We start from the raw sequence: 144,179 nt of genomic DNA, 5'->3' as shown, positions 1-144,179 counted from the left end.
ATAAAAAAAGATAAAACTTTTTAGTCCCCGCAATATTTTTCTTTAGCGTATTTAGAGACAAAATGATGATGGAGAATTTTACAGAAGATTCACAAAGTACATTGCATGAAGTATACAACCGTTTTTATTCCACACACTAAATTTGAAAGAAAAAACGTGTACCCATAACAAAGTGTAATGGGGAAGGAAAGGAAAATACATCTAACAAAGCCACGTAGGGGAAAAAAAAAAAGAAAAATACAAGTATACCATTCCCTATATTATGCCAATACGCAAGCTACCTTACTTTTAGCATTCTTCATCGCTTTAATTCAACCTTCTATTTCAAAAAATCAAAGTTATCATATCTTACTTGTAAGAACAAAAATGTTTCTACAAAGCTTGTTACAAAAGCAAGGTTCATGTCACATAGGTTGCTATGTATATATAGGCTTCCAAATCATATCATTCTCATAACTATTCATAATGAGTACCCTTATAACCCAATTCGTAATAATTGTGACATTGATTCTAGTGTTTTTGATTAAACTAGAGGGATACTCAACTTCACCAATTCCAAGTGATGAGATAACCAAAAATTCCACCAACAAAAGTGTTCTTGTAAAGGCAATTGGTGTTGATCAAGAGTCTCCTGATTGTAGTACGAGGCCATGGATATGTAGCACAGGAGAAATTCCACCAAGAATGGTATGTTGTGGAAATCGGTGTGTCGATGTTACGAATGATGTGAATAACTGTGGGTTTTGTGGGGTTATTTGTCCATTAGTTGGAAATTTTCAATGTTGTAATGGTATATGTTCAGACATAAATATTAACCCTTTTAATTGTGGAGGTTGTGGAAAGATATGTCCTTTATGCTTGTTTGGTAGGTGTCCTTTTACACCGCCTACACCCCCACCACTTCTCCCCCCAGGGTTACCGAAACAAAATTTATCAATGATTCCCAATCATTAATCAGACCTATGTCCTCAATACCAACATCGAATAAATACAAATGGATTAATTTTTAATCTAATATTGTAATATTATTGTTAATTGTTGGTATGTTCTTATGAATGATATTGTACTTTGTCTTGAATTAATGGAATACATGATTTCTATGTTTATATATAATTAGAAGAAGCATGGTTTTGCCAATGTTTTTTTAAGGGTTGTGTAATTTTTATATTACATTTATATGCAACAATAAATGAAACTAAGGTTTTTTTTTTTAATCTCAACTTATAATAAATATCATTACTTAATGTTGTCAGACCTTTTCTTTTTAGAATGTTACAAAAACATGAACAAGATGAGGATGAAGATGGTTCTACAATTAAGTTCCAAACCATGTACGGACGTACTAAACTTTCAGTCTCATTTGCCCCACTAGCTTATGTAAATCATATGCAAATGGATAAATTGGGAAATTCCCTCCAGGATACTTCGAAAAACCTTAACATGAATTGCACACCCACACCAATTTTATTGATCGATGATGTTTTACATAATAAATGTTTATTAATTACTCTCGTGTACTGGATAAAAGAAGAAATCGCTTAAAAATAATTTTAGATGAAATTTGACGTAAACAAGTATGGTTTTCATTCTTGTTTTATGACCCCTAAAGTATCTGAGTATCTATGTTTATAGATAAAATTGTGCCTTATATTGACTATTCATAAATAATAGATTTCAAAGGTTTCTGCAATGACCATTCAAAAATATTTGTATTCAATTAATAATATGATTTTAATACATCTCTCGTGTTGGTTTTGTGCATGCGAATGTGCCTTTACTTTGAATTTGAATCCCAAAGTTAGTGAACGAACTTTTTGAATTTTTATTTTTTCATTGATTGATAGAAATAAAATTCATCATTTTCTAGACCGAAACTCAATCCCCTGGTTATTGCCAAAGGAACACAACTACATAACTGAATGAAGTATTGAATTATTTCTTGTATCGTAATATGATATAATCGTTTAAATATTCCTAATATATATTATAAATTATCTCACAATTCTTTGCCATTTTCAAAATTAATCCTTTATTTTCTAAATAGTAACGTATGTTTTTATTCATTCCCGAATAGATGGTAGATGGGATTTGAACTAAGGATTCATTGGAAAAAAGTGTCCATAAATCACACACGAAATCTCAGTATCGTTGATTGAATTTTAAAGATGATGCAACTAATACGGCCTTGTGTCTGATGTATTTTTCATGATATTTATCAATCTTGTCTTTGATATGTATGACTCATCTCTACTTCATTCTCATAGAGATATTGATGACAGGTTATCTTAAATTATTCTTAGCATGTTTTTTAGTCGTTTTTAGTAGGTTTTACCAGCAAAACAGAGGAGTATTAGAGCAATTGTCTATGATTTCGGGACATTTGTAATTTTTAATATATTTGTGTCTGTAATTATGTTCTTCCTGAAACATAGCAATTTTAAGGTGTTTTTGATGTAATTCATGACGAAATCTTGCAAATCGGTAATGCAAAGACAGCCGAAGAATGAAGATTCAAGAGGTGTCAGAAGACTTTATGAAGGAAGGAATTATGTTCCCAAGTTCCAAGAAAAATTACATAGAAACAAACACCTAAAAAGGCGAAGAAACAAGCGATTCAGCATCCAGAAATCAGACCCATGCGCCTCGGGCATGGAAGTAGGCACCTGGAACATGGAGCAACCAGACACATGCGCTAGACACATGATATGGTGCTCTAGGCAACTAATGGAGGTTTAGATACGAGGCACATGCACCTTAGGGATATTTTGTGCGCCTCGAGCATGATGCCTTGCTAAAAAAGTCCCAATTTTGTGACATTTTTGCCCCTTATGCCCATAGTTTTGGCCTAAGTAAAGGTGGAAATTTTCATTATAAATACATCCTTCCTCATTCATAATTTCTTGTTAAAAACTGGATCAGTTCAAGAGGAAGGCGATTCTAAAAGCTTCAGGAGGAGTTTCTCTATCTTCTCCTTGTTTTTCTCAGGTATGTTTTTATCTTTTTGTAATTTGTCTTTAGTTACAATGTGTAACTAAATCTTTTTAGGATAGGGTTCTAAGATGAACCTCTATTTTATTTGTTGAATATTTATTTAATTTAAAGTCTTTATTCAATTATTTTATGTTCGTTATTTAGATTTACTGTTCTGTGTAAGATTTGTATCCTCTGAGCATAACCCTAGTTTAGTAACTTAGGCCATGACAGAGTCTAATATTGATATTTATATCTATCTATATTGGAATTAATTAATTATTAACTAGGAGAAACAAACCGAAAGTGAGTGTCCCCTGATAGTAAGTACATAGGAGGTGATGATGGTCGGATTAGGCAAGTGTACCAAATCGTTTAGCAAGTAATAAAATGTAAGTAGAGTATAGTATCCACAGGGATTTTTGTTTCATCCAATAAATTTGTGTTACTTACTTTTAAACAGTAAAATTAAATAAAGGAGTTGCAGGATAAAGATTGTAATTTTTATCTGTTTGCAAGAGAGCAAGTTATCTATTTTTGGTTACAGAAAAGTAAGTAGTGGTTAGGATTCTTTGAATCCCCCCTATTTCTTTGTTGGAATTAATCAACATTCATGCCGCGTTTAGGTTGTTGGAACATTCTAACCTATTCGGTTCGACATGAATGTTATTTAATTCCAACAAATTAATAGGGGTGATTCGAAGAATTCTAACCACTGCTTACATTTCTGCAACAAAACAGGTATCTTTCTATGCTGCAAACAGATAAAAATTAAAATATCTAACCCTCAACTCTTTTATTTTATTTTATTGTTCAAAAATAAGTAATGCTAATTGTTTGGACGAAACGACAATCCTTTTGAATATGATACTCTACTTAAACTTTATTACATGGTAAACAATTTGGTACACTTTCCTAATTCGATCATCAAGTACCTTAAGCCTTTCAAGCCACCGTTTTATATTCTTATTATCTTTTGAGTGAAGGTGATAGAAACACAAGAAGGGGGTTGAATTGTTTGAAGGTGAGAAAAACACAAGAAGGGGGTTGAATTGTGTTAGCTTTTTCTTCTTTTTAAAACTAACTCCAACGTTCAGAGTCTGATAGAGTTCAGAGTCTTAAACAAAGTTCAGAGTCTTATTCAGCGGATAAAGTAAAGATATAGAGAGAAGATAAAGACTCAAATCAATTATACAGGTTCCTTCCACAATCCGGAAGTAGTCCTGTCCCCCTTGTACTTCCAAGGAGAAGTCACTAAAATCATTATCTGATTACAATTGATCAATCACAAAAGCAAGAGACTTCAAACTACTCAAGCACAAAAGTAAGAGGTTTCCTATGCTCAAGCACACAAACAAGAGACTTCCTATGCTTAAGCATAAAATCAAGAGACTTCTAAACAAACACAATTACAAAGAAAATGTTTGAGGTTGAACAATTGATATTCAATCATTGGTGTTCACAATACAAGTCAGATACAGACTCTTTAAGGCTCTAGAATTTCTAAGATATGAAAGTTATTAAGAAATTCTAAGTGAACTTGATGTCAAAACAATTTCAGAAGAGTTTGTAACTTGTAAAATAGTTGTGAGTCTCTTACAATCTTCAAGTCTTCACTCCTTTATATAGAGGTGTGAAAGAGATGTTGTTGATTGTCAGCACTTCAAAAGAGTCGTTGTTGAAGCTTGATAATAACAAATGATTTGTTTCTTGATTTGGTTATTGTCCTAGGAGGGAACAATTTCAAATTCATTCCTTGAATAGAGAATAACCAGCATAGTCACAGCTGTTATCTTGTACTTCTGCAAACATGAGGAGTGGAGTAGTGGAGGTAGTGGTTGTACAATTGTACTATGTCTTTTTCTTGCGCTCTTCAGTGGATAAGCATCCAATGCCTTCTAATTCCTCTAAAATAGTCGTTGCTCCAGGCTTCCATTCCTTTTGCAATGATATGCATTCAAAATAACAACAGTTAACTAACTTCAGCTTCCAGTTTTCAGACTATGATGAAATCCAGCTTTTGAGGCTCTTCAGACTCTCTGATGACGTCAGCTTCTGGTAGACAACTTCTGATGGTCTTCTGACGCTCTTTGTCTTTAGACTCTGTCTTGAATCTTGCAACACAAGCTTCCTTTTTGTAAATTTCATTGTTCTCATTTGTTCTTTAAGAACTAATACTTGACTTATAATTTTTGACTAGTGTCCTGCACACTTGAAAAAATATTACCATATCCAATTGGCAGTTTAATACCTTGTTATCATCAAAATTTAAAGGTGGTAGTGTTAAACACTTTTTGTTCCAACATTGTTTAGCTTTTTCTTCTTTTTAATTAAGTCCAGAGTTCGGCCTCTGATAGAGTTCAGAGTTTGAAACAGAGTTTAGAGTTAAGTGCACGGGATAATAAATACATACATATATATATATATATCAAGAGAGAGAGAGAGAGGAAAGAGACACGATCAATTATCATGGTTCCTTCCACAATCCGGAAGTAGTCTAGTCCCCCTATTACTTACATGAGATTTTTCACTATAATCACACAAGATTACAATTGCTCAAGAACATAAGAAAGAGACTTTTTATGCTCAAGAACACAAACAAGAGACTTTCTAACAAACAATAATTACAAAGAAATAATTGTTTGGTTGAACACTTGATATACAATGTGGTGTTCGCAATACAAAACAATTCAGAGTCTATTACTTAAGAATTTCGAAGATATGAAAGTTCATAAGAAATTCTAAGTGTTGGATGCTTATTGAATTTTGATAGAGTTTTGGCACTTTTAAAAATTGCACTGTCTCTACTGATCTTCAAGTCTTCATTCCTTTACATAGAGGTAGGAAGGAGACGTTGCAGAGGTGTCAATGCATCAAAGATTCGTTAGAGAAGCTTGATCAATCAACATTGATTTGTTGCTTGATTTGATTGATGTCCTAGGAAAGAAAAATTTCAAAACCATTCCTTGATAGGGAATTTATCGTTCCAATTCAGTAGCGACACAACAGTAGCTTGTACTATGCACATGAAAATGTTGGAGTAGTGGGGGTAGTGGTTGTACAATTGTACTATATGTCCTTTACTGTCCTTTTTCTTATAAAAGCATCCAAAGCCTTCTAATTCTCCAGAACTATCGTTGCTCCAATATTTTATATCCTTCTGCATCGTTGTGTCTTCATATAACCATAAAAGCTGACTTTAGGGTCTGCACTTCAGCTTCTGGGTGATCTTCAAACTCTGAATATCTAGCTTCTCGATAAACTTAGACTCTGACTTCTTCAGATTATGACTTGCAACTTGGCTTTTCTTGAAAATTCTTTTGCTCTAAATTGTTCTTCCAGAACCAATACTTTGTTTTAAGACATATAAATTTTAGTCTATGGTTCTGCACACTTGAACAATTATTAACATATTCAATTGAACATTAAATACCTTGTTATCATCAAAACATCAGAGGCATTATTTAAACTCATTTTGTTCCAACATTGTGTAACCCCTTTGATCCTCTAACAATGATTTCTTTTGTTGTTACTAAGTGATAAATCATGTCACTGTTCTGAACCTTACTGTCATCTATTTGATTTATCTTGGAGTAACGTAGAAATTTTTACAACTTGGTATGGTTCAAAGCTAAGTTTGGGGTTGCTCTTTGGAATTAGCAATATTTTAAGTTTGGGGTGTGGTACTAGTAGAACTTATTTATCAAAAAGAATAAAATGTTGATTACCATGGGTTTACACACAAAAAAAAAAAATAGAAAAAAGAAAGAAAAAAAATAAAGAGTTAAAAACATCAAAAAGTTTGGTCTCTTAAAAAAAGTTATTTATGTTCAAAAAGATAAATAGTTCTACGTAGTACCCATCGATTTTGAATCAAGGAAGGAAGGTTGACAATACATCAATGATTAGTATGAATCCTTTGGTTTATAACGTAACTCCAAGTTTCTTTGTTGGCCTACTTTTTCAAAATATATCCACTATTAACCTACGCCACGTTACAACCCTTAAAGTCCTCAAAGTGTGTATATAATCTAATTTGACTGTTTGTTTGGAATTGTCTCAAAGTTTGGAATTGTCTCAAATTTACAGCAAGGTACATTCATGTGACAACTGAAGCGGGCAAATGATGGGATGAAGATTTGAGCACCTCTTCGGAAATGTATGTTTTTCTTAAAAGAATGCAACGAATAAAATTCCTTTTTCTTTCTTTACTTGGGACAAGCAACCTTTTAAGTTTTGGGTTGTGATGGCATGTCATCTTACATTATTCTTAGCATGTTTTTTAATCATTTTCAGCAGGTTTTACAAGCAGAAGAGATGAGTTTTAGAACAATTGCTTATGATTTCGGGACGTTAGTAATGTTTTTTATATTTGAGTCTGTAATTCTGTTCTTCCCAAAACATAGCAATTTTTGGGTGTTTTATTGTAAATTCACGAAGAAATCATGTATATCGGCAAACAAAGACATCTGAAGATTTGTGAAGTCCTTGGGAAGGGGAAGAATAAAGATTCAAAAGGCTTCAAAAATCATTAAAGAGTGAGGAATTATGTTCCCAAGTTCCACGACATCTTAAATAGAAGCAAACATCCGAAAATGTGAAGAAACAGGCAATTTAAGCACCTGTCGCACTCACATGCACCTAGGCGCACATATGGGGGTGCCCAAGAATTGACACTGAGGCGCCTGGTGCATGATAGTAGGCGCTTGATGCCTGTTCTACCACTCACATGCGCTTGGCGCATGGCTCTAGGCGTCATGTGCATGAGAGAGAATTTAGTAGAAAATTTAAAGCATTCAAAACATCATCTTCGTTACCACACCTCAAATTTACCTTTCCCTTTCAAACCTCAGCTACAACATCACCAATGGCCAACATAATTGTCCCCAAAATATTTTGGACTTCCGGCCTTTTTTTCATATCCAAAACCACAAAGTCTTGTTTATGTACCTCATCAGGGCTCTCTTTGAGAAGATTTTCTTCTCTTTCTGTGAACACATGTCCCTCATGTCCAAGTTCTTCTTTCAACTCTTTGTTAGTACTAAGAGTGATAACTTCAGACTCTTCATCTAGGTTGGGCTCAACTTGAGTGGACATTACATATGGAGAACTGTTAGACAACTCAGTAATAGTATTTTGGTTTAAGGTTGTAAGTCTCTCATTGATATCAAGCTCATTCCTCTGTGTTGGCCACAAATGTTACATGCAAGAGGTATATACTCAATGTTCCAATTTGAAGAGAAAACATCATATTGGTCCCCCATCAGAAAGAATCTCAAAACCATCCAAACTATTTCCTATTGGACAATCTTTGTTCTCATGCCCCATTAAACCACATTGTTCACAAGGAGGAGGGGTAAATGTCTCAAACTGCCTCCTAAGAGCTTCTAATTTAGCCTCTATGATGTATTCTCCCATAGTTTTCCTCTTAGGCTTGGTTCTTTCTTGACTACCAATGATGTAATCTCTCATAGTTTTTCTCTCACCCATGATTTTTTCTACAAAATAGAATCAACTACAAATAGGCTCTAGGGAGAGCGTGAGCATGCACAATTGATAGTAACAATTGAAAAAAAACAAAAATAATCAAAGCAATAAATGTCTAAAGTAATAAAAATCTTTTTTGTTCAATATTGCTAAATTAATCCCCGACAACGGCGTCAAAAACTTGTTGCGCTAAAAACACACCTAAAGCAAGTGTACTCTATCGCATAAGTAGTATAAAAGATTATTGTATCAACAAGTACTAAACTAATTAAGATTAATTTATTATTTAGACGAACAAGTAGTAGAATAGTTTCGGTAACCAAGTAAAAAGTGATGACGAAGATGGATGAAAGTGAGAAGATGTAAATCAATAAAGAGAGGTCTAGGGTCGCAGTTTCACTTGCAAGTTTTGATTTCTTTATGTCTAGTTCTAATTAAATTCCTATTTATATTCAATCACCAATCTCTTTACTAAAACTATTAATCCGTTTGGTCATTCGTGATTAATATTCTCTTTCCTAAATTAACACTATGTTTGATCATGCAAAGAAAAGCATAAAGTGTAAAAAGGTTGAATGATTGGAGGACTAAAATTAAGGTTTGATCCTGCAATAATTCTAGTCTCAATTGTCCTATAGGCTCACCAATTAACTGCAGTACGATCGCTGATTAATTAACTGATTGTTAACATGCAAAGGTTTGATCATTCCTAATCATGTGATAAAATCAATAGAACAAACTTGATTGAAATAGAAATAGAAATTCAAATTAATAAACTAGAATATGATAAGGTATCTCAACATACAAGTTTCACCTAAGACCCTAGAAATTAATTTAGCTATCCATAAACAAGAACACTAAAATTGAAATAGGATTCATAAAATTAGAGTAAGGAATAACCCAAAAAAGAGTGCAGATTTTTGCTCCAACTTCAGTCTCTACCCCAAGATCTTCAAACTCTATCACTTGTGTTCTCTTCTCTCAATTCCAATCTGAATTTTCTCCTCTATGCAGCGTGTGTTCCATATTGAATTGGAATCAACTATTTATAACCTTTGTTGCCTTTTCCTTGCCAACTTCAGCTGCTCTTCAATCCTCAAATTCCTTCAACATTAAGCTTCTTTTTTTTCTATTGAGCTTCCCTTTCGTTTTATCACAACCACTTGTGCCACTTGTTGTTGAAAGATGACAAAATCTATAGCTTTCCTTTTCAAGTCAATCACCGCTTTGTGCTTTCTATTGAGCTTCTCTCATTTGCTTTCTATTTATTTTCTCACCTTTATCTATATCATTCAATGTGGAGCCACCTATATCTAATCAACGCTTGTGTATTTCTTTTGTTTCTACCTATTGTACATACATTGTGGTTTTGACCTCCGATTGTCTTCATTAACAACATTCAATAACATTGAACAATGATGCGACATACTAGACGAATTCTAACACCTAAATGATTTTGTTGATATAATGATAACAAAATATTTAGGATGGAACAATATTTCTCTTTTAAATATGTTACACTTTGATCGATATTCCTTAACAACATCATCGCGACTTCGACTTTTAATTGATATTCCAATGAGTCTCTTTCCCATGTGATGAACGGGACAATTACATTATAGAGTTAGATTTATTTGACAAACTTATATTCAAAAATTGATAAATTTAAATAATAAAATACTATGAATAAAAATGATATTACTAAACTATGAAATACGTCCCCTAAAAAAACTACGAAATGCATATTTTGAATTATTAATTTGATACAAAATTAATTTACTAAAGTGATTTATGGTTACATAATTCTTTTAAAAAATATTACTAAATCAGAGCTAGTTATGTATCATGGATATGATTAGTTTAATATAAAAATGAAATTAAGATATCTTTGAACATTAATGTAGTAGTTGATTTTGCCACACAAAATTACAATACAATACCACCGATTTATATTTACACAAATTTACATAATACCATACATAAACATATAGTTCTTAAAAAAAACATAACATATAGTGCACACTAACTAGACAACTTCTATTAGAGAAGACCTATTCATATATTTAGAGTAGTTAGCAATACTAAATAATTGTTTCATTTGTCAAATATTGCAGAATAACCCTGCTTCATTTGATAAGTGGAACCAAAAGATAAGTTTTAAGACCATAAAAAAAGTGATGAATCATAAGTAGATAGCAAGTCAAAAGATTGAAGAAAGGAAAAAAATCAATTGCATTGTAGCATGCAAAGAATTTCCAGCACCACTAAGGTACGATTGAGCTCCATAAAAATAGATGGAATTTAAAAATTTCATTTACAATGCAGTTCAGATAAATTAGCGTAGATAATAGGACAAATTGTAACTGAATTCAAATTAAGCCTAGAAATAGGGGACTAGTCTAGGAAATAAGAAAGAGAATTTCAAAGCTTCATATATCACAATTAGTTATATCATTTTCAAGATGTGCACTAAATGCACTCATGATATACATCATTAAATACACTTAAGACTCGCTAAGGAAGCTGAGTAAAGATGTTTAGGAGGGAAATCAAGCTTATGATTAGGGTTAAGCAAAAGCATAACCTTATAAGCTTTTATAATAAGAAGACTAGAACGCTGACCCGTGCGCCGCACGGGTCTTTTTTCTTATAGATAAACATGCACCGCACATGATTAAATTGATCAATGTCTTCACGAAATGGTTATATTGACATATTTTATGCAGTTTCCTAATAGTTGATGTGCAAATAGCGAGGGCAACAACTTTCGTGACTCCAAATCTTTAAACATTATTAACTTCCTAATATTTTTTTTAGGAAAAGATACTTGCATTATAAATTTGTACCAGAAGTACCCAAAATGGAAAGAACAAATCTAATGTTAATTGATTTAAGTATTAATATTAGTTCCAATGAAAATATGGTGATAGAACTACTTTTCAATAATTTTTCAATATCCATAGTAAGCAATGGAGATTTTTTCATGCTTCATTACCTAACTGCCTATGATGATCATTGCCACATTGGTAGAATGAAGCAAGAGCAATGCAAAATGAGCATAGTGAAATAATATTACAACTAAGGTGTGCAAATTGCCAAAAAAAATATACAGAGGTCCTAAATAAAAAATATGAAATTGAACCACACCTATCATTATGAGGTGTCGGCCACTATTATTACCCTTAAAATGAAAACACACCAGCAAAAAAAATTCAAGGCATTGGAGTAAACAAAAAAAAAATCCAAGGCATTGGTGTATTAACCATCATTTCTACTTAACCATCACATTTCTGTCAGCAGAATTTTCGATCAAATCAACTTGCTGCAGATGACTATACATTCATATAAGAACAATGGCATATTATGAAACGTCAAAGGATGTCCATAAACTGGATACTTAAAACAAAACACGCAAATGGTTGAAAAAGAAATATAAAGAGGGAAAATACAGTTCAAATTGCTTGTTTACCACGTGAATTAATGTGTGTGGGAAATAAATAGTTGTATGACCCAATATTCTATCCCTTATACTGATAACTGAAATTCATTGGAAATTCCCAATTAATTAGGCGTGAGCATATACCATTTTCCAATTAAACAAAAATAATAATTCCATTTTTTACTTTTCCTTCGTCATTTTTTTTTCCAGCATTTGAAGCTCAACCGTTTGTATATATCACTTCCAACAAAATAGGGAATAAACAGCCATAAAAGCTCAACCGTTTGGATTTATACGCAGTAAAATCATTTATAAAATATTTGTTTAAATGTTTGAGAGGTATTGAACCGGTTCTTTTCTTATATACATTTGTAACTACATATGCATGTTAGGAATATAATAAGTTAATAACCATGCAATAACCAAATATGTTGGCTTCCTTTATCCATTATATATCTTGAACAATGAAGACAGAACAGTCTTTTTTGAAAACATCCAATATAACATAAGCCTTGATGATTAAAGATATCATCACAACGAACTTCAGTGAACTAACACATCATAAGACAAAAGACAAACAATCATTTTCAATCTTTATAACTTTCTACTTAACATTTAGTGCAAATCATTCAACAACATAATCCTCTCCATAGAGAAAGACCCATTTTAAGAAGAGGTAGTGTTGTGATTTTTTTATGGTAGCCAAATTATCTCTCAAAGGCAATTGTGCCAGCATCTTCAGCTGTCTGTCTTCACTCTAGCCACATTAAAAATTTTGTACATCAAGTTCTGGCAAAGAAATTAAAGCAACCATGAATTAGTCATTATCCATTAATAGTTTCAAAATTAAAATCATGAGTATGACAACCACATACCTCATCACACCATTAGTAGGAGGCCCACAATCACATTAAGGTGTAGCATAATACACTATTTAACTTCGACCTTAAAAGGAAGGTCTTATCATCAGCCAAAATTCAAAATGTACCAAAATCAATTTGTGTCAAAAATATCTAAAAACGAAAAGGTAGCATATTATTTTTAAAATGTTTCAAATTCTCAATGAACATGAGGAATTGAAGAAAAAGTTGTTATTAAATAGGTACCTTAGAACTACATTCACGACATGCTCATATCAATTGCAGGCACTATACACAGCTGGAAAAGAAAATGTTCTTTCCATGACTAACTAAAAAAGAAAAAAAATAAGTATTTTTGTCAATAATATTTGATCTTATCCAATTTAGTTCAAATTGGGGAGGAGCTGGAGAGCCATAGAGATGAGGTGAAATGGCCTCAAAAAGTCATTCATTAAAACTAAAACTCAATGAGAGATTTGAGATCACTGAAACTACTTATAGAAAATCTATAGGAAAAATCAATATTTTAAAAATAAACAGAGGAAGAAATTAGAGGAGAATATCTTCATGGACCTTTACAACCGCATACCAATAATAAAAATATGTAAAATTAATCAAATCAAACAAACACGCTTTGCACATAACATGGATCTCTTCCAAGCAAATAATATCTACCTACATATCCAAATAAACATTCAGAAAAAAGAAAAAAGAAAGTTGCTAAAAAAGTAAGAAGAAGTATGAAAGGACACTTACCGAGAGATACATTTGCTAGAGAGTGGATGGAGAGGTTGGCAGACTTGGAAGTAGAAGAAGAGAGAAGGGTTTGCTTAATTGGAAATGTACATGTTATATAACACATGAAAGAGAAAATGTCCGGTACATTGATTGCTTATTCGGTTATTCTAAGTCTTGACTGGGAAATTGAAGAGGTGCTTTGTAATTGTTGCTTGTTTAGAAACCACATATTTACAGATGGTTAAGTGCTTGATAGTGGACGTTGGAAACAGAAAAAACATCAATATGCATGGAGGAGGCTAAATGGCTCACGCCATTTAATGTACCAAGGGAAGATGGAAAGCTATTGGAAAAGACATTAAGTTTAATGGGGGAATTTTGAAAATGCATCGTGTGATGTGTTGTGTCATAGCAAAGAGAAGAGCATTAAGTGTAGATAATCAATGGCTCACAATGAATGGCGCCTAAATGATCAACATCCAATGGCTTAGAAAAGTGGAGGGAAAATATTAGGTTAAAAATTAGGGTTACTTATAGCTTGACCAAACAAGTTTTAGTAAGAAAGATAAGAAGATATCTTGATATTTATATCTATCTCTATCTTGGGATTAATTAATTATTATCTAGGAGAAACAAACCTAAAGTGTGTGTACCCTGATAGTAAGTACATAGGATGCGATGATGGTCGGATTAGGCAAGTGTACCGAATCGTTTATCAAGTAATAAAATGTAAGTAGAGTATAATATCCACAGGGATTTTTGTTTCATCCAATCAATTTGTGTTACATATTTTTAAACAGTAAAATTAAATAAATGAGTTGAAGGATAGAGATTGTATTTTTTTTTTTGTCTCTATAAAATTCTAAAATTTCATTTTGATTCATCTGAAAATTTTTCAGCAAGTTTTTGCTAACCAAAAGTTTTCCATCACGATATTTGTTATTTGCGCTTCAAATAAACTCATGCGTATCCTTCAATGTTTCGATTTTTTTTTCCTATTATGTTTTTCTTTTGTTCAAGTAACTTAATGGCTAGAACTTTACCCCTTAAGCTAAATAAGTGGGGAATCTGAAGTTCGAACTTCGACCCTTGCATATCGTAATGTCACTGTTAATCGAACTATGTTCACGGGAAGTTTTGTTGTCATGTTTAATACAATATAGAATTCTCTTACGCCAAAGTTTTAATTTTTTAACAAATGATAATTAAATATGAATTTTTATGTTTTTAATGCTTAAAAACTCATATTTAATTCATATTTTGTTAAAAAAATTGTAAGAATTTATTTTATAATATTCTAAACATATGTGTGAAAAATTCTTTCAAAAATATGAAAGCTACACATGATTTGATTCAAAAATAGAGACAAGAAACCATAATAAAAAACATTTGAGATTAAAACTTGTTGAAATTTTTTAGTAGGATTAAAAATGAAATTTGAGATTTTTATAAAATCAAACACCCCATTCCATTTCAATCATCCCATCACAGAGCACCGATCCAAATATAACCTAAAAAGAAAGAAGAGAAATGTTGTCAACATTCAACACTCTATTTTGAACTTTCTCTCTAATACTCACTCTATTACTATGTTAAATCAATATGGGTTCCTCCAAATAAAAAAATGGGTATTCAAAAGAAAATGTTGGTGGAATTATTCAAGAAAAAAAATTAGCCATCCTCTTACCTTCCTTCAAAACCCTCATCCAAAATACTTACATGTTTGGAATCCTACTCATTAACCATGTGAATCAAATCATTTAGTTCTATACCATACCATTTTAAATTGAAAAGATAAATTCTCATTATTTTTCCTAAATAAAATTCAACACATCCGCATAACACCCTAGTCAAAATCTAGTTTTCTTTTGTTATGACGAAGGTACTGCTAATGTTTAACAATAAATTCTTTATTTAGAGTATACAATGGAAATTATAGTACGCATAATGATTCCTGAACTAAAATTAATTAAGTACATCAGATCATGCCCATTCGTAAGACTTTTGTGTCCTAGATGAACCAGTAAAGTTATGTCATTTTTGCTTCTTTTTTTATCGTAAAAGATTTATTCATAATTAAAATTCTCTTAATAGAATTAATCAAAGTTAGTTAAAAAAAACTATATTAACTACTAAATAAAAATAATAATTTGGATAAGCCTAAAAATAGTGTCTTGGGCGGCCCCCCCTCCCATCTTCGAACACCTAAGGTTGTGTTTGTTTTCATGGAAAGATAGTGAAGGGGAGAGAAGGGCAAGGGAAAAGAAGCATTTTTCATGATTTGGAATTAGTGAAACTGATAAAGGAAATAATGAGACACCATGGGTTCCACGTCAAAATGCATTCTGCTCAAATGTGAGGAGAAAGTGGAGGTGGCAAAGTTTTTTGATTAAAAAGACAATATTGCCCTTGCTGTCATGTTTTATCTTTCTAAACATAGTGGTAGTGCACTAGTGGCTTGTACCTATATGTAACTGTATTTAAATTTTTCAAAAGATATATATAGAAGTAAATAATTAAATATAATTATGAATGTATATCTTTCTTTTCACCAATCAATTATATTTATATAGGGTTATATATGTCAATTAGGAAAAATACATGTTTCTTTCCTTTCACTTTCTTCTCCACTTTCTCTTATACCAAACAACCAAATTAATCCTCTTACTTTCCATTCACTTTCTTTTCTTATACAATCTTTCCTTTCACTATATTTCCTCTCACTTTCCTTTTGCAACCAAACATAGCATAAATGATTTTGATGATATCACGATAACAAAGTATTTTAGATGAAACAATATTTCTCTTTCAAATATATTACACTTTGATATGGGCAAACTCGAGGTTCCATTAATTATTTTTGCATTCCTCTTTTCGAATAACAATTATAGATAGATCATGCAGGTGGTGAGCGTGCTCCTCACGGCCTCACCACCCTTTTCCCCATCAGGGGCTGTTCTGTTTTCGTCGAGTAGTATGTCCCCGATTGCCCTCCTGCCGATGGTGATTTTAGGTCCTGCAACCACAAACCTTTCGTCATTGTTTTCAACCTTAGATCTATTCTCATATATGTGGGTTGTGTTGCTCTTGTTTTCTTTGGAGCTGCTGATTTTCCAGTGGCCTCTGCGTCGCCGTCGACTTGGTGGTTCCCCGTTTTAGTTTTTTTGTTCATGGTTGCTCGTTTGACAGGATCTGTTTTTGGTTTGTTGCTGCTGTATCCACGGCGGGATGTTTGTTCTCATCCTATCTGACAATTTGTTTTTGTTTTTGTTTTTATTATCGTTTGCTTTTGGTTTTCGTTTGTTTCGGGAAGATGAAGATGGGTGTGACTGTGTTCTGGCTTTGTGGTTTGTTTTGAAAATATTGATCATGGTTGTTCCGAGATTTAAGATCTGGCTTCTCTAGTTCTGGTTCTATCTATCGGTGCGTTGTTTTGTTGGATAAATCTGAATTCAACAAGACTTGATTAGCCCGATGTTGCACGAAAGAGCTAGGTGTGTAGATGCTCTGTGCTGGCGGTAGTAGTCGCTCGCGTACCTTAAGACTTTATCCGCCGGTGGTTTGCTTCAAGCTCCGTCTGTTGACTGTGATGGTTTTTAGTCGTTTTTTCATCCCATTATCTGGACAACGATTAGGATTTCAAGACCTATGCGTCTTCGTGCTTTGTTTCGGTTCGTAAATGGTTGGTTTGGCCTGAAAGGGTGTTAATGGATTGCTAATAGGGACCTGAAGGAACTTGGGTCGTTTCTGTGTTGGCTATGCGTCTTCGTGCTTTGTTTCGGTTCGTAAATGGTTGGTTTGGCCTGAAAGGGCGTTAATGGATTGCTAATAGGGACCTGAAGGAACTTGGGTCATTTCTATGTTGGCAGATGATTCATACGCCTCTTTAAATGCTCTAATTATTTACTCTGTTTTTTTTTTTTTTTTGCAATTCGGTTTCGTGCTCAAACATGGGTTCACTGGATTGTCCGCAGTAGTGGATATTTAGGGTTGATCTGTTATACCACTTTGTATTGAATTGTTGTATCTGATGTTGTGGTTTACTGGGTCAGGTGCATGTCCCCACAGTCTTTTACTTCCTTCACCTTTTTATTTTTATTTTATATTTTATCTAAAAAAAAAAAGATCACCGTAGCAAAATAAATGGATTTGTTTGTAGCATATGAAATGGATTCAATCAAATATAAATAAGAAAATCATAAATTCATTCCACATTTCCAGTTGTATCTCTAAAATACTCAAGTCGGTTAATTGTAACATTAAAACATATCACCAATACTATATAAAAATTTAAAAATCACTACGAGAAATTGAAGGGAAAAGATAAAAAAAAAAGTAAGTTTGCAACATTGATGTAATCTTTTAGCTAGAGTGTCATGTACCAAATTTCTGTTCTTAATGATAAGTTGATTACTAACAGCTAGAACTTTCTGCATATTTGCCACACAAGCTTCCTAACCCGAATGTCCTTTGTTATAAGTACTGTACACAAAAAAATACAATCAGTTTAAACATTAACAATTCCAATCAGAAGACAGTAGCATTATACACATGTTTAGTTTATGATTCAACGAGAGCGTGAAGTTCTAATTTTAATTCAAAATGTTTCCAAAATATAATATATAAAAGAACTTCACCATTGAACTAGAAGCATCGTGTTATTTGTTGGTACAAAATATAACTTATACGTTGTTTAAAAAAAATCATGAAAGACTATAAACAATTAGTGAAATATAAACCATTTTTTTTAATGGGAAAATGAATTTATAAGTTGTTTAGAAAATCATAAAAGATATGGAATTTATGCATCTCTTTAAATAGTTTTTTTTTATTGAATAAAAATGACAAAAATACAAATTTTGTAGTTTAAGCAAATAGTAAAATAAATTCTAGGGGTTCAATCTAATGGTAATAAGAAAGATCTTGAATTTATGGATTTTAGGTTCGAACTTTATTAGTGCCTTTAAAAGAATGTAAACATCTTTGTTAGTGTTTTTGAGTCATACGGTTTTTATCAATTTGGTCTGGGAGACCATTCCTTCATCCTATATTTTTTTTATTTTATATAAAAGTTAACAGTAAACTAATTAAAAACAAAAATTTACTACAATAAAACTATGTATATATCTCCTATGTATATCATTTATATATTATAATAATTACTACAAACGGGAAAGGAATGGATAGTCTCACGACTTATATTGAGAGAGATTTATCCGACAACATTGAAAATTAGTTTTTTATTCTACGATTTCATAACACGAAACTGCATAGATAACAATTGAAGAGTATATATGTTAATTTTTTAGTGCAATATAAATCGAGTAATATATATATATATATATATATATATTGTACATATTACTAACTAAACTAAAATAGTTCAAAGTTTGAACCCCTAACCAGAGTTTTGGTAACGCTCAGCCTAGCTAAACTGACACATAAATTAGCAATTGAAGTATTTAGAGAACTCATAATGATTGTAATGATGCACTTGCACTCAAACATGTATTTATATGCTAGTGTTGACAACACTCGCTAACACATAGAGTTAACTAACTAGTATGTATAACTTGTTTTTTCTACGTTAAGCCTTGATGAATTGATGGTAATTTATCTCAATCAATGAAAAATCTCCATTGCTTTATCTTTATTCTTTAAATTTATTACCATTTTTGGACTGGTATAGGTCATACGTGAACAATTTTTATCTAAAGAACATCAAACTTCTCCATCTCCTTCATTTCACATGTGATCTCCATTTTTTTTGTTCCATAATCGAGAATCCAATAGGGGTAAATAACCCACAATTCATCAAGGGTAATATATTTTGATTTTTTCTTACAATCAATTAATATTTTCATCTTAACAAGAACGTCAAACTTCTTCATCTTCTTCGTTGAACATATGATCCTCATCTCTTCGTTCAAGAATTGAATCCCACTTGTCATTATGGATAAATTACCCCAAATTCATCAAGGGGTAATATATGCCTCACCCAAACAACCACTAACTAACAACTAAGAAAACAAAAAACTGAATTACCCTCTAAACAACGTCGACTAAAAACATAGGGTTATGTTAATTTGTTCCCTAAGGGCACATGTTAAGCAACCCAAAATGAGAAACTTTGCATCGGAAAACATAATATATCAACTTTTAAGAATTTGAATGCACGACTTTTTATGCGTATATTTCTTTAATAAGTTCCTTAACATGTGTCATTGAGTGCACAAGTTAGCATTTGCTAAAAACATATTAAACCCATCAATATATTTGGCAATTAGGAGTTGAAATTGATTCAGCAAATGGAAACATAATACAGGCTGTGTATCCTAGAATTGATCATTCTACAATTCCAAATATTTTATTTCAACTCACTGCTTATCAAAATTAAATTTAATTCTATATTCAAAGAGTTTCATAGTTACCTTAATCTTATAATCCTTTCCTTACCACACTAGCACGTCTGTCCATAACACCGATCCTTACCACACCTGTAACAGAAGGGACATCCACACCTGGAAAAAAGAAAATGGAAACACTATAACTAACTTTTCATCAATATATATATATATATATATATATATATATATATATATATATATATATATATATATATATAACCTAATAATGAATTACACAGATTTAATTAAGAATAACATAAGTGAAAATGATTTATGATGAGCCAGAGAAGGTAAGATATACAACCTACATGTCATTTGCTTACATCCATCTCTTCTCTGGACATACATAGAGCATCTTGGACATCTCTGCCATTTTTCTCTTTTAGCCAACTCCAAAAATTTCATATCCATATGTTTTTCATCCATAAATTCCTGACAATTCATATCTGAGTGCCATGGAACTTTACATTGTGCACAGATTAACCCATGACAAGAAGGGCATTCACAACTTGTGACACCCTCCTCCACCATTAAACGAGAACAATTCTTCTTCTTTTTTGAGGGGAAAAGAGAACAATTATTGTAAGGGCAGTAAAATATTTGCTTTGTATAAATAGAAGACTCAAAAATTGCATATTCCCAATCAGCAATAACTTTTTTAGGTAAAAAATATTGCAAAGTTTCTAGTTTCAGTTCCACAATACATTCCGGCTCCGGACAATTCACTTTCACCACATCTTTCTCTCTTTGAACAGCCACATACTTGGATATGCAATTAGTACAAAATGGATGATTGCATGAACTAGCAGTGAACATATTAGTGTTTTTTACAGAATCAAAGCATATACCGCAGTTAAAGCTTTTTGAGGATTCACCTTGTTCCATAACAGTGTTTGTTTTGTTTGTTTCTTCTTCTGGCTTGTTCTGAATCAGTTTGTTGTTGGTGCTAGTGGTTGCTTGTTTCTTCTTCTTCTTCTTTCCATCATCATGATTTTCTGAACGAGATTTTCTCTTTGTTGAGTTTTGCTTTCTAGTAGAACTATGAGAAAAACTCATGGGAGGACCATGGTTAGCAGCAGCAGCAGCAGTAAGAGATCGAGTTATGGGACGACCATAGTAAGCACTACGAGACCTAGTTATGGGAAAACTGTAATTTTGTTGCATGATTTCTCTACTGGAGATCAAGAATCCTATTTTTGTTTTATCTGTGCAGAAATGACTAGAAATTGAGTCAATATATAAACAGTCAATAAATGTAAACCCTAGGTTTAGTGGTGCTCATGGGCCGGGTTTGTAAGCCCTTGGGTTTGTTTTAATTTTTCTGAGGAAGAGTTTTTATTTAATTTTATTTTTAGTTTTTAAATAAATAAAATCAAGTGTATTCTTATATATTTTATAAATAAAATAAAAAAATTAAGTGTCCATGTTATTTGACGAGTTAGGATATTTTTGACTGATTGAGTGTATAAGTCTTTTTTTTTTTTATCGTATATATCTTTCATATAATATTCTCCAAAAAAATATTCTTTCATATAATTTTTTTTTTGAAAAAATTCATATAGTATTTCGAGCAAGTGAAATTGTTTTATTTGTGTCAAGATTTTTTTTTAAACAAACTAAAATGAGTTGTAGCCTAGTTTTTTTTTTTCTCTTTTCTTTTTCTCCTTCTACCAAAAAAAACAAGGGTAATTTACCGTGCACAAGACATGCAAAGGGTAAGCCAACCTACCAAAATACAACAGTAAGGTTCTGTTCTAAAGGAGCACCATCAAAAAGTTAAAGAAAATTACACAATAACACCCATGCAAGGGAATGGATGTTTTCACCACTCATGATAATTAAATATAAAAAATGTCTGTGATGATTTTAGCCACATAAATGGATTTAGCTTCACTTTTTCAGCTAAAGTAGACGAATCAAAAGCCGTATCTTGGAACACACAGTTGTTTCTTTCCTTTCAAACAGCTCAAACAGAAGCAAACCAGATTACTTTCAAGAAATAGAGAGTGGATCTAGGCAATCCGGCCAAGTTAGAGAATTGTTATGTTGTCGTATGTCACCTGGAAACACCACAAATAAACCTAACCAATTCAAAATATGATCCCAAAACGAACTAAAAATATTACAGACACAAAATAAGTGAGTTGCGGTTTCATAATCACCGCATCCTGACACACAAACCGAGCCTGCTATCAAAAGAATTCGCCGTTGCACAAAGTTATCTCTAGTAGGAAGTCTATTCCGGAGAAGGCGCCACACAAACACTGACACCTTAGAGGGTATACTCTTTTGCCAGCATCATCAACCACTGTCCTATCCACAGAGTTGCCATCATTAGTGAGAAAGAGATAAGCTTCCCGTACCTTGTAACCATGGGAAGGGTCTAATAACCATATTCAAGTGTAGTCATGAACATTAACCTGCAAAACAACATTAGAAAGTAACATGGAACATTCCTTCACACTTTCCTTTAATCCTAAGGAAACAGAACAGAACCAATCCCCAGAAAAATCCGCAGGAATATTACTGATTGTAATTTACAAAAGTTTCCTTTATTTTCTATTAATGAATGCCCAAAACCATATCAAAATTCATTTCTAATTATTTGAAAAAATAACAAATAATATTATTTCCAAAATTTGTGACATTAATTTTGAAAATTGCAGGATCACCATTGTTGACAAGCAGCACCACAAGCTTTCCAACATAATATAAGAGCAAAACGCAAGGTCCTTCCCGCTTCAAGTACAAGGGGTTATTGAGTCTTATAAAAGTTAACCACTACTTACTCAACCATGTCTTCTCAAAGTAAAAACAAAAATCAGAATAACATATTGCCATGCGGAATGCCCATATCCGAGTGTATAAAACGACATTGCCCCTATATAGGACTGCAAAAATCTACACTTGAAAGTGACTATTTTCAGAAAGAGTAACCGGGGAAAGTAAATCCCTTTCCAACAATCTCGCCAGCACAATACCATGCATAGTATTCCAAGCCAAACAAAGCAGCAATGCCTGCATCTTCAACCTTTAAGTCTTGCCTGTTCCTCCATAAATGCTTGAAATAATGAAGTTCCTTCCAGAAGGCCTCACAACGAACCGGAATGCTGCAAAATTAATTAGAGTGAGTTATATATAGAGAAGCAGAAACACTGAAAACTAAATTGGCCTAGAACAGACTTGACAGATGTGTGTGCATTTGATCAGGCAGAATAAGTTTCCACATTTCCCCATGATTGTTTAGCTAATTCACTAAAGAAGGTTGTGAAGATATGTTGCACAATTAGCTACGCATAACTAATTTGAAAATGACGTTGGAATGTAGCGCATAAGCAAAATTCAAGTTCAAACATCAAACAGAACCGGGCTTCGGCACAAGAACTGCGCAGCAAGTTGTTTGACAACAATATTTCGGGCAGAAACAATCTATGGATATCAGCATTATTGTCATGATTATCCACATTATTGTAAAGTTTCACAAGCACATTATGAGCTGATCATATTCAAGGAATATAATCAAATCATGCAATGATAGATAATGAAGAAAAAAACTTCAAACATGAAAATACTAAAATGGTTGCCATATGTCAAGATAAAAAATGTGTTCCAAAAACAACCACCATTCCATTTTCTTTAAAATTCGCAAGTCAAGTTGATATGCATGCGTTGCTACTGCAAAGTACAAAAATAATTCCTAATAAGAATAACTATTAAAGCAAAATAGATATTTTATTTATTCGTTGTTCATTGCATGGTACGTAAGTAAACAACAGAAGGCGTTACAATTATGAATATCTCTGAACTCTTAGATTGTTTATATAAAATGGCCATACCTTGCGATTCTTAAGCCTCAAACCCATATACATAGACTTCTCTTGCAGAATTTTAATGTCTGAACTTATGGAACCAATCTCAGCCTGATACATAAAATTAAGATTTCGTGATTTAGTATTCAAAATCAACATAGAAACTGAAATTCACAATTATGCAATAAAAGAGAAAGGGGCAGCAAGGAAGCCAAAGTGTTAACTGAGGTAATCAAAATAACCCCAATTGTCCAAAATGTAGTAACAGAAATCACAAATATGGCTGATGAGAGTGCTCCAATGTATATAGCAGTAGCACAAACAAAGAAAAGAGCCGAGAACCCTCCAGTTGCGGCTAATGATATCAGAAGCGATATTTCAAGTGATCCTTCTAATGGTCCTAATTGGCGCATTCTTCAGGTGCATCTGCTTTCTTCTTTTGGTCTTATTATAGTTCAAGTGAATAATGTTATCAAGTACTCCTTTTGTTTGATAATAAATATTACAGTTCAAGCTTATAATTGTTACCAAAGTTGAATCCATAATTAGATGATTTATTTCATAAATATTTGTGTTGGAGCTTGATTCATTTAGATGTTGAAACCATAATTAGAAGATGAAATTGTAATGGAATACTAAAATTGTTGCTATGTATAGATTTGTGCCCTATAAGATAAGGCTCAATTGTAATTCTAAAATTAAGGCACAAAAAATCAATCAACAGATCTCATGACACCCAATTCTTCCATGTGCTTTCTTTCTTTAGATCACCAAGAAGAAACACAGCCTGTTGGTTACACACCACTCCTTTAGCTCAACCATGCAGTTATATTGAGTTTTCTTTTCTGGAGTTAATATTAATAAACCATGAAGAAGCAAGTTTTCGCACTATGTGATTGTAATCAAACGAGAGTGATCATCTACCATTCTTCTGTATACTGACATGTAAACGGTTCTACCTCAACGTGTCACTCCAATTGAGTCTTGCACTGTTCTTGATGAGTTGATTAGAAGAAAAAAAGTGAGATGATGCAAATAATATGTTCAGATTGGAATGTCAGAATTTAACATGAATTTTAGGAGCTCTGTGTTACAAGCTGTATGAAAGATCTGCCAGAGGTCTTCCAAACTGGCAGTGACTGAGAGTTGCAAAAGATCTGCCAAGGTATATGAGAGAATAGAATAGAATAGAAGAGACGGTGATTCACTTGAAATCAGTATAAGACATAGATGAATTCATGCGTACATGTGTAATAGCCCAGTAAAATGTATACATAGGCTATTTTGTAATGATTTTGTATCACTATCTAAGCATGTCTTCTCCTTTGGCATGTGGTAGTTAATAAAATCTGCTTTGCTTTACCAAAATAACTTAGAATTGCTTGATTACTTTGTTACGAGTCCTACCATACCAAATTAGGTTCAATGAATTTAGAAACTTTATACTCAAATGATGCTAATCACCATCTCAAATCGTGCTCAGAGTTCTGCCCTGTTAAGTGATACCGGGGAGCTACATTCCGAAGCATTCCCCACAAAATCTATATTTACCATCCCCACCAAAATCTGGCAGAAATGTGTCGGAGCCTCAGTCAAGATTCCGAAGCTACATTCTAAAGTTTACTACTTCCCACAAGGTCACTTAAAACATGTCTCCCCTCACACAATCATCACCCTTCTTCATTGTTATCCTCCTTCCATTTCCTGCATCATCTCAGCCGTTGATCTCCTTGTTGATCCTCACACAGATGAAGTCTTTGCCAAACTGCTCCTCACTCCCGTAATGGATGGCCATGGCCACGAACAAGAAGCTCCTCCGGAGGTTCCTGCCGAAGACGACGATGGTTACAATGTTGTTTCCTTTGTCAAGATTCTCACACAATCTGATTGCAATAGTGGCTGTGGATTCATTGTACCTCTCCCTTGCGTTGACTTGATCTTGCCGAAGCTTAGCTTGGACGATCCAATGCCATCTCAGAAACTCTCCGTCACTGACATTCAAGGCCGAATCTGGCAGTACACACATATCTACCGCGGTAAATCCAAGAGACACCTTTTCAGTAGGGGATGGACTTCCTTTGTCAACAACAAGAAACTCGTCGCTGGTGATTCATTTGTTTTTATTAAAAACTCAGCATGGTGGTTGATGTTAAATTGGCATCATCACTAATTTAGAGTCAAGGTGGAGAATGTTGTAGTATGACTCAAAATTTGATGGATGGAGAATATTATTGCTAAAAATATAAAAGATTTGTTTCAAATATATTTTGTGCTGAAAATATATTTATGGACAATAAATATATTTTTGTACCGTATAAAGAACGATTTGATGCAAATATATTTTGAAAGGGAATATTATATTTTTGATACAAAAATTCTTTCATTGAAGGAGAAATAAAAAAACGTATCTTCAATGTGGTATTCGTTCCAATTTTATGAGTTATACTTTTACTATAAATATAGACCTTGAATCAGAGTAAACCTGGAGATAGAGGGGGCTGAAATAAGGGTTTAGAATGGCAACAAGAAGACTAGGGTTTGTATAGAGTTTGTCTCTTGGGAACAAACACTAGGGTTTGAGGGTTGATTCACCTTGACAAACACTATTATGATTGAGTCTCTTGGTTACGGAAAGAGATTGGGGTTTTGGGTATCTCTTTTGTAACGTTACTCATCATATGGTGAAACGGAGGGCTGCTCTCTCCCCCCATACTAGGTCAATTTGGACCGAACTGAGTCAACAAATTCTTTTATGTTCTCTCTTCCTTTCTCTCTCTCGCTGTTTTCTACTTTTGGCTTGTGTTTATAATTGTTCCATACACTTTGTTTTGGTTGCTTGATTATTCCTTGCTCCACACATCAAGTTTGATATTGGTGTGAGTTTTCTCATCGAATTCGCAACAATTGATGTGTGGAGCAAGGGATAGTCAAGCAACCAAAACAAAGTGTATGGAACAATTATAAACACTAGCCAAAAGTAGAAAACAGCGAGATAGAAAGGAAGAGAGAACACAAAAGAATTTGTTGACCCAGTTCGGTTCAAATTGACCTAGTCTGGAGGAGAGAGCAGCCTCTGTTCCACTATATGATGAGTAACGTTACAAAAGAGATATCAATGAGTTACAAGAATAAGTCTCCCGCCTAATTCTACCCAAAGTCCCAGCATTTTCCCGTAACCAAGAGACTCATTCCTAATAGTGTTTCCAAGGTGAATCAACCCTCTAACCCTAGTGTTTGTTCCAAAGAGACAAACTCTATCCAAACCCTAGTTTTGTTGTTGCCATTCTAAACCTTTATTTCAGCCCCCTCTATCTCAAAGTTTACTCTGATTCAAGGTCTATATTTATAGTAAAAGTATAACTCATAAATTTGGAACGAATACCACACTGAAGATACATTTTTTTTTCCTCCTTCAGTGAAAGAATATTTGCATCAAAAATATAACATTTCCTTCTTCAAAATATATTTGCATCAAATCGTTCTTCATACGGTACAAAAATATATTTATTGTCCATAAATATATTTTCAGTACAAAATATATTTGAAACAAATTTTTTATATTTTTAGCAACAATATTCTCCATCCATCAAATTTTGAGTCATACTACAACACTCAGCTGGGAAGATATTCGTCGGAATACGCCGGAAAAGTGGGAAGGTAACAGAGAAGGCGGTTATGGATGCGGTGGAATTGGTGGTGAAAAGTATGGCATTTGAAGTTTTGTATTATCCGAGAGCGAATTGGATTGATTTTGTAGAGGATGCAAATGTTGTTGATGACGGCATGAAGATTAGTTGGACATCTGGAATGAAAGTCAAGCTTCCTTTGAAGAAAGAAGAATCTTCAAATTCAAAGATGATATTTTATCAGCCTCGGGGGACAAACTCAGATGTTTATAAAGCTCCTTCTAATGTCCCTAATTGGCGCATGCTTCAGGTACATACGCTTTCTTCTTTTGGTCTTATTATATTTCAAGTGCATAATGTTTTCTAGGACTAATAAAATGCATTTTCATGTTTCTATTGTAACATCTTATAACCATCTTTAACAGTGCATTTAAATTAGAGTTTATTAGCTTCGTGGACGAATTAAAAACAACATCGTGGTAATGGTTGAAAACAACATCAAAAGATTTTGATCATTGACTGCCTACTTTACTTTCTCCAATTGTAATATTCGCTAGGAAACAGTTACGAAGTTTAAGAACTTTCTAAGAATTTATTGTTGTAAATACTCTTAATGCTTAGTAGGATCTTGATTTTTACTCGCATGCTATTAATTTGATAATAAACATTTGATATGTAAATACATACTATTTGGAATGACTGATGTTGGATTCTTACCATTTTTTTATCTCTTTATTATAGGTTAAGTGGGATGAACCTGAAATTTCGCAGAATCCAAACCGTGTCAATCCTTGGCAGGTTGAACTTATTAATCACACACATGTATCGTATCCATCATTCCCCCAACAATAAGGCCTAGACTTGCCCAGAGTTCTGAAGACCCCTTCATTCCTATGATGGAGTTCCCTTCAACACCAGGATCCTTGAACCAAACATTGTTGAACTGTGATACTTTTCCTGCGGGAATGCAGAAAGCCAGGCATGATCATCTATCTGAATCAGGTTCTTCAAACTTTTTGAATGATAAGGGTGATGTTTTCTTCGGGAACAATTTAATGGCAGTCCTGCATCTGACGACTTATCAGAATCCGGTTCTTTGGGAACAATTCAATGGCAGGGTTGAGTAGTACTGTATCAACAGAGCTAAACAATGGATGTCCTGCATCTTCATTGGCATATCGTAAGTCATAATCATATTAGTATGAACTTCTTCGGGATCAACGAACCATGCGGCGCTGAGACATCTTCATTGGCATATATGTGCAAAAATGGTTTGCAATCCCAAATACTTAGTGAAATTTAATTTTTTAAGACAGAATATTCAATAGGCCAATAGTTGTAATCTGGAAAAATTTTAACTTCTGTAAAAAAAATTCTTCTAATTAACTTGTTGTTTTTGCTTAAAAGAAGTATTTTTCTTTTCAAAAAGATGCAGCTCTATAATTATGTACAAAGAAAATTATAGTTTATGATACCCTTCAACTTGTTCCTGCAAAATTATAAATGAATAGTATCATTGCTAGATTGTACATGTTTTTCCCCACATAAACACGATTGTAACAATGAAATACCGAGCAAAGGAATTCATTGTGTTGTGCTCTAAAGAAGTGGGGAGCGATAGATCAAGGCTATCTTTAAAGAAGCGAGTTGTGCTTTTCTGGCCCCCTCAACAAAAGGTGTCAATAGAGCCCCAATATACAAAGCCCCTTTTTAGCTGGCCTGCTTCTTAAAATTAAGACAATTACTTTTCCCACCCTATTCAATTCTCACGCATCCTGTAATTTTTCCAAAAATGCCCATGGGTTTTCGAATTTTCATATTTCAGCAGTTTTGAGTTTTGCTTTCAAAAACAACAAAAAAACTAAGTAAAAAAATGTTAAAAACCAGTCAAATAAAATCATAAAAATACAACAAAAATAATTCTAAAAATCAAATAAAACTAATGCAAATTTTTTCAGATTTTTCTGAGAATATGAAAATTAAAAAAAATGAAAAATGGGTCTAAACGATATAACTTTGAATTTTGAGGGGCGAAGTCTCGTATGATCCTTGATTTTTTTTCTGATTTTCTGGGGAAGTTTCGGAGCAATCTGAACAAGTAGCCCAAAAACCCGATTTTTTACTGAAAACAGCCAACAATGACACAAAATAGAAGAATGAGAGTTAAGAAGATTAATATTGTCCATAATATGACTATCCATGTTACAAACATGTTTAGAATTTATGTTGATACAATTCAGATTATATAATCCGAACTATTTTTCCTTTGAAAAAGAGTGTTTATGGGGTGTTCGGATTATGTAATCCGAAAAAAATATGTAACGCGCTCTATTTTTTGTGGTTTTTGGATTACAAAATCAGAAAAAATCCGATATTGTGAAAACTTAAATTCGGATTAAATTCGGTGAAAACTCATTTTTTCACCCCTAGGATGGGAAAACTTAAATTCGGATTACATAATCCGAAGGGCATTCTCGTAAAAAATATTGGGCATGCGAGGATTTGATAGGATTGGAAAAGTAATAGTCTAAAATTAATTTGTTTGCCCCAACCCACTAAATTTAATTTTTTGTGGGCTTAGTGACAAGGGCTTCAAGGCCCACTAATTATAGTCTTTATCTTTGAAAGAAAAAAAAAAAAAAACCATGATGAAAACATTTATTAAAAAACAAATGATATTTACTCAAAAAACTATAATAAAATAAAGATTTTTTATTTTTTATTAATTAAAAAAACACAATCACCACAGGAGATCTGGCAGCCACCGCAACGACCACCGTCGAAGCTCCAGCACCACCGCGTAGGCCATCATTCGCCGTTGCCGGAAAATTTATGGTCCACCACTGTGGGTCGTCGGAGCTCTGCCGCCGGAGCTGCCACGGGTCGTCGGAGCTCCGGCGTTGACTCAACTTTGACCGCATTAGCTTTTAAAAAAAATCTGAAAAAGATTGGGGCTTGTAGCTCTATAATTATGTACAAAGAAAATTATAGTCCATGATACCCTTCAACTTGTTCCTGCAAAAACATAAATGAATAGTATCATAATCCTGCTGGATTGTATAGGGTTTTCCCCCACATAAACACGATTGTAACAATGTGTTACCGAGCAAAGGAATTCATTGTGTTGTGCTTTAAAGAAGCGGGAAGGGATAGATCAGGGCTATCTTTAAAGAAGTGAAGTGAGTTGTGCTTTTCTGGCCCCCTCAACTAGAGGTGTCAATAGAGCCTCAATATATACAAAGCCCCTTTTTTGTTGGCTCCCTTCTTAAATTTAAGACTATTACTTTTTCCACCCTATCCAATTCTCACGCACTGTGTAATTTTTCCAAAAATGCCCCTGAGTTTTCTAATTTTGTAATCCGAAAATATCCGAAGTGAATTCAGATTCTATAATCCGGACAATGCTTATGTATAATCAACCAAACTCTCTCACATTTCAACAGTTGAGTTTTTCTTTTAAAAACAACAAAAAAATTAAGTAAAAAATGCTAAAAACCAGACAAATAAACTCACAAAAATACCACCAAAAAATTCTAAAAATCAAATAAAACTAATGCAAATTTTTTTGGATTTTTCTGAGAATATGAAAAAATTAAAGAAATGAAAATGGGTCTAAATGATGGAATTTTGGATTTTGAGGGGAGGAGTCCCGTAAGAAGTCCCCTCTACGGGAGTTTTGATCCTTGATTTTTTTTTTCTGATTTTGTGAGGAAGTTTCGAGGCAATCTGTTCAAATAGCCTGAAAACTCAATTTTTGACTAAGAACAACTAACAATGACCCAAAACCACCCAAAACAGAAGGATGAGAGTTAAGAAGATTAATTTTGTCCATAAAATGACTATCCATGTTAGAAACATGTTCATAATTTATGCTGATATAGTTAGGATTATATAATCTGAACTATTTTTCCATTGAAAAATGGTGTTTAGGGGATGTTCGGATTACAAAATCCGAAAAAAAATCCGATATTGTGAAAAAACTCATTTTTTTCACACCGTTGATGGGAAAATCTCAAATTCGGATTACATAATTCGAAGGGAATTTTCACAAAAAAAATTGGGGGCGCCAGAATTGGATAGGGTGGGAGAAGTAATAGTCTAAAATTAATTTGTTTGCCCCAACCCACTAAAATTAATTTTTTTGTGGGCTTTAGTGACAAGGGCTTCAAGGGCCACTAATTATAGTCTTTATCTTTGCAAAAAAGAAAGAATTTTGCTCTTCCATCAGCACAAAACACTCACGCCATGCAGGCATTCCAAAAATACCCCTGCGCTAGTTAACCAACGCAAGTGTAAAATTAACATGACTTAAAATTTCATTTTTTTACACATGTGTGACTTAAGTCACGCCGTATGAATTAACTTACGCAGGAATTAACACGTGCGTGAGTTAAGTCACGCTGGTACAATTTCTTTTATAATGAGGTGTTACAGACTCTAGTTCAATTTCTTTTAAAATGAGGTGTTACAGACTCATATGGCTTTATTCACACTCTTGGTATAATGTTGACAACATTTACGATAAAAGGGATTATTTTATGGAGGATCAGATATCGATGCAACAAGACAACAACAACTATGAAAATATTATGATTCTTTTTGGTTCTGGTTTTAAGGGTAATTCTTTGTGGAAGCAGCAACATTAACGTTAACGTTATTTACCCATTGGTTTTTAGCTTACTACTACCTCTTCTTTTCTTTTTGTCTTTTTCTTAGTTACATATCATATTAAAAGAAATTGTACCGAGGTGAGTTAACTCTCGCAGGTGTTAATTTCTGCGTGAGTTAACTCATGCGACATGACTTAAGTCACGCAAGTGTAAAAAAATGAAATTTTAAGTCATGTTAATTTTACACTTGCGTTAGTTAACTAGCGCAAGGGTATTTTCGAAATGCCTGCAGGGCGCGAGTGTTTTCTGCTGGAGGAAGAGCAGAATTCAAAAGAAAATAACCATGATAAAAACATTTATTAAAAAACAAATAATATTTACTCAAAAAAAATATAATAAAGATTTTATATTTTTTTATTAATTAAAAAAACACAACCACCACAGTTCGCCGCCAGTTTTTGCCGAAAAAATTCTGGTCCACCACTGTGGGTCACCGGATCTCCACCGCCGGAGCCGCAACGGGTCACCGGAGCTCCGACGTTGACTCAGGTGTTGACCACAATAGCTTTTAAAAAACTGAAAAAATGTGTAAAAAAATAATAATACATTGATGGATTAAAATGAAAGTATAATAGAAAATTAGTTAAAAAAATCCATTTCCTTATATCAGAGTTACTATTCTATAATGACCATTAAAAAGGAACCAAGTAGGTAATATAGTACCGTTGAATTTTTAAGTAGACTTTCTCACTTTCTAAAAAAGAAAAGGACACCCCTCAAAAAAAAAAAAAAAAAAGGACTTTCTCGCACTACTCGGTTACAAGTATTCCGACAGTCTCAAATTATATATCGTTTTGCAATTTTTTTTGTTGTCCAAAATCGCTTTACAATATTGATGAAATATCAATGTTATTTTTTCTATCCTTAATTATTTATTACTCTCTTATTTTAATTCTTTAAATTATTTATTTCATACCATTTATTAAGGACAATTTTGTAAAACACCTCATAATATCTTTTTCCCATTCAAAATTAATTACATTTCTTAATACGTGTAAAATGTCCAAAACATTATATAATTTGGTACGGATGGAATATTTTTTTTGTCGGTGGTTACAAATATTTATTGGTAAAAAAGTTAAATACAATGTATTTTGTGCGTTAACAATTCAGTTCATATGGTAATGAATTATTATAATTCAAAGTTCGGTTGTGAGATAAATATAGTTTGATCAAGAATTGTTGTATAATTGAATTCAAGTTCTTCTAAATGATTCATCATTTGGTGCGGAGCTCATTAACCTTTTCAATTCAATTGCTTGATTTAAATACAAAAATTTTGGAGAGCCATTTTTTACCTCCCACCAATTTTTAAAAAACTACTCATACACCCATACGAATTCCGGTTTTATAAATCTACACCACGAAAAACATCGTTTCACATTTAAATGGTGTACCGATATTTACTTCGGTCTTCACCTAAAGAAAAAAATCTTCAATAATAATTATAAATAATATTTTACTTTTTAGATCCATTAAACAATTGATGTATCTAATATAATAAACTATATTATTGACCAATATTTTTTCATCCAAATAAATAAATGTAAAGGGAAATGGTTTTTAAGAATCAAAACTTTTAAATACCGTGTTGGACATTGTCATACCCCAAATTTGGACCATTTGAAATCTTTTTTTGTCCACATTTTTTAATAGTTCAGATTCTCTTTTATTCGTTTTTTTTACCTTTTAAAACTCGTGTTTTTCGTCATTAATCATTTAAAAACTTTCATCTTGCATTTAAGTCCTCGCTTGCATTTTTTACAACATTTAAAATCACTCCAGTTGCATTTTTATAAACGCATTTTATAATCCTTTTAGTCATAACAGACAAATCATTTTAAAATGGCTAATCGCATTTTAAGAGGCGTTTTTTTTAATCATTTCAAACAAAATTTCGGCAGGGAGGATACTTTGAAGTACCTCATGTCAGATTTCGAAGGGACTTTTTATTTTCTTTTTTAGGCTAAGTTGTTTATTATTATTATTCTTTTTTATTTTTATTTTTTTTAGAAAAAAAAAAACAAACAGAAGTCACTCACGTGACCTCTTTCTTTCTCTTTTCTTTTCTTTTTATTTTTTTTATTTTTTATTTTTATTCATTTTGTTTTTTATTTATTTATTTATCTTTTTGGTCAAATCTTTTTTTCCAAGTCTCAGCTGCAGGGGCATTTTGGTCTTTGTTTTGTACCAGAGCCAACCCTAGTTTGTCACTATAAAAACCCTGTCAATCATTGGGAAATGGGCCAGAAAATCACTGTTCACAGAAAATCAGCAGCAATTCACAAACACTTATTTTTTACTTTTCCAATACTTTTTCAAATCAAACACTAAAATTTCAAAGAAATAACATGAACATATGAAGAACATTCATATATTCATCAAAATCCAGCAACACAAAACTTAAACAACAACCTCAAACCATTCATACAACCACAAATCATCATCATCCCAAACCAAGAAAGAACCAACAAGCCAAAACCGAACCGGACGAAACCGAACCGGAAAAGCAAAGAGCAAGACGGAACCGAACCGGAAAAGCAAGGAGAGAACCGGACCGGAAAAGCTAGGAAAGGAGGAGACCGGAAAAAGAGGTAAAACTTCCCCACTTTCACTTGTAGATCTAGGACTTTTGGTGTATGTTTTCGAAATTTTGAGCTTGGATTCGAGTAGAGGAAGGGAAGAGGAGTGTTTTGATGTAAAAATTTCGAAAAAAAAGCAAAAAAAAAAACTCCGGCGCGGCGGCGCTCCGGCCGGCCACCACGCCGGAGCAGCTCCGGCCGCCCCTCCCCCACCTTCTTCTCCGGCGAGCTTTGTAGAGAGAAGGGGGAGCTTCTCTCTCTAGGTTTTTTTTAGAAAGAGGATTTGTGTGATTTGTGTTGTTTTTTTTTGTTAAAACCTTTTTATAGTGCTTCTTTTTTTGGTTTGATCTTGTGCACATGCGCATACTGCAATTCAGTGCTCCATCGCGTTACAGCCCTTGGATCTGGATCATTCCTTGATCTGAGGGCTCCTGTGTATCTTGATTTTGGATCAGGTGTGTGTTTTTTTCTGCGTGAGTGTGGTGTGGTTTCTGTTTGGACCGTCAGATCGTTGATCTGACGGTCACTGTGTTTTCAGTATAATCCCTTTGTTTCTATGTTGTTTTTGTGACCCTTGGATCGTTGGATCCAATGGCTGTGATGAATCCAGTGAATGAATCTGGACTATTGATTTAATCCAATGGTCCAGAATTAATCCTGCTGAGCCAATGTTTTGTTATTTTTTATTTCAATTATCTTTATTTGTTAAATATTGTTTTTACACTTTTTGACATTTTTGTGTTTAGAAAAATTCCAAAAAATATTTTTATCACTATTTCAATTTTCTCTATTTTTAAAAATCCTTTCTATTTGTTTTCTTTTTATGGTTTTTTTGTTTATTTCTTATATGATGACCTTAATTTTTTTATTCGTCTTAATTCTTGCTTATTATTTCTTATGTCTCATTCACCATAATATTTCTTGTGATTACTAACCATTTAATTTTTGTCTTGAATCATAGCATGCACATTTAATTTTCGCATCATTTTATCTTGTCATTGACTTAGTATGTATAAATAGGGAATTGATGTAATTTTATTTCTCGCATTTTATTTTGGCATAAAGGCCTTAGGGTTGTATTTAGGAATTGATGTAATAATGTAGGTAACACAAGCACCGACACATGCACCGACACTATCACATTTTATTTACCGCTTTCCGTTAATTTTTTACGACGTTACGTTAGTTTCCACCGTTAATTTAGAAAAAACCTTTTTATCAAAAAAATCAAATATGTCAAATTCAAAAAATCATTTTCTTAACAACATTTTCTCTTTATTTTCTTAATTAAACTCTCAATCAATCTTAATTCAACTTCAACCATTTTTAAATTTTAAAATCAATCAACCTCACTTGTTTTCTTTATCTCATGCCTTGAGGCCTCTTTCTATTCTTAAAACCATTTTCAAAAATCTTAAAATCAACCTAACCCACCAAAGAAATTCTTGAGTGGAACTACGTCGGTTTTGATCCCTTTCCAAAAAGGGTACGTAGGCAGAGGACTTGTCCTTCCAAATCAAATAAAAATAGCCAAAAACATACTTCTTCTCCCTCCATTTTTTCACTTAGATTTTAGGTAATAATCTTTCAAAGTAAGCCAAGTAGTTTAGCACAAAATAATTTAGGTAAGAGGTTCCTATGGAATACCATAGACGCTTAGGATGCTAGCACCTTCCCTTCGCGTAACCAACCCCCGAATCCAAAGTCTCGATAAGGGTTTTTACTCATTTTTTCCCTTCCCAAGAATAAAAATCGAGAGTTCAAAGATTGACGATTCAAATCAATTAATGGTTTGATATCCGAAAATCGCGAGCACAGAAATGGCGACTTCACTGGGGACATAGATCCTACGCGGGTTAAACCCACCTTACTTTCTTTATTTTGTGCTTTATTTTTTGTTTATATCTTGTAAATATTTGCTTACATGTTTACCTTATTACGTGAGGGGTGAGAAAATAAGCTCTACACCCGAGCTTGAGGGAAACTTAAGATAGGACGGCGGTATAATCATAGTTCCATGCCAAGAGTACTCTTCGGTATTGGCACATGTGATAACCCCACTCAACGGAGGGATCTTGGAAGTATATGTCGTCAACGTGAGTACTCATGTTTGGCATGCTATTTTCAAGTGACCTTTGAAGTTGAGGACCTTTAGTCACCTTTAACCCCTCTTGGCCTTTTAGGACGTAGTGCGGTGGCTAATCGAGAGTACTCTTGAATTAGTTGATACGCGATACTACACCCAAATGAGACTTTCCGACGAATATAATTGGAATGGGAGTACTCCTGTCACCCGATAAATATTCGAAAGTGGTTAAAGACTTTGGGAACTTGGTAGAACCCGTGATACAGGTACATTTGAAACCATAGTCCTTACCAAATGGCGTTGTTACCATTGACTCCAACGTTGTGGAACTTACCCTCACCATGTATTCTATCCACTTAGCATAACCATGCATACATGCATTCATTCATAAACAACCTTTTCCATCAAAAAAAATTTTTTGAAGGACTTAGACAAGTTTTTGTAAACATCACGGATATGGACCTTGTAAGAATGAACACCGAGAAATACAACTTCCAAAATCTTAACTAAGCTTTTAGCTTATGTTAAAGAACTTCTTCCTTGGTTTCGTTCTTACCTTTGGAAAAAGAAACCTATTGTAAATATCTTGACAATTTTCAAATGAAACCATGTTCCTCTGCCATGTTTACATTTCACTTTAACAAGTCCTTCAAAAAAAAAAAAAAAAAAAAAAAAAAAAAAAATCTATTTTTGCATAAGCATATCATGCATCATTTTGCATTCATAGTTTCTAGTCTGTATCTCACACTGTGTCTTCTCCATAAAAGGGTCAATTCATTAGTAAAGTGGTCAGATGTCTTCATCCAAGTTCGGCTCACATATGCAGACACTCGTGCAAACACAAAAGATGGATCAACTTGAGCAAGAGGTCCACGAGCTTCGTGGAGAAATAACAACACTTCGGGCTGAGGTAGAGAAGTTAACTAGCCTTGTATCTTCATTGATGGCTACAAAGGATCCACCGCTTGTCCAACAAAGGCCTCAGGCACTATGTCAGCCAATATGCATGAAACGGTCTCGACAACAGGGTTCTCAGCGGTTTATCCCTCAAAATCAGTCTCCTCAACCGCTTATACCTCAAAATCAGGCCCAAAAAGCATCGCAGTGCGACCCGTTTCCTGTGAAATATGCGGATTTGCTTCCCATTTTGCTGAAGACGAACCTTGTTCAAACCCCGTCACCTCCTCATGTGCCAAATACGCTGCCTCCCGGGTATCGTCCTGACCGCAATTGTGCCTTCCATCAAGGGGCACGAGATCATGACAGTAAGCAGTATTATCCTTTGAAGGAAAAAGTTCAGAAGTTGATTAAAGACCCAGATATAAAAGTGCTACTTCAACAACAACATCTGGCTTCTCACTCTGTTGCTGCTGTTACACCCATCACCAATGTTCAAGATCCGGGTTATCAACCCCAGTTTCAACCAAGCCAACAACAATATCTGGCTCCTCTCTCTGTTTCTGCTGTTATGCCCATCATGAACGCGGTCCAAGATCTGGGTTATCAGTCCCAATCTCAACAATATCAACAACAACCTCGACTACAGGCTCCAAGAATAAAATTTGATCCAATTCCAATTAAATATGCAAAGTTGCTTCCCTATTTGCTTGAGAGGAACCTTGTCCAAACCAGACCACCTCCTCCGATACCGAAAATATTGCCGGCTCGATGGAGACCTGATCTCTTTTGTGTTTTCCATCAAGGGGCACAAGGTCATGATGTCGAGCGCTGTTTTTCTTTGAAGATTGCGGTCCAGAAACTGATTGAAGACGATCTCATACCTTTCAAAGAGTTTGGATCTGAATGTGCAAGTTAATCCTCTATCGGATCTTTGGACCTTGTGGTGGCATGTGGAGTGTTTAGTTGCAATTTGGTATTTGTTGATGTTTATTTCTACTACTCTTTTGTTCAAATAATATGTTTGTTTGTTGCTTTATGTTTTTCCAAAAAATCCTTTCGTCCCACCCGAGGCGAGAGTGAATTTGTTTAGGGATTTTTGCTTTATGTATTTTCATCATTAGTGAAAGGTCGTCTTGATCCCGACTTTGTTTTATTTTGTGCTTTTTCTGGAAAAATGGTAATACAAAAAACCAAAAAAAGAAAAAAAACTGTTTCTTTAATCATTTCCACATATCTGCATAATCATAATGTTTATATCAATAATCAAATCATGCATTAATAAACCCGTTGAACACTTAAACCATGTACTCTCTCTCGACTTTGAGTTCCTTGTATCCGAGGTTGAAGAAGAGGATGATGAAGAAGCTTCCACTGATATTTCTCGCCTACTGGGGCATCTTGGCCGTCGAAGCTGCAAATATCAAGAGAGATTGTCCAGAAGATGACTTTCATGTACAAAGACCGGCACGAGATGCCACCATTTTCCTTGCAAGGATATTGTACTTCAAGTAAACACTTCAGCAGGGGCAACCCCCCCTCCATCCCTCAGTATACAACATAAAGGCAATGCCTCACCTGAAGGTCAAAGTCCCATCAACGGGAGTTCCAATGAAAGCTAAGCTTGATTGAATTTAAAAGTGTTATTGCCGTATGGCGTGAACAATTGTATCAAAAGCATGTTTTCAACAAGAGAAGGCTCGTCCCCATGAATGTCAAGAGAGTGGCATTGTGCTCAAAAGTTATGCTATCTGATTTAAACAAACTCCAGGAGCAATGAATGCCTAATACAAAGCATGAGGTTAAACTTGTATGTCCTGTGTATACCGATGCAGTCAAGAAATACTTTGTTAAAATGAAAAAGCTCGATAAGTCGCAAACCGGAAAAGGCGGCTTAGGCAAAAAAAGAGCGTCTCGATGGACTGAAAACCCGAAAGGGCGGTCCATGCAAAAGTTAGAGACATATAAAAAAAAATGATTATCCTGATAGGTTGAAACCCGCAAGGGCGATCTATGCAAAAGTTAAGGATCATGACAAAGTAACTGCATCTGGTCGGACATGACTCATATGGGGCATTTCAGCCGTCAAAAGACCTCCGACTCATGGCAAGGTAATTGCATCAAATCAGATATGATTCATCTGGGGCATCTTAGCTGTTAAAGGGCTGCCGATCTGAAGCGTCTGCAAATCAAAGACTCAAAACAGTGGAATTCAAAGTTGGTAGAGGAAACAGTGGTTATTGTGTTCAACGTACCTTTTCCATATAATTACCATTTTTCCAAACTTTTAAAATCTGTGGAGCCACGCCTTGGCAGGCCACCATTCCATTTACATTAACTTGAGCTTGTGCCCATTTATTTAAAATTCTCATTTATTCTGTTTGCAAATTTTTCTTCTATTTTTGATGTTAATACCGAAAGCAAAAAAATTCAAAAAAAAAAAAAAAAAAAAAAACTTTTATCATGTCTTTTGAAAAGCATAAACAACAAGTACATGTTCTTTGAACTTATGAGCAGGTGAAACATACATCAACATCCGTCTCAAGGACAGTTAAACTCTGCAAGGTTGGCATGACTAAAAGCTGTGAGATGACCTCTGTCAAAAAAAAAAAAGTAAAAAGCTTGCTAAGTCGAAAACCCGAAAGGGCGGCTTAAGCCAAAAATGAGCGTCCCGGTGGACTGAAAACCCGAAAGGACGGTCCAGGCAAAAATTAGGGGCATACAAACAAAAAGAACATGTTCCCGGTGGATTGAAAACCCGAAAGGGCGGTCCAGGCAAAAGTTAGGGATTCAAAAAATATAAAAAAAAAAAAAATGAAATAAAAAAAAAAGAGACAGAGACATCACAGTGCAAGAGGGTCAAATGGAAGAATGCACTCGGTATTGGTTTACAAATGGCAACTTCTGCCTATGGTTTGATGTATGGCGACTTCTGCCAAAACATGGGTTGGTACCTCTCTAGTGGTTTGATTGAAGGCGATTTCTGCATGTGGGTTGATTAATGGCAACTTCTGCTTGTGGTTTGATTAATGGGTCATTATCCCTTCAAGCGGTTTGATTATGGGGCATTTTCCCTTCAAGTGGTTTGATTATGGGGCATTCTCCCTTCAGTGGTCTGATTAATGGTTTGTTTCCCCTGCCAGTGGTTTGATATCGTGCTTTACCCCAACATTAATTTGATTCATCGCCAGTGATTTTATTTCCAATGAAGATTGCTGAGTGTTTGTACTGCGATGTCATTCAACCTCCTATCTTACCTATCCAGTCTTGTTTGTCAGTTTCACCTGTTAGATACAGTCATACGGTCCTACAAGTTTCATGCGTATATTCATACATTCATTCATATACATATACATGCATATAACTTTCATGCACATTTAACATGCATACAAATATCATTTATACATAAATTGCATTACCATCCAGTGTCTTATTCCAATTGTATCTCATTCAAAGCGTCATCACTAGTGTGGCTGATCCAGAGATGTCACCAATCCACAATATTTCAGATGGCACGTTCTTCTTTGAACAGTTTGGAAATCCATTTTACCTCGCTTCCTCAGTATTTCAAACGACATGTTCTCCATCGAACAGTTTGAAAATACAGAAGTATGTGTCAACAGTTGGTCCGAAACTAACAGGTTCAACGAAGAAGCAGTAGTCGTTGCAAAAAAAAAAAAAAAAAAAAAAAAAAAAAAAAAACAAAAAAATGAGCGCCCTGGTGGATCAAAAACCCGAAAGGGCGGTCCAGGCAAAAAAATTAGGGGCACACGAAAAAATACCTCCCCGGTGGATCCAAAATCCGAAAGGACGATCCAGGCAAAAGTTAGGGATTTCAAAATATATACAAAAAGCAATGACTATTCAGACAAGACAGTACGACATTGTGTTTGTGGAATGGCGACTTCTACCCCAGCTTTTGACCATTGGGTCTTACCCCAGCAGTGGCTTGATTGCATCTCCAGTGACTTTATCCCCAATGAAAGTTTCGAGCGTTCGCACAGTGATGCCGGACTATTCTCCTTGTGGACATGCCCAATCTGGTCTCAACCAATCTTACCATTGCATTGTTATACAAATCTCATACATACTCATTCATTCATGCATACATAGCACGCATATAAAGATCATTCATACATAGTTGCATTTTTACCCAATGACTTATTTCAATATCCTTAGATATCACCCCCAGTGTGTCTAACTCCAAAATGTCATCAAATCAAACATGTTCCAAAGGGGCAGGTCTCACCAGTAATCAGTCTATACAATTCCCCGTTGTCTTCAGACAAATTCCTTGTTCCCCTCAACTTTATCTTTATCAAGTCACTCCCCTGATACCAAGCTTTACATTGTCTTTACTTTCACCGGAGGCTTTGCTTTTAGCAAATGCCAATGGTCTGTCTTGCCTTTATTTTTTACCGTGTGTGCGCTATCCCACAATGTTAGCAAACCCTGTCGGTCCATCATGTCTTTACTTTCGCCACTCGTTGGCCAATCATGTCTTTACTTTCGCCACTTGTCGGCTAATCATGTCTTTACTTTCGCCACTTGTCGGCTAAATCATGTCTTTACTTTCGCCACTTGTCGGCTCAATCATGTCTTTACATTCGCCACTTGTCGGCTAAATCATGTCTTTACTTTCGCCACTTGTCGGCCCAATCATGTCTTTACTTTCGCCACTCGTCGGCTAAATCATGTCTTTACTTTCGCCACTCGTTGGCTAATCATGTCTTTACTTTCGCCACTTGTCGGCTAAATCATGTCTTTACTTTCGTAATCATGTCTTTACTTTCGCCACTTGTCGGCTCAATCATGTCTTTACATTCGCCACTTGTCGGCGAAATCATGTCTTTACTTTCGCCACTTGTCGGCCCAATCATGTCTTTACTTTCGCCACTCGTCGGCTAAATCATGTCTTTACTTTCGCCACTCGTTGGCTAATCATGTCTTTACTTTCGCCACTTGTCGGCTAAATCATGTCTTTACTTTCGTAATCATGTCTTTACTTTCGCCACTTGTCGGCTCAATCATGTCTTTACATTCGCCACTTGTCGGCTAAATCATGTCTTTACTTTCGCCACTTGTCGGCCCAATCATGTCTTTACTTTCGCCACTCGTCGGCTAAATCATGTCTTTACTTTCGCCACTCGTTGGCTAATCATGTCTTTACTTTCGCCACTTGTCGGCTAAATCATGTCTTTACTTTCGTAATCATATCTTTACATTCGCCACTTGTCGGCTAAATCATGTCTTTACTTTCGCCACTTGTCGGCTAAATCATGTCTTTACTTTCGCCACTTGTCGGCTAAATCATGTCTTTACTTTCGCCACTTGTCGGCTCAATCATGTCTTTACATTCGCCACTTGTCGGCCCAATCATGTCTTTACTTTCGCCACTCGTCGGCTAAATCATGTCTTTACTTTCGCCACTCGTTGGCTAATCATGTCTTTACTTTCGCCACTTGTCGGCTAAATCATGTCTTTACTTTCGTAATCATGTCTTTACTTTCGCCACTTGTCGGCTAAATCATGTCTTTACTTTCGCCACTTGTCGGCTCAATCATGTCTTTACATTCGCCACTTGTCGGCTAAATCATGTCTTTACATTCGCCACTCGTCGGCTAAATCATGTCTTTACTTTCGCCACTCGTTGGCCAATCAATCATGTCTTTACATTCGCCACTCGTCGGCAATTAATCATGTCTTTACATTAGCCACTTGTCGGCAATCAATCATGTCTTTACTATCGCCTTGAAACAATGTCATTTATACTTACCTATCATTTCTTTCCCCAGTGATACCTATCCATGTGTCTCCCAGTCAGTCTCTGCATCATCTTTACCTTCATGCTTACATCATATTCAGTCATATTATCACATTCATCAGCATCACATCCCTGGCATTTCAAACGGTCCAAAATTGGCGTTTTTTATATATTTAAGTCTCCTCGACCCTTTGGTTTAAAAGGTCCCCTTTTAAACCCTTCGTGACGAAGAAACTTAAATAGGGGCATCTGTCATACCCCAAATTTGGACCATTTGAAATCTTTTTTTGTCCACATTTTTTAATAGTTCAGATTCTCTTTTATTCGTTTTTTTTACCTTTTAAAACTCGTGTTTTTCGTCATTAATCATTTAAAAACTTTCATCTTGCATTTAAGTCCTCGCTTGCATTTTTTACAACATTTAAAATCACTCCAGTTGCATTTTTATAAACGCATTTTATAATCCTTTTAGTCATAACAGACAAATCATTTTAAAATGGCTAATCGCATTTTAAGAGGCGTTTTTTTTAATCATTTCAAACAAAATTTCGGCAGGGAGGATACTTTGAAGTACCTCATGTCAGATTTCGAAGGGACTTTTTATTTTCTTTTTTAGGCTAAGTTGTTTATTATTATTATTCTTTTTTATTTTTATTTTTTTTAGAAAAAAAAAAACAAACAGAAGTCACTCACGTGACCTCTTTCTTTCTCTTTTCTTTTCTTTTTATTTTTTTTATTTTTTATTTTTATTCATTTTGTTTTTTATTTATTTATTTATCTTTTTGGTCAAATCTTTTTTTCCAAGTCTCAGCTGCAGGGGCATTTTGGTCTTTGTTTTGTACCAGAGCCAACCCTAGTTTGTCACTATAAAAACCCTGTCAATCATTGGGAAATGGGCCAGAAAATCACTGTTCACAGAAAATCAGCAGCAATTCACAAACACTTATTTTTTACTTTTCCAATACTTTTTCAAATCAAACACTAAAATTTCAAAGAAATAACATGAACATATGAAGAACATTCATATATTCATCAAAATCCAGCAACACAAAACTTAAACAACAACCTCAAACCATTCATACAACCACAAATCATCATCATCCCAAACCAAGAAAGAACCAACAAGCCAAAACCGAACCGGACGAAACCGAACCGGAAAAGCAAAGAGCAAGACGGAACCGAACCGGAAAAGCAAGGAGAGAACCGGACCGGAAAAGCTAGGAAAGGAGGAGACCGGAAAAAGAGGTAAAACTTCCCCACTTTCACTTGTAGATCTAGGACTTTTGGTGTATGTTTTCGAAATTTTGAGCTTGGATTCGAGTAGAGGAAGGGAAGAGGAGTGTTTTGATGTAAAAATTTCGAAAAAAAAGCAAAAAAAAAAACTCCGGCGCGGCGGCGCTCCGGCCGGCCACCACGCCGGAGCAGCTCCGGCCGCCCCTCCCCCACCTTCTTCTCCGGCGAGCTTTGTAGAGAGAAGGGGGAGCTTCTCTCTCTAGGTTTTTTTTAGAAAGAGGATTTGTGTGATTTGTGTTGTTTTTTTTTGTTAAAACCTTTTTATAGTGCTTCTTTTTTTGGTTTGATCTTGTGCACATGCGCATACTGCAATTCAGTGCTCCATCGCGTTACAGCCCTTGGATCTGGATCATTCCTTGATCTGAGGGCTCCTGTGTATCTTGATTTTGGATCAGGTGTGTGTTTTTTTCTGCGTGAGTGTGGTGTGGTTTCTGTTTGGACCGTCAGATCGTTGATCTGACGGTCACTGTGTTTTCAGTATAATCCCTTTGTTTCTATGTTGTTTTTGTGACCCTTGGATCGTTGGATCCAATGGCTGTGATGAATCCAGTGAATGAATCTGGACTATTGATTTAATCCAATGGTCCAGAATTAATCCTGCTGAGCCAATGTTTTGTTATTTTTTATTTCAATTATCTTTATTTGTTAAATATTGTTTTTACACTTTTTGACATTTTTGTGTTTAGAAAAATTCCAAAAAATATTTTTATCACTATTTCAATTTTCTCTATTTTTAAAAATCCTTTCTATTTGTTTTCTTTTTATGGTTTTTTTGTTTATTTCTTATATGATGACCTTAATTTTTTTATTCGTCTTAATTCTTGCTTATTATTTCTTATGTCTCATTCACCATAATATTTCTTGTGATTACTAACCATTTAATTTTTGTCTTGAATCATAGCATGCACATTTAATTTTCGCATCATTTTATCTTGTCATTGACTTAGTATGTATAAATAGGGAATTGATGTAATTTTATTTCTCGCATTTTATTTTGGCATAAAGGCCTTAGGGTTGTATTTAGGAATTGATGTAATAATGTAGGTAACACAAGCACCGACACATGCACCGACACTATCACATTTTATTTACCGCTTTCCGTTAATTTTTTACGACGTTACGTTAGTTTCCACCGTTAATTTAGAAAAAACCTTTTTATCAAAAAAATCAAATATGTCAAATTCAAAAAATCATTTTCTTAACAACATTTTCTCTTTATTTTCTTAATTAAACTCTCAATCAATCTTAATTCAACTTCAACCATTTTTAAATTTTAAAATCAATCAACCTCACTTGTTTTCTTTATCTCATGCCTTGAGGCCTCTTTCTATTCTTAAAACCATTTTCAAAAATCTTAAAATCAACCTAACCCACCAAAGAAATTCTTGAGTGGAACTACGTCGGTTTTGATCCCTTTCCAAAAAGGGTACGTAGGCAGAGGACTTGTCCTTCCAAATCAAATAAAAATAGCCAAAAACATACTTCTTCTCCCTCCATTTTTTCACTTAGATTTTAGGTAATAATCTTTCAAAGTAAGCCAAGTAGTTTAGCACAAAATAATTTAGGTAAGAGGTTCCTATGGAATACCATAGACGCTTAGGATGCTAGCACCTTCCCTTCGCGTAACCAACCCCCGAATCCAAAGTCTCGATAAGGGTTTTCACTCATTTTTTCCCTTCCCAAGAATAAAAATCGAGAGTTCAAAGATTGACGATTCAAATCAATTAATGGTTTGATATCCGAAAATCGCGAGCACAGACATAAAGAAGGTCTTTGTCGAATTTTGTATTGCTTGATTCACTCTTTGGTCTCATGAAAAAAAAAAAGTCTCATTTATAATTTTTTTTTCTCTGTCTTGAAATATGTGTTTGGTTTAGAAGAGAAGTCGTGAAGAGAGAAATAGACAAGAAAGAGTATGAGAAGAGAGAAAGAGGTTCAGAAATACAATAGATTTGAGGATTGTTTGATATAAGATAAAGATAAAGAAACCCACTTGGGTTGGCCTAGTGGTATTGGTTTGGGACTTGGGAGTATGCTTCTCTTCAAGGTCTCAGGTTCGATTCTCTCTAGTGCCAATTTGAGGGGGTTAAACAGAGAAAAGAGAAGTTTTGATTATATCTAAAAGTACAAAAATACCCTTGAGAAAAAAAATCTCATAAAAATAATTTAATTAACTCAATCATTTAATATAATTTTAAATAGTTTAAATAACTAGATTAATTTAACTACCTATTATATTACTTTTTTTTTTTTTAATATTACCTGTTATATTACTTATTAATTATAATTTTTATTCTTAATATTTATATGAGTGAGTGACAGAGGATGAAGGTTTTTTAAAGGTGTCGACTTAGTCGGAATGTCTAAAATTCTCCTTGATGTCTTTCTGACTTTTAATTCATCTAAAAAAAATTTAAGTTTAAATTATTTAGTTATTTTAATTATTACTCCCTCCTTCCTACAATAGACCTATTTGAACTCATACCTTAGAAAGGAACTCATTCCTTAAAAATGAACTCATACCTTAAAAAGATAAATGAACTCGCACGTAAAAAAAACACTCATTCATAAGCTACCATAACCAATCGACCCATCCACCCTGATAAGCTTGTTTTATTGATCCGTTACTGTCCATTATCAATGCTTTGAAAAAGACTAAAAGGAATTACTCAGGTGAACATGCATTGGGGAGCCAAGGGTGAATGCTTACATGTTTTGTACTGCGTGTTCATTATCAATGCAACGCTGCCTATATTTATTCCTGCGTCCATTATGGCATTGCATTATCTGCCAACTTACATGATTGCAACACTTCTATAGCATTAAGTAAAAGTAAATTATAACACGCAAAGACTGTTTTTTTTTTTCTTTTCTTTCGCACCGGTTTTCAAAGATGAGCGATTAATCTGGCTCGTGCGTAGAGGCATGTGCACTGGCCAAGCGTTGTTCCCTCTGGGAATCGAACCTAGTATTCCCCAAATACGTCCTTGGAATGAGCTCCTTACCACTGGAGCCCAAACAACTTGGTTAACGCAAAGACTGTTTTAATAGAGAGAGAGTAGCAGACTGAAGTGTCTTGCATGCATATCTATGCAACTTAACATAGCAATCTGTCAGAAGTTTGAAATATCTATGTAACCTTCAATATTTAACTTTTATTGAGGATGAAGATGACAACTGTTTTTGAGTAACCTTCAATGTTCAACTTTTACTGAAGTGTCTTAAGGATGAAGATGACAACTGTTTTTGAGTCTTCCAACGTTACAAGTTTGTAAGGGAGGTAAGAGGTGCTATGGCAATGGCATGCATTGGGGAGCCAAAAGGTGCTATGATATGCATTGGGGGAGCCAAGAGATGCTATGAAATTTAATGGAACTATTTATTCATAAAATATATATAAGATTATGAACTATATGTATTCTTGTATTAAAAATATATGTATTCTTGTATTAATGATAATATATGTATGCGAAGCAAAGTTAACTATTATCATTAATCAACCAATGTTCAATACAAGAAGAATAAGAATAAAAAATACAGTGATTATCCCAAGAACAGGCTACCCTGACTAAAAATATGAGCAACCATGTTTGCTTGTCTCCTAACAAACTTCACCTTGAAGTTGGAATGTAAACTTGTAGTCATTCAATTTGAAGATCCCGGGACTACTAAAAAAAACACCATTTTCAAATACTACATATGTCCCTAATTATATGGCCTTTTGAGACTTTTTTGTCTCTTTTTATAAGCCCCTTTGCTATTTCCAACTAAATTAATTATTATTTTTTAGAGACATACCCTTGTTTATTATACCTTTTTCCTCAATCAGCAATAAATAATATGTTGAAAACACAAACTAACTCTCTTTCTTAAAGAATAAAATTGTAAAAATAATAATAATTAGAAACAAATTTAATACAGATATCAATTTTCTTAATTTCGTGATTTTATCAAAATATTCTTATATAAGGATAGACGTAGTAGAAATTTTTACGGTTATTGTTATAGATTAAAATAAAGGTTTTACTAATGAGTGTTTTTGGAGCATTGTTTAATGATTTCAAATTAATAAATTATATTTTAAAAAGTCAAATGTTTTAATTTTTAATAAATTAAATACACAGATTTTATATAAATGTAACATCCAAACTAAATTTATCTAGAATATTTATCATGTGCGTTAAACTTAGTATTGGATGCATTGAAATTACAATAATAAAAAATTCTGCTGAACAAAATTTAAAATTACTTGCCTATACATCTGAAATAGTACCACTGGCGGGTACAAAATACATGCAAAAGACAAATAACATAAATGTCCAGCTTCTTCTACTACTTCATCACGAACCATCATGCTAGCGAGCCACCTGGACATCTGGAATAAAATAAAAGGGATTGGGGTGAGACAGGATGTATCAGTGAGTTCCACCAATCCTATGTTGTAGGCAATCTCGGAGAACCTAGGATCGTCATTTGTTTCTAAACTCAACCCAATTCAAGTTTATACAGTATATTAATGCATAACTAAGCGATCGGGGGATACTAGGATCATCGTCCGAAATACTGATATAATTTTGACACTAATGTTGAAATCATAGTGTCATAGTTATAATCATAATGTATGTCATGTTATGTTAGAATGTTAGCGTTGAACAAACAATATTATCTGAGTTCATTTTACGGAATAAACCCAAGTGGAGTAACCCCGGAATTTATTCCACTGCTAACTGGTAATAATTCCAACTGGCTGGAACCCAACTGACGGGGATACCAGACTCCTCATTGTTGTTGTGTACAAGTGTGATTTATATGTCTCACATCGGATAAAAGAGTAAAGGTTGAACACCTTATAAGTAAGAGGACCCATAAACCCATTGCCTTAAGGTTTTGGGTAAAGAGTGTGTCGTCTCTCTTGCAAGTGTGGTTGTTTTAGCCTCGATGTGGACTATCCCCCTAAGCTCCCCTAAAGCGATCCAACAGTGGTATCAGAGCCTCGTTCGACGAAGGGTACGACCGAGGCAGCCGGTCTGTTTGCGCAGAAAGCAGCAACGGCGGTGCAGTAATGTCGGCCCGTTTGCGGAGAACTCAGCAACGGCGATACAAAGCAAGTAAGAGCTTGAAGGGGGAGCTTGATGAATTGATGGACTCACACTTGAGGGGGAGTGTTGTTGTGTACAAGTGTGAGTTATATGTCCCACATCGGATAAAAGAGTAAAGGTTGAACACAATATAAGTAGGAGGACCCATAAACCTATTGTCTTAAGGTTTTGGGTAAAGAGTGTGGCGTCTCTCTTGCAAGTGTGGTTGCTCTGATACTACTATTGGGTCAGAGAGGGGAGCTTTAGGGATCACCCACATCGAGGTTAGAGCAACCACACTAGTGAGAGAGACACCACACTCTTACCCAAAACCTTAAGGCAATGGGTTTATGGGTCCTCTTACTTATAAGGTGTTCAACCTTTACTCTTTTATCCGATATGGAACATATAACTCACACTTGTACACAAAAACACTCCCCCTCAAGTGTGAGTCCATCAATTGATCATGCTACTCCTTCAAGTGGAAGCTCTTACTTGCTTTGTATTGCCATTGTTGGGTTCTTCGCAAACAGACCGACATTGCTTGCACCGCCGTTGCTGCTTTCTGCGCAAACAGACTAGCTGTCTCGGTCGTACCCTTTGTCAAACCGGGGCTCTGATGCCATTGTTGGGTCACTGGGTTTATGGGTCCTCTTACTTATAAGGTGTTCAATCTTTAGTTTTCTATCTGATGTGGGACATATAACTCACACTTGAGGGGGAGTGTTGTGTGCAAGTGTGAGTTATATGTCACACATCGGATAAAAAAGTAAAGGTTGAACACCTCATATGTAAGAGGACCCATGAACCCATTGCCTTAAGGTTTTGGGTAAGAGTGTGGTGTCTCTCTCACTAGTGTGGTTGCTCTAACCTCGATGTGGGTGATCCCCAAAGCTCCCCTCTCTGACCCAACACTCTTGTCGTCACGGGGTCATCCTTACGGATAGTGCCCGTTCCAACTGGAAGGATCTTTTCGTATCCCCAAATGGCGAGATAGCGAAAGTTAGAGAGGCGTAGTTTAACTGATCATATGGACAGTCACGACTTTCGTATCACAATTTAACTGATTTGGATAACTGAAATAACCTTCAACTTCACTACTAACGGAAAGTTAGAGAGGCGTAGTTTACCATTTTGCCTTCACTTAAAAATTTCAACGATAATTTAACTGAATTAACGTGTGGGATATTACAATAAATTTCCCATTTAAAATCCTTAAAATGTACTCAAAAGGACTCGTTAACATTATTTTGGAGACTTTCAAGGAAAGCATAAACCATAGTTGAACCTTTCTTAAAAAATAAACCATGGTTGAAAATTAATACATGTGTTAAAATAACTTTTTATTAATATGGTTGAAAACACAAATAATTTTTCTTCAATCTTCTATTGAAAATGATTTACTTCAAAAGTAATCAAAATTGCTATTCCAGTTTTAGCATAAAAACCATTTAAAAAAAAATAAATAGATTATGAGCAAAGCTTACATACAAACTTAACTAAAACATAAAAATCATTCTTAAAAAATGGGCACTAAATGTTGTCACAGTTTTTGTTTGAAACGATTGATGTTGTTACCGTTAGTTTTTCATGCCGAAGGTGATGATCGAATCTTTTAATATCCTTATCATTTTAATCTTTAACTCTCACTTTAGTTATCAAACTGATTTTATATCCCCTAAACTTCATTTTACATTACATTAACTTTTTTGGGCAAATTATAGACATTTTGGATGAAATAATATTCCAATAGATAATGTCTCAAATATATGGCTTTCAGAAAGTTCTGTCCCATATTAGTGAGAAATATTAAGACAGATTTGACACATAATGTATTTTTTTATACAATCTCAAATCTATGTGAAATTTTGAAATAAATTTTATCTCAAATAAATAACTTATTTTGCTAAATTTCATCTCAATTTTGAAATAAATTTTCTGACAAGTGGCTTTGGTTACCGAATCAGAATGTTGGGTATACGGTCCGTGGTGTGTATGACTTGCTGACATCGCAGGAACAGCCCCATTTGCATCAAAATTTGGAGTTAATTTGGCATAAATATGTTCCTTTGAAAGTCCCTATCTTTGTTTGGCGACTGTTGAGGGATCGATTACCTACTAAAGAGAAATTGGCAAACTGCGGGAATATATCTATGGAGGCACGGTTGTGTATTGATGGGTGTGGACATGTCATGGACATCAATCATCTGTTTCTGTCTTGTCCTTCTTTTGGTGCGTTGTGGCCATTGGTGTGGTCATGGCTCGGTGTTGAAGGGGTCGAATCTCAGGTTATTTCAGACCATTTCTTGCAATTTATTCATTATGCAGGCGGTTTGAAATCGCGGCATCGTTTTTTCACCTTATATGGCTCCTGTGTGTTTGGATTTTGTCGAATGATCGGAACGACAAGTCATTCAGGAACAAACAAAATTCCCTACCGAAAATGTTAGATAAAGTAAAATCTTATTCCTTGTGGTGGTTGAAAGCTAGTAATGTTGTCTTTAGTTTCGATACTCATAATTGGTGGTCGAACCCGCTCTTATGTATGGGTATTGACTGATTGTTTTGTATTTGTGACTTGACTGTGTTTTTGCCATGATTGCTTTGGTACACCTTGTGATGTAGCAATTACGTTGTTGGTGTTGATATAATTCATTTTTGCTTGTTAAAAAAAAAAAGGAATTAGACCTAGCATGATTCCCTTATATAAGTTAACACAATTTGATTCCTTCCCTTGTAAAAATATGAGGAATGCTAGCAACACTCTCTTTTGAGCATTCTCTCTAGCACTCACTCTTTTATTGGGTGAAAACAATGTGGGACCTACACTTTGGAAATGAATTCCACATAAAGTGGTGAGACATACATTGATTTCACCCAAAAAAAGAATGAGTATTAGAAAGAGTGCTCAAAAGAGAGTGTTGTTAGCACTTCTCTAAAAATATATTGTCATATCCATAGGGTAATGGGTCAAGGTTAGGAACCAAAGAAAAGAAAAAAAAAAGATTATGAACCAGTAAAAGGCATAATGTTGCATCAAATTACATTCGTTAAAGGATTGATTAATTTAGTTTAAACCAAAATTTAACTTTTAAAATAAGTTACATGACAAGAGAGCTATTTAGGTTTTTCTTTTATTTTCATATATGAATTTTTTTTTTGTGGTATATGAATATTGATCTACTTAAAAGGAAAATATGAATAATGATAGTTAATTATTAGATATAGTATTAAAAAATATATAATATAAATAAAGTACTCATTATTTATTACAAAAAGTTATTCGTGAAATTGAAGAACTCACATGCATACGTTACAATCTTGGTTCTTTCTATAAAAAAAAAAAGAAGGTAGATTACTCTCCCATTTCCTTCCTTCAAACATAATGATATTACCACCCCTTCCCTTCATGTTTTAAAGGTTAAAATATGATTTTGATCCCTGCAAATATGTCTCGTTTTGGTTTTAGTCCCTGTAATTTTTGTTTTTGTTTTTGGTCCCTGCAAAATATTTTGTTTTATATTTTGCAAGGACCTTTTTAAAAATCAAAAGATTTTGCAGGGACTATTTTTCTAATAAATGGGTTCAGTCATCATGTGCTACGTGTGCAAATCATCACAAAAGTGGGGTCAGAGACTAAAATCAAAACGAGGCATATTTGCAGGGGCAAAAAAGAACAAAAAAAAATACAGGGACTAAAACCAAAATGAGACATATTTGCAGGGACCGAAACTATATTTTAGCCTGGTTAAGGCGACAGAATAGAAAGACATGAAAGTAGACGGCTGAATGTAAAGTTTTAGAATTGTTAAGAGCAAGGAATTATTAAAGAACAAGAAAATAAAGTTTTGATCAATTTGATTCAATGAGAAACGACTGTCACAAATATTTCAAGATTCAAAGATAGATTTACAAGTTTGATTGCTCTCTCTATATATAGCAAAAGCCAGCCTCTAGAAAAGGAAGTAGTTCCACATTATAAGGCACAAAAATCGCTCATAAAAACACTTCAGCACATAAATATGCACCAATCAGCACATAAATATGCATTAAATCAAATTTCCGTCTTTTTAGCTTTCTTCTCAAACAAGCTTTAATCATGCATCTTAATTCATTCTTTTGCTCAAAGACTTGATCATCCATCATTTGTGATCCTAAAAATAAAACGAACAAATTTGCAGTAAAATAGTTCTAAAAAGAAACTTAAACAAACAAAATTCTATTAAAATAAACACTTAAAAACCATCTAAATTACAACTTATCACAGCTTTCGCCCCTTTTTCGAGCCTTCTTCCGTCTTGAAATGCCTTGGAACTTGAACTGAATTTTCTCTAACTTGCATTGTCTTCAAAAACCTTATACGAACCATAGATCTTCAATCTTCATATCCTTGATCCTTCATGTGATGTCTTGTTTTGCCAATTTACATGATTTCTCACTAAAAAGACTCAAAACACTTATGGAGTTGCATGATTTATGATAAAACTGAATTACATTAACTCGAATGAAAACAATACTAAATTTTCCTCAAATGATTGACAACTCCTCTAAATGACCTCTTATTTGCCTTAAAATGCAAAGAAAATAACTAAAAACATAGCCAAAAAATCATATGATGTTCCATCATTACAAACTCTTTCTTCCTTCTTTCTTCTTGTGGAACTGGCCTTTTTTTTTTATAAGTTGTCGTTTAAGGTGTTTTTAGTTTTTAATTTCAATAAAATTTAGTTTGTTTTAGAGGTATTTTACTTCAAAGTATTAGTTTTGTTTTCATAATCAAAATAATGAAGAATAATGTATTTGGATCAAGAGTAAGGATAAGGAGCAAGAAAGAGAAGAAAAACAAGTGACAAGTAGAAAGAAAGAAAAAAAGCCAAGCACAATCGTGCTCAAGTTTGTACAGGTCGTGCTTGAAAATGACGAGCCAAGACGCACAATCGTGCACCCCACAAGCACGGTCATACGCGGTTGAGTCAACATAATCTTAATGGTTTTGAAAGTGAAGCATGATTGTGTGTCTCACAAGCACAAGCGTGCACGTTAAGCAGCCAAAAAAAGATGTTACAAACTCTTGGAATTTTCTCATTATTATCTTGTAATCCGAGTTTAATGATTTTCCCGAGGCTCTAGGCCATAAATAGGCCTCATATCAATCTTGTAAAGCAGCTTGGAAAGTTTTGTGAACTTGCTCTAAATTAAGAATCAAAGTTTTACATTTTTCTAAGTTTATTGCTTTTTAGTTTTTTGCACTTTACATTTTCTTGCTGTTTATTTTTCCGCTCTTTATAATTATGCACTTTACATTTCAAGTAATTTATTTGTATGCTTTCTACTTTCATGTATGAGTTGATTTTTTTAGTTTTGGGATTGTTGGAATAATCTATTAATTGAATCTACTTTCATATTCATTTTATTTTTTAACAAATATCAAACGAATGGCCGAAACATGAATTATGATATTGTTATTTCATTATATCTCAAATATCAAACGAATGATCGAAAGGTGGAAGTTCGATATTGGATCAAATGAGATTAGACAAGATGAACAAAACTGGAGAATAGTTTTGTGAGTCTTGAGACAATAAGATTTGCACTTAAAAGGTCTCAATAAAAATCAACCATGAGAATAGTTGATGACGGGGCATCATATGATAATTTTTTCTATGTTTTAGTACTGTTCTTTGCATTTTGATGACAAGTTATCTTACGTTATTCTTAACATGTTTTTTAGTCATTTTCAGTAGATTTTACCAGCAGAACAGAGGAGTATTAGAACAATTGCTTATGATTTCAGAACATTTGTAATATTTTCTATATTAGAATCTGTAATTATCGAAGAAATCATGCAAATCGGCAAATCAAAACATCTGAAAATTAGAGGCCTCAAAAGACTTTACAGAGGGAGAAATTAAGTTCCCATGTCCCAAGACATCTTATATGGAAGTAAACATCCAAAAGGACGAAAAAAACATAGATTTATGCATTTGAATGCACTCACAGGTGCCCCGAGCATGGCTGAATGCGGGGCCAAAACTACTTTTGTTACTTTTTAGTGGGAGAAAGCCCAGTTTTTTGGCCCGACTTCAGGTGAAAACTCTCCCTATAAATACCACATTCCTCATTCACAATTTCTCATTAAGAACGGAAGAATGCATATGGAGCAAGAAGATGAAAATCAAAGCTATCCCGCCATTAAGAGAAGATGAAACTCAAAGAATGCATATGGAGCAAGAAGATGCATATGGCCCGACTTCAGGTTTTTTGGCCCGGTTTTTTCACAATTTCTGTGAAAAAAGAATGCATATGGAAGCAATTGTCCCGCCATTAAGAGCAAGAAGATGAAACTCAAAGTTATCCTAACCTTTCTTGACCTTTGATATTTGTTTTGCAGGTATTTACTTAATTTTTATTACAACAAAGTTATGAAAGCAAAGCTATCATTGACGACTGCCATTACGTTAACCCTTAAAAAGGGCACTAAATGTCACCATTCCGGCAACTCTGAAAGGGGGCTCTGAACGTTGACATTACGTCAACCCTTAAAGAAGGCTCTGAACGTTACCATTTCGTCAACCCTGAAAGGAGGCTCTGAACGTCGACATTACGTCAACCCCAAGTGGGTTCTGAACAAAAAATAAGTCGTCAACCCCCAAGAGGGGACTGAACGCCGCCACTACGTCAACCCCAAGTGCGTTCTGAATGAAAAACAAGTCGTCAACCCCCAAGAAGGCACTAAACGCCGCCACTACGTCAACCCCAAGAGGGTTCAGAATGAAAACATGACGCCAACCCCAAAAAAGGGCTCTGAGCACAAGAAAACCTCATATAGAGATCTCTCCTCAAAAGGGGCCATAGAAGAAACATTTCTCAAAGAAAATCATGAAATAATTAAAGTAGAAATCAACAAAACGTTATAACCAAGGGATCAATAAAAGTCAAGAAGAATCAAGACTCACAGGGTCAAGAAGACATGACGCCACAAGCAAACTAAGACCAAAAGGTCAAGAAGATTTAACACCGCAGGCGAGCTAAGGCCAAGAGGCCATGAAGAATTAATGCCAAAAAGGAGAATCAGGGTCAGAAGACCAAGATAAATTACAAGTTAAAAAGCAAAGACGAAACAAATTCAAAACCACAAAGAACATCGAATATTATAAAGGGGAAACATATTCAAAACCATTAAGACAAGTCAACATAAATACGAAGTCTCAAAATAAATATCCCACCAAAATCTTAAAGAGTACGGAAGGCACCTTAGAAGGCTCGCCCACTTCAATTACATCAAATTATAGAGTACTGTAGCGCCACAAAGGGGTCGCCTATGCCATACACCAATGAAGTCGTCGAAGGACATATAAACTGCAGATGTAGTCCATACTCCAATATCGAAATCGACTTCATAATTAATCAATTCGCCTTGTCCCAGGACATGCTTGGGCGGTTGTGGACTATCACCTTCATAATTAATTACTTCGCCTAGTCCCAAGACTCGTGCTTGGGGAGCTGTGGACTATCGCCTTCATAATTTATCACTTTGCTATGTCCCAAGACTCGTGATTGGGGGGCTGTGGATCGTCAATGTGTAATTAAGGGCACAACGCCATTCAGAAGGGCTAAAACGGCCTTAGGTGCCTAATTAGGGGCCAAAACGACCTTATAGATTCATCACTTCGCCTTGTCCCAAGATTCGTGATTGGGGGGATGTGGAACGTCAATATATTACTTAGGGCCTAAAAACCCTCTAGAAAGGCTACGACGTCCTCCAGAAGGGCTCCTGAAGCCTAGGCACGTCCTTCCATGGCCGCCAACTTCTAGAAGCATCTAGAACCAGATAAAAAGACCTAAAGCCTAGCTTGTTTGGGGCTTAAGTCACGCAAAAACAAGCCCACCATGGGTTATAAATACCACCCTTTGGATCATTATCAAGGAATCTCATAAACAGTCTAAACCATAGATTATATTATTGTATTCACAGCAAGTACAGTTTTAATGTAGTGCGTAAGATTTGTCTCCTCTGATGCATAACCCTGATTTAGGCACTTAGGTGGTCACATGGCCTAATATTGATATTTATATTTGTCTAACCAGGAAGTGACTAGTTAGTAACTAGAGAAACAAACTGAAAACGAGCGTACCCTGATAGTAAGTACTTAGGAGGTGACATAACTAATATTGATGAAAATATGCTGAAATCAGGTAGTAACTAATTAGTACTTAAGGAAACAAGTTACTTCACGACTTAAATCAGTGTAGTAACTCCATTCTCCTCGCACCTTGGTAAGTTAGACGCTGATAGGGCTGCCCGTTTGTAGAACTACCGAGAGGGAGAGTGCGTCCGCTTCAATCCCCTTGAATGTTTGAGAAACAAACCCCATAATTACCTTTAGAGGTGAACAATACCACCTTTTTCTTTAGATGCTTGATACCCCACAAGTTCCTAGAAAGAAACTAAACTTACAAATCCTACAACACCCTAACACTTTAGATCTCAAATCCTACAAGAGTTCATAGAAAAAGTGTTTAATCTAAAGAAAGTTGTAGAAAAAGAGAGGTTGAAGACTTTAGAGTATGTTTTCAAATTAATTCAATGAGTGAGAGAATGAGTAGGTATGAGTATATATAGGCAAGTAAGATATGAGCAAATTTGGGCTTAAAATAAAACAGAAAAACCATGTTTGAATCGATTCAGACAATGCGTAAAACGATTCAATAGTGCAAATTTGAAATCCAGAATGACATGAAGATTGAACAGATTCAGAGAAACTTTGAATCAATTCAAATAAATCCAAATGAAGATTGAATATATTCGTAGAAACCATGAATCAATTCAAATGATTTAATATGAAGATTGAATAGATTCAGAGAAACCTTGAATCGATTAAAAATCAAATTTCATGTGTCAAACACCCGAGAGGTCGAATGAATTAATTAAAAATATGCATTGCATATTGCGAATCGAATCAAAGCAGTAAAAATAAGAATTTGACCAATAAATTAGCTCCAAACATCACGACCTTTCTAACAACACACTTGAGCGGAGTATGTGATCTAAACTGAACGAGTGCTTTACAAAACTAATGACATCACTCAAAACGTAGGTAAAGAGCGTCGATTATGTTATAATTAGGTAACATTTTCCTCCTTTATATTTTTCTCCGATTTAATCATTTATGTTATAAAATGACAAAATTGTATCATTTTGATGACATTTTTTTCAATGAAATATGTATTTTTATGCTTGTATGATGAAGATTTGAGTTTGTTTATGAGTTCGATGAATTTTGTTTAAGTTTTATTTTTTAGTGTTTGATTTTTTTTATAAAAAGGATAACAATGTTGACTTTTTATAGCATAAAAAAATTTATCGGAGTAAAAAAGATAAAGGACGAAAAATGTTACTTACCTTATTATAACTTACAAGATTAAAACGAAAAAAAAAAAAGACAAAATTGTTTCTTGAAATTAAGTCAAGGACAAATTGAGCAATTTTTTTTAACGATAAATAAATATACCAAGACTTATCAACAAAAAGAAAATCTAAAATATTTGGCAGGGATATTGCATATTATATGCAGGGGTTGGGGTTCGAACCTCTACATCCCAATTTTCCACAATTAAATTATATGAGTTCTAGCCACTAAACTACTTGAAGAAAAAAAAACTCTTAGAGTGGAAATAAAAAATAAATTAAAAATTGGCAAAAAATAAAAATAAATAAATAAATAAAAATATTCCTTTCTCCTTTCAATTTTCAGCCTATATATATATGCCTACTGCGGCCACTCCAACAAACACATCAAGAATTAGAGAAGAACTCTCTACCCCTAAAATTCCTCCTCCTCCTTCATATGTTACCTATTTATTATTTATTATTTCCACTCCAACAAACACATCAAGAATTAGAGAATAACCACCACCGCTTCGACTACATTGGTAAGGATTTTTCTTCGTTTAAATCATCATTTCATTTCATGCTTGAAAACATTTAATCCCTAAATTTATTTGAAACCCTAACTAACCCATTACCGTTGAAATCCGAGAAACAATCCGAATCATTTGGATGGAAACAAATGTTTTACGGTTTTAAAATTTGCACAGCACTCGGTTTATATGTTTCAACATAAAAAAAGAGATATTTTTTTATTTGAAAACCAAAATTATTATAAACGAACTCAACCATATATTTAAATCAGATAATCCTGCTCTGTTATAACAGTAAGAAATCCAAATCTCTTAGAAGGATTGGGTTTTGCTGCTTTTGAAATGTTACAGTTTCACGTTGTTTTGCATCTTGACTATTAATCACAGATTAGACGATTTAGATTAATGTGGTTTGAAAATTGTTATAAACGATCTCATCCATATATTTAAGATCAAACAGATGTGATATCTCTGTAACATCATAAAACCCAAATCACCTAGATGGATTGGGATTTGTTGTTGTAGCATAAAATATTACTGTTTCTGTTTTTCATCTTGACTATTAATTACAAATCAAATGGTTCAAATTAACGCAATTTTAAAATTAGTATAAACGATCTTGAGCATATATTTAAGATCAGACGGTCCTTATCTATTACAATGTCATGCTCTAACAGCAGAAAATCTAAATCCTAGCCTAGATATTACTTTTTTAAAAAATTATTTTTTATGATTAAAGTGTGTTTGTGTGTACATACATAAGACAAATTATATTAAGTACTAGCCCAAATTGTGGGACTATATATAGAAAACGAATTGTATTAAAATCAAGAATTGGTAAAGGCAATAATTTCGGCAGTAAAATATTTCGAAACTTATATGGGCAATAATTTCGGCATTGCTCGTCATTTACTTCATTATGAAAATGGGAATAGTTGATTAGAAAATCATCAAATTTTAAATATATGACAAGATCTATTTTATTTTATTTCTTACAAAAATATGACAAGATCGATTGACTCAGATGTCAAATATGACAAGATCCATTGATATGTAAATCAATTAATATCTTAGACATAATTATATTTACATGAATATAAGTATGTGAAAATCCCTTCCTATTTTAACTTCAATTTAAAAATATATTTACATGAATTTAATTTAGTCATTAAATTTAATTGAAGTTGATTTACCAAAAAAAGTAAAAAAAATAATTGAAGTTGTGTTGAGTTATTCGGTTCAAAACTTACTGGGTTTTTATTTGATTGATTTGGTCTCTTTCTACCTTTGTGCATTCAAGTGGCGAAGTCAGACAAAAAAATTTGGGATGGCCGACTGACCGCCATCAAAATAAACTAAAATATATAATCAAACTAATTCAAGCTCAAGAAGTGAGTAAAGACTTGGATTTCGGTTAATGAAACAAATTTAACACTAACAGTACACAAAATATGAGCATCACATTTTCAATTTTTCACTAACAAAAACCAATGATATAAACAAATTAACACTAATAGTATATAAAATCTTAGCATCATAGTTTCAATTTGACACTAACTTCGGTTTCTATTTCCCTTCCCTTTTTTTCCCCTTCAGTTTAAATTTCACACAAAATCTGATAAAAATTGAAGGTGAAAACAAATTAAAAAACAAATTCATTAACAAATAAAATAAAATAAAATAAAATCAGTAACAAACAAAATGAAATTGAATCAGAATCAATAGCTTACAGTTATTCAGTTAGGGTTTGTGTCTTTGTGAGGATAGATGAAGAGGATGAAGTCTGAACTGAAAACGATATAGAGGGAGGGTGTGGTAGCGGTGATGGATGGATGGAGGAGGAGGAGGCATCATGGTCGCACGGTGAAGGATGGAGGAGGATGAGGTGCTGCTGCTCTCTAGAGAGAAGAAGAAGGAGGAATCGCGGTTCAGAAAGGAAAAAATGAAAGTGGTAATTGTAATTTTCATTGTAACTCAAGGACAATATAGTAATTTCTAGCCTATAAAAAAATTTTAAAAAAAAATTAATGGGGTGGCGGTGGCTCCCCCTTGCCACCCCCCGGCTCCGCCACTGTGCATGTGTATAACAATAATTAAAAAAACCAGTGACTAAATTTATTTTCCTAAATTTGAAGTTTGGCAAACTGGACTAATGTTTAGGGTGCTGGTGATCTTGAAAGATTAAAAAAATGTTACGAAGACGTGAGGGTCAATTAAAATCAATGTAAAGTTTCAATATTCTTCTTTTGTTTTTTTTTTTTTGAAGAAAGAAGAATTCTTCTTTTGTTTATAGGGTCATAATTTTTTTTTTTTGAAATATATAGGGTCATAATTTAGTTATGTGATTCTTATTTTTAGGTGTTCGGTATGAAGCTACTTTGGATATACAAAGATAATCTACAATATAAGGTACTTTGACAACCTTGTTATATTTAAGATTACCATGTCCTTATTTTTGTTTCATTAATTTTTCAAATTTTTAATTTGAGTTCTTCTTACGTTGCAAAAAAATAGTAAAAAAATTCATAATTATTTTTTATTCGAATGGTATTTATACAGTTTTGAAGATTTAGCTAAAGCTAGTAATAAAATTTACTACAAGGATCACATCATTTCATATTAGTAGGGACATAAATATAAAACATAAGTTGCATAAAAAATACAAGGCTCACATCATTACATATCAATTCTTAGACATTCTTATGCAAAACTACACTAATTTCATTCAGACATGCCCTTCTCAAACTTGTCATTTTGCCTTAGAAAACATTTAAATTATGATTGGTTAGAAGGGAATGGAATGAGAAAGAGATATTATTTTAAACCTAATTTTTGGGAGGGGAGACTCAAAACCTCTCCCGGGCTAATTACCAATACCTTTAAAGGTATATATGAATTTGGGGAGAAGATAATATCCATGTTATTAATCGTGGATAATAGCAATTTATTTAAATTCTGCAATGCAACGATGTTATAACATCACTATTTAATAATAGCTTGTACTAAATTGAATATTATGGAACAATGGCGATTTGTTCAGATTATACTATGTTATAGCACCGCTAATTTACAATAGTGGATAATATTTGTTTAAAATTTTGATTGAAACATCCTTTTAAATATAATGTTATATATTAGAAATGTGAAAGAAAAAAAAAGTAAAATCTTTCCCTTAAAATATCATCCTCATTGAACATAATATATATATATATATATATTCTTATTTGATTTTAATTTGAATTTCTTTGCATATATGTGACATAATTTATACACACTAGGAGCAAGGAAGATTGGGGTAACAACGTTACCTTCAATAGGTTGTTTGCCTGTAATCATCACTACGTTTGGATATCATATAAACAAATATGTAGAAAAAATAAACGATATAGCTTTAGATTTCAATAAAAAAAAACTTAACCATATAGAACTTGATAAATATGTTGTCTGGCGTCAAATTGGTCATCCTTAACATAAAAGGATAACAACAAAGTTAAAATTTAAGTTCTCATTCCATATCTCTGTCTTGTATATTGCATGAAAAAAAAAATCTTTCACATGGAAGGATTTAAGAAATATGGAAAACTTAAGTTCCTTGTTGACTTTTCATTTTGCTACCGTGGTGTTCTATGTAACTAATGGAGAACCTCTTGTTCCAGCATTTTTCATATTCAGAGACTCGATTGTGGATGTTGGCAACAATAACAACAGTCTACACACTGCTGTTATAGCAAGCTTTTTTCCATATGGAAGAGACTTTGTGACACACAATCCAACAGGAAGAATGTCCAATGGAAAGCTTGCTGTAGACTATGCTTGTGATTTTTCTGCCACCTCAAAATCTACATTGTCAATTTATTTTATTCCAAAATGAAAATTTCAGTCGACTTTAAATTGGCAGTCTGTTGCAGGCTAGTAAGATTAAGACAATTTAGCGATATGCAGGCGACTGCATTATAAAGTCATCCATAAGGATCCTAGTTTTTTGTCTAGTAATTGATCTTTTGTAAAACGAACAAGAATTTGATCTATATATGTTATTTTTTTACATCCTAGTTCGTTGGATTTACATCTTATCAACCAGCTTACATAAACTTAAATACCAAAAGAAACAAAATCTTGAACGGTGCCAACTTTGCCTAAATATGTAAATAAACAACCCCCCCCCCCCCCCGCTCTCTCTCTCTCCCCCCTGTGTGTAGCATGAAATGAAGATATTAATTAGATATTAATTAGCAATTTTAGTTATTCATAGGAAAAACAATTCTAGAAATGTGAAAAAAAGTAAAATCTTTCCCTTAAAATATCATCCTCATCGAACATTATATATATTTGATTTTAATTCGAATTTCTTTGCATGCATGTGACATAATTTATACGCACTAGGAGCAAGGAAGATTGGTGTAACAACATTACCTCCAATAGGTTGTTTGTAACAGCTCGTTTTCGCTAGGAATATTTTATTTATTTATTATATGTGTTTAATCGCTTATTTGTGTGTTTAATTTGGGATTAGTGGAATTTTAGATGAGAGGGGTATTTTAGTCATTTTTAGGACTAAGGGTATTTTGAGGAGCATGGGTAAATTAGTAATTTTAGAATAAAGAGTATTTTTAGTATTTTAGTTTGAATAGTTATTTTTCTAAGATTAGTAGTAACTTGAGGTAATTATTTTGAGATGGTAATTAATAAGATATTTTAATGAGTTAAATGAGTAGTAATATTTTTAATTGGTGGTAAGAATTACTAGGCCCAGTACGAGAGAGATGACCTAACCCATTAGTTGGATATAAGGATAACGCTAGTCAAAATTAGGGTTAGACTTTTATTTTCACACAACACACAAAAGGGTGGCTAGAGAAAAATAGAGAGAATTGAGAGAGAAGTGAAGATAGAAGAAAAAGGAAGAGAATCCAAGTAAAGAGAAGAGAAGAGCATAACTAGGTTTCAAGAGGGGAGTGAAGATTTTGGTGAATTAGCTAAGCTTTAAAGGAATCAAGGTAAGAGCTATATATTTGTTCTTCTTAATAATCTATAATCATGTTTTTAGCTTATGGGCCATATTTGTTTTGATTAATTTGTGAAAATTGATAATTATATGTGTAATTTTCATGTTTAGAATTAAGTATTGAAATTTGGGTATGTGAAAGTTGTTGAAAACTTGGTGTTGATGCATGAATTTCATTGTTGACATATGTTAAGTTGTTTAGTTTGAGAATTTAGCTTAAATCGGTGAAGATGATGAAGTTGTAGTTGATTAATGTTGAAATCATGATTTATATGCTATAAATGTTGTTGGGTAAATGTTTGTTTTGAGAATCTATGGATTTGATTGTGATAAATGTGATGTTTGGCTAAGTTGTTGTCTTTTGGTGATTTTTGTGAAAATCGGTTACAATAGGAGAAGTTTTATTTTAATGAATTTGGAAGGATTAGTGAAGTTGTTATGTTGAGTTAGATTGATTGAATTTCTGTTTGGGATTGATATACTTAGGTGTCGAATCGTTTGGGAGAAAATCAGATTTTTGAGCAAAAAGCCATTTTAAGCACTTTTGAGAAATAAGTCATTTTGAGTGAATTGAATTAAGTTGTTTTGGTTTGGAAACCTCTGTTTTGGAGTGAGTATAAATGGTATAAGTGTTTGGGACGCGTTTGGTGCGATTGGGGTTGAAAATGGATTCGGAAACGAACTCCCGCACGCGAAAACGCAATATTTGAAAATGTTGTACTGCAGAACTTGCACGACCGTGCGTACAGGGGCACATATCGTGTGTCACTCTCGCACTTGGTCTGCACGACCGTGCGCAGAGTAGGCACGACTGTACCAGCTGTGCAGGTGTTCATAATGTCAATTTTTTGCGTTTTTAAGGGTCCAAGTGCATCCATATGAGTCCCATATGCCTAAACCTATTTATTTATAGTGTAATTGAACTTATACGAGTGGTTTAACATATCTTTGCTTTGAAAAAAATTTGATTTTTGAATATGATGTAAATGAGACGAACTTTGTGAATTTTGAGAATTAAACGGACTTTGCGAAATAAAGATGCTATGATTGAACTAGTATAGTCTTAATTGATATATAGGGATTATTTGTTGAGGTATAAGAGCGTGGTAGCTTACTTTTGTTGAGATATATGATAATAAACGATTTTTATGAAAATAGACGAACTTTGGTAAAATGAGGATTCATGATTTGATAACTTGAAAATGACTTATATTCATGATAATATGATGAAATAAGAATAAATCATTGATTGATGGGCATAAAATATGTTGGTTATCATGATATGAGCGATTGTCCGTCTATTATGTGAATTATGCTTCAAGAGATGATGTTGTGTTCTTTGTTGTGATGAATAATTGACGATGATGCTTATGCTTGATTGATAATTTGGTGATGATTATATATGTGTATAGCTTAATGATGAATACATGACGGTGTTAATTATGGAGTCAATGATTGGTGTAAAAATGGTGATGTTTTGTATGAACGTATGCATTTGGTGAGTCATATGTTCATGCATTTATAAATTTCGGTGTTAGGATATTTCAATATCCAAGTGGAGAGAGGACCCCTCTGATATATTATTTCCGACATCCAACTAGAGATAGGATATTTATATCCAAGCGGTGATGGATCAATCGGTAAAATGACTCAGACATCCAAGAGAATGATACCACATGCATGTAGAGGTGTCTAGAACATAGCATGCATATAAATTATGTGACTTGGTGAATTTTTCGAGATTTGGTGATTTCGTGAAGTATGTGACTCGGTGATTTATGTGATTGGTGAATAAGGTGAAATTATGTGAAGTTGTGTACTTGCGATATATTTGTTTTGGTGATGCTTATGCACTTGAATTGATGTTGTTAATTTCATATTCTAATGATGTTAGTATTCTAGGAATGATGGGTATGTGTATGTATAATACTTGAAATCCTTGAATGATATTTTATGATTATATTTTATTATGTGGAATATTATCTAACCCCTAGTGGTCATTTGGTTGATCGCCTACCCATTTGTATAAATGGTGTAGACGGAGTGCATGATTGAGTTCTTATTGCTTATAAGTGCTTGAGAATTAGCTTGGAGCTACCTCTTTCTCTTTTGCTTGAAATCTAGATAGGGCTCTGATTAGAAGTTTCAGGACTTTTACAATTTATGCTATGTATTTTATATTACATTTATGCATATTTTGAGAAAATTATGACGTAGCATCTAAACTCTTTTGAATGATTGACTTATTGGCATGATTTATTACATTCAGGGTTTAGGGTGTTACAAAGTTGGTATCAGAGCCATGTCGGTCTAATCCGAACTAAAACCGAGTATTTTTCCTATTGTATGTGAATGGTATAGGATTACCTTTGATACTTGTTGTGTTGTTCTGATTAGTTGGATGTGGTTTGCGTATAATTGATATGGCTGGATCCGGTAGGAATGATGCGGCGATCGCGAATGATTTGACTGCGATGGCACAAGTTTTGGCGCAGGCAAATGAGAATGTGGTGCAGGGTCAGCAACACTAGAGTAGAGCGGATGAGTTGAGGTTGGATCGTTTAATGAGAAACCATCCTCCAACTTTCAAAGGGAGGTATGATCCCAAGGGAGCGCAAACTTGGTTGTATGGCATTGAGCGGATCTTCAGAGCCATGGTGAACACCGACAACCAGAAGGTGAGATTGGGTACTCGCATGCTGGTAGACGAAGTTGAGTTTTGGTGGATGAACTCTAAGAGGAGATTGGAAGCTGGTAATGATATTGTGTCTTGGGAAAAGTTTAAGGAGAAGTTCTTGAGGAATTAGTTTCCAGCTGACGTAAGGAACAAGAAGGAAATAGAGTTCTTGGAGCTTAAGCAGGGTAGTATGTCTGTTGCTGAATATGCGGCGAAATTTTAGGAGTTGTCTCAATTTTGCCCATACATCAATGAGGAAGGTGCGGAGTAGTCAAAGTTTATTAAGTTTGATAACGTTCTACGTCCAGAGATTTATCAGTATGTTGGATTTCATGAGATTCGGGACTTTGCTACCTTAGTGAACAAGTGCCAGATTTTTTATGCGGCAGGTAAGGTTAAGGCTAGTTTATATAAGATTCTAAATGATAGAAAGGGAAAGGAACATGATCTTGGCAATCCCTACGGTAAAGATAAGGGAAAGAAGAAGGATTTTGGTGGTGGTTCTAAGCCAAGTGGGGGAGACTTAAAGTGCTTTAAGTGTGGAGGCATGGGAGACTATGCTAATGATTGTAAGGGTCCTTCGGTGAATTTCTACAACTGTGGGAGAATTAGACATCAGGCTTTCGAATGCAAGAGCAAATAGATAGTGTCCTACAACTGTGGCGATAATGGACACGTTAGTACCAAGTTTACTAAGCCAAAGAAGGAGAAGGCAGGAGGTAAGGTTTTTGCTTTGAATGTAGAGGAGGGACCGAAGCTGGACAACATGATTAGAGGTATTTTCTTTATCAACCGTACTCCTTTGATTGCTATTATTGATACGAGTGCGACACATTCTTTTATTTATGTTGGTTGTGTTGAACGTTTGAATCTTGTTATGTCTCCTTTGTCGAGAGGAACGTGAAGGTGATAAAAACACAAGAAGCGGATGGGGTTAAATTATGTTAGCTTTTTCTTCTTTTTAAACTAAGTTAAAGACCGGAGTCTGATAGAGTTTAGAATCTAGAACAATATTCAGAGTCTAATGCAGCGGATAAAGTAAATATATATATATATATATATATATATATATATATATATATATATATATATATATATATATATATATAGAGAGAGAGAGAGAGAGAGAGAGAGAGAGAGAGAGAGAGAGAGAGAAGAGAAAGACACAAAGCAATTATCTTGGTTCCTTCCACAATCCAGAAGTAGTCCAGTCCCCCTTGAACTTCCAATGATATTTCACTATAATCCAATCTGATTACAAATGCTCAAGACCTCAAGCAAGAGACTTCAAATACTCAAGCACACAAACAAGAGATTGTCTATGCTAAAGGACAAAAGCAAGAGACTTCTAAACAAACAAATTACACAGAAATAACTTTGGTTTGAACACTTGATATACAATCAGTGGTGTTCACAATACAAAACAAATTAGACTGTTAAGACAATCGAATTTCTAAGATATGAAAGTTGTTAAGAAATTTTGAGTGTTTGATGCATAACCATTTCAACAGAGTTTTGGCACAGTTTAAATGTTGTAGAGTCTCTACTGATATTCATATCTTCATTCCTTTATATAGAGGTATGAAAGAGATGTTGTAGAGGTGCCAACACATCAAAGAGTTGTTGCTAAAGCTGGATCATCACCAATGATCTATTGCTTGATTTGGTTAATGTCCTAGGACGGAAAAATTTGAAAACCATTCCTTGTATGGAGAATTAACCAACATAGACACAATTGTAGCTTGTATTATGCGTAGGAAATGTTGGAGTGATGGTTGTACAGTTGTATTATTGTCCTATCTATGTCCTTCTCCAGTGGATAAGCATTCAATGCCCTCTAATTCCTTTGAAATGGTTAGATTGATCTCTGTATACTTGTAATCTAGGAAGTATCAAGACCAGTTTTGATCACTGCATAAATTTCTTTGGTATAATCAACAAAGTCTGGAGAGTCTGACAGTTGCTTGATTGATCTCTTGAGCTCCACAACTTCCATACTCTTAGCAACTTCATGAAACTAGTTTCTCAGAGCTTGGTCTTGAGCTTGAATAGATAAGACCTGAAGATCATCTAGAGTCCTATTTACTACTTCTCTGAGATTATTCCACTTATCTTCATAATTATCCAAGTGAATGTCCTTATTCCTTGAGTTCACTAGCTCCATCAGATCATTGAAGATATTGTGGCAAACTTCTCTCGGAATAACATTAGAGGTTAACGTTGGAGGAGGTGATATGGTTATCTGTTGACAAGTTAAGGCTACATGGATGGTTTGGCTATCCGTGACTCAGAATCAGATACTTCGGGCTTGTGGCTGCACTCTTGTTTCTAGTTCCGTGCTTTGTTACCGTAGCGAGGAAACATCCTCCCACTTGTTTTTATCATGTGATTTTGCGGTTTCTCTTTGGACATGGCTTGGATCCTTGTTGAGGTGCGATTTTGATCTACAGTCACCTGAATCTATCCTCAATTGTATACTGTCTTGCAGCTCTCAGCTCTGGGATGTGTTTGTAGCGACGATTGTTCACATGGTGCATGTCTTTTGACTAGCAAGAAATGCTATTCGCTTTGGGACAACCAATTACACTTTGCATTCGGCTTAAAATAGTATTCTTGCATTGGTATCCTTGGGTGGTTCGCTTTCGACAAGTAACTGTATCCCCTCAGACACCGCTCTGTTGGATACATTTTGTGTTCCTCCCTCGTTCCGTCGGTACAAGGATATTGTTTCAGTTGCTTGGAAGTCTCCAACTATAAATTGGATCAAGGCAAATACAGATGGGTCAGTTCAAAACTCGAAGTCAGCTGCGGGGGAATCTTCCGTGACCATCGTGGAACTTTTTTGGGCTGCTTTGCAAGTAATTTGGGTTCAGCATCAGTCTTCGAGGCAGAACTTACATGGCTTATTCTTGCTATGGAATATGTTGCTCGGTTTCACTGGAATAGACTCTAGTTGAAGTGTGACTCTACTAGTGTGGTGTTGGCTTCCAAAAATCCTTCCATGATCCCATTTTGTCTTTGGAATCGTTGGCATAATTGCTTCCAGTGGTATTACGGCAATTTGCTATCATGTTTATCGAGAAGGGAATTGTTATGCGGACCTGTAAGCTTCTCTTGGCCACGGTTTCGTTGGTTCGACCTGGTTTGACACGCTTCCATCGTCGTTGTCTTTAGACTTCTTTAGGGAAAGGCACGACCTCCCCAATTTTCACTTTCCCTAGGATTTCTGTTATTTCTGTTCGCATAGGTTTTGAGTAAACAAGAAATTGAAAAACAATTACAACAAACTGTTTACAATTCAACGATCATATCTGCATTTACAAGAAGCAACCATTAATACTCATGATTGATTCTATAATGACAAGGCAAGAAAGCAATGAATGAACTATTTGGTGTCAATGATAAGATAAAGACAGATAGGAGATGAGATGAGTTTTAGATATAAACAAGACATGATTTCATATGAACCTTATAATCTCCTATATTTTACTGCACTATATAATAACCAAAAGGTATTATATTATCCTATTCTATGTTTGAGATGGATCAAACAATGGTAGGATATGAAGAAAATTACAATCAAATGACAAAATTGCATAAATTTCTTTAAGAAATAACTATCAAATAATATAAAATATATATAATAACTGGGAAAGAAGAAGCATGTAATGTATAACCTATGTATTCAGTGGAGTATACTGGAGCATAGTGACTGACTCAAAGTTTAGGGGAACGATACAAGAAACTGATTTCAAACACCTAAAAGCTAAAAAAAAATAGAAGAATACACGAGATTAAAGACATATATACAGAACTAATATCAATGTTCATTGCTATCAAGATATATATCAATATCCAAAGTTAGGGTTGTTGAAAGCGGATGACTGAAGTATCACAACCTGCAAAACAGTAAACTAAAAAGGTAAAACCCTGAGGCGTGACTAAGTCACTGGACTAAGGAATTATCCGTAGAATTGCGCAACTCCCCCAGAATACAACAGGTCTTCTCGGCGGTAAGCGTACCGAGGCTATCAAAACACGAGTAATCAAAACTCAGGTGACTCAGACACTTAATTTTATGAAACTGAAAGAAGTTGAAAAACAATAGTCAGAAGAATGGTTTTGTAGCTCTGTATTTCACGTACTAAAATTTTGATTCATTTATAAAGCTACTATCTGAGAGAAAACTTTAACCACGTTTTTGTTCCACTCAAAAGCAGTGCTATTAATTAGGAAAGTGGAGATTGACCAAGAATAGTTGCTAAAAAAGTGGCAATACTCTTAGTAATATCTCAACCGTAAGTAAATAGGTAACAAATAATTTTTGACTGTTAAACAAATTTATTTTAAATTTGAAAAATTGGTAGTCAAAGTGTAACTATGCCTTGAGATAAAGTAGGAATAAAAATTTACACTAAAACCACGTTTTATTTTTCTTTGATAGCTAATCATAATAATAATAACTTTTGAAATAATCCCAGATATACAACAATCCCCCATATTTTTCAAAAGTTTTAAACAAAAATATATAGCCTGAGTCATCTTTGAGTGTAATGCATCGGAACGGTGTAGCAAGCTATGGAACCCGTCCTAGACTAATGAGGCTTAACACACAGTGAATTGGTTTAGCAAGCTATGGAACCCAATACACTTGATGTATGCTAGAGGTCTCACAATCACATTACCCCCACAATTCTCGTGTAATCGCTGTGTTGCGCATTTAGGCCGTGCGCGTGTCTGGTTTTCATGAGTGCTCTAGAGACCCGCCACGGTCTCATGCAAGCGGCCCCACTTGACACTCATATAGGTGATTCCATCTAGTGCATGCTACAACCACACAACACCCTAAAGGCTTATGGAAATCATTAAAGACATTATGAGCCCAACCCTCAAATTTTAATTTAATTAGCACTTCTCATTTCGATGTCATAACTCTGTAGGAAAAGGACAAAACAATTTAGTGCTAACATAACTAACAAATGACTTGTTTTTCCCATTAAACCTTTTTCATGGGATCTCCATTCATAAAGGTTGGGTTTCCATCACTTGTCGTTTTCGTGTGGCATAGTCTCATTTCCTACTTTTTCTTCTCGAGGTTTTTGTCAACGAATTTGTTAAATTCACAAATATTGATTAACACGTCTCTTAATCAATTAATCTAATACTTCGTCAAGTCTATATCATAGACTTGGTTTGCACACAAGTTTGCTTAGTTAAACTAAACAAGACATATTCATCAATAAAATAAATCACTTTATTTTATTGGTTCATATTCACTTATCATCATTGTTTTATTATAATACAGTGGTTCTTCCATATTAAACAATGTCATCTTAATTTCCAATAATACAAATATGATGATACATATTAAGATTAGTTTCAGTCAAGAACATGTATGTAAACATGTAACATCAAATTAAAAGTTAGAAGCATACTAATGTTTCATACTTGCAGTTCAGCGTATCAGCATACTATAAATTTTTAACATTAGATGGCATGACTCAAATTTATATACTTAACTTAATTCATTGCATTCATGTAATAAAGAACTTAGTAAGTACTCATACAATATAAAAATTAAGTAACTTTAATCAATCAGTTCACACTTTATAAGAGAGTTTGCAAAGATTGTCTCAGTGAAGAATTATTTATATCTAACTAACAAGAGAATATTATATCCTGCTTACATATGCATATAAAGAACTTTAACATTTTGATCACTTTAACTACTTCTGTGCAAGACGTACACACATAATTTTTCTTAAGGCATCTTCCCATATATGGTTTACATGTTATAGATTAACATAGATTTTTTTTTTATTTTTTTTTATCACTTTGACAACTAATTAAACATAAGTATACTGAGATGTAAAAACAGATAATTCAGAAACGCATATATAAAATTCAAAGGGAACAGATTTATTAAAACTGAAAAGAAAGAAAAAAAACTGATAGTTAAATAGTCTTAGGGGATGCAAACCTAATCAGAAACACTAAGAACAAAAAGCCCCTGATCACAGTACCCTTTCCCAACAAATACTTTGTTCTTTGACATGACCATCTTATCGGACTCAAACGACACTTTAACACCTACTTTGTTTAACAGTGCTACAGAAATCAAATTGGTCCTAATGGTAGGCACATGTAGCACATCACTCAAAGCCAAGGTTTTGCCGGAAGTGAGCTTCAGAATTACTTTGCCTTTGCCATTCACCGCAGCGGTTCTTGAATCACCAAGATAGACTTGATCTTCATCATCCCCCACAGAAATGTAGGAGGTAAAGGCCTCTCTCTTTGCACAGATGTGTCTCGTAGCCCCCGAGTCTACCACCCATTTTTGGACATCACTGACAAGATGTACTTCAGATATGACGGCAACCATAACATCATCATCGTCATATTTCTTATCATCTCCTTGAGTCAAATTTGCTTTTGGCTTAGGAGGCTGGCCATTCACTTTCCGATATCTGCAGTGATATGCTTTATGTCCTTTCTTTCCACACACATAGCACTCACCTAGGTTTGCTTTGAAATTAGGGTTAGTTACTTTGAGAGCATGATCAGATTTGTTCTGGATTCCAAAGCTTTGGCACGTGCAGCTCCGCATTCCTTCCTGCTGGTGTCTTCAATGATTATGTGCCTGATGAGATCATTAAGAGACATCTGCTTGTGTTTATGTTTCAGCTGTTGCTTGTAATCGTCCCATGAACTAGGCAACTTTTCAACCAGGGCAGCAGCGACAAACACATCTGGAAGTATGATGTTCTCCGCCTTCAATTCTTCAATGAGTTGGTGATACTCGTTGATCTGCACTTTTATTTCCTTGTCCTCTTTCATTTGCCAGGTAGTTTCCGACCACGAACTTCTGTTTGGTAGCCTCCTCAGCAGTGTACTTGACATTCATGTTGTCCCAAATGTCTTTGGCAACCTTGTAGGAACAATAAACATCGAAAAGTGCATCAGATATTGTAGAAAGAATTGTATGGCGACAAACCTTGTTAGCATTGTTCCATTTTTCAATTTGTTTGGCATCTGATTTGGCTTCATCTGGTTTGACATCAGTAAGAACGGAAGCAACACCGTGGACATCTAACAGAGTGAAGACACGTTCATTCCAACGACGGAAATTCTGTCCTTTAAACACTTCAATTCTGGAAACGTCTGGGAACTGTTTTGCATAGGTGACAACTGCCGGCGGATTGGTAGCAACAGCAAGAGTAGAGTCTGTAACATTCTTGTTTTTGTCATTGTCAAAATTTTCTCCAGCCATAATTCCTTAGATTGTTGAAAGCGGATGACTGAAGTATCACAACCTGCAAAACAGTAAACTAAAAAGGTAAAACCCTGAGGCGTGACTAAGTCACTGGACTAAGGAATTATCCGCAGAATTGCGCAACTCCCCCAGAATACAACAGGTCTTCTCGGCGGTAAGCGTACCGAGGCTATCAAGACACGAGTAATCAAAACTCAGGTGACTCAGACACTTAATTTTATGAAACTGAAAGAAGTTGAAAAACAATAGTCAGAAGAATGGTTTTATAGCTCTGTATTTCACGTACTAAAATTTTGATTCATTTATAAAGCTACTATCTGAGAGAAAACTTTAACCACGTTTTTGTTCCACTCAAAAGCAGTGCTATTAATTAGGAAAGTGGAGATTGACCAAGAATAGTTGCTAAAAAAGTGGCAATACTCTTAGTAATATCTCAACTGTAAGTAAATAGGTAACAAATAATTTTGACTGTTAAACAAATTTATTTTAAATTTGAAAAATTGGTAGTCAAAGTGTAACTATGCCTTGAGATAAAGTAGGAATAAAAATTTACACTAAAACCACGTTTTATTTTTCTTTGATAGCTAATCATAATAATAATAACTTTTGAAATAATCCCAAATATACAACAAGGGTGACTGCCAGAAATCCACATAAAGTGAAGGTGAAGCTGTTTCGGAGAAAAAAATGACAAAACAGGAGGGGGGCCATTTCATTTTTATTCAATTTTTTAAAAAAAGAAAAAAGAGAAAAGGGGAAAATCATTAAGTTGAGGGCTAAAAACATCTATTTTACGGTGAAATGACCAAAACGTTCCAAATCGTAACAGCTTGGCAGCTATCAGAACAGCAATACAATGTGATTCTGTGTAGTGTCTAGGACTGCTACGCCGGTATTGACTACATAGGCCATAGAATTTACATGGCAGAGTCCACCACAAACAACGTCCGTTGGTGATTGATTGAATAAACAAAGTTGTCTCTCCAAAAGAAAAAAAGACCACTGCTCAATGGATTTGATGGTGAAGAACACAGTCAAAGAAGTACTTAGCTGAGAATGAGAAAAATTACCAATGTTTCTTGCTGCTCATGTTCCTCTAATTAAAAATCAGTGTCAATTACAATTCAAGAAAAAGGAAACATAAACATATCTGAAAAATCAATCTCAAACTCAAGCAAAGATCAATACATTTTGAAATACCACAATAAACTAAACAAAGCAACAAAAACATGTCACCATTCATTTGCTTGTTCTAGTTGGCAACTGAATCCTACACAAAGGACAAGAGTTGCCTCTATTCAACCAACGACGAATGCATTTCATATGAAATGTGTGTGATAAACACGGCATAGCGACACCAATGATAACATCATTCAAACAAATAGCACATTCTTCCACTTTTTCAACTTTCACCACCTCCAATTCCTCGATACATGACTTTGCCGCCGGAATCAACCCATTATTCTCTTCATCACCATCCTCTTCTTCATGATTATCATCGTCGTCATCATCAGTTTCATCTTCACTGGCCCGTGTAACGCTAAGAACGACTCGAATAGAAAGATCCCTTTGATTCTTATAGACACCATTAACCATATCCCGAGCACACTTGAAAATATCTGCCACTACATACCTAAAAGCATCTTCGGGAACATCCATTTGAGAAAGCCATGATACAATGGTACTTTCTTGCATTAGTTGATCCTTAGAGACATTTGAAAAATTGTAACGCTTTGTGTCAGAAAAAGTTTCAAAATTTTTCTCACTCAAAACATACATGTTTGTGTAATCAAACTCTACATTGAAATACTTTTCATTAGGGCATGATGAAATATTTTTTGTGTTGGTGAAAGTAATATCTGGGTATGCATAGCAATAGTAATCATCCATGACCGAATGAATCGTGGGAAGAATGATGAGAGATTTTAAGAAACTTGAAAGCTTGTTGTAAAGAAAAGAGAGATTTTGGGAACAAATAAAAAGGAGAGGTACGGTTCTTTATTTTTTTTTTTTTTGGTACAAGGTACGGTTCTTTATATATAAAAAGAAGAATGTGTAACCGTTTTCAACTTTGAAACAATTAGGAGAAAAATATGGCTATCATGTTGATATGAGAGAACAAAAACGGTCTATAATTGATATGGATTAATATCTTCCACGATTTTTTTTCCCTGATATATTTAATCTTTAAATATAAAACATACGGTCCCGTGCTTGACCAAAAAACATGAGGGTTTTTTTTTGACAGACGGAGGGACAATTGAGGGACTAAAACATGAGTTTTATTAGTTATGAGACCAAAATAAAAATTTGAAATTAATTAGAGGACCAAATGACCTATTAAACCTATATCAAACTAGTTCATCAAATATTTTTTATTTTTGGTGTTTGTCACACTATTTAGGTGTTTGTCAAACTATCTTTATCTTTTTTAGAGGAGGTACTTATAATATATTTAGGTCTTTGTCGCATGAGTTGAGAGTGAAAATTCAACCATCTCAAATGTTTTGTTTTTTGAGTCAAACAACTAACTCAAACCTATAATATATTCAGCCAGTTTAACTTTGGTAAAAAAAAAAAGGCATGAAAATATCAAGAAAAAGTAATTAAAATTATTTTCTCCCAACCTAAAATCCATCGAACTATCTAAAACCTTACTAATTTCAATTTCAGTTTTTTTTATCAATTTAAGATTTCATATTTTATGAATTGCTTAATTAAAAAAAAATTGCTTATTTTCATCCGTGCCGTGGATACTCATTAAATTGATGATTTTCACGGATAATGAATCTCATTTTTGTTGTTAGGGGGCGCAAAAGGTGGGATTTTGGACATCATTTGTTTGACTTTGTTTTGTTTTTTTTGGCAATTTTTTTTTTTACTTTCTTAATTAATTATAAATAAATGCATTGGAAATTAACTTGGAAAATATTTAATGAATGTATCAATGTGAAAATCAAAGTTGCAGGTACAAAATAATTTGAAATACTAGGTGGTGGTGTAGTTTTTTTTATTGAGGGGAGGTGGTTGTACGTAGTTATGGGTTAGAATTTGGAAATATTGTCCACTAAAAAAATTGTATGTATGGATATATTTATTTTTTGAATAGGCTAAAATGAAATTAAATTAAAAACCAACACCCAAACAAATCAAAAGGACGATAAAATGAGCAAAAACATATTAGTGTAAATTCAAAGTACAATTGAGGTGTCGTGGTACATAAGGTCGTACGAACTTGCGACATGGGATGCAACCTTGACAACATGAATTCGGGAGAGTATTGCTAATGGTAACGGTCATGTTAATGGGTTTATGAGGCCTAGGTAAGTTTTATCATGCCCCAACATGTGTCAATGTTCATATATGAACACAAGGTATATCAGATTCTCTCACGCTCTATTTTTATTTTACTTTGCAAAATGCCGCTCGAATTTTAGAATCCGAAAATCAGTTCGGAAAGTTCCATGGCAGGGTTGAGTAGTATTGTATCAACAGAGCTAAACAATGGATGTCGTGCATCTGATGACTTGTCGCCTTATAAGTCATAACCATATTAGTTTGAACTTCTTTGGGATCAACGAACCATGCAGCGACTGAGACATCTTCATTGGCATATTTGTGCAACAATAGTTTGCAGTCACAATTACTCGGTGAAATTTAATTTTTCTTGGTGAGGTGTTTTGACGACGTAAATGTAGGGGTAATGGTGGTGATGCGCGGTGGTGATGTAGTGGTGGTGATTCTGTTAAAGGGGGTGGCTGGTGTTGTTTAGGTGAGTAGGCGGGTGTTTGTTGGGGTTGATTTCTTTTGGAGACTGCCTCTGTTACTCGGGTCCTTGTTCGTCTTCACTAGCTCTTGTTTGTGTTTTTGGGGTGTTTTAGGTGTTTAGGGTGTTTAGAGGAAGCGGGTCATGTTGCACTGAGCCTTCTTCTTTTGATATGTTTGTTGTTTGCACCACCGCATATCATGTCGTTTGTCATACTTTTTGTGTGCTAGTTTCTGGTGGGCAGATTAATTTTGCTTCGAGACCGGGAGTCGGTGGCTAGCTGCAATCTTATTTGGCGTGATTTGGTGTTTCTCTGGTGTACCGGGTTAAGGGGTGCCTTTTTGAGTTTGGTCCTAAAGTCTGGTGAACCGATCACTTTTGATTCGAGATCGGGAGTTAGTGTTTTGGCTCAAGTTTGGTTTTGGACTTTTTATGGTTTCTCTCGGGGGATCGGAGGTCGTTAGGCTGTGGAAGCTGATTGATCTTTCAGATATGAGCTTTTCGGAGGTGACTCAACTTTGGTGTTTAGGATTGAGAGTTTAATTTTGAGGGGTGTTTTTCTTTGGGGTGAGTAGTGACGATGGGAGGTGTTGGATTTCGTTTTTACCGTGGTCATTTTCATGAAGAAGTCTGTTTTAGGTGGTGACGTGAATTTTGGTGGGTGTTGTCCTCAGGGGCGTTTTTTAGGGTGTTTATTTTTGGATGTTCCGTCTATATACGGCGCCTTTTGTTTGTATGCTCAACTTCACCGGTCTCTGTTCGTTTTGAGCATTGATCTAGTTGTTTAATAAAATTTATTGTTTCAATTAAATAAAATAAAAGATGTAAAACCATCGACCGTTCTAATATTTTTTGAAAGAGTTGATTATTGACATAGGATCATTAGATTATTGAGAAACCTGATAGTTTCTTTAGATAAATCAGAATATTTGGACAGTCCTGATGTGTGGAAAACCGGCATCAAGAAATTGGAACCGTATGTAAGGACTGTATGCACGCAATATTTCCGAAATAAAATTTCTCTAAATGTGTACACCGGTCACTATTATAAACAAAAATCAACATTTTAGATTCATTAATTGAATGAATCTAAAATATAAATTTTTGCTTATAATAGTAACCGGAGGGTGTAGTAGCCTAGCTAAAACACAAAGTGTGTCAAGTTAGACTAACCAGAGTTCTGCAAAACAATGAATAACTCTGTCAAAATTCAAACTCAAACAGTTAATGTCAATCATATTCCTCACGACATGCATTAAGTTGCTTGTTATACACATACATTGCCACGTTACTTGTTTTTCTGATGTGTCATTATGTGAAACCTATAAAGACTTATACATGACCAGCAGGAGTGGTATAGTTTTGGTTGCAATTCTCTTAATGCTCAAATCCTTATTTAAGACAACTAACAGACAAACGAGCACAGATGTTCAACTGCTCAGCAATATTTGCGTTCTGATACTCAAATCCTTTAATATCATATCATACTTCATACTTATTTCTAATCTTAACTAACATGCTAACCAAAATGCTTAACCCTAAATCTAATAATTTGGGCGCCAAACAATCATGGCCGTTAGATCTCTATCTTTAGGCGCAATTTTCATATAAGCCGTTGATCAAATCTATCTGATAGTTTGCACACATCACAATACATTTAATGATTTCGAACTGCTCAAGGTTATCCCTATGTTGTAGGCTATGAAGAAGCGTGATGCATATCTCTTCCTTCTGACAAATCTCTTTTACTTTTAACCACAACAGTTCCATTCACCTAGGTTTCTAAATCCTCATCTCCTCCACCATCATTTGAAGACTGTCGACAGAGCTATGCAATTTGTTCTTTCTCAATTTCATATTTTTTTGTGGACAAACAAATGTTTCTCTATGATCTCCTCTGTTTCGTTTTTTCTTTTCTTCGTTTTTTGGAGTGGAGAGACTCATTCCATTTCTCTGAGCTGCAAGCAATTCGATGATAAATATGTTTTCTGTTGATTCTGCATCTTCATATCCTTAGCCTTTCATCAAGCCCCTGATTGCATGGTGGTATATCATATTTTTTATTTTATTGTTTCCCTAATAACATTGTTTTCCTTTCAATCCATCATTTATCCCATTTAAAATGTGAACAAGTTCTATTGTTTTTTTGCATTTGATTATTCGTTTGCTAGACGTGTTGATAGGACAATTTGAATTTAACATGGAATTTTCCTTTTACAATTTGGACCCAGATTTATTGTTTTCTTTTATAAGAATGCTTAGCTTTTAGATTTTCTATGATTATTTTATGATTCTTTAACATATAAATTGTCCCTTCTTTTGTTAAAAAAGAAAAATAGTTCCTTCTTCTTTGTCACACTATTTTCATTATGTATTCACCACAATATTTGTTTTGTATTTTACTTTCTGAAATTCTTTACTTTTTTGCTATGATTGTTTGAGTTAGATGTGAGTTGCATCAATTTGTAAGAAGTACGACAGCTGCGATGTGGTCAAGAAAATTGAGCTCCGGCGCTTTTGCCAAACTCTACCTGTCGACGTTCTACTCGAGGTTGCCCTTCAGGCCACATCTTGATCTCATTCTTCTCAATTTCATTTTCGTTATATTCACTACAATTGTGCAACAATAAGAAAGGTATCAATGGTGGTCTATCTCTTGCTGTTTATGTTGATAATTTTGCCTTTAGAATGCCTTTTCTTTTTGCTAATTCCTTTGGAATGCTTATGCCAGAATGTATAACAGGGAAATCTGCTTCATTGAAATAAAATTTATGAAGCTAGATCTAAGGTTTGTATCTTAATATTGCATCCAAGTTTCATTGTATTGTATATAACTACAATATATTCATCTCAGATAAAAACTATAATCATGTTCCTCACCACTCTAGTTAAATTAACTAATAGTGAGTAATAGAACACTCATTATAACATAAAGTGAAACAGCTGCATCATGTTCCTCACCACTCTCTTGTTGCTCATGCTCTCACATCACATGCCAATGTTCCTTCATTCTCGACTCTCTTGCTGCTTGTGTTCCTCTCACTCACAGGCCAAAACGTCCTCCACTAAAAGTCGTCTACCTAAGTCTCACACAGATGTTTCTACAAGTACTCTTGGTTCGCCTTTTTCTGGAAAAAAAATCAAGGCAGGAACCATTACGAGAAAGTACCACAAACCGCTTTGCGCGAACCAATCGTGGTTCTCTAGTCAATCCAACCAATTCTGTAACTATGATTTAAAGTTATACAAACAAAATTGGCACATTTGATATATCACTTCTAAACAAAATTATCTTGCCGGCGCAACACATTTGTCGCAATCTAGTCCTGATCTAATGCTAAAACCAACAAAGCCTGCATACATATTATAAAACCTATTTGCTTGATCTGGGTTTATTTTCTAATGTGATTTTTGTGTTTTTTTAATTTAAAAAATAATGATGGTTGCCCTTTGTGGTGCATAAATGCACAATTCTAAGGGATTTTAATAGGTTCAAACGAGGGTTATAATTTTGCAAAGAATCAAATTGAAGAGTAATTTAGATGTGATTTGAAAATACTTTTAAGCCCTCATCCACAAAACATAGGGTCACACAATTTACAAGAGTCTTAAACTTTAATAAACACTACCATTAAACATGACAAACATAATCACACGTATCCTCTCCAATTAAAAACCAGTGCCAATTACAATTCAAGAAAGATAAACACATCTGAAAAATCATTCTCAAACTTATTTAAAGATTACTACAATAAACTAAACAAAGCAACAAAAACATGTCACCATTCATTTGCTTGTTCTAGTTGGCAACTGAATCCTACACAAAGGACAAGAGTTGCCTCTATTCAACCAACGACGGATGCATTTCATATGAAATGTGTGTGATAAACACGGCATAGCGACACCAACGATAACATCATTCAAACAAATAGCACATTCTTCCACTTTTTCAACTTTCACCACCTCCAATTCATCGATACATGACTTTGCCGCGGGAATCAACCCATTATTTTCTTCATCACCATCAACTTCTTCATCATCATCATCAGTATCATCTTCACTGGCCCTTGTAATGCTAAGAACGACTCGAATAGAAAGAACCCTTTGATTCTTATAGACACCATTAACCATATCTCGAGCACACTTGAAAATATCTGCAACTACATACCTAAAAGCATCTTCGGGAACATCCATTTGAGAAAGCCATGATACAATGGTGCTTTCTTGCATTATTTGATCCTTAGAGACATTTGAAAACTTGTAAAGCTTTGTGTCAGAAAAAGTTTCAAAATTTCTCTCACTCAAAACATACATATTTGTGTACTCAAACTCTACATTGAAATACTTTTCATTAGGGCATGATGAAATATTTTGTGTGTTGGTGAAAGTAATATCTGGGTATGCATAGCAATAGTAATCATCCATGAATGATTTGTGGGAAGAATGATGAGAGATTTTAAGAAACTTGAAAGCTTGTTGTTAGGAAAAAAGAAAGATTTTTGGGAACAAATAAAACTAAGAGATACGTTTCTATATTTATAAAAGGAGTAATCTGTAACCGTTTTTTATTTGAAACATCCAACTTAAATTCCGAGCAAACATGGTTTAATTTTAATTTAAGTTTTATTTTGTTTGTATTTTATAAAAAAAGCTTTATCTTAACCTCTTTATACGGGTTCTTTTTATCTTACTTAAGTATTATGTTGAACTAAAACTCTCACTTCCTGTTCCGTAAGCATATCTCAGTTGGTAGGACAAAACATTATTATATGCAGGGGTCGGGGTTCTAGCTACCTGATAAAAAAAAAATAATAAACTCCCACCTCATTACTTAACTCTCATTATATTTTTTATTATATTTTGATTAAAATTATAGGTGCATATATTTGTAAAAAAAAAAAAAAAAAAATCTATACTTATCTTTTGTAACAAAAAGAAAAATAGACTTATATTTTTAAATGACATCAATTATATAACCATTCATATAAATTTGAAGCAACACATAGTAAACAAATACAAATGTTTCATATCTTTCTACTACTTCAAAAATGTATCTATTCTATAAGTAGAAGTACAAATTTTTGAGTGATTAATTATTATGTCTTCAATCTTCATCTTCGGAGCAAGAAAAAAGCAACAGTTTCATTATATTTCTTCTCTGTTTTAAGCGTTCATTATATCTAGTATCATCATGTCTTCTTCATTGGATACGGGTTGACAACATGGTCCATTCCGTAAAGAAGAAGAAGAAAAGGTCTTCAGTTACATAGGATGCATTAGTATGGATGCAATATGTACTTTAGTTCTTTAAATGGAATCTCCAAAGCTAAGCTTCAATTTTATTTATACTATATATTATTATACAAAGACAACTCTGTTCAACAAAAAAAAAAAAAAAAAAACAAAGACAACTCTAAAGAAAACTGAAATTGAAGCACTAACAGCAGAGCTTATAGAGTTTATAATTCCAAAACTGAAATTGTGATGGAATCTATTGATGTAGTGATAGATGATGTGTCTAAAGAAAATTTTCCTGATGTTGGAACATCTGTTCAGGAAACTAATATACCTATCTAGGTGAATGAATCTGAACCTGAGAAATAAGAAATCGAAGAAGCTGAGCATCATCAGATGTCCACTACTAAAGGTCCCTCTATAAGAGTTCAAAAGAATCATCCTCAAGACCTAATCATTGGGAATCCTGACCTAGGAATCACAACCAGAAGATCAGATAGAGTCATTGTTAACTCATGTTTTGTGTCCAAGATTGAACCAAATAATGTCAAAGAAGCCCTTACTGATGAGTTCTAGATTTAAGCAATGCAAGAAGAACTGAATCAATTCGAAAGAGTGAAGTGTGGGATTTAGTTCCAAGACCTGAAGGTATAAATATAATAGGTACCAAGTGGATCTATAAGAACAAGTTTGATGAAAATGGTAATGTAACCAGAAACAAGGCAAGATTAGTAGCTCAAGGCTACCCTCAAATAGAAATTCTGGATTTTGATAAGACTTTTGCACCTGCTGCTAGGTTGGAATCTATAAAATTACTGTTATGTGTATCATGTATACTCAAGTTTAAGCTGTTCCAAATGGATGTAAAGAGTGCCTTTCTGAATGGGTACTTGAATGAAGAAGTATATGTTGAGTAACCTAAATGATTTGTTACTCCTAGCTTTCCCAATCATGTCTACATATTGAAGAAAGCTATGTATGGTTTAAAGTAGGCACCTAGGGCTTGGTATGAGAGACTCACCCAGTTTCTTGTTGATCAAGGGTACATGAAAGGATGAACATACAATACCCTGTTTGTAAAAGATGATAATGGAACACTGATCATTGCCCATATATATGTTGATGACATTGTTTTTGGTGGGATGTCGAACAAGATGGTTCAACATTTCATTCAGCAAATGCAGTCTGAGTTTGAGATGAGCTTAATTGGTGAGTTGACCTATTTTCTTGGTCTTCTGGTTAAACAAATGAAAGATACAATCTTCATGTCACAGGGTAAATATGTCAAGAACATTGTGAAGAAATTTGGCATGGATAATGGTGGTCACAAGAGAACTCCAGCTGTCACTCACTTGAAGCTGACAAATGATGAAAGTGGTATATCTGTTGATCAAAGCATGTATAGAAGCATGATTGGGAGTTTATTGTATCTTACTGCAAGCAGGTCAGATATCACTTTTGCACACAAGCTGAACCAAAAATGAGTCATCTTACTCGAGTGAATAGGATATTGAAGTACATTAATAGCACCAGTGATTATGGAATTTTATACTCACACAGTGAAAACTCTGAGCTGATGGGCTATTGTGATGCTGGCTGGGCAGGAAGTGCAGATGATAGGAAACGTACCTCTGGTGGATGTTCCTTCCTAGGAAATAATCTAGCTTCTTGGTTCAATAAGAAACAGAACTGTGTATCTCTGCCTACTGCTAAAGCTGAGTACATAGCAGCAGGAACTTGTTGCTCACAACTTGTTTGGATGAAGCAGATGTTGAAGGAGTATAATGTGGAACAAGATGTTCTAACTTTATACTGTGACAACCTAAGTGCTATCAACATTTCCAAGAACCCTATTCAATAAAGAAGAACAAAGCACATTGACATTCGACATCATTTCATCAGAGATCTTGTTGAAGAAAAGGTTGTGACACTTGAGCATGTTGACAAAGAGGAGCAACTGGCAGACATTTTCACCAAGGCCTTAGATGCTAAACAATTTGAAAAGCTAAGGGGAAAGTTGGGAATTCGCCTGCATGAGAAGGCTTAATCATCTGTCTTGTGAGACGTGGTATCTACTCTCTTCTAGTGCACGTCTTTTTTTGTGGGGTATACTCTTGAGATGTTCTTTATTCTATTTGACATATTTTGTGGGTAAAAAGGGGGAGAAAATGGGTATATATATACTCTCTACATGCCTGTATGTGTGATGTACTGCACCTATTTATGTGTATGCCTGTATTATGTTGTTGCATTTATTTTGCAACTATTCCAAGTTATGTGTAGATGATGCAACATCTTGGTGTTCTTAATGATGAACCGAGAATTTCTCAGTATTTTTATATTGTACATCTTCCTTGTTGATGGTCACTAGAATGTTGGAACATGTCTGTGAAGACTTGTGTAGATGTTAGCACTGATCCTACAACATCTTGATGTTGCTATGAGAATTTGCTTTTCTCCGTATTTCTGTTGTACATGTTCTCTGTTGTTGCTTTATAAAATTGGGACATGTATGTATGACCTTGATAGGTCTGCTAGCTTAGGTATGCTAGTTGGTGAGAATTCCCTGATGATTTGGTTAATTCAACCTGAAGTTTTCCTTCATTTTATGCGTTAAGATTTTTGGGTTTCAAGATTCTTATTGTGCATGTGTTCAGGGGGAGTAATGGAATATTCCTGTAAGTAGTCACTCATAGGTTCTTATATTCAGGGGGTGATACTTCTATGTGTGCTTGTGCTAATTCAAGCTGGTTGACAGGATGTTAAGTCTGATGTTTAAACATCCATGTGTGTCACTTGTAAGTATGATAATTTATTTTTCCCTTGCTTCTATATGTGGTTGGTGACGGTACTCTGTAGACATCCATGTCCGTCACTTCTAAGTGTGGGAATTGATTTTTCCTTTGCTTCTATGGTTGGTTGGTGACAGTACCTAGTAGGTATGGGAAAAAAAAATTCTTACCTCTATGTGTGGCAGGTACTTTTGTCTCTGGGAAGTTATCTTCCCTAGTTGTAGCAGGAATTTATTTTTCCTCTGCTATTATGTAGTGAAGGAGGTTGGAACATCCAATGTGTATGGGAACTTATGTTTCCTCTCTGTAGCATAGGAATTTATTTTTCCTCTGCTCTTGTGAGACTATGCTAATATCTTATCCGCTGCTGCATGTCTATGATAAGTGTAATACCTCTACAGCTGAAGCTATGATAGAAGATTATGTGAGGTATTCTTGTATGCACACTTCTGATATCTCTTTAGTGATACTGTTATGCTACTCCTTCTTCTTGAATATGTATTCGTGATGACTTGAGGAAGTGTATCTAAGGTATCCCTTTAGATTATGTGTGCTAGCTGTTTCCTCATAGGTATGTGTACATGCTTCTTGGAGAAATGGTTGTCTTCTATATCCCTCTACATACTTTGTATTTGGCCTTAATTTGTTTTAGCCAAAAATTTGCCAAAGGGGGAGATTGTTGGGTATTTGTATTGGCTGCATTATTGCTAAAACAAATATTCTTGTTTGTGTTGTTGGAACCAATGTTTCAACATGTGTTTAGGCATCTCTGTAAGATGTCGGATACGATGTTCCAACATCCTGGCATGGTTCAGTGTGCCTCGGTTCATGCATATTTGGCGCGCACCCTTTATTGTTTAAGGAAACAATATTTCCTTATCCTATTGACCAAGCAACGCGCATATCTTTACAAAATCAGTTGTGGAATATTCCTAAAGTAGTATTTATATTTTAGGAAATATTTGTTATTGTTTTGGACGATCCTAAAGATGTTCCGACATTTTAGGACTTTCCATATTTGTTCTGATTCTGTTTTGCAGATTAGCTGAACTGATCTTCTTTGTTCTGAAGCCAAACTAAAGTATTTGACCCGAGCTGCTTCAGTATATAAGGGAGACTTCAAGACCTAATGAACTATTCAAGCCGTCATTCTAAAAAGTTTAGATTTTTAGGGTTTTGAGTCAAGTTTCGAACCTTTATTGTGAGCCTTTCTTGTATCGTCTTTGATACATGTTTAGGACTGTGTGTTGAGTTTTATACTCTTGGGTACTACACCGAAGATTTTACGCAAGGTGTTAGTTGTTGTGTTTGAAGGTAACTTCATCTTTAAGATTGTTGTTTAAGGTCTAATAGGTCACAGGGGCTGTGACTGACCATATGATAGTGAAATGGGATCTCAGATCTACAAGTTCCTAGGTTGAAGTCTATACGGGTAGGTCCTAGGTCTTTAGTGTAAACGATGAGTTTGCTGAGAGCTATAGAATAAGGACAACACTAGTGGATTTCCTTCCTGGCTTGGTAGCCCCCAGAGTAGGTGTGTTTTCCACCGAACTGGGTCAACAAACTCACTTTGTTGTTTACTTTCTTGTCATTTATTTTCTTATTTTTATTTTTGTTTATTTCGTGATGTTGGAACATCGAACGAAACATTATAAACGTTGAAACATCTTACAGAACATATTAAAACTTGTACACTAAAATTTCACTTTTACCTACGGAAAAAGGACATTAAATGACGGATTTTGGTCGTAGCTAATTTTTTTTTTTTTTTTCAAATTTTGAGGCCACTCTAATAGTGACGGAAAATGTAATTTTCAAAACTAAAAAGTAGAAAGGCTAAATTGCACTTTTGGACCCCTATCTTTCCAAAAGTTGCGGTTATGGCCCCCTAACTAATTTAAATACAAAACAGCCCCCTATGTTTTGATTCTTTGGCAGTTTTGGACCCCCAGTCCATTAGTGAGGTGTCACGTGTATTATTTAGGGGGCCACGTGGCACCTCACTAATGGACTAGGGGTCTAAAATTGCCAAAGAATCAAAACATAGGGGGCTGTTTTGTATTTAAATTAGTTAGGAGGCCATAACCACAACTTTTGAAAAGATATGGGTCCAAAAGTGCAATTAAGCCTAGTAGAAACTCACATTTTCAATTTTTCAACACTCTCGTTAGTACCTTATCTGCCTTCTTAACATGGCATCCTGCTTCATTTCCTCAACCTTCCAACCCATCCCTTATGGGAGAAACCACCAGTGTTGTTTTGTTGAGTGTGAGATGGTAATTGCTTCACTTCCTCAAACCTCCAACCTAGAGTGTGAGTAACGACCTTGATGCTCATGTTGTTTGAGTGATGATGTTAGTAAATTCTTGGGTTTCGCTTAAGTCAAATTGAGATTCGCAAGTTAAGTAAACTATCGATTTCTTAGATATCAAAATTAAAAACTAATAATTGAATCAATCCAGTTCAGTTTCCTTTGGTTTGATTGAGTTTTTGTCCTAACCAAAAAAGATTGGATAATTTTTGGTTTGATTTTTTTGGAGTTTATCGATTGTGTCTAAACCGCTTACACCATCAAAATGGAGCATGAAGGGCAAATCAATTTTATATTAAACTTGCAAGATTCTCTAGAACTAGAAGAGATAAGAGTAGTTTAAACCAAAAAATGAGAATAAAAAATTCTAAGTTGTTGGTGAAGAAAGATCGAAGGAAACCGGATAAAATAGAGGTTAACTGCATCTAAAGGTCCTTCAAGTTTTCATTTTTTCCAAAGTGATCCTTTAAGTTTCAAAAGTCCCAAACAAGTCATTTTAGTTTTTGAATCGTTTCAAACAAGTCCTTTTAGAGGATGATAGTGATGATTTAGATGATAGCAACAAAGAGCATTATCCACCATTTGTCGTGCCTAAAAAGATGACTGATTTTAAGTGGGTATTAGGAGCCATATTTGGTACCAAAGATGAGTTCAAGAAAGCAATTACCAACTATGGTATCTACAATGCAAGACTAAAAGGACTTGTTTGGGACTTTTGAAATTTAAAGGACCACTTTGGAAAAAACGAAAAACTTAAAGGACCTTTAGATGCATTTGACCTAAAATAGATGAGAGATAATCGATTATTTTAAAAAATAAAAAAATTGGACAATAAAATCAGGTAGAAAATTAATGACCGTAATTTTTGTGCAATCATGAATACATTAGAAAAATCCATGTAGTTTTTTTTTAGGGTTAAGAGGTCTTTACCCCTGTAATATAGGTCATTTCCGGTTTTCCCCCCTGTAAATTTTTTTTTTTTGATTTACCCCCTTGTAAAATATTTTTGTTTTGATTTACCCCCTAATAGGCCAAACAAAAACAAAAAATTCTTAAAAAAATAAAATAAAATTGGTTTTTGTTTGGCCTATTAGGGGGGTAAATCAAAACAAAAAAAAAAAATACAGAGGGGTAAATAAAAAAAAATATTTTACAGGGGGAAAAACCAAAAATGACCTATATTGCAGAGGGTAAAGACCTATTAACCCTTTTTTTTATTGACTCTGTTCTATACAAAATTCAACACTAAAAAAAATATCTCATTGGATATCAAAATTAGGCTTAAATATTATTTCTATTCTTTATCTTGTGTTAAAATTTCGTTTTGGTCTTTTTTTTTTTCAAATCATTTTAGTTTTTTTAAATCATTTTAATCTTTGTTCTCGTGAGCTTAACTCAGTTGGTATGAACAATGCATAATATATGAAAGGTTCGTGGATCGAAACCTAGCCACCACAAAAAAAAAAATCATTTTAATCCTTGGTCTTTTTTAAAATGTGATATTTTGTCTTTTATTTTCATTTGTTTTGGTGTGTTAAAAGGACTAAAACGTCACCCTTTTAAAAAAGATAAATAACTAAAATGATTAAGAAAAAAGATAAAGAATTAAAACAATTTAAAAAAAAGATAATGGACCAAAATAAATTTCTGGTAAAAGATAAAAGAATGAGCCAAAAGAGTTTTTTTTAGATGGAGAGAGAAGATAAGAATGAGCCAAAAGAGTTTTTTTTAGGGAAGTATGAGCCAAAAGAGTGAAAATAAAAAAAAATAGCGTTTATAATTTACATGAGTTATAGCAATAAAAAGAACACTTTCCTCCAATAAAATGAAAAGTGGATTTCATAAAAAAAAATGATAAACTGCACTTTATCCATTCGACTTAAATTCTGAGAAAATGTGGTTTAATTTTATTTTAAGTTTTATTTTGTTTGTCTTGCATAAAATAGCTTTATCTTAATCTCTTTCATGGGTTATTTTAATCTTTACTTAGTATTATATTGAACTAAAATCTCACCTCCTGCTTAAAACTCTATTTCTAACCTCTTTATCTTAACTTTCACAATATTTTTTTATTATATTTTAATTAAAATTATAGGTAAATATATTTTACACTTTAACAAACTATACTTTATCTTTTATTCTCAAAACAAACTATACATTAATTTTGTTATAAAGAAAAAAACTATAGTTATCTTTTTAAACTATACTCTAACTTCCTTACTTTGTGGTATTTCGGCAATTCAGTTATAACAATCTATTATAAATATGAATCATTAGTTTAACATCACACCCTAGTATTATCATCATTAGTACGTATTATCATCATGTCTTCATCATCATCGGTCGATACTAAAAAAGGAACATGGTCAAAAGAAGAAGATGAAATATTAAAAGCATATGTGGAAAACCATGGAACCAGAAATTGGAACGAGGTATCGAAAAATGCCGGGCTTATACGTTGCGGTAAAAGTTGTCGTCTAAGATGGTATAATCACCTGCAACCAGATGTGAAAAAGGGTCCATTTAGTGAAGAAGAAGAAACAAAAGTTTTTGTGTTCTATAAAAAGTATGGTGAATTCAAATGGTCTAAGCTGGCTGAGGAGGTAATTTCTTATTCATGCTTTACTTCTTTTACTTTCTTTAATTTGAAATATTGATCTATCACTTGTGTTTTACCTTGTTGATTATTTTGTTGATCATGTCATTAATTTGTATTCGTTCTTTTTGTGTCAGTTACCGGGAAGAAGCGATAATGACATCAAGAACTTTTGGAACGCGAGAAAAAGAAAACTTGAAAGGCGTGGCTTGTCACCCTTCCCTGACAACATGGAACTGGATGATGAGCTGAATAGTAGCCAACAAATTGAGGATTCACAAGAAGATGAATTTCATATACCACAATTGAAATTTAGAAAATATCCATCAATTTTTGATGAGATAAATGAAAAACTTTTAGATGTCCCAAACATGTTCTACAATAATATTGTGGGAAGTACTTCAACATTGATTGATAGGTGAGTAGATTATGTAATTCCATTTTCTTTTATATGTTAAAATTGTTTATACGAGGTGTTAAATTTACTGTTACTTTCATTAATTTCAGGGGAAGCATTATTGGAACTTCTTATATACCTATGGCTCCACCCCCACCATGTTCATACCTTCCACCACCTATGGAGACTCAGTATCATGGTGACTTTATGGATCCAGATTTTTGGTTACACAACAGTTCATTAGACAATGACGATGCTAGGCGTGTGTATTTGTCTGAGACAAATTTCGTTGATGAAAAAGGGAAGAAGCCTATTTCGTTGGAGGACGATGTTGAAGCAAACCTCCTTGATGACTTCATGGATCCATTTCTATGTATTGACTTCAGTAATTTGGAGGACGATGTTGAAGCCGGCGGTCGTTTATTTGACAATGATGATAACCGTAACTTGCATGACACGATATAAAAAGCTTATAGTGTTTGCAACACAATGTTTCTGTATTTTGTTCTGAGAATTGAGTTTTTTGTCTAAACGATGTTATTTGACAGATGTATTAAATTAATTCTACTTTATGCAATATGTCTCTGTTACTCTTTTTGATTGAATATCAGAATGGAATGGAAGGTTATACACGTACACGTAGAAATTAAACATAAAAGAGTTATAATCTTGACATTCACATGAACATAAAGTGGTCATCAAGGACCAAAAACAAAATAAAAAATTTTGTGAGGATGAAAACATTCAGTTTAATTTTTTAGGGATTAAAATCAAAATTCGCTATATTTATAGGGACGAAAAACTTATTTAACTCAAAAAAAAAATTATCAAAGAAAATAAAGGCCTCTATCATAAAGCTTGGTCTCTGAAATTTTATCCCTTTCACACGTATTCGACTCTTTATGTCTCGTCTTCCTTTTAGCGAAACCGTTAAACATTTACAATTGCGCTACTACTATTAGTCTCAGACCAACTCTCAAATGTCGAGCGGACATACCACCAAACCCAACCCAACATCATTTCAATCACCTTATTGCCTCCACTTCGGTTACATGCTATGTTACACAGTTTGATGTCTTTCGTCTTCCTTATTAACTCATTTCAACTGTATATTCCACTATGAGTTGATGATTGAAATCTCATTACAATTCTAAATCTTCCACTACCCCAAAAATTTACTATATAGATACAATGATTACAACAAACTTTTGTTGCTTCGATTGAAGACTACTGGTTATGGAATGTAAATCTCAATAGGGAACATCCTACCAGAAGCAGGTTTCATTGGCTTTTTCTATATATCAAGATTATAACTCAGACGATCACAGAAGTTGGATATGAGAAATACCTCTTTTTTTTTTTTTTTTTTGAAGGAGAGAAATACCTCTTATAATCTTGATATTTTTCATTTAAAAAAATTGAAAGGAAAAAAAAAAAACTAACACCACTTATAGTTACAGACAACTGAATTGTAGTTAAATATATAATGGTTTAAATAGTAATTTTACCCACAGAAAAATAGGCATTTAACTATGGATAATGCAAATTGACGACAAAACTGTTGTCTTTCAGACTTTTACCTACAGAACAGAACATTTATTGACGGATTTTGGCCGTAATAGTGACTGAAAAATGTAATTTTCAAAACTAGAAAGTAGAAACTCGCATTTTCAATTCTTCAACACTCTCGTTAGTAACCTATCTGCCTTCTTAACATGACATCCTGCTTCACTTCCTCAACCTTCCAACCCATCCCCTATTGTTTAGTGGGAGAAACCACCAGTGTTGTTTTGTTGAGTATGAGATGGCAACTGCTTCACTTCCTCAACCCTCCAACCCGGAGTTGAGTAACGAGCTTGCTGACTCATGTTGTTTGAGTGATCATGTTAGTAAAATCTTGGGTCTGGTCTACGTCAAATTGAGATTTACTAGTTTAGTAAACCTATCGGTTCGATACATCAGTTTATTAGATATCAAAATTAAAAAATAATAATTGATCAATCCAGTTCAATTTCCTTTGATTTGGTTGAGTGTTTGTCCTAGCCAAAAAAAGATTGGATAATTTTTGGTTTGGTTTTTTTAAGTTTATCGATGGTGTCTGAATCGCTTACACCATTAACTGGAGCATGAAGGGAAAATCAATTTTGTTCTAAACTTGCAAGATTCTCTAGAACTAGAAGAGATAAGAGTAGTTTAAACCAAAAGAATGAGAATAAAAAAAATCTACATTGTTGGGGAGAAAGATTGGAGGAAACTTGATAAAATAGATGAGAGATAATCGATTTTTTTTTAAAAGAAAATTGAAAAATTAAATTAGGTATTAAATTAATGAGCGTTATTTGTGTGCAATCATGAATACATTGGAAAAATCCATATAGTTTTTTATTATTGACTCTGTTGTATACAAAATTCAACACTAAAAAACTCTCTCATTGGATATCAAAATTAGGCTTAAATATAATTTATATCCATTATCTTGTATTAAAAATTCATTTTGGTCTCTTTTTTTTTTAAATTATTTTAGTTTTATTAAATCATTTTAATCCTTGTCCCAGTGAGCTTAGCTCAGTTAGCATATGGACAATGCATAATACTTGCAAGGTCCGGGGTTCGAACCCCGGCCACCACAAAGAAAAAAATCATTTTAATCCTTGGTCTTTTTAGAAATATGATATTTATTCTTTATTTTCATTCGTTTTGGTGTGTTAAAAGGACTAAAACGTCACCCTTTTCAAAAAGATAAGTAACTAAAATGATTTAGAAAAAAAAGATAAAGAATTAAAACAATTTAGAAAAAAGGACAAAGGACCAAAATGAATTTCTAGTAAAAGATAAAAGATGAAAAATATATTTAAACCTTAACCAGAAAAGATTGGAATTTTTTTTGTTTGGTTTGCTTTTCAAGTTTATCAATTTTATCTGAACCACTTACACTCTTAATTGGATGAAGGGGTAAATTAACTTTTTTTTTTTCAAACTTGCAATATCTTCTTGAACTAGTCGAGAGAAGATAAGTTTGAGCCAAAATAGTGAAAATAAAAACTAGCATTTATAATTTACATGTGTTATAGCAATAAAAGAACACTTTCCTCCGATAAAATGATAAAGTGGATTTCATAAAAAAATGATAAAGTACACTTTATTTATTTTATTATGTACTAATACCAACTGAGCTAAGCTCACGAGGATTGATAAAGTGCACTTCATCCATTCGACATAAATTCCAAGAAAACAAGGTTTACTTTTAATTTAAGTTTTATTTTGTTTGTTTTGTACTAAAAAACATTAACTTAACCTCTTTTTACGGGTTATTTTAATCTTTACTTAGTATTATATTGAACTAAAACTCTCACCACCTTGCTTAAAACTATATTTTTAACCTCTTTATCTTAACTTTCGCAATATATTTTTATTATGTTTTGATTAAAATTATAGGTAAATATATTTTACTCTTTCATATCGTAATAAACTATACTTATTTTTTCTTTTTTCTAAAAAAAACAATACTAATCTTTTGTAACAAAAAAATTATACTTATTTTTTTAAATGACATCAATTATATAAAAAATATAATATAAATTTTTATATTTTTTTAGAAAAATTCTTACCTTTTTAAATGAGAACAATTAGTGGATATAGATTATATAGAATTAAAATTTCACTTCCATACTTTGTGGTATTTCGGCAATTCAGTTATAACTATTCATATCTTTCTACTTTAAAAATCTTTTATGAATATGAATCATTAGTTAGTTCAACATTAGTTCCTTACGTAAATCAGTTAGTTGAGTAACAAAAACTGTAACAAACAACATCACTATAAATAAATCCTCTTATTTTCGTCTCACTTTACTTCTGTTTTCCTCTCAATCCTCTTTTCACTCACTCTCAAGTCACAACACACTTTTAAATTCTTCCATGGAGTACCCAAACGGTTCGAGAGTCAAACTCATGGTTAGTTATGGTGGAAAGAGGAACACGAATTATATGCTTAGAACGAAATTTATTATCGACCATTTTATTTTTCAACTCACACACACAGACACATAAATATTTCTAACTTTGATCTATTGAAATTTATTTAGATGGCGAGTTTTCTAACTGATTTGGCAAAGCCTTATGTGGAGAAATTGATAAATGGGGAGATCGTAGAGTCAAGTTATATATGTTGCTTCACATGTATTGCTAAGGATTTTGAAGAAGAAAGAGTTAGGTTGGAAAACTGTCAAGCAAAGTGTTGATCTGGCAACCAGAGGAGGAGAAAATGTTCATGGCAGTGCTCTTTTTTTGGAAGAAGAAGCTGATAAGCTCATTCTAGATGACACCAAAACAAATCAAAAATGTTTTTTTGGATTTTGTCCTCATTGCATATGGAGATATAAAAGGGGAAAGGAACTGGCAAATAAGAAGGAACATATTAAAAAATTGTTGGAAACTGGAAAGGAACTTGCAATTGGACTCCCTGCTTATCTTCTAGATGTTGAACGATATTCATCTCAACACTATATTTCTTTTAAAAGCAGAGAATCTAAATACATTGAGCTTTTGAATGTACTGAAAGACGACAACAATTATATAATCGGGTTACAAGGGATGGGGGGCACAAGAAAAACTACAATGGTCAAGGAGGTGGGTAAGAAACTAAAGCAGTCCAACCAATTTACTCAAATCATCGACACGACAATGTCATTTTCTCCTGATATCAAAAAGATTCAAGATGATGTTGCTGGACCCTTGGGATTGAAATTTGATGACTGTAATGATTCAGACCGACCCAAAAAACTATGGAGCAGATTAACCAATGGTAAGAAGATTCTTCTAATATTGGATGATGTGTGGGGAGATATCGATTTTAATGAACTAGGGATTCCATACAGTGGCAATCACAAAGGCTGTAAAATTCTTGTAACCGCCTGCAATCTGTTGGTGTGCAACAGATTAGGTCGTAGTAAGACAATCCAACTAGATCTCTTATCTGAAGAAGACACATGGATCATGTTCCAAAGGCATGCCGGTCTAAGCAAAACTTCAACTAAAAATTTGCTCGAAAAAGGCCGTAAAATTGCATATGAATGCAAAATGTTAACAATTGCAATTGCTGTTATAGCCAGTAGTTTGAAGGGTGAACAACGTCGGGAAGAGTGGGATGTGGCCTTAAATTCCCTGCAAAAACATATGTCCATGCATGGTGTTGATGATGAACTCCTTAAAATTTATAAATGCTTGCAAGTTAGCTATGATAATATGAAGAATGAGAAGGCCAAGAGACTATTCCTCTGGTGTTCCGTATTTCAAGTTCAATAATTTAAGTTTCTCTAGTTTTGTGATTCCATGAGTCAATTCATCAATTTTACAGTCATCCAAATCAAGAGTCTCTTGGCCTTGAAATGTTGTAAAATTGCAAGGAATAATCCTTTTGAAGTGATTGAAGGATGCTCATCACTTGAAGAGTTGTATTTCAATGGTAGTTTTAATGATTTTTGCCGAGAAATAACTTTCCCAAAATTGCAAAGATTTCATATCTGTGAACATTCGAGGACAATGGATGAATCATATTCATCAAAGTGTGTGTCTTTTGTACACAACTATGAGTTTTTCCTATCTGAAACAACACTCGAGTATTGTATGCAAGAAGCAGAAATTCTTAGACTAACAAGGATTGAGGGAGGGTGGAGAAATATCATGCCTGAGATTGTTCATATGGATCATGGTATGAATGATCTAGTCGAGCTTTCTTTGAGATCCATTTCACAATTACAGTACCTCATTAACACTAAGCCTACTGAATCTCAAGTATCAAAAGTCTTCTCCAAGTTGATTGTACTAGATCTTTCTAACCTAGAAAATTTGGAAGAATTGTTCAATGGTCCTCTTTCCTTTGACTCTCTCAACAGTTTAGAGAAGTTGTTGGTGTCACTTTGACATTTGTAATAGTCCATTCATTTCAAAGTCTAAAGAAAACCAGCCAACGATCATGATTTGGTTTGAAGAAGCTTGTTACTAAATTGTGGTGGGGCAAGATAATATTTGGTGCCCATGTGATTTGGATTCCCTGACGCAGTTACAGCTGCCAGCCGTCCGATTAAAATAAACGTCTGAGATTTTTTTATGGTGTGAACCTGATTTTGAAATTTGAACTGTACGATCACAAATCAAAGGCCACGATCTATTACAGCGTAAAACAACAGAGAAGTTCTACAGCAGAAAACCTGGTCCTGGCACATGGGCTCATACAATTACAAAATGATGCAATAGTAGAAAAATTAAATAGAGCTTAATGGTGTTTTGCGAGGTGAATTTTGGAGTGAAAGACTTTGAAGGGCTAAGCCTATATTTTGAGCATATAATATCATGTTGTCCTTTTAATTTCTTTAAAATATCAAATATAATATCAAAATATAGATTTAGCCCTCCTAAAACATGCAAAAAAACCAACTTGCAAACACATCTTAAGGTTTGTTTGAGAGGTAGATTTGCGGAGAGTTTTAGAGGGCTAGCATTATATTTTAAATGAGCATTATATATTAGATTTGTTAAGGAAATATTTAAGCTGTAAACATCATTCCCATATAGAATCTAAAACCATCTCTTCCTAAGTTGTCTATATTTTGCCGTACTGGTATAATCCATTTCATTCTTCGAAGTTTAACGATCTCAAGCCCTGACTATTTTAGTTGTAAACAACATTGATGATAAGCCAAACCATTACTTTTATGGTGTGTCATTAAACAAGACCTCTCTAACTCATTCTTATTATTGACAAGAGTCAGGTCCTACTGATAATAAATTTTTCTTTCATGAAAGAAGTTATTATTCCGTTGTCAACATCGTTGACCATCATTTTTAGTGAACTCTTTAATCTGTTGGGTCAACTAAATAAGATTGGAAACTTCGGTCTAACCTCTAACTTCTAGATTGCTTGACATATCTTAAGGTTTAAACTCTTCACTGGATATTCACTTGTTTTGTCAGTGTCAAATTCTTGTAGGATTTTTAGACAATTTTGGTTCATTGGAAATCTCAAGCTTGTATATTTCCTTAGGGTCTATGGTTGCAACCTCTAATTTAACATCCGAGGTAACCCTTAAGATTCGACGAGGAATTTCTAAAATCAGAGAGCGCATCAGAAAATTATGACTTGGATTGGAAAATACTTTGGACCAGAAGACATAAGTTTAATAAAACATGGGATACTTATAGAGTGTAGTACAAAATTAACAAACATGCTTCTACCGCGGTAGCATGAAGATAATTAAAGTTACCAAAATTGCAACTTAATGACTTAAATTAAGTGATTAAACTTAGAGGGTTTTGCAAATATCAGGGAAGTAATGTCATCAACCGCATTTGGTTGTGATTCAGCTCTGGACTTCAGAACGAAGATTCAGTGTGTGTCAACGAGTAAAGTTAAAGTAGATGCAGCATCATAACTCAGTGCGCTAGATAATGTAATTGCCAGAGGGTAATAAAATTTTAAAGATAATCCGATTATGGAGACCATTCGAACATTAGAGGAAAAACGTCGGAACCTCATATTGGACAGTAGAAATGGAAGAGTTTGAGTTGAATTCCAATCAGATTTAAATTACAATGACAGAGTCTATATCCCTGTAAGTAAAAGTATCGTAACAATCGCTCGAATTAAAGGAAGTACCTTATGTTGGTTTTATATCGTAAGAGTAATGAGTGGTATGGATCTAAAATTGTTCGAAAGAACATTGGAAGAAAGAAGTAACTGAGAAGGAATATAAGAAATGTTCAGAAGGATCAATGTTATTGACTAACAGAGGTAAAGTTAAAGGACTAGTATGGAAGTTTAGCAGTTATGAGACCAAAACAAAACTGAGAAATTAATTAGGGGATCAAATGATCAATTTAGCCTAAAAAATTATAATCCAACACACACAAAGCTCATACCAAACCCCCACCCACCAAATTAACATGCAAAGTACCTTTGCAGTAGGATTTGCTGGTCTTCCAGCAAAAGGAATTTGTTTAAACTGTCTCATATTTTACTGTTAAAATGAACATTTAATTTAACCTTCTAAAAAATTATTAGTGTCCTTGTTGTAATTCGGTTTCGTCATGTAAAGTTAACTACGATTGACAGGACTCAATTTGCATGTTTAACATACCAAATATTGTATTCCCTTCAAAAAATACCAAATATTACTTACATTCCCTTCTGTCAATAAGTTATTGGTAATCAAATATGGGTGTTTAAGCCTTCATTTTGCATTAATCCAAGAAGCTCCTTTGCATTCTCCTCCATCTTTGCCTTCATCAACTTAAGCAGCAATCATCTCTTTCTACACTGCAATAATTTTATTCTCTACCTTGTTGTATACCCTCTCAAACCCCTAACCATTGGCCTTAACAAACACTTTATGGCTTCATCTTCAACCAATATATCTTTCTCAGTGCAACCTTGTTCCAAAACATCATACTCCAAAGATGTGTTTAACAGTTATTTTCTTATTTGGGCAAACGAGAATGAGTCTAGAGGACTCTCTTATCTACTCGCTAACAAGGTCATGTTCACCTTAGGAAGAATAAGAGAGCAGTTAGGTTTGAAGAAAGAGAAGGTTCGGAAGAGGGAAAGTGAGTAAATAGAGTACTGTGAACCAAAAGGTTGGGAAGAGGAGGAAGGGATATGAATTGAGAGGTTTAACAAGCAAAGTGCAGTGAAGAGGGTATTACGCACTAAATTAAACTTACAATGTATAATACATATTTGTACGGACAGTGAGTTTGTCAGAATTAATTTGCATCAGCGTAATTTTGACAAAAACCACGCTGTAACCCTTTCAACAAAACTGTGTCACATTAGTCGTGACTCTATACATGCACTAAGCCATTTCATCTGGGAGTTACAGATGCTAACGACGTGTTTTAATTGTAAGATCCAGATATCAATATATCATGCTTCCTAGTTGCCTGCACGTACATAAATGTGTGTAGTTTGCATGACAATCATAAAAATAAATCATAAATAATTATCACTTGGATTTGCCGAAGTAGTTCCACAGAGCAACATATAGAGTAATTAATGAACTAATATTGTGTACAAATATAAACATATAAACATCCCTGAGCTTTTGAGGCATCTGCTGGGAAATTTTTCATTTTATTTCAATCAGTGAGTCACTACCTGTGCTTCCATGTTAGCCATTGACAACAAACTGTTTACAATTCAATGATCATATCTGCATTGACAAGAAGCAACCGTTAATACTCATGATTGATTCTATATCTTAAATCAATTTAATGATCTCATCTATAATGGCAAGGCAAGAAACAATGAATGACCTATTTGGTGTCAATTTAAGATAAATACATAGGAGATGAGTTTTAGATATAAACAAGACATGATATCATATCAACCTTATAATCTCCTATCTTTTATCATATACAATATTTACTACACTATATAATAACCAGAAAGTATTATATATCAGTGGAGTATACTGGAGCATAGTGACTGACCCCTAAAACGCTATAGCGCTAGTGGGCAGTAGCAGTATGGAACGTCAAAGTTTAGGGAAACGATACAAGAAACTGATTTTAAACACCGAAAAGATAAAAATATAGAAGAATACGCGAGATTAGAGACATATATACATAACTAATATCAATATATCCAAAGTGAGGATGACTGACAGAAAGTCACAGAAAGAAAATAAATTTTAGCCTCCAAGGTTTAAAGTATGTATTTAAAGTAAACGCAAATCACTATCTCCAAAATGAGGGTGACTTCCAGAAAGCCACAAAAAGTGAAGGTAAAGCTGTTTCGGAGAAGAAATGACAAGACAGGAGGGGGCCATTTCATTGTCATTCAATTTTTTAAAAAAAAAGAAAGGGGAAAATCATTAAGTTGAGGGCTAAAAATATCTATTTTACGGTGAAATGACCAAAAAGTTTCAAATCGTAAGAATTATACTTAAGTTTCAATGCAGTAGATGCTACAGCAGCAATTTGGCAACTATTGGTCGTATTACAGCCGCTACTCAAAATTGCAATACAATTTGATTCTGTGTAGTGTTGCTATGCCGGTATTTACTACATAGTGTATACCAAGTAACTTATACCTTAAAAAACCAAACTCATTAACACAGAACAAGTTTTCATTGGTCAGGGAAATTTAAAATCAAGGCATAAGGAATGGCTGTGGTGAGAATTGTTGTAGAGAAATGAGATTGATAGGCCTCATAATTGAAATTTGGATGGAGGCATTGCCCTGGTGCTCTTGTTAGCATTGGCATTGGTAGAAAAAAGAGAGAGATAGGAGACAAAGTACTGAACTGGAACTTGACATCATTGTCATCCTTGTTGCCATTGTCGATGGTCTAAGATGCAATGAGGCCATGATGACGTAAGTCAACCACTGCACAACAAAAATTGGTATTGAGGTACAACTTTGCAAGAAGTTCATTTAGATTGGAATTGAGGAGCCTGACACGGGGAACAATAGAGGATGTAAAGTGTGTATGTTCTTTGGACTGTCAGTATGATCTTCAAGTCCACTCATGGATTTGTGCTTTAAGGATTACCATACTGTTGTGAACAGTATTGATATGAAGTCAGAGGCACAATAGATATGAGACATTTCTTTCTATTGAACAAAATATAAGAAACATGTGCTAAAAATATCTTTTGTATATGACTGAAGATGATGCAGCACGCAACCTTACTTAGTGTCTTTTGAGCAGCTGTATGCATCATTTGCTTCGTGTTGCCAAAGAAAAGACTATTGTGAAGGTGTGCATTAAGTTGTATGACAATTTGTATGTTAGTGGATATATAAGGGTGCAAAAATGTGAAGCTATGGTGACGGGATCAGTCTTTGAGACAAAGACGGATCAATTCCTTATCATGATTGAGGAATGTAGAGTCCTTTGATTTGGTCATATTTTGTGAACAACGTTGGTTGGTGATTGATTGTATAAACAAAGTTGTCTCTCCCAAAAAGAAAAAAGACCACTGCTCAATGGATTTGGAAGCTATGTTTTTTGTGCATTTGATGGTGAAGAACACAGTCAAAGAAGTACTTAGCCGAGAATGAGGATGATCCGATAGCATTGCTGGGTTCAACGAGTTAGAATTACAAGAACCACTTCCAAATGTGTTTAACTAAACAATGTTAGCCATAATCTAGATGGATTTGTTGAGCGTGCATGCTAGATGTTATTTACGAAGCCAAAAACGACGGTCAATGAAGTGTGTTTAGAAGGGAAAAACATTCTGTCGTATTACTATACTCTTTTCCTAACACAACGGCCTCCCTAAGGATAGAATTTGCACTAATAAACAAGATAAACTACAAGGATAAAAAATTTTGTCATATTGATTCCGTAAATTCGAGTTAATATAGGATAGTGTATCTCAAACTATTCCTTCCTATGATAAGGTTGTCAAAATCGGGATTTTGCTTCAGGCCAAAAGGGAAGAGCAAAATCGAAAATCACAATCAAAATCGTAGGATTTTACTCAACTACTTGTGTAACATCGATATAAGAAATCGTAAAATCACAATTAAACGATGCATTTTACCAAAACAATAATAATGCTAAATATATGTTATAAATTGTATATAGTCATAAATGACTCAGATTAAAGTGGACAAAATCCTTCAAAACCCTTTAAAATCCTGCGATTTTGTATGGATGTCACGATTTAGTAGGCATTTTGACAACAATCTATCTTTTCTATCATACCAATATCAAGCCCAAACGAGATAAACTACCAAACAGTAACACATTAGACTACAGAAACTATCAACTCAAAACATTTAATCTTTCTACAATTTGATTCAATTCGCAATAATAAAATGAAAAATGAGAAAGAGAGAAGTTACGAACCTAAGAGGAAGATGAAGATGAAATTGGGGGATTATTAAGGTTGCTGTAAATTTTGGAGAGACGACCAGTTTGGGGCTTAGATCGAACAGGTTTCTTTTTTAGACCAAAAATCTCTTGTACTAAAGGAACATGAACCAACACCAATTTCCATGCCAATAACCAACCTACAAACAAGTATTCAATCAAATTGATAAATTGAAAAAGCGATGGAGAAAGAAATAGATAGAAAACAAGTTACTGTACAAACCTAGAGAGATTAAGGAGAGAACGAAAGCTATGGCGAAGAGAGGACGTAGGAAGAGGATTACACTGTATTCCCAAATCGATGATTCCATCTGCCTTTCCACCTCGCTTCAATTGCGCGTCCAACTTGTAGAACAGTTAGTTATGTTTTCTTTTTAAATCACCTTTTAATAATTGCACTTTTCCTCCTTTTGTTAATTGTGCGATTTTGCACCCTCTCTTTTTTTTTTGAGCGATTTTGCAACTCATCTTTTGTCAATTGTGTTTTGTTCAAAATCATCATTAAAAGAGAGGAAAAGGGGCTAAAGATAGGGTGCAAAATCGCTCAAAAAAAGAAGAGAATGTGCAAAATCGCACAATTAACAAAAAGATAAGGGACAAAAGTGCAATTGAACACAAAGATGGGGTGCAAAATCAGAAAGGGGGCAAAAAGATGCGGTGCAAAATCGCTCAAAAAAAAAGATGGGGTGCAAAATCGCACAATTAGCAAAAGATAGGGAGGAAAAGTGCAATTAAGCCTTAATATAAATATTATATAAGCTTGTTTTCAGACGTTTCTCTCAAAAAAGAGTTTTGATAACTGATTTTTTACAACATTTTATTTTGTACAAAATAGTTTTATTTTTTAGGGTTAAATATGTTTTTGGTCCCTATAAATATATCAATTTTTCGTTTTAGTCCCTCTAAAATTTTCCTTCGATTTTTAGTCCCTATAAAATTTTCAATCTTCACTTTTGGTCCCTCTTTTAAAGTAAACTCATATGTAGAATTCATATTATTTAATGAAATTTTCCAGAAAAATTCAAAATATTATAATAATCACTCAAAAAAAATTCAGAATTTTTGAACAAAACATGAATTTAATATGAATTTTTATATCTTTTACGGTTAAAAATTCATATTTAATTTGTGTTTTGTTAAAAAATTCTAATTTTTTAAAGGAATTTTTTTTTAGAATATTTTACATATTTCTGCATAATTTCATTAAAAAGTACAAAATTTAAATAAAAAATAGGGACCAAAAGTAGTGATTGAAAATTTTATAGGGACTAAATGTTGAAGAAAAATTTTAGAGGGACTAAAACGAAAAATTAACATATTTATAGGGATCAAAAACATATTTAACCCTATTTTTTATTAAAAAATTTAAAATTAATATTTAATTTTTTTTTAGATAGATGAAACGGCAAAGTCATTATAAACATACACATAAATATGGAGATGTCGGGTTCAAACTTCGGTTGTGACGTCTGGCCTAACAATTTCGACATTTTGTCAATTGAGTTAGAACTTATTAGACAAATTAATCTATAAGTTTTTTTTTTTTTGAACAAGCAAAAATGAATTATATTACCTTAAGCAACGTAATTGTTGCAGCACAAGGTGTGCCAAAACAATCACGGAAAGATCAAAATTTTGTCAATATTACAACAAAGTCAGTCGATGCCCATACATAAAAGTGGACTCGACCACCAATTATGCATTCCAAAATTAAAAATTACATTACTAACTTTCAACCACCACAAAGAGCATGATTTTAATAGATGTGGTGTAGAGCTTTGTCGATTCCTAAATAGCCTGTCATTTCGTTCATTCCACAAAACTCAAACACACTGAAGCCAAATCAAATGAAATAAAGATCGACGCGCTTTCAGAAAACCTGCGTATTGGATAAATTGCAAAAGATGTTTTGAAATAACTTAATCTATAAGTTATTGAATATAAAGATGACATTTTGTAAAATCAGTAACAAATAGGCCGTAGTCCATCTTGCAAGCTCGCAACTCATATAAAATAGCATGTTTTATTCAAATTTGTTGATAATTATGTGGCGAATGCGTTATGTGATACGTGTTTGAAATAATTTAGACACGCTAAATTGTTAATTCAATTCTAATTACCTTATGGTTTCAGACATTTCCTCTTGAGATTTTGTTTGAAAGTTTGGAGGGAAGAGGAATGCAAAGCTTTGGGAAAGAAGTTTTAGGGAAAATTGAGAAATCTTTTATATTTTTTTAAAAAAAGATTGTTTTAGAGATTGATAAATTGCATTTTTTTAAAAAAGTATTGTTATAGAGAGTGATAAATTAATGCTTATGATTAATATATTTTTAATTTTAAGAATATTATAACAACATATATTAAATTTGAAAAAAAAAACTTCTCCAATACAATTTTTTGGGAAAAAATAAGTCCCCTAAAACCCCTCCTTCCAATGTCCTCTATTTCTTCCACTTACTCCTTCCTTTTTTCTAAGTGTTTCATTCTCTTTCTCGCAAACAAAGCCTAAGTGTTTTTTATATAGTTCTACAAAAAAGAAAATTAAGAGTTTGTGTTACCGTGTATTGTAATGGAGAAGAGGAACACACTCCAAATTCTTGTTACATAGAAAGGAATTCAACGTCACAAGTAGTGGCGGAGCCACAACTCAAGGTTGTGTGGACTCCTGCCTGCACAGATATATTTTAACATCCTCCGGTATACATATCCACATTATGAATTGGAACATAACCCCTATGGAATTTGCACACAATTTATTCCACTTTAATTTGATGTCCCCAACCACACAAACAAAACTTCTCTCTCATATATAATTTTTTAATACTAAAATCAACAATTTTTGTCGCACTCCGTCTCTTCATCTGTTAAAGAATCTCACATCAGTTGATAGATGACATAAATAAATATTCATAAGTGGAGGTAATATTTACCTCACATGCAATTTTTGTGAGATTTTATTTCTAAACTCACATGCGGTCGTCTCTTTCTCAATGAGTAAAATGAAAACCCTTCCACCTTATTTCTTGAAACAAAAAAATCAACCACACCAACTCTCCCTTAAAAAAAATCATGTAATTGTGTCCCCACTGTTCAAAATTTTTGGCTTTGCTACTGGACACAAGTGTCAAAATTTTGGGAGTGAAAGCTATTGTTTTTTATATAGTTCAACAAAAAAGAAAATTAAAAGTTTGTGTTAATGTGTATTGTAGTGGAGAAGATGAACACACTCCTAATTCTTGTTACATAGAAAGGAATTCAACGTCACAAGTAAGTGTCAAAATTTTGGGAGTGAAAGCTATGTATTTTCTTATACCCTCGAGTGTGGTGTGAGGCAAATCATATTAGTGTGTTTATTATTGAAATAAAATATTTTTATTATTCAATTGTGGAAAAGATATTCACAACACATTTTAATTTTATTTATGTTTTTTAGTTAAAAATTCACAACACGTTACATTAAATGATATGAGAAACTGTTAAAAATTCAGATGCCGTCTTATTACTTCACTCCTCTCCTCCTGATGACCTACGACCTTCTTTGAAGAATGATGTTATTGGGACTTTGTTCCCTAGGCTTTCTTCCTTTCCTCTTTCCTTGTGTTTCTGTTTTTTTTCCTTTTTAGCTTTGTTACCAAAAAAAAAAAAGTGTGAACATCAATTAAACATGTTCTTTCACATTTTGTTTCTTAACCAACTTTTACATGAGTTTATGATAAATTTAGCTATTATTTTTATACCATAATCATGATCTTCGGTTTCGTCGATACCATCTAAAATTCAGCTCACACTATTAATCGCAGTCGACCAGCCACTACTTGACAAACAAACCGTTTATTGTTTTCACGGTTGTCACGACATGATGGGTGAGGTTATGCAAACCATGATCAAATTTTTTGCTAATTTATGATTTTTTTTTCAATATATTAATAATATAACAAACTTTATAAGTCCTCGTGAGTTTATCTCAGTTGGTAAAGATAATGCATAATATAGTATATATGCAAAGTTTCGACTCCAACCACCACAAAAAAAAAAATTATAAATAAATTATTCAAAAGATTTGATTCAAAAATATGAAAATCACCCAATTTAAATTTAAAAACAATTTTCTCATGTCGATAATTATGAACACATTTTTTTTTAAGAATTTTTTAACACAATTGATCTTATAATGATATTAATACTCAAATATGCGCATAAATTTTGAGTTATAAAGTCTAGATACTCCATATATGGAGAGGTATTTGTATCGAATATTTATATTCTACTCTCATATATTCATGGATACGTATTGAAATTAATATACATGTTAATACGTATCAAAATTAATTTTATAACTCAATATTTATATTCTACTTGTAAAAAAAAAACGTATCGAAATTAAATTTAAAAATTTTAAAATGTATTTTATTGATACTTATATAGTATACTCAACATGGACACACAAATATTTAGAAGATACTTTTCACATACACATCCAAAGAAAAGATGAAAGGTATAAAAAAAACAAACGAAATAATATTGTGAGAATTCAATAGAGATGTATATGATTCAGTTTAGGATATGAATTAGTAGAATTGTCATGAACCATTTTTTAAGAAAAACCAAACTTAAAAGCTATGCTTTTTTTTGAATGAAGGTAATTAAAGAGAAGATATTCAATTGGTCATCATTGACAAAATTTATTTTGAGTTATTTTAATGATGATTTTGTTGATATTTTTCCTAACAATGAGAATAGAATATATATTTTTTTGAAAGAAGAATATATTTTATATAAAAACTATATATTTTCTATTTTCATCACAATTATTATATAATTTTTTAGGAGAAGTATTATATTTTTTTAAATTGTGATTTTTATAGTTATATATTAAAGAAGAATAATCAATGCATATTTTTAAAGTATATCTTATATATATATATATATATATGGCATTTCAAATGAGAGGACTTTTTAAATGAGAGAATGAGAGAGATAAATCTCAACCCTTGAATCTAATCAAACGGTTCAGATGGATTTAGTTGTAAAAATGCATGTGCGCTTCTGATCTCTCTCTTCTCTTCCTTCTTCTTTCTTTCAATCTTAAAATTTCTTCCCCTTTTTTTGTTCGCAAAACCTACTTCACAATCTAGAGAAAATTTTATGATGCACAAAATTAATTTACCATAAAAATTCCAAATTCCTGTTTGTTACAAGAGAATGATGCAATTAATTAATCTTCTTTAACAAATCTACACACGATTAATCTTTTCCATGAATTCACTTGATACACCCTCACACCTTATAATGAGACATGAATTCACATGATTGTTGTTCTTACTCTTAGCAATTTCTTTCTTGTCGATTGATAACCAAAAATCTCCTTTTGTTAATAATAATAATAATAAAAATAAATAGGAAGTTGAGTTTGGTGTACGATTTGAAGAAGCAATTTCAATAAATTCATGTGAAATAAATGGAAATTATTCATGTGAATGGTAACAGAGGAAGAAAACCAGGAAAAACATGAAGAGGAAAACGGAAGAGGCAGGGGCGCATATGAGAGAAGAGAAAGCGTATGTTGTTTATTCAAGTGTTCCCTCCAAGCCTTTTCTCCTCAAATTTGATCTTAGCCGTGTATTTTGATCCAAAGGATGATATTAATTCCTCTCACCCTCTCATTTAAGTTACTCCTCTCACTTGATATGCCATATATATATATATAAGTTCTATCACAAGTATTATATATTTTTTTAGGAGCGGTATTATATATTTTTTTTTAAATTGAGATTTTTATATTAATGAAGAATAATCAACGCGTATTTGTTCAAGTATATTATATATATATATATATATATATATATATATATATATATATATATATATATACACACACACACACACACACTTATCTTAATTGTATCATATCCTAAATTTTAAAAATTTCATGTATCTATATATATGTATTGTACCCATACTACGTATCCAAGCTTATGGGTTTTGAGTACACAACAATTTGCAAATATATATATTTTTAAAACAGTACATATATAACCTGTGCGAAAAATTAAATTTGCAAATATTGATATTTTTCCTTCTAATTTTAAATAAATGATATAATTTATAATATGTTCATAAAATATTACAAATTTTTATATGATTCTTTATTAAAAAAATCAGTTATTTGATTGATACAAGTTTCATTCATAATACATAAATGTAATAGAGGTTAAAATTTAAAATAACTTTCTATTTCTAACACATATAATATTTATTTTAACACGACATGCATGACTCAAAGAGACATAGTTAATACAAGAAAGATGAAGGAGATATATATTCTTTGTAAAATATATTAGTGGTTCATGTATGAAGTTGGTGTTGTTGTTTGTGGTAGAAATGCGTGACTTCAACGTCATATAAGATACATGAAAAATGAGTAGGATATGTATTCTTCGTAAGATATATTGGTGATTCGTACCTAGTTAATCATGTTGTTTGTGATTAATATACATGAATCTAAGAATTGTGTTTAGTTCATGAGAATTAAAGAAACAAAATTGTGTGTGATTTACTTAATAATTTTAAAATTAATCTCTTTTAATTTAAAATTAATATATCAATCGTGCTTTTATCTTTTATTGAATTAACGAGGCATGCATTAACTAAGGTGTGGTAGGTTTATAAAAAAAATTCTCTTTGTTAATTGATTCAATCAAGTTATCGAGTTATGAATCAACTACAAGATTAAATGTTATAATGACTAATTTCTTAACGGTATTTATGATGTTCCTTAGGTTTATTTGTATGCTATACATTCAAGCAGTTTTTTTTTTTTTGATTGATTTATACATTTAGCTCTATCAGTTTTATCTATTATACATTAATGAATTTTCCTTTTATTTTTATTTTGTAAATTTACAACTTCAAATATTTGAAAAATTCAAATAATATGATTAAGAGAGGGCACTGTTGGAATAAATTTGGGTTGTACAATTCTTCTAAGGTTTTGACGATAACAAAATATTAAAGAACAATTAGATATGTTAATATATGTTCAAGAGCACAAGACCATAGATTTAAATATAACAAGGTATGAACATGTATAAGAGCATCATATGCATAAGAGAATCTCAAAGACTATGATAGATGATCTGAAGAAATGTCAACCAAAAGTCAACACCTTAGATCAGAAGAAAGGATGCTACTCAGAAGCTAAAGACTATTTGACTTTGAAGATCATCAAACTCAAAAGACCTCGTCAAACTTGGAAGATCATCGTACTTTGAAGACCTCCAAACTCTAAAGTACAGAAGATCTAGAGGGACTTAGACTCCACGTCAGATTTGTCATCTTCTGTAGTTGTCTCTATCAAAATCTGATAGTACAATTTGTCTTCTTCTGACCATGTGTAGAAACAAACAAAGAACTTCAAGGAAAAAGAGAACAAACGGATAATTCCTGTTTCTGCAAAGGAATTTCAAATGTCTAGCCAACGGAACTATCTGTATCAAGCAAAGGACCAACATTCTTGATTTGAAGCTTCTCAATGACTCTTAATACGCTGACATATTTCTCCAACGTCTTTCAAATCCTTGCTTATAGAAGGAGTTGAAGTTCTGAAGAAAAATAATAAGACTCTGCTATTTTACTGTGTCATTACTCTGCCAAAATCAAATAGCGCAAAAGAACACTTAAGAATTTCTTATCAAAGTTTGTATCATAGAAATTTTAAGTCTTAAGAGTTTGTTATGTGTTGTATTGTTTACACCTCTGATTGTATGTCAAGTGTAAGAACACATTTCGTTTATTTATAAACATTTAGAAGTGTCTTGCTTGCATGCTTAAGCATTGGAAGTCTCTTTCAGTTGTGATTGAGCATCTGAAGTCTCTTGTTTGTGTGCTTGAGCATTTGTAATCTATGAGATTATAGTGAAATCCCTTGAAAGTGCAAGGAGATTGGACTACTCCTGGTTTGTAGGAGGAACCAATATAAATTGTTTTGTGTCTGCTCCTTATCTATCTATCTATCTATCTATCTATCTCTCACCCTCTCTCTCCCTCTCTCTCCCTCTCTTTCTCTATCTGTGTGTGTGTGTGTGTGTGTTTGTGCTCAGCCTCTTAATTGTGCCACAGTCAAAGATCCAGAGAGAAAAACATGCCAGCTCCTGAAAACGAAACCTCAACTTCTGGACGAAACAACAACTATATTGTTCACTATGATTATTGTAACACCCCGTTTTCCCAACTTAAAAATTTCATAACATTTATCAGAGTAATCAACACATAAACGGAATGCTACACTTCTTAAAATCATAAATGAGATAATTAACTAATTATCCTTCCAAAAATCATCAACATATTAATTCCAAAACTTTGCAGCGGATTAAATTCATCAACATAAATAAGTCTTGGCATGCAGGCCTCATCAAACATCTCATAAATATTCAGTTAAACAACTTAATCATAAATCAAATACGTAAGGAATAGAAAATAGCCACAAAAGATCCCATCATGTTACGTATCAGAGCACCTAAAAGACTCAGTGAGGGATAACCACTCACGACAGAAAATCAACAGCAACTACTCTCGATCACCTGCAAGTTACTCATACGAAGAGCAACATTTCCAAGCAGAAGGGGTGAGATTTCACAAAACAATAATATTAAACATATAATTCAACAATTATATTTAACATGAAAACAACATAATACCATCATAGATAATAATATATCATATATCACTTCATTAATAGTTCATATAAAGAATCACAACTTAACATCTTGGCAACTTAACAACTTTGACTCGACAAATGCGACTCCAACTCGACTATGCAACTTAGACCTCTTATATGCAAGCCCTCAACGTAATAATTATTAATATACTTCCAGGGCATCAAGCCCTCAACTTAGTTGAGCTAAAGCTCCAGGGCATCAAGCCCCCAACGTGGTGAGAAAAGGCTCCAGGGCATCAAACCCCCAACAATGAATGCTAATGCATGGACACAACAACTTAACCTCTTATAAACAACAACCTCTTATATATATCCAATAATTTGGAACATCATCATCTTTCAACTTAGACCGACTCATGCAGCTTAGTTAATAAACAAACAGCAACATAGGCAGTATGCAAAGCAACATGATATAACAATATCAAATGTGAATCAACAACATCTCAAACATCAAACATAATTCATGTAATGTATATACAATTATATAACATCAACAACAACATCAGATTATATAGTTCAGGCTTACTGAAACAACAATAACAAGATAAACAACTTAGTTTCTAACCTCCAAGATCAACTCACATCAACTCGTGTGACAAAGATCACATTTAACCTAACAAAGCATTCTGTAACTAGACAACTCGCGAGGCGAAGGCCTCTACTCGCCATGGCGAGTTCAGGTGTAACTCCCAAAAATCCATTCTTAAACTATTCCAGGTTCAATCTCAATTTAGAATCTTTCTTAATCATTATTACACATGTTTAGACACTCATAATCATCTAAAGTTCAACTTAAGGATCAAAACTACGAAATCATGTTGACTCTCTGGTCACACTCGCTAGGCGAGTGAATCTGCTCGATATGGCGAGCTGCAAGGTGCAACTCGTGAGGCGGGTAAAAGTTGTTCGCGAGGTGAGCGATGAAGTTCATCACTCGCTATGGCGAGGATCATCACTCGGGAGGCGAGCGATGAATGTAGGCTCGGGCAGAAGTGTAGTTTTCACGAAAATTCACCTATTCACATGGTTTTAAGCCTAACATTGATTCATGTAATCATCTTATGACTTATCTAAGGTCTGTAAATAGTTTCTACATCAATTTAACAACTTTTCATCCATTAATCCTCAATTTCTCTCATAAATCCTAATTTTTCAACTTCTCTAATTCAATCCTACACTTGTTAATTATAACTATCAGAATCATACAGATTAATAGAATTGAATGCTAGTCTCACCCTTACCTTAGCAATGAAAATCGCAGCTCTCTAGGTCACTTTCTCTTCTCTTGGATTTTTCTCCATTTTATTTTCCAAAAATTGATTGTACGTTCTATTTTTCTAAACTAGGTCTCTCCTATTTATATCTCCTCTATCTATTTTATCTTATTCCTCTTTCTCCCCCAAACTCTCTAAAATCTCAAAACAACCCCTCAACTCAATATTTATTTTATTCTTAAATCTTATTTTATTAAACAATAAAATAAGTCACAACTCCTCATTAAATCACATAAAATCACATCGATCATAAAAATCATCTAAAATCACACAAATCATATAAATATATTATAAACTCCTCTTAATAAGTTCTAGACTCAATTAAATAATTAAATAATTCAAAACGGGCGTTACAATTATAATACTACTAATGTTGAGAAGAAAAGTTATTCTATGAGACCTCCATCCTTCAATGGATATGTTGCTCAGTTTTCCTAGTGGAAGAGTAAAATGTACAATCATGTCATTGGTATTGATGATGAGTTGTGGGACATCATTGAATATGGTGTCAATTTTAAAGTTGATACAGAAGATATTGCTCTTGATAGAAAAAGCCTGACAATGGCTCAGAAAAAGCTCCATAGAAAACATCACAGAGTTCGTGGTATTCTTGTTGAAGCTCTGCTTTAAATAAGAGTTTTTATATTAAAATATATTACTAATGGGAAGAAGCAGATTAGCTTCTATGATTTATGGTGTAAGCATAAACCATGGTGAAGGGATTGGTTTTTCAAGAACACCTTGTAGATTTGTACACTCAATTTGTTCCAGAAGATTCATAAGCTCAGAGTCGCTAATCCTTTTTGTATGACAAAATCAATTCTCGAAAATATAACATTTATGGATCTAAGAGACACAAAAGTTCTATGCATAATCCTTTGAATCTACGTAGAAGGTCAATAACCTCTGGTGATAGGAAACCAAAAGTGTCGAACACAAAAATATAAAAGCATGCTAATTTTTATATCGCATTTTTCCATGTTTTGTCACTTTACTTGAGGTGGCTTTGAGAGCTTCATGTCCATCGGTAAAAGCCTCGGTCTGCAATCCCATAAGTGAGGAAACACCAGTCAAGTTTAGACATACATGTTTCCCTCCTACCCACCCGTACAACAAAATATCAACTGGCCTAAGTGTCGATCTTTCATTTTATGGGTTAGACAAAAAGTTCGCAGACACCTCGTTCTTCACAAATACTCTCTCACGTCTAAACAAATCAAAAAGGGCATCCTTAACAAAGTCATGTCTGTATTTGAAGCCACAAAATTCTTTACAACAAACGACGTTCTCCCCAAAGGTATTCTGGCATGCCTCACGGCAAACAGGGCACACCTCATCAAATATGAAATTAAGAAATCATGAGGCGATATTTGAGGATAATACAAGAGTATACTGATGACAAATTCTAACCTAACCCATCAATGGGGATAACTAGAAGAAAACTCTGAGCATATGCTGCTTGCAAAAATCCAAAACTTGTTTTTTTGTCTTCTGATCATGTTAAACTTCACTTTCCATACAGTGGCAGAGCCACATTGGCTCTTTTGTAGGCCAGTGCCCCCGCTAATTTTGAGTTTCTTGCATCCATCCTACATAACACTACATCATAATCTCCAGCACCAGCACATATTATACCTATAGTATTATAAATATGATGATATAATATGATAACTAGATGACATATTATTAACAGAAAATAGATATTTAAACAACTTTTATAACAATTCTTTCATACCTTTAATGCATTTGGGTTTTGCCTAGTGGTTGGTTTGGGATCTCAGAGTTTACTCCTCGAAAGGTTTCCGGTTCGATTCCCTTTGGTGCCAATTTCAGTGGGCTAAGTCCATGCAGAGCTTACTCTGGCTTTAAACGGGGCCCCCGCAAGTGGGTAGTGGGATTAGTCCCCTCGGATTAGTCGGTTCTTGAATCGAATATCGAGTTTTCAAAAAAAAAAAAAATCTTTCTTACTTTTTTTCTCTCTTTTTTCTTTCTCTCCCTAGTATTATTGTCCAATAAGAAAAGAGGAAAAGGTTGTCACTAAAAGTTGTTTAAAATTGATTGTCAAAATATCATTCCTCTTATTAATTAATAATACATGCATCTCTCCCCTATATGCTTTTCTACTCATTCTTTCTTTTATTTAGCTTCGTTTTTCGAAAATAATACTTCTAAATTTGATTTATTATATACCAATTGTTACTATATACCTAAATTTGATTTATTTATTATTTGATATAATAATAACAATTATAAAAGTCCTTTTTTTCTAAAAAAAAGAAGTTTTAGTCAATATATATTTGAAACACTTATTTTATTCTTTCTTCATTTTAGTATAAAGAAAACCCACACAATTTTTTTTGTTGTAATATTTTAAATATATTTAATGTTAGAAATTTATATCTAAATATTGCCCCCACTACTTAATATTTCTAGCTCCGCTGCAGCTTTCATATATTTGAACACTTTTACTAAATAGGATACTCACCAAAACATGTGCTTCATGATGAACAATGTCCTTGTAGTAAAACTAGTAATGTCACTATATGGATTGTACCAAGAAGACCATCTAAAGCACTGCCAAAATCAGAGTCCATACACTTATCGCATTGTCTCTTAATATATGTTCTTGTAGCACCCATGATTGAGCCTTTGGTGCCACAAGAGTGTACAACAAAGCTTCTAATGCCTAATACAAATCCAACCCCCTATAACCTTAATAAGTAAAGAAGTCAACCTCCATTAAAGATCTTTAAAGAGAGGACCTCGACCAACCGCAATGTCTGCTTACACCATAAATCATAGCAGCTAATCTGCTTCTCCCCATCCTCGTCCCCCGTCCCCACCACAAGGAGGATATTTTCCCATCCCCGTCCGCACGAATCCCCCTTTTTTTTTTTTTTTGGGTAAAAGCAACTCTATTTGTGTCCCAAAATAAATCTTTATACACCTCCTTCCTGGGTTATTTGACAATAATTTTCTCAAGATAATGGGAAACAATTAGACCACCACATATTTGTTTATTTATTTTTTACAAAAACTACCAAATATGAGATCAAAATTTCTTTACGACCGAGAGTGAAAATGGGGGCCGAGATTGAGATCGAGAAGAAGGAGGAGGCTATGATGGAGAGACATAAGATAATATTTGAGAGACGTGAGACAGAGATTTAGATCGATAATGGAGATGCTGAAAAGGTAGAATGGAGGCGCAACTAGGGTTTGAGTTTTTCCAAACCCATGAGATTGAGTTTCTTCGGTAACAACAACAAAAACATTATATATTGTATATTTTTGTCTATTTTTTATTTTATAAAACCATATGAATAGTCCAAAAAACCAATAGAAAATATTAAGACTTCTTAAAAACGCAAGGGTATTATATTATTATCACGGGGGTCGGGGAATCTGTGGAATGAGGGATACTTCCCCGATCCCTGCCCCAAAGTGTCCACGGAGGAAAATTTTCTAAAACTAGGGCCTCAAACAGATAATCCCCACGCGGATCCGTTCTAGCAAATCCCCATTGACACCCCTGTTATTATTTTTATTTTTTTAATTTATTGATGCAATTGACACCCTTGTATTGAAGCCACTACTTACAAAACTAAAAATAAAAAAGCTTTCTCAATAGACGAGTAGGGAAAAAAAACTCTCAAAATTGAAATAAAAAAATATTTAATAGCTATTCCATAAGTAATCGTGTTTGCGGTGCAGTTTGGTTTAGTTTTGAGGTTAAAATTATCTGAACTGCAAGATAAAAAAACATATGGTTGATTTGGTTTGGTTTACTTTTAAAATAAAATCTGAACCAAACCAAACCAAATTAACGTGGTCTGAGTTGGATCGGTTAGTGCGGTTTTATTTAGACAATATAATTTGTCGTTTTCAACATTAAAATCAAGTTAAAAAGCTATAACACAACATATTTCCAACAATGTTTTCGATAATATTTTAAATTTTATCCTACATTACAATTTTATTTTTACCAAACAATATAAACGAAATTAAAAACGTGAACAAAAAGTAATTCTATTATGTAAGAGATGTAAAACAAATTTTATCATTCTATAAAATTTCAAGTAGTACATACATAAGAATATTTTTGAAATAAAAAACAAAGATAAACTTAACAAGAAGAAAAAAAAAATGTCAATTTTTAAAAGTTTCTATGAGCATTCGTTTATGTGAGATATGTTCAATTAATATTTTTATTTTTAATATGTTGCGGTTTGGTTGATAAAATAAAAACTGTAAATCGAACTAAATCATGCAGTTGAGTATAAAGTGATTTGAATACATTCAAATCAGATGTATTTTTTTGCAATTTTAATTTGGGTTTGTTCAGTTTGCAATTTTTCAATTTAAAACATTTTTTTACCTAACGTTAGAAGTCATTACTTAAAAAAAAAAGGATTAATAGTGCTTTTCACCCCTGTAATATATGCCATTTTCGGTTTTCGCCCCTATAAAATTTTCGGTTTGATTTGCACCCTCGTAAATTTTTTATTTTCCGGAAAATGCCCCTAATAGGCTATTTTCAGATTTTTTTTTTCAAGAAATTTTGGTTTTTGAATGGCCTATTAAGGGTGTTTTTCGAAAAATAAATTTTTTACGAGGGTGCAAATCAAACCGAAAATTTTATAGGGGTGAAAACCGGAAATGACATATATTACAGGGGTGAAAAACACTATTAACCCAAAAAAAAATATAAAAGAAACTTTATCAATAGACAAGTAGAAACTAAAAAAATAGGTCAAATACCTCTGCGGGTCCTTTAAGTTTCATGTTTGTTTCAGATAGATTTTTAAGTTTCTAAGGTTTTAGATAGACCCTTGAAGTTTCGAGTTTGTTTCAGATAGGTCTTTTTAAGATTTTAAGGTTTCAGATAGGTCGTTTTAAGATTCGAGTTTGTTTCACATATGTCTTTTCTATCAACCTCCGTTAAGTCAAAGTTGATCTAATTGAGAAAAAATTGATGCCAAATATTAGAAAGAACCAACTCTCCACTTAACGGACATATCGACTTTGCCTTAATGGAGGTTATACCAAACTTTAAAAACTTAAAAATGATATATCAAAAACAGAAGAACATGAAACTTACGGGACAAAGGAGGTATTTGGCCAACAAAATATTTAAAAGTCATTCATACCTCTGCTTCAACCAAATCGCGAAACGCCCCGTTCCAGTTGTTAGAGCAAATCTCAAACAAAATTTGGATTGAACGGGGTGTTTATTCAATTCAATTCAATCTCAAATCAAAAACACTAAACAAAAACAATCATAATCATAATCATAATCAAAATTAGGTTAGATCTTCGATTTCGATCTTCATGGATAGCATAATGAACAAGCTTCGTAATCTCGATGCATATCCAAAAATCAATGAAGATTTCTATAGTCGCACTCTTTCTGGCGGTCTTATCACTATCGTTTCTTCCATTCTCATGCTATTGCTTTTCTTCTCCGAGCTTCGTAATTTCTCTTTCTTTTTTCCATCGTTTTTTTTTATGCATTATCGTTTTCGTGATTTCATTTTCGTTTTTTTTTGGTGCTGTTTTAGGGTTGTATCTTCATGCTGCAACTGAAACTAAGCTTGTTGTAGATACTTCTAGAGGAGAAACGCTTCGTATTAATGTAATCTTTTGTTTATTTATTTATTTTTTTCAATAATTTTTGGAATTTTTGTATTACATTGTGTTCATTATCTATGTATTTGTGATGTTAATTTGCTGCTTATAGCATAATCGTGTTTATCAGCTATTTTTAGACCTTGTTTGGATAAACAACTTATTAGAAGCTTATAGCACAAACACTTATTATGATAATTGCTTATGTATAAGCTTGCATAAGCTATTTCTATTTTAAAAGATAAAATTAAGTTTAATTGTTTTTAAATATACTATAAGAACTTGTCAAAAAAAAAAAAAAATACTATATGCTGTTTTCAATTTTCATAAGGTATTTTGGAAAACTTGTGATAAATTAGCTGAAAAAAAGCTTATTAAAAACGTCGTAAGTTGTTTTCAGAAGTTTTTCCAATCAGTGTCACCAAACTTATGGCACTGGATAAGCTTAAATAAGTTAATCCAAACAAGCCTTTATAACTGAAGATAAAATGAAGGTCAATGGTTTTCGTATAAGCTATATACTGTTTTCATAAGCTAGCTTGGAGAGCTTATGGAAATAAGGTGAAAACAATTAAGGAACATGCCATAAGCTGTTTCTGTAAGTTTTTCCAAGCAGTTTGACAAGTGCTTATGCTAGTAGATAAGCTAAAATAAGTCAATCCAAACAGGTCTGTAATGTGGTTTGATTTGTTTGCTTCATGAAGTAATTGATTTTTTGTTGTTTTGATGTTGAAAGTGCAGTTTGATGTTACTTTTCCTGCACTAGCGTGTTCTATAGTTAGTCTCGATGCCATGGACATTAGCGGAGAACAGCATCTGGATGTAGTATGTATAATAAAAAAACTTGGTGGTTTACTTTTTCTTTTGTTTCATTCATCTTTGCGTTGTAACATGTTATCTTTCATTTGATGCATGAGCTTAGAGACATGATATAATCAAGAAAAGAATAGACTCTCATGGCAATGTGATAGAAACAAGGCAAGATGGAATTGGTTCTCCCAACGTAAGTAATGTGGTTTAGTTGTATTCACAAATGTATTTTGTAATGCATTTTTTTTTATATCGGTTAGTTGAAAACTACTGTTATTAGAGTAACGTTCTTTTCATTTTTGGTTTCTATATATCACATTGTAAACCTTTTATTTAGTTTTCACAAACTTGGCTAGCTGAAATCATTTAAAAGACATTTTCTCTTTAGGAAGTGAATTTTTTTATCAATGGTGGTGACATGTCACTTTAAAATGCAATTCTGTAATTCTATTAATCTTTTCCCTTAATATCATTCTAGTTGTGCTTTATCCAGAATTTCTTCGTATCTCCCTTGCTCGCACTTGATTCATGGAATAGTTTCTTGATATAACTGTATTTTTGCTCAGATTGAAAAACCCTTGCAAAGACATGGAGGCAGGCTTGAGCACAATGAGACTTATTGCGGATCCTGTTATGGTGCTGAGGCGGTAAGCCATAAGGACAAAGATGTTATATACTTATATTTTAGTTCCTTGTTTATTTATTGATTGCTGGATAGAGAGAGTGAAGATTGCTTTATTTCATAATAACTAATAAGAAATCTGGTAAATTTTCGACTCCTAAAAATTTATGAAAACTTATTTGAGTTGGATAAACAGCTTTTAACAAGGCAGGATTAGCAGTCAAGGCCCTGCAAATTTCTTCCTTCTAGCTGTTATAATTATAATATTATATATCCATGAAACGATCATAGAAAACTGTAGGTCAACCCATTATGAGATATTTATAGCTAAATATCTAGTTCGGATTTTTAATATGATACGATTTTATGGCGCTGGCCATGGTTGTCAAGATTGCGCTCTAGATCCTGAGAGTGTACAATCTCGCACGCCACCTAGCCTCCACCGAGTTGGAGCAGTTCAAAGTTCGCAGATTACGACGGAGCGTACGGCGCACAGAGGAAGAGTGTGAAATCACGAAATCGGTGCTCTGTTTCGCAACAGAGAAGAGTTTTTGACCCGGTTGACCCATTTCTGAACCGGCGCAGATTCGCACAAATGTAGCCAGAATTGCGTCCCAGGTTGTATAGATGAAAGAAAGGGTTTTGTAGCTCCGAATGACAGGATCTGCTTTTTTGTTGTTTCCTGCTGCGGCTGGTTGCTTAAAGTTGCAGAGGTGGCTGCATTATGTTGAAGGAGAAGACTAGGTCTAGGTTAAATTAGTGGAACATACTTATTTGGACCATTGTACAAAAAAAAAAAAAAAAAAAAAAACTTATTTGGGCCTAGACCTACCTAAATATAAATAAACTGTTATGACTTATTTGGGCCCGAGTACAAAAAAAAGACTTTTGTGGGCCTAGACCTATAAAAAAACATTTTGGTTACAAGACCTATATTAAACTATTATGAATTATTAATTAACTTAGACCCTGTTTGGATTGAGCTTATTTTGAGCTTATGAAAAATAACTTATGTAAATAAATAAGTTTTTATTTTAATTTACAAGCTCTCACTAACGAAAATTGTATCTTCATAAACCACTTTTTCATAAAATAACTTAACAAACTTATAAATAATACATAAAAACTTATTTATTTGCATAAACTGTTTTGTATAAGCTCTAAAATAAGTTAATCCAAACGGACCCTTAGTTTAATGTTATTTTTCTTAGTTACTTTTATAATTTTTTCTATTTAGTGGGATCTTACGATCCTTGTTACGATCGTACGATCTACGCTATACCCCAACGATCTTTAGTGAGATCTCAATTTTGACAACCATGGCGCTGGCTAATCCATGTATCCGATTCCATGTAATGGGAAAAACTTAATTGATATTGCTGTTATATTCATGAAATGTTCCTATTTCCTTGCATCACTTGTTTGATGCCTACTTAAACTTTGCACATATTTGCGCTTGCAGTCAGATGAGGAATGTTGTAATTCCTGTGAGGAAGTTCGTGAAGCATATCGAAAGAAAGGTTGGGCTCTCTCAAGCCCGGATTCAATTGACCAGGTTTGTCCTTATGACATTTTGGCTTTCAACTCAATAGTATTCTCAAACGAATCAAACACATCGTTGACAAATATACTATGGGTGGAAGGAAACTTCATCATACTTTAATATCTATGCATCAACAGTTCCAAGTATACAGTTTATAAGTACCCAAGCACATCGAGAACCCTCCGTTAAAAGCTAGCAATCAAGGGATTCACCCAACATCAAATACTACTTGATGTTAAAGATTTTAATTTCAGTGAAAACATAGTAAAACAAACTAATACATCGACCAAATTTTCTGCATTGAACACCCTCTATTATGTTACTACATAACAAGTATCCATTTGATCACATTGTGCATATTTATATTAATCTTTAATTTCAATTGAAATATTTTCTGCCACGTGCAATGCAGAAAATTTGGTCGATGTATTAGTTTGTTTTACTATGTTTTCACGGTAAAAGAAAGTTTTTTCCCCGACAAATCTTGTTTCCTTTATAGTAACATTTTTATTATTAATTGTCAAATGAACTGTTTCCGTAAACAATCATTATTTTGTAATGCGGTACTATTTGTAATGAATAATTATGGTTTTATCCATTTACAAGGAGTTAACCTTACAGCTTGTTCATATTGCTTGTTACTTGTGTTTTCAAAGAATGGAGATTGTTTCAATCAATTCACCTTCAATTTATATATGCATGGATATGTCTACTAATTTGTTAAATATAGTTGGCTGTATATGATTTTTGTTTTCCCTGTCTGTATAACTTGTATATCTTATTGAATTTTTCTTTGCTGAATCTTCAACAATGATATGTATCACTTAGTGCAAAAGAGAAGGGTTCTTAGAAAGAATCAAGGAAGAAGAAGGTGAAGGATGCAATGTGTATGGCTTTTTGGAAGTAAACAAGGTGGCAGGGAATTTCCATTTCGCTCCTGGGAAAAGCTTTCAGCAATCTGGCGTACATGTGCATGACCTGCTGGCTTTTCAAAAGGAGTCATTTAATGTAAGACATGATATGATTTTTGTTCGCAGATGGTAACTTTTAATTGCAATTTATACTGCATATATTTTATTGCTTGATATGCACATGACGAAGTGCAGTGAGTAAAGTGAGCAGTTAGTAGCGAGAGGGGAAATAAATCAATAATAACAAATGAACAAGTGACACTTTGGGGGTTGGAGGGTAGGAAAGGAGGTGAGGTGATTATAAAGGATGTGAGGGGGGAGCTGAGGGGTATGATGAGTGTGAAGTGGAAATTCAGGGGTTGAGTATTGGGTGATTCCCATCATAGAAGGGGTGCTCTCAATATTGACTGTATCATATACTTGAATACTTCCGTCCTTTTGCAAGGAGATTCATCTCCATCTGTTTTATTCATATTGTATAGAGGATCCATCTGTTTGTCATTAATTCTATTTCCAACAGTTTCAGTTTATCATGTTATTTGTTTCTATTAAATTGGTGTCAAGGCTCATATCCTTGGAGTTACTGGTATTATTAAATGAATGGGAGCCATTATAAGAAGATTGGAAGAGATGAGGGAGATGGTAGTAGGACAGAAACGCAGGGAAGCTTTGATAAGAAATATGGAGGAGGCGTTGGAGAGGCAAGCAAAGAAAGGAATACAATACTGCAGAATCAAGGAAACAAAGACAGGGATTTAGAGCAAGGGAGCAAGGAAGAAGGCAGCAAGGTGGAAGCAAACTTTGACTTTGAAAAGATGAGTTGCAGAAGAAAGAATTACTGGTGGAACTAAATAAAGTAAAGATCCAGAGAGGTGAGGGAAATCAAGACTCACCGCAGATGGAAGATCCTTTGCTGCCACCAAAATCGTTGGATCCCAGCTCGACTATGGATGTGTGAAGAAATGTTGATGATGACGAAACTAAAATCAGATCCAAGCTCATCCACTATGGAGAAGGAAGGGCATGTGACGATGAAGGTTCTTATGGGATACGTCATGGACAATCAATAAGGAGAGAAGTTTTTGATCGTCCTGCAGGTTTGGATCTCGGGCATATTGTTTGATTGTTCAACCAACAAACGCCTCATAAGCATTCAATTTTAGGTCACTGAGAGAGTAGGATGGGTCTTCAGTAACAACAGGCTTTGGGCCTGTGAAGTACCAGTCAAAACATCCTCAGTAAAGCCACCAGACAGAGTTGCAGTTTCGATACCACTGGTTGTACACCACCTAGCTTGAGTACTCTAGTTGCGAGGAACAGGTTGTCTGGATATAGAATAATAGGTTGTGAGTTGTACTCAAACTGATTTGTCGACAAACACAAATAAAAGCCATCGGACCAAGCCGTCATGCAAAGAACAAAAGTAAGAAGGGTAGCAGACGCTGACTAAGGTAAACAGAGAAAGAGGAAGAAAAGTAATTTGGGAAAAATGAAAAGGGTACCCACGAGACCCCATCCTAAAGAAAACGAGTCAAACCCAATAATGAGAACAGTCTAGTACTCAAGTCTTTAAGATATGTGGAATGTGTTCGAAAATGTTTTACACAACCAAACTCTACGCAGATGGAGGGGAAGCATTCCAAAAACAAGGTCTGGCATTAATGGGTCAAGCTAAAGTGACGAATATAAAATATGGTCTGTTTGCAGAGTTGAATAAGATCCAAGACCAGGTGGTTAGAGACAAGGCTTATTATTGCAGCTGCAAGGAGGCTCTGTTTTATGGCAAAACATACTACCCAAAACAGTGCATTCAACCCTTGGGGAAGATCTTCTGTTTCATGCTTGCTTGGTCATCATCCTTCAAGTTATGGGTCCCCAGAGAATTTATTTTGCTGTGGTGTATTCCTTTCACCTTGAGGACAAGGTGAATTTAGTTGGTGGCGATATTGATAGGCACATCAGAACTGTGGTAAGAATAGAGTGAATGGTTAGAAGGGAGAGGTGAAATTATAACAAAACGTCCAGGTGGCTCTTTGGATTGGAGAGTATGAAAGTAGTTCAAAGGAAGTGAGGTGGGAAGGTGAGGGGTCTGATGAGTGTGAAGTGGGAATTGAGGGACTGTGTATCGGGTGATTCCCATCCCAGAGGGGTTGCTCTCACTGTGGAGAGTATCATTTACTTTCTTTTTCTCACAAGGGGATTCATCGTCATTCATTTTCATTTATGCTACTGTTTTATTCATCTTGTATAGAGGATTAATCCCTTGGGTTTGTCATTAATTCTATTTCCAATAGTTTCACTTATCAGTCTGTTTGTTTCTATTATAGCTTGTGTTAAATATAAAAAACCAATGTGAAAATAATTGTTTTTGCTTATAAAATTTCTTCCATCAGTCATCATATTTTAAGATTCTAACTTGTCTACCACATCTAATGCAGTTAAGTCACCACATCAACAGAATAGCCTTTGGAGACTATTTTCCCGGTGTTGTAAACCCTCTTGACCGGTGAGTTCTTTATGTTCTCATAGCTGCAAATCAAATCAACTATTTATCAAACTTGACTATTGTATTCTAATGCGTTCCAACACTTTCTTGATTATCAGTGTGCATTGGACACAAGAAACACCTAGTGGGATGTATCAGTATTTTATAAAGGTTAGTATTTTAGATCTCCGTGTACTGCATAATATTCTTGTTCTGCAGAGGTAATTTTCAAAATTTTGTATATATGGGTTAAATCAAGTTTTAACTTACTTGATGAATACTGTATGTATATCTTTACGTCCACCGTCCAATACATACAAAAATAGTTGTAAATTGTGACTTTGTTATTGCATCTATTGGTGTTTGTTAGTGTATGGCTTTAATTTTGTGGTCGATCCCTTTGGAGTTGCATTTGTAATAATTCACGGTCTATATAAATCATAAGTCGAAATTACATCCGTGACTATGAATTTTGATCCAGGGATATATTGGTGATACTTGACTATTAGTGATGAACTTTCTGGACATTTACATACAACGACTTGGAGATATGTCAAATACTCTTGCTTAAACAGATCTGCATTTATATAATTCCAACTGTCTCATTTCACTGCAGTTGGACATATCTCCTGTTTAAATTTTATTTCATTCACGAAATTCTCTTTCTATATATCCTCTATGGGGGCGTGTAAGGTAGATATCAACATTTTATGTGTCCTTGTCAATTATACACAACAGCGTTTTTTATAGCCTTAACGTCCCTGGTTAACGCCAGGGGCTAAAGTGACCGACGGAAGGAACTGTCGAAGATTTAATTGTTTTCATTAAAATCAGGGATCCATGTGACAACGAGTTACACTTTCAGTAGTTCTTAGGATCCTTACTTTGTGTAAGAGAAAGTTTCCACAATTGAACATAATTGAGTAATCCAAAGAATGAAGATTGCAAAGGAGAAACAATAATTCTTTATTTTTCAATAATTGGAAAATAAAAGCACAGAAGATTCTCTTCAAAAAAAAAAAACACAAGGTTTTCAAATGCACACTCTCCTTTCACACTGGATCAACCAGTCAGAAACCTGTTGAATTTCTGAGAGTTTAGGTAAGAAGGAAGAGAGGGTAATAAGAAGTGAATATTAGTGATGGACTGAATAGTGATGTGATAAATGCCCTATACATACAGCTTGATCCTTTTTGATGTGTCCCAAGCTGTATGTATTTTTAAAAGTTTTTGTTCTTTATAATTAATACAACGAATTTATAATTTTTATTTTCCAAAGATATTGCCTCTAATAATTTTTTTTTAATAATATTTTCTTTTTTGTTTTAACAGTAATAATGGCAACAATGAAGATAAGATGAATTTTATAATACTATTTACATTTACATTTAATTAATGGTTCATCTGTAAGGCAAGTGTCTTTTGGGACGTCTCTCAAGGCATTAAAAACCCTTAGCTCTGTTAGGATGCCTTTCACCTTTGCCTACTTCATTGCATCAGGAAGATGGCATGTTATACTTGTTGTTCAATTCACAGTTTTCTTTGTATTTCACCGTCTGTAGATAGTAGATTGTGTGTGCCTTTTGAATTGGCACTTTCCTGTGCAATATATGTAACATTGTACCAGCAAAACTATAGTATGTTTTAAAACCTTGTCAAATTTTACCACTGGCTTCATGTTGTTTTTCAGGTAGTACCAACTATGTACACTGACGTGAGTGGGAACACTATCCAGTCAAACCAGGTTATTGATCTTATAGTGTCACATCTTTGACATTTCTTCTGCATTACAAGTACAACATAATAAAAAGTGAAAATGTTTTTGCAGTTCTCTGTGACAGAACACTTTAGGACGGCAGATGTAGGCCGATTGCAGTCCCTCCCTGGGGTTTTTTTCTTCTACGACCTCTCTCCAATTAAGGTGTTTTTCTTATTTATATCTTTATTGTATAATTACCATAGCCCTTTGGGTTGTTGTTCAGATTTGGAATATCAAATTAATGACTGCAACTAAGCTTTTCTATACTGTTTTCTTTCCAAAAAAAATTCCGAATCAGTTTCTCTTTTCTTTTTTCATGCCTTTGATATTTTCATTATATTGGAATTGCATTTTGCAGGTTACTTTTACAGAAGAACACGTCTCATTTTTACATTTTCTTACCAATGTGTGCGCCATAGTTGGAGGTATGCAGATGGATCAATCTTTATTTGTCTTCAGTCTTACTTGGTTGGCTTGAATAAGGTCACGAGACTTGCATCATTTCATTTGTCTGAATCTTGACATAACCATTCTTGCTTTTGCATACAGGAATTTTCACTGTTTCTGGAATACTAGATTCATTTATCTATCATGGCCAAAAGGCTATCAAGAAGAAGATGGAACTCGGCAAATTTAGCTGATTGTTATTCTCTCAGCATATACCTTGCTGTTGTTGGAGTACTTTCCGGTGAGTGGCTCTTGAGAGACAATCTATTCAAGTGAAGATCAACTAATGAATGAAATTTCCTGTGGGGTTTCCTGCCTTATCAGTTTCAATGCAAGGATTTGTCCTTAGATCTTGTCATCAGTGAACATTGAAATGCTCAATCATGTCATGTACAACAAATACCACTTTGCCATGATTCACATCTTTTCTGAAACAGATCTGATGATGAGATTCATGTGAATGTTACATAGTTTTTGGAAAGTAAAGAGACTAATTTATAGCCAGCACTTGTTGAACTCTCTTCTAGAAGCATTAAAAGGGAACGTTATAGGACAATTTAAATCGAAAATGATAATCTAAAATGACTTCTTTTCCTTTATTTTCTGGTTTTATGATTTACTTAGATTCTACAGTACAGGAGTTGCCTTTAAAACAGTACGAAGTATAAAAGAAAGCTGAATTTTAATTACAGTAGTTGTTGTATCATGTACAAGGTGAACTAAATTTGTTACTATATGAAATCTAGAAAAAGAAATGAACTTCAAGGGTGCATGGCACTAAATATAGTGGATAATGAGCTTATTTAAATCAGAGTGAAAAGCAACATCGTAAATTAGGGAAGAAATATTACATATTGACATTTAACTATTATTCATTGGCGACCGGTAGTTAACTGCTGTTCCAGACCTCTCACAGAAATTCAAAACACAATACATTGTCGTTGGTCCAACAATGATAGTAATTACCATTGACATCTATTTCAATTTCCATGGCACCTCATTCAATTGCATATCCTTGTACATGGTCACAGCATGGACCCCTGCCCAAAAGAAACAACTCATGATTTAGAAATTATGCCTCTATTTATTATTGAATGACAAAGAAAAGAACCTTATACATCCAAATTAAATTACCAGCTGTCACTAGTAATAATTTATATATAACAAAATATGTTTGCTTCACTACCAGTATATTGTGTAAGCCATTGCTTCCCTGCCAGTATCTTTTGTTGTTGGTGTCATATCAAACTATTAAGTTATTTATAGTATAATATCTACATGTGATTCTTAAGATATAATTAGATGTATAATTATAAAATGAGTAATGCTATATCTCACGAAGGGATTTCTACGAATTTAACGAAATAGCAGTGCTTCCTATTAATTTTTTTTTTTTTTTTTACAACAAAAAAAATAAAATTGAGTGTTTGGCGGAAATCATGGGTGGTGTTGTGTTATTCTTTGTTTTCGTTGACTAACATTTCGTGGTAACAAGCATAATCCTTATAAAATATCACAAAAAATGGAAATAGGTGCCAACGTAGTTGACTGTGGTTGGTCCAATATAAATGTGTTATGGCTTCTTGGATGACATGTTTGGAATGACAATTAACTACCGCTCATTAATGGGGTGGAACATGATAGGCTTAAGAGGTTTTTTTGGCTTGTGCTTTGGCCTTTTAAATAAATGATCTTTTAAAAAAGTCTAAGCTTTCTCTAGTTAAGAAAAATGTCTGACCTTATTTATCGTTGGTTAGGTTGTAGGCTCTAGGACGGCCTGGCATATTCTTATCCATATTCACTAGCAAACGGTAGTTAATAGTCGGTGGAGAGTAAAATGGTCATTTATGGTCTCTGAAAGCAAACCATGTTGCCTAAAGAGAAATTTTCAAAGATTAGAATTCTGCTCTTCACCCAGCACAAAACACTCGCGCCCTGCAAGCATTCCGAAAATACTCGTACGCTAGTTAACTAACGCAAGTGTAAAATTAACATGACTTAAAATTTCGTTTTTTTTTTTACACATGCGTGACTTAAGTCACGCTGCATGAGTTAACTCACGCGAGAATTAACACTTGCGTGAGTTAACTCACGCTGGTACAATTTCTTTTAATATGATATGTAACTAAGAAAAAGACAAAGAAAGAAAAGAAGAGTTAGTAGTAAGCTAAAAACCAATGGGTAATTAACGTTAACGTTAATGTTGCTGCTTCCACAAAGAATTGTTGTTGTTGTTGTTGTCGTCGTCTTGTTGCATTGATATCTGATCCTCCATAAAATAATCTCCTTCATCGTAAATGCTATCAACATTATACCAAGAGTGTGAATAAAGTCATGGGTCTGTAACACCTCATATTAAAAGAAATTGTATCGGCGTGAGTTAACTCACGCAGGTGTTAATTTCTGCGTGAGTTAACTCAGGCGGCGTGACTTAAGTCACGCATGTGTAAAAAAATGAAACTTTATGTCATGTTAATTTTACACTTGCATTAGTTAACTAACGCAGGGGTATTTTCGGAATGCTTGCAGGGCGCGAGTGTTTTGTGCTGGGTGAAGAGCAGAATTCCAAAGATTTTATAGGCATGTTTTACTAAAGTGGGAATCACCTTGCCAATAGTCTGGTTTCCTATATCCATGGCAATCAAGAGTTTTGAGTCACTCTCCACAATGAGATACAATATATGACTATCCTAGCCATATCTAAACCCATAAACATTCGCCACATTTTCACATGAAGAGCATCGCACTAACCAATCTTTTTGATGTAGCCTTTGATTCATCGTCTATCTGAATTGAAAAAAGGACATCCGCACCCCACTACATTGCTATTGCCTCTCTTTTTATTTTATAACCTCGCCTGCTTCTAAAATTTAACTAAAAAAATTAAAGTTTGCTACCACATCATCTCTTTAATCGAACATTTTTTTGTGCTTGTTTTATAAAATAATTAAATTAAATGGAGCACACATCATGCAAGATAAGAGAGAACTACAAATCTCATTGAACATTTTATTTACATTTTATTATGGTAAATTGATCTTTACGGTTAAAATAGTGAATGAGATATATAAGTCATTTTACTCTATAAAGTGAATTGCAATCAAATCCTCTAAACAGATAATGAGACTACAATTTGTCAACAAAAAATAAAGTAATGAGTTATGAGACTATAATGTAAAATAAATTTGAACAAATATCTACCAATTTTTGGAATCGTATGAGAATCTCAAGGAAAAATAGGTCGTACTAGAAAGTATGGCTTTTTTCTGTGTGCTAAAATGTTTAAATGCATCCTATCTAATCAAAGTTGAGGCCAATACATGCCACCATACCTATAATTATTAATTTAAAAACATTTGTATCCTCTTATTTTACTTCAATTAAAGTTTTGGTGTCGTTTAGTCTGGGAAAGGCTAGTTTTTCCCACCATGGGAAAGCTCTTTTCTGACCATTAGATCTAGTGAAGAACACATCTTTATCATGGACTATCAGTATTAAATCTAACCACTCATCTTCCTCCTTGTCCCACCACCACCACCTCACCGGATCTGTTCTAAAACTTTTGTAAATAAATTCAATTCAAAGTACAAACCCAAAATCCAAAAGGAATTCCTCATCATAAGATACATAAACAAATCGTAGAAACTAAATGCAAATTCAAGCTTATTGTATTCCAATAACAGCTGAAACTAAGTAAAATCATCCAGAAATTATTCACTGTGTGCATCTGATCAACAATCCAATCCTCTGTGATTGAATCCACCCCATCAAACAAACCAGCTCACTTTAGCAGCCTATAAAAAATTTCAAACAAATTAAATCATGAGCTAAATTCATCACACTCCATGAATTCCAACATAAGAAAAAATTGATAATTTACAACATTCAAAATAAAAAATGAAAAAACCAAAAATTGCTTTGACATTGAATGAGAGAGAGAGAGAGAGAGATATGGAGTAACCTTGAGAGCAGAGAGAGAGCTTTCTCCGCAGCTATCACAGACGACTCTGTCGAAAACCAAAGCGTAAGAGGGAGGACGGTGCCTAGGTGGCGGCGTCGGCGAAAGGAGATGGAGGGGTGGCGGCAGACACTGAGGTTTAGAACAGATCTGGTGAGGTGGTGGTGATGGGGCAAGGAGAAAGATGGGCGGTTAGATTTAATACTGACAGTCCGTGATAAAGATATGTTCTTCACTAGATCTAATGGTCAGAAAAAAAGCTTTCCCATGGTGGGAAAAACTAGCCTTTCCCAAGCTAAACGGCACCTAAAGTTTTAGTCCCCTAAAATCAGGTTTTGGTCCTCTTATTTGTTTAAGAACCTTAAGGATTTTTCACTATCACTCAATTTTGTAGGTTTTTTTTTGTGATGTGTCGTCATCAGTGATAACATGACTTGTGACTTGTGTGAAAGTTTAACGCGTCACGTCATGCCAACTTCCTTAATAATCATAATCACGCCACATCAATAAAATAAAACTCCAAAATTTGGTTACAAATGTGAAATCTTGAAAAATGTGAATAAGGGGGAACAAATACTTTTTTTTTTTTGAATCAGCAAATATTATTAAACAACCAGATCTCTGCTCAAGACGAACAGAGACCGGTGAAAATGATAATACAAACAAAAGGCGCCGTATATATGCGGAACACCCGACAATAAACACCCTAAAAACACCCCAATGACAACACCCACCAAAATCCACCTAAAACAGACCCCTTCACGAAAGCAACCACTGTAAAAACGATATCCAATACCACCCATCGCCACTACTCTCGCCCCCAAAGAAAAAATACCCCTCAAAACAAACTCCTAGTCCTGAACACCAAAGCAGAGCCACCTACAAAAAGCTTCTCCCCGAAAGATCATTAAGCTTCCAACATCTCACGACCTCCGATCCATCGAAAGAAATCATAAAAAGCCCAAAACCAACCTCGAGCTAAAGAACTGACTCTCGATCTCGAATCAAAAGCGATTGGCCCACCAGACTTTAGCACCAAAATAGAAGGGCACTCCTCATCTTCGGTACACCAGAAAAACATCAAATCGTGTCAAACAAGATTGCAGCTAGATTTTAGAAATGGGGAGACCAAAAATTTTAGAAAGGGGGAACAAATACTTGATTTTAGAAATGGGGAGATCAAAAATTTAATTTAGGCTAAATAGGGGGGCCGAAGTACACTTAAGGCTCAATGATTAAGAACTTTCGATGAAATTATTGAAAAAGTTTCCGACTAATGAACATATAAGTCAATTTCTTGTTTAAAGTAACAAATGTTAGTATTGTTAATTTTTACGTTAAGGTGGAGATCAAATCATCTACTATCTCTTTATCACTTTATTCCTTAATACTCTCACATGAATCACTTATATCTCCTTACACAAGTATAATTTAAAATCTCTACCTTTTCGTTCAAAATAGTATTGTACTAGCATTCAAAATGTTCACACACTGCTTGGCTTGGTTGTTTTATAAAAGTGATAAAATATCTCAGTAGTTAATTTCAATAAATTATGGAAAGATATCTTACAAAATAGAACTTAAAAAATAGAATAAAAAAATTGAGTTTGGGAATGACAGTTTCTAAAATTGTATAGAAATGCTATTTAGGTTGTATAGAAATGCATTATAGGTCACATATTTCCCTCCTTTTATAAGAAGTGCTTGCACCTCCTTTCTAATTTTTAAGAATTTTAATTTCTGAAGTCATTTCAATTTTTCAATAACATCTAAAAGTATAATCGGTTCTTTTCAACAAAAAGTCTAAAAATAAAAACTAAAAGAAAATGTCAAATCCATTTAGCTAATTTAGGGATCCTTTCCTTTTCATAGTTTTGAATTGGACTTGTTAACTTCTTATAGCACGTTTGGTTTGGTGTTTTTAGCAGGATTCTGGTGTTCCATTGTCACTTTACCGTGAGTCCGTGACTTTTATGAAGCTAGAAATTTCAGCTTTAGTCTGAACGCACGTTTTTTTGCTCACCACCGCTATTCCAAACACAGGCTTAAGCTCTTAAAAGATAATCTTAGTCATGGAAACTCGCTTGAGTAATTTGCAATCGATACAAAATATATTTCAAGGTTTATGGAACATATTGGAATAAAGGACACTTATTTTTATCGTCATTCTTCGATTCTTAAGAAAGAAGGTTATAATAATCTAAAGTTTTGTTATCACGTCAATAAATTCAGATCAAAGGTTGTTGCAATTAGTATTCGAGTTCATATTACCCCAAATCATTCTAGTATAAATTAAACTAATTAATCACTCAACTTCAATCACTTTGTTACACATATTTAACTTTGACTACTCACGACCTAATTATGAGTTGCTTCTTATCTTGTCATCAATGGTAATATCTAAAAATTTGTGGTTATAAAGCTTGTTTCAAAAATTTCCAACAAGTCGGCTTAGAATTTTGTGTTCTTTTAGTATTAGTGTGTTAGATAGACCACATTAACAAGACTATTATATATAGCCATGTTGCAATCATTTTCATTCTTCTCTTTTTTCGTAAGTTTCTTTCACAAAATGTAATTTCTCTTTGAAGCATGGCTAGACATGAAATAAGAGGATCAGGATTTGTTGTTGTAGCAAAATCACATATTTTCACACAATTACAAATCTTTCAATCATTAATTTGAGATTGGATGGTTCAAATTAACTAATAATTTTACACAGTTAACAATCTTATCTATTTATTTAGATTGGATGATTGGAAGCGTGTTACGCAGTTACAACACGAAATCCATTTCTGAAATACAAGCACTTATTCTTTTTTAAATTCGAACCTTGATTTACCGGTCTAACCTTTTACAGTGGATTCTTTTTACACACAAGTCTGCAATCAAATATCTTCTTTTCGTAACTAAAACTTGATGAACCTATTTGCTAAAAAAAAAAAAATTGACAAAAAAAAAAATTGCTAAAAAATATTATTAAGGTTTGTTATTTATTGAACAATATAATTAATCTGCCTATGATAGTGTCAGAATTCTCACACAAAATAAAATAATGTCAGAGTTGTCTTAAAAAAAAGTAGTGTCAGAATTCTTGCAGTAAAGTATTAATCTAATCATCCAAACCACCTGTTAACAAAATCTATGGACTATGATAGACAAAATAAATATTCTCACATCTAGTTAAGGTATCTTACATTTTTTTTTTGAGCAAATTTTTAAGGTATCTTACATAGTACAAAAGATAAAAAGTTAAAAAAACCGGTCAAGTATGAGACAAAATTTTAAACAAGAATCTCATAAAAAAAAAAAAAAAAAAAAGCAACAAACTTTTGGGAAGAACATGTGATCATGTGTGAAAGGGTTTTTGTTCTTATACCAAATTTTTGTGAGCAATAAGGACAAAAGTTAACATTGGGAGAGAGTGTCTTTGTCTAAAATGGGCAAGGTTCAGTGAATGGAATAACTAGAAAGTAAGTAAATTCAAGCAAAACGTGATTAGATTCTCAAACGAGTATTTTGTGTTTCTTGTTTTCTTCGATGGGAACCTCTCACGTATTTCAAATTACCAACTTTTTTCAAGAGAAGTTGAAGATAAAATATTGAAGTAGCATTTCCCCAACGTATTGTTTTTTGATGTAAGAAAAATGCTTGTTGTTATAGTTTTATGACTAAAGTAATTGCATGTTTTATATCACGGTGAATTTTAACGAATCGTGATAAGTCACTATAATTTTGTAAAAACTACGCTATGAAGCCAAAATTGTAGGGTCTAATATGTAACATGGAGTTTAAATTTGGTTATTGTGAGTCATCAATTGAGTCCTTCGACAAAAAGTCGCACTTAAATTTGGTTAATTACTTTGTTGGATTGTGGTGAGTTTGGCGAAATTACTATGTCACGATTAGACGTTTGAACTTTAAAATGTAGTTTTTGTTAAAATCGATGTAATTCTCTCAAATGATTTAACCTTTTAGAATTATCACGATACATTATTTCTTAACAAAAATTCGGACCTTTAAAATTGTCTCTAATACGAATAACTAGTCCACTTAGTCTTTGATTGTTAAGACATTTGATGTATCATTTACTCACTTAACACAATTATTTTTCATTAGGTTTTAAAAATAAAAAGGCCTCATATTATAACAAAAAAAAATGTCAACGTGAACTTAACTCAGTTGATAGGATAATGCATAATAATATATGCAAGGTCCAGGATTCAAACTCCGACCACCACAAAAAAAAAATCCCATATATCAAAACTTGTTTTAAGCCTCATCTATTATTAAAAATATTGTACTAGTCATCTCTTAATCAATTAGTTAAACTCATGTGGTAAATGGTTTTACTTAAGATTGAATGGCAGAAGAAAATACCCGATTCAATATTAGACAAAAAAAAGTACAAGCATATTAAATTAAATTGATTGACAAAGCTTATTGATTTTTTAAAATTATTCTTCAACTAAAATTTTCTTAATTAATGATACCAAATGAAAGTAAACTTTTCTTTTTCTTAAACAATGTTTAGTTGACCGCTAAGTTGATGAATGTGTAAGACTTTTTTATCTTAGTTTATAATAAGTCCTTATTCAACCGATAAAAATACTAAAATTGTTAAACCGAACATTTTTATTAGGGTTTGAACTCCAACATCTCAATTTATGTGTATGAATTTATAATTATTTTATCATTTCGTCGATAAAAAAAACTTTTTTACATTAACTAAGTATATAAATTTAATCCTATCCTATTTATATTCAAGGAGAAATGTCAAACATTTCAGCACACTAAACATAGATAATGTTTTGAACCACAGAAAACAAAAAAACAGATATGATTTCTAATCATTTGTGGAGGAAATACTGATGATATTCTGAAAAGATCTTTACCCTTCAGATAGCACTAGCTGGTATTAAACTTCCACTGATATTTCAACAATTTAACGTATTCGATGAATCTCAAAACCTTGCAATGCAAATTGATCCACCAATGCTTAAACTAGCCGAAAGTAGCCTACAAAAATATCTTCAGTCAATGAGAAAGGTTTGTTACTTTGTTTCAAATCTTAATAATTACTCAAGGACACAAACATAATCTATTGTTTTATGGGTCACGAAATTCACCGTATCACAGACAAATCAAGAACCTAGCAAAACCAATTTGAAATAGAAGCAGTGAATTAATGTAGTAATAGTCAATAATCTAAAAACAAATAATATAATGGAAGAAATCAGAAGATAAATACACAAGTGGTTCAGCTAATGTGACCTATAAAAATAGTCTTAACGTAGTTTCCAAGATTAATCAAGCTTAGAATAGTGTCAAATCAACTTCCCTATAAAAATGTATAAATTTGATAAAGATTATGTTTTGGTGGGAAATAAGTGTAACATTGTTTCAAAATACGTACCTTCGTTCTATTGAAAACGGCGTGTTGTACTGCACACAAGTCTGTTTCCACTAAATTAAGTGAGATGTGATGAAATTTATTGATATAGTGGTAGAAATTAAACTTGTACACGATGTAACATTACTTTACTTGTGTACGGTGGAATTAAATTAACCTCGAGTTTAAGGATAATTTATAAACATTCACGCTCCTCAATCAAAATTGCGACTACACATAAACTGCAAAATTGACAATATCTCAACAAAAAAAAAGTGGTGCTAGAATGAGGTCTAAGAGCTCATATAAGTCATGCATATTGCTTGAAAATCAAGTTTGAACTTTAAAGTAATTTAAAAACATCATTGAAGTGCCTTTTAAGGACAAAATTATAAGACTCAAGCTCAACTCTACGTTGATTGGTCCCTTTTAAGAAATATCGTAATTTTCTCTCAAGTTTGCTTATCTCAGCTTAGATATAAAAAGAAAAAGACCTAGTTACAAGTTACACTCAAGGTTTTAAAAAGCACTGGTTGCATCACGATTCTTTGATTTTGTTAAAAATTGCAATCAAATCCAGGTTCACTTGCAAAGCTTTGTTATCATGGCAATGGCAACATAAAAAAAACAATCATAATATCACGGCACAGATCACACTTGCGAACTTTTGCAAAATCTCGGTGGATCAGCAGTCAGCAGGATTCTGCTAAATTCACCGTCAATTCAAACATGCAATCCATTTCAGTCATAGTAAGAAAACTAAAGGTCTATCATACAAGTAACAAATTACTAATATAATACTATATTCTCATTCTAATAATTTGAAATACAAATAATAGAATTGAATTACATCAATAATAATGTACCATAATTTGACCAAATAGACTATGGACCATTACATAAATAAGACCTAAGCCAAAGTCATTCTCCTTAGCCAAGCAAGTAAAAAAGCCAGCTGACTAAGGTAGACAGATTTACAACATATTGACATAGTAATAATAATAATAATAATAATAACAATAAATAATTCTCCAAATTCCTAGAAGAAGAAGAAGCACTACAATTTTCAAAAACTCAAATTGTAGTAGCCACTAATAAACCCTACACCAAATTCATCCATCATCATCCATATTTCAAAGAGAAGCCCAATCAATCTCATAAGAAGGAAATTTCTGCAAATTAAATTGTTCAAAACCATTTTCCCATTGTGGCTCAGCAAATTCACCAAAAGTAAGATCAGAAAGTGGAGAAGAATCATCAGAACCACCTTCACTATGTGAAGACAAAGAAGAACCACATTCAACAACAACCTTGTTGGTATTGGTATTGTTGTTATCATCATTATTATTTTCAACAACAACCAATGGTTGAGGTTGAGGTTGAGCTTCAACCTCTTTCTTCAAACTCTTCTTTGAACCCTTCCCTTGTTTCTTGTTCTTGACATTATCACTACTATTGTTGTTACCTAAACTCTCACAAATAGCATCAAGTTTAGCATCAATAGATGAATGCAAAACCTTAAACTCACCAAACATACCACCTTGTTGTTGGTCTTTCATGTTTGGGAAATTAAGTCTAGCAAAATCACCTCTTAATCTATAAGCAGCTCTATCATAAGCCAAAGCAGCTTCTTCAGCAGTGTCAAAAGTACCAAGCCAAAGCCTTGTTCTATTCTTGGGTAGTCTTATCTCAGCAACCCATTTTCCCCAATGTCTTTGCCTTACACCTCTATAAAGCTTTGTGGGCTTTGGAGGTACACCAGGCTGTTTCATTGGGATGGGCTTAGGCCCAAGAAAGTTCAAGCTTGAGTTGTTACTTTGGGTTTGTTGAAACTGGATCTGGGCTTGGATCTGGTTAATTTGAGATGGGGTTAAGGTGTTTAGCCCAATAACAGAATTTGGTTGTTGTGGTTGTTCAAAGCCAATGAAATTATTTTGGCTAGTTGATGAATTACCTAAAGAAGGAAATTGGTAATTCATCATGGATGAACAGTAACCATTTTCTGTGTAGAAATTGGGCTGTGGAGGAAAAGAAGAAGAAGAAGAAGAAGATTGAGGAGAGAAAGAAGGTTGGAAAAAGGGGGGTGTAGAAGAGTAAAAAGGTGATGATGATGAAGAAGAAGTTGAAGGGAGGTGTGAATTTAGAGAAGGGGGTGATGAAGGAGAAATGGAAGAACTCTTCATAAAAGGTTCAAGAACTTCCATTAACTCACCATTGAATGGATCTTGTGAATTGTTGAAGAAATCCATTCTACCTGAAATATAATTAATTAATTTATCAACAAAAAATTACACAGATCTTAGATAAAATTAACCTGTGTTGCTTAAAAACTTCAAAAAAAATTTGAAATTTTTTAAGATAAAATTAAAATAAAAAGAAATTGGTGAAAGAGGTTTAAAATAGACAACCTCTTTGTACCAGAAAATATTTTAAAAAAATAAAAATGAAAGCTTTTAAGGGATCAAAAACAACCCTCTTTAGCTGATTCAAAGATGAGAAAAATTAAACTAAAAAACAATAAATAAAAAATTCAAAATTAAAATTAAAAAAAAAAACTGGATCTCGATTCTGAAAACACCTGGCTTTCTGGGTATGCTTGTTTTTTAAGAGAAAAAACTCAAAAAAATTGATAACATGAAAACACAGATGATTAACAGAAAGGGATACAGAGAAGCGGGGTGTAAAGAGAAAGGGGGGGTGTAAAAATGAAGATTATAGAACAATAAGAACCACTGAAAATTGTGAACACTCTTTTTTTCTCTCTCACTCAGAAACTTTGTTTGGTGTAAAACTCTCAGCCACTCTTGGATTTGTCATTGTGACACAAACACATTTATATAGTACTTGAGTACCTTGATTATTAGTAATAATTAGTTTAAATTAATTTTAATTAGTTTAAATTTGAAGTGTGATGTGGTTAACCATGGTTTGGTTTAGTCATGATTCTTTGTCTTGATGTGAATCAGGTTTTTGTCATGGTTTAAGGTATGGACGGATGAGATTTTGACACGTGTTGATATTTTTGATGAGAAGACAGCTGGAGAGTTAGATGGGTCCATATGTATGAGTGTGTTTAACGTTGTTTGACCATGTCTTTGCGCGTTCACATTTCTAAGCACTGAATACGAAGATGCCTTTTTTCTTTAATTATGATTGATTATGACCAAAATTACTTCTTTACTTTGCTAAATTTTACCGTTGTTAGGCCGGATGCCATGACCAGGATTCGAATTTCGGTATCTCCACTTATGTATGTAAGTTTATAATGGCTTTGCCATTTCGTCTATTTATCAAAAAAAAAAAAAAAATTACCGTTGTATTTTTAACTCAACCAATCTTTCATGAAAATTGTTAATGACACATTTGATAAGGCTGAGAAACAATAGTAAAATATAAAAATATTGAAAAAATTTTCGATAGTTAACGGCCGAAAACTTCAAACCTTAATTTTTTTTTTTTTTATACAAAAACCTTAAATTATCATTATTGATATTTATTGATTTTAATATTATTTAATTCATTGTGATTCCATGAGGATTGAATTACATTAAAGAATTAAACATGAAAGCTATGATTTTCTTTTTCTTTTTTAAAAAGAAACAACAATAAAAGCACTTTAATTGTGTAATGAAATCAAAATTTAACTCAAAGAAATAATACTCGATTTTATCAATTGTATATCTTTACTGATTTAAATCATTAATTAAAAAAAAATTAAATCACATACAAATAAAAACATGAACCATATTTGACCATATTAAAAAATTTATTGCTTCCATTATTGCTTCCATTATAAGGTTGTCCAATATGTATAATGTAAACATGGTTTTTGGGTGTAAACCGGGTATCCTCCGTGTGCAACTGCGGAGACTAATCACTCGAACATTATGGGACTCAAATGGGCGGCAAGCTCTCCCTAATCATACACTGTCAAAAAGAGGAACGTATATTAACAAAATTTCAAATAAAAGAATCCTCTACACAATGCTAGCAAAACAAGAAAATGAAATTAAAGTGCTTTTATTGTTGCTTCTTTTTAAAAAAGAAAAAGAAAATCATAACTTTCTTGTTTAATTTTTAATGTAATCCAAGACATTAAAAGAGTGTTGATTATTTTTCCTCATAGAATCACAATGAATTAAATAGTATTAAAATCAATAATTATTAATAATGACAATTTAAGGTTTTTGTAAAAAAAAAAAAAAAATTAAGGTTTGAAGTTTCCTCGGTAGTTAACTACCGATGTTTTCCTCGGTAGTTAACTGCAGAGGGGGTATTGTGGTATTTTACTAGTGTTTCTCAACCTTATCAAATGTGTCCTCAGCAATTTTCATCTTTCATAAAAAAATTACTTTTTGTGTCACACACGATGCAATGACCAATGAATTTATCTAAGAACCCGACTCGGTTAATTTAGACAAATGTTAACAACACATATTTTAATATATATTTTAGGGTAGTGTTAACTTGTGCTCTTAGGACACATGTTAAGAAACCTAAAAGAATAAATATTCTCTAAAATTTTGTGCATTCAATTTTTTGAAAAGTTAAAGATTAAATGCAATGCACATATTCCAATAAATTATTTCTATATTTAAATCATTAACTTATGTCTTGAGGACACAAGTTAGCATTTCTCTATATTTTAATACTTTTTTTTTAATTGATTAAAACTCACGTGGATCCCACTAAATTTATACTAGGATCTTATACGATTTGGAGGAACTCATGCGTGAGTTTTAAACAATCAAAAATAGTTTATTGAAAAATGTATATAATATGTGTCGTTAACATTTTTCTTTAATTTGGATTCAATTTTGGTTGGGTATTCGGCATCATTAAAACTCTTAAAAAGAATTTATTGTTCATTTGAGTCTCACAAGGTTCAAAAGATCTATCTTTACAATTGCAAATGGAGAACGTTCGATTTAAAATAAATAAATATCGGTCCACTTAACCATTATTTATAGGAAAATGCTCACTAATGTGGAGACTATTTAAAGAAACCAATATAGAAATATTGTATTGAAAAGTTGAAAGGGATGTATATTCAACTTTTTGAAAGTAAGAATTTGTTGTTTTAAACAAAACAAAAATATTTTAACTTTAGGTGGGTTTTTCAAAAGCAACCGCTCAACTTTTAATCTCATATGGCTTTCTTCTGTGTGGGTGATTTGGATAGAAAGAAACGCCCGTGTCTTTCATCAAAAAGAGGTCTCGTTCCATCAATTACTAGATAAAATTAAACTTCAATCATACTGGTGGCTGAAAGCGAACCGTCCAAGCTTTGTTTTTTCCTACCATTTGTGGTGGTTGAACCCTTTACCTTGTCTGAATATTTATCTGTAATGGGGTAGTTTGTCATTTGATCTTTTTATTTTGTTACCCTTTGTTTTGAGGTTGTGATTTGATACTCTTTCAGTTGGGATTTTTGCACTTCTTGTGCTAAACTTTCCAAACTTTAGTTATATATTCTATTTTAAGTTCTTCAATTTTTATTTTTTTTTAAAGTAGTGTCATGGTGACACTAGTTAACATGATCTTTATTTATGTGAAGTTTCATTGCCATTTATAAGTGATTATTCTTTGTCGGAAAATCAGTAGAGTATAAAAGATGATTTCGACCTTTTCAACCAAAACAATTCCAACTACAAGAGTTATGTATTAAACCATTAACCACTTGTTTAAACGTTCAAAGTCCCTTATCACTTGACCTTTTTTATACAGGTTAAAAATTTGTATTGCCTTCATCATTCAAATACCAATTTTGTTAAAAAAAAAAATCCGATTTGCTCCGGCCGTTTCTAATTATATTTAGTTCAAAAACAATGATGTATTTTCTTCAAATTTTGAACTAAATATATCAATTTTTTATCGTTAGGTATGCTTAGTATTTCATCCGTCTCATAATATATAACATGTTTGGTCATTAACATGTATTAAGGGAGATGTACAATTAAGGTTTATACCAATGTGCTAGTACCATAAAGGTTTGTTTGGTTCGAGAGTTTTGAAAGGGAGGGGAGGGAAGGGAATATTTTCAATTCTAAATTTTTGTGGGAAATATTTTTATAATATTCGAAACATATATGTAAAAATGTATTAAAAAATATGAAGGGTAAATATGAGTTAACTTAAAGACATGGGCGGATCTAGACATTCGATATTGGTGTGGCAAAACTTTCAAAGCAACTATATATATTAACAAAGTAAAACATTGATACCTTAAATGCTATAGATAAGTGGTTTGGGTGACTGCGTTTTACCTTGTTGTTACTAGTTCGATTCCCAGCAACACCCTTTTTTAATACAAATAATTTAAAAAAAAAACATCAAAATAGCAACACGCCAGGAATCGAACTCAGCACATTCAATTCGTCCATCAGCACATACCATTGAGCCAAGAAAGAAGTTCTGATATGTTTGCGACTTATATTATATATATAATAATTTAAGTCAAGTATATGAAAAAAAAAAAAAGGGGAATAATTTGGTGTGGCAACTGCCACACCATGTTTCAGTGTGGATCCGCCCCTGCTTAAAGATAGGGATCGGAAATCATAAAGAAAAATATTTCGAGGAATTAAAACTTGTTGAAAGATTTTTTTTAGAGAGAGACTAAAATGAAATTCGAAATATTTATAGAGAGAAAACACTTATTTACCCTTTTTTTAATACTCATGAATTTTTTTATGGGTGTTGCTAACCGATGCTCCCGGAACACTGGTTAAGAAGCAATAAATGAACATATCCTACTTCAATTAAAGTGATAAATAAGTTAATTAATTAAAATAAAATAAAAATGTATTTAATACACCGTCAAATTTCCTTTTCCATTACATATTTACATATCCTTTTAATTTCTTAACAATTTTTTTTTCTCCAATTTTTTTCCGTAAATTTTTTTGAATCGTTTTTTTCTTTCAAAACAATTTACGGAAAACCTATGCATAATTAGCAACATATTCAATTAAAATAAAATCTAAAATAAATTAACAATTTCAAAGATAAAACATAACCAATTAAAATATCAAATACAACTCTAAAAAAATATATATATATATCAAATACAA

At 33.5% G+C, this 144,179-nt stretch overlaps 9 protein-coding genes and 1 long non-coding RNA gene across 11 annotated transcripts; 6 read left to right on the top strand and 4 right to left on the bottom strand.

Moving 5' to 3' along the window:
* Nucleotides 1-25,160: 25,160 nt before the first annotated feature.
* On the top strand, nucleotides 25,161-28,463 carry LOC11432505 (auxin response factor 17). Its single transcript, XM_024784895.1, has 4 exons — nucleotides 25,161-25,815; nucleotides 27,327-27,646; nucleotides 28,078-28,134; nucleotides 28,308-28,463. Exons 1-4 carry the CDS (start codon nucleotides 25,161-25,163, stop codon nucleotides 28,461-28,463), a joined length of 1,188 nt encoding a protein of 395 aa, XP_024640663.1.
* A 31,046-nt stretch (nucleotides 28,464-59,509) lies between these two features.
* On the top strand, nucleotides 59,510-63,679 carry LOC11436100 (uncharacterized). Its single transcript, XR_003012262.1, has 3 exons — nucleotides 59,510-59,639; nucleotides 61,986-62,036; nucleotides 63,284-63,679. It is a non-coding gene; the product is annotated as an uncharacterized lncRNA (long non-coding RNA).
* A 12,142-nt stretch (nucleotides 63,680-75,821) lies between these two features.
* Nucleotides 75,822-76,472, bottom strand: LOC11428861 (RING finger protein 141). The gene has a single exon (XM_003614988.3). It carries the CDS (start codon nucleotides 76,470-76,472, stop codon nucleotides 75,822-75,824), a length of 651 nt encoding a protein of 216 aa, XP_003615036.3.
* A 5,662-nt stretch (nucleotides 76,473-82,134) lies between these two features.
* Nucleotides 82,135-82,773, bottom strand: LOC11431540 (RING-H2 finger protein ATL8). The gene has a single exon (XM_003614985.1). It carries the CDS (start codon nucleotides 82,771-82,773, stop codon nucleotides 82,135-82,137), a length of 639 nt encoding a protein of 212 aa, XP_003615033.1.
* A 1,964-nt stretch (nucleotides 82,774-84,737) lies between these two features.
* Nucleotides 84,738-85,444, top strand: LOC112422128 (uncharacterized mitochondrial protein AtMg00810-like). The gene is made up of 2 exons (XM_024784894.1): nucleotides 84,738-85,027; nucleotides 85,144-85,444. The coding sequence occupies exons 1-2, from the start codon at nucleotides 84,738-84,740 to the stop codon at nucleotides 85,442-85,444; spliced, it is 591 nt and encodes a 196-aa protein (XP_024640662.1).
* Nucleotides 85,445-91,010: 5,566 nt separating this feature from the next.
* On the top strand, nucleotides 91,011-92,144 carry LOC11423382 (transcription factor MYB101). The gene is made up of 3 exons (XM_003614983.1): nucleotides 91,011-91,289; nucleotides 91,420-91,700; nucleotides 91,790-92,144. The coding sequence occupies exons 1-3, from the start codon at nucleotides 91,011-91,013 to the stop codon at nucleotides 92,142-92,144; spliced, it is 915 nt and encodes a 304-aa protein (XP_003615031.1).
* A 1,339-nt stretch (nucleotides 92,145-93,483) lies between these two features.
* LOC11423381 (disease resistance protein UNI) lies at nucleotides 93,484-96,983 on the top strand. Its single transcript, XM_024784893.1, has 2 exons — nucleotides 93,484-93,564; nucleotides 95,880-96,983. Exons 1-2 carry the CDS (start codon nucleotides 93,484-93,486, stop codon nucleotides 96,981-96,983), a joined length of 1,185 nt encoding a protein of 394 aa, XP_024640661.1.
* A 3,663-nt stretch (nucleotides 96,984-100,646) lies between these two features.
* On the bottom strand, nucleotides 100,647-103,927 carry LOC11426796 (uncharacterized). Its single transcript, XM_039834098.1, has 3 exons — nucleotides 103,785-103,927; nucleotides 103,538-103,701; nucleotides 100,647-100,885 (listed from the first exon to the last, which is right to left on the bottom strand). The coding sequence occupies exons 1-2, from the start codon at nucleotides 103,870-103,872 to the stop codon at nucleotides 103,538-103,540; spliced, it is 252 nt and encodes an 83-aa protein (XP_039690032.1). The 5' UTR covers nucleotides 103,873-103,927; the 3' UTR covers nucleotides 100,647-100,885.
* A 14,713-nt stretch (nucleotides 103,928-118,640) lies between these two features.
* On the top strand, nucleotides 118,641-128,341 carry LOC11436099 (endoplasmic reticulum-Golgi intermediate compartment protein 3). 2 transcript variants are annotated; one of them, XM_003614976.3, is made up of 13 exons: nucleotides 118,641-119,024; nucleotides 119,113-119,186; nucleotides 119,921-120,004; nucleotides 120,102-120,182; nucleotides 120,556-120,636; nucleotides 122,074-122,166; nucleotides 122,983-123,162; nucleotides 125,504-125,571; nucleotides 125,670-125,721; nucleotides 127,241-127,294; nucleotides 127,379-127,471; nucleotides 127,668-127,734; nucleotides 127,859-128,341. In XM_003614976.3, the coding sequence occupies exons 1-13, from the start codon at nucleotides 118,883-118,885 to the stop codon at nucleotides 127,948-127,950; spliced, it is 1,161 nt and encodes a 386-aa protein (XP_003615024.1). In that variant the 5' UTR covers nucleotides 118,641-118,882; the 3' UTR covers nucleotides 127,951-128,341. The 2 variants fall into 2 exon arrangements, with proteins under 2 accessions (XP_003615024.1, XP_024640211.1); XM_024784443.2 differs by lacking the exon at nucleotides 118,641-119,024 and having other exon boundaries at nucleotides 119,916-120,004.
* A 9,555-nt stretch (nucleotides 128,342-137,896) lies between these two features.
* LOC11437084 (ethylene-responsive transcription factor RAP2-4) lies at nucleotides 137,897-139,929 on the bottom strand. The gene has a single exon (XM_003614974.4). The coding sequence runs from the start codon at nucleotides 139,353-139,355 to the stop codon at nucleotides 138,240-138,242; it is 1,116 nt and encodes a 371-aa protein (XP_003615022.1). The 5' UTR covers nucleotides 139,356-139,929; the 3' UTR covers nucleotides 137,897-138,239.
* Between the last annotated feature and the right edge of the window lie 4,250 nt (nucleotides 139,930-144,179).

The sequence above is a fragment of the Medicago truncatula genome, chromosome 5 (genome assembly GCF_003473485.1).
Source record: "Medicago truncatula cultivar Jemalong A17 chromosome 5, MtrunA17r5.0-ANR, whole genome shotgun sequence".
NCBI classification, from domain to species: Eukaryota; Viridiplantae; Streptophyta; class Magnoliopsida; order Fabales; family Fabaceae; genus Medicago; species Medicago truncatula.
This window is presented reverse-complemented; position numbering and strand designations above follow the sequence as displayed.

Coding starts and splice junctions, on each gene's coding strand:
- LOC11432505 (XM_024784895.1), top strand. CDS start 25,161: ATGATGCTAATCACCATCTCAAATCGTGCTCAGAGTTCTGCCCTGTTA. Junction 27,647..28,077: donor CTAATTGGCGCATGCTTCAG/GTACATACGCTT, acceptor TCTTTATTATAG/GTTAAGTGGGATGAACCTGA. Junction 28,135..28,307: donor ACCGTGTCAATCCTTGGCAG/GTTGAACTTATT, acceptor GCGGGAATGCAG/AAAGCCAGGCATGATCATCT.
- LOC11428861 (XM_003614988.3), bottom strand. CDS start 76,472: ATGGATGATTACTATTGCTATGCATACCCAGATATTACTTTCACCAAC.
- LOC11431540 (XM_003614985.1), bottom strand. CDS start 82,773: ATGGATGATTACTATTGCTATGCATACCCAGATATTACTTTCACCAAC.
- LOC112422128 (XM_024784894.1), top strand. CDS start 84,738: ATGGTTCAACATTTCATTCAGCAAATGCAGTCTGAGTTTGAGATGAGC. Junction 85,028..85,143: donor TTGTATCTTACTGCAAGCAG/GTCAGATATCAC, acceptor ATACTCACACAG/TGAAAACTCTGAGCTGATGG.
- LOC11423382 (XM_003614983.1), top strand. CDS start 91,011: ATGTCTTCATCATCATCGGTCGATACTAAAAAAGGAACATGGTCAAAA. Junction 91,290..91,419: donor GGTCTAAGCTGGCTGAGGAG/GTAATTTCTTAT, acceptor TTTTTGTGTCAG/TTACCGGGAAGAAGCGATAA. Junction 91,701..91,789: donor ACTTCAACATTGATTGATAG/GTGAGTAGATTA, acceptor CATTAATTTCAG/GGGAAGCATTATTGGAACTT.
- LOC11423381 (XM_024784893.1), top strand. CDS start 93,484: ATGGCAACTGCTTCACTTCCTCAACCCTCCAACCCGGAGTTGAGTAAC. Junction 93,565..95,879: donor CATGTTGTTTGAGTGATCAT/GTTAGTAAAATC, acceptor AGGATTTTGAAG/AAGAAAGAGTTAGGTTGGAA.
- LOC11426796 (XM_039834098.1), bottom strand. CDS start 103,872: ATGGAATCATCGATTTGGGAATACAGTGTAATCCTCTTCCTACGTCCT. Junction 103,702..103,784: donor TCTCTCCTTAATCTCTCTAG/GTTTGTACAGTA, acceptor ACTTGTTTGTAG/GTTGGTTATTGGCATGGAAA.
- LOC11436099 (XM_003614976.3), top strand. CDS start 118,883: ATGGATAGCATAATGAACAAGCTTCGTAATCTCGATGCATATCCAAAA. Junction 120,183..120,555: donor ATGGAATTGGTTCTCCCAAC/GTAAGTAATGTG, acceptor ATTTTTGCTCAG/ATTGAAAAACCCTTGCAAAG. Junction 127,472..127,667: donor ACGACCTCTCTCCAATTAAG/GTGTTTTTCTTA, acceptor TGCATTTTGCAG/GTTACTTTTACAGAAGAACA.
- LOC11437084 (XM_003614974.4), bottom strand. CDS start 139,355: ATGGATTTCTTCAACAATTCACAAGATCCATTCAATGGTGAGTTAATG.